Source organism: Periplaneta americana, chromosome 16 (genome assembly GCF_040183065.1).
Source record: "Periplaneta americana isolate PAMFEO1 chromosome 16, P.americana_PAMFEO1_priV1, whole genome shotgun sequence".
NCBI lineage: Eukaryota > Metazoa > Arthropoda > Insecta > Blattodea > Blattidae > Periplaneta > Periplaneta americana.
The window spans coordinates 74,642,607-74,782,105 of record NC_091132.1 but is presented as its reverse complement, the minus strand read 5'-3'; the positions used below and the strand labels follow the sequence as shown (position 1 = coordinate 74,782,105).

The following is a 139,499-nucleotide window of genomic DNA, read 5'->3' as shown; positions in this document are numbered from 1 at the left end:
TTGTTGTTTTAGTGGCGGCGGTGTTGGTAGTAGTAGTTGTTTTAGTGGCGGCGGTGTTGGTAGTAGTAGTTGTTTTAGTGGCGGCGGTAATAGTAGTAGTTGTTTTAGTGGCGGCGGTGTTGGTAGTAGTAGTTGTTTTAGTGGCGGCGGTATTAGTAGTAGTTGTTTTAGTGGCGGCGGTATTAGTAGTAGTTGTTTTAGTGGCAGCGGTATTAGTACTAGTTGTTGTTTTAGTGGCGGCGGTGGTGGTAATAGTTGTTGTTTTAGTGGTGGCGGTATTAGTAGTAGTTGTTGTTTTAGTGGCGGCGGTGTTGGTAGTAGTAGTTGTTGTTTTAGTGGCGGCGGTGTTGGTAGTAGTTGTTGTTTTAGTGGCGGCGGTGTTTGTAGCAGTAGTTGTTGTTTTAGTGGCGGCGGTGTTTGTAGTAGTAGTTGTTGTTTTAGTGGCGGCGGTGTTGGTAGTAGTAGTTGTTGTTTTAGTGGCGGCGGTGTTGGTAGTAGTAGTTGTTGTTGTTTTAGTGGCGGCGGTGTTGGTAGTAGTTGTTTTAGTGGCGGCGGTGTTGGTAGTAGTAGTTGTTGTTTTAATGGTGGTGGTAGTATTAGTAGTAGTAGTAGTAGTAGTAGTAGTAGTAGTAGTAGTAGTAGTAGTAGTAGTAGTAGTAGTAGTAGTAGTAGTAGTAGTAGTAGTTTAGTGGCGGTGGTATAGGAGGAGTAGAATTGGTGGTAGTGGTGATGGTGGTATTAATTGGAACAGGATAATTATGAAGTATGACGTTACACATTATTGACCTGGAGTTCACCGATACTTTTTCCGTTATGTCAACCCTAGGAATGTGAATGGAATTTGAGGTACGAAAATACTTTATACCAATTATGAAATAGTAACTCGGCCGGACAAGGTGAAATAGGACGCATTACTTTCCTGCACACCGGGTAATTCAAAAGTCCGGTGACATAGACAAACTCCATTATTAGTGCAGACAGCAAAAACTGGGAAAAGCGGAAAGTTGTTGGGAATAGCCTATGTATAGTTTTGAATCTAATGTGCTTGAACTTTCAACATAGAATATACCGTTGAGATTGTACTTTTACTCTCGTAGGAGCCTCAGTGAGAACGGAAAATGCTCTGTTGCCACATGTTTCGTCCTTAAAGAGGGCATTTATGTTATCGCAGTCAATATAATCACTCTATATTAGGCTTAAAGATACATTATGTTATTACTTGAAGTTAAGTGATATTTTCCGTGCCCAAATATTTGTGATAAATTTTAAGTTGTAAAAACAATAATTTTTGCAATGTGGCAAAGCTGCGAAGTCTTTCCTTCCCTTATAAACAGGCTTCGAGACTTCGGACCCAATAGAGCAGTTCAGTGGGAAATCCGCATAACGGCATACTGAGTATAGTGGTGATGCGTACAGTGGTTGGGGGTACTGTAGAATGAATGCCAACAAATACGCAAAGGAAAACGCTCTGGATTTGAAGGTTCTGACGAATAATTTGGTTTTTATACAAGCTGTGTCTGAAACTATTACACGGTTAGAAAAGTCAGAGCAAGAGATGCCGGAAGCCCTCAAATTAATTTAGAAAATGATGCAGAGAATTAATGAGACATCAAGTACACCGGTTACTGAACGTGTAAAACAGAAGTGGAAATAAATTTTTGTAAAAATAACGGATATGGAACATTGTGTAACATAAACAGCAAATTAGTGGACTTAGTCACCCGAGAATAAAGGACTGTCTCTTAGGGTGCTATATTAATAGACATTTAAATAGAGCCATTATTATTATTATTATTATCATTATTATTATTATTATTATTGTTATTATTTCGCTAGCCCGCGCTACGAGCGTGCTAAACAGGATTCATATCATATCATATCGCTGACACTGGTTTATCAATACGATCTTCCACCGAAAGCCCGCGCTAAAAATGTCTATGAATACGGCCCTATGAGACTGCAATGATGTTAGGTTTTTTCGTTTTGCTCCTATCACGTCATGCGATGTAGAGCGCAGCTTTTTGCAGTACAACTGTGTTTGGCAGATAATCGAAAAAGATTTACGTTTGAGACACTGAATATGTATCTCGTAGTGGGTACGTTGCAATTCGGTACTGTAACTGCACTTCCTAAAGACGACCAATAGGATAAATGAAAAAATTAAAATTGCTACGTGCTTATTTCCACCATTAACACTGTGTATAATTAAACACAAATGCTTATAAAAGACAGGAGAATAAATGCGTTTCACATTCTTTTGACATTACCATTGTGTAATGTATATTTACTTTCAGAATGTGCATATGTGTGTTTCCCCACACTACCGTACTCTACTCTAAATTTATTTATTTATTTTTATTTTATTTAAATTTAAATATATACAGAATAAAGAATATAATAACAATGTTGTTACCTCAACACATCTCTATCTACCTGCAGCGAGTCACCAACCTATAGTACAAGCACAGTAAACTTATTGTATCGGGTCCAAAGTCTCGAAGCCTGCTTATAAACTTCAGAACAGCTCGCCGCGTTTTGCTACTCAGTTTTGGCATCAAACGGATATAAAACTAACATTTACAACCATAAACAGAGACTAACACATTTGACATTATAAAATAATGAATAGTTTACCTCACCAGACAGGTTACAATCACTCCTTGCCGTTGTATACTTTTAATATGGCACTGCTTCGTTCAAATGAGATGTTCATTCTTCTCTCCCGAGTGCCTAAGATTGAGGAGTTATTTTACAATTCTTTTGGTTGCATTAACTCTGAAATCATACTTTTATAGACAAAGCACTGCCGTATTGTTTGTAGACTTATTCTACAGTAAGGTCCGAAAATTTATTACATATTTATTAAAGAAATTAGTGACTTGCGTTTCTCAAAATTATTTAAGATGTCCCTACTTTTCGTTCTTTCAGTCGATAATTAGGTATGCCTTAATTTTTTGTGGAAATGGTAGCAAAATTGAATGTCTTGATTTTGCAAAAGAAACCCATTAGAATTCTTTGTCAATCAAACTATCTTGAACATTGTCGATCTCTTTTCAAACAATTACAGATATTAACTGTCATATATATATATATATATATATATATATATATATATGACCTAGTCCTTTACACTCGACAAAATATAGGCAATTACTCATTAATAGCCAATACACATGATCATGAAATTAGAAATAGTGAACAAATTAATATTCCTTACTCTAGATTACATAAAACTAGTACAAATTTTTCTGTCATGGGGATGAAATTATATAATAAGCTTCCCAATCAATATTATAAGTTACCAACCAATAGTTTCAAAGCTAGATTTCATAATTGGTTTTTAATTAATACTTTCTGCTCTAAAGATGAGTTTCTTAACATAAATTCATACGAAATTGTTTTTAATAAATAAAGTTATTTACATTTAGTTACAAATATTACATTAAGAGTGAAGTGTTTTCATTAATTTTAGAGTTTCAAAATGTTTTGTGTTTTCATTCTAATTACTGTTTTCAATTATATATGTATTTTCAAATGTATGTTTTTTTTTTCCTCCCATCTGTATTGTGACGAAGCCTATCACTGTATGTTTAATGGCTTAATAAATTGAATTGAATTACAGTCACAAACAAAATTAAATCATGTTCCGAATCCAATGTCCATGATCCTCCTAACACATACTGAGATATTTTTAGGAGGCGGCAGTGATTGTTTTCTCTCTCTTTGCGAAACAATTGAAAATCAACTGGCTTTACACACGATGCACGAATGTTTTCGTATTGTATGTATTGTTCCAAAGATCTGAATTTAGAGTAAATGTTTAGATCCTAATCATAATATTGACATATTTTTTTAAGAAACACAGAAATAATTTTTTGTCGAGTTATTCTAAGAAAACCTTAAAATGTGGTGCAAAGTTGTCCACTTTTACGGTAGCCTACGCCCTAGTGTACAAGCCGACTGGGAGGGAACACGCATGTACTCGCAGTTAGTTCGCAGAGTCACCGGGTCTTGGACGGGTAATATACAGTAGTTATCCTACTGATGCAATAATTTTTTTCATTTTAGTATGTTATTTTACGACGCTTTATCAACATCTTAGGTTATTTAGCGTCTGAATGAGATGAAGGCGATAATGCCGGTGAAATGAGTCCGGGGTCCAACACCGAAAGTTATCCAGCATTTGCTCATATTGGGTTGAGGGAAAACCCCGGAAAAAACCTCAACCAGGTAACTTGCCCCGACCGGGAATTGAACCCGGGCCACCTGGTTTCGCGGCCAGACGCGCTGACCGTTACTCCACAGGTGTGGACTTGATGCAATAATAATAGTAATGAATTATGGGAAATTGTTTTGAAGTAAGGAATTGATATTATAAAAGAAAATTATGTAAATTTCAATAATTATCGAGTAAAATAAAATAAATTTGTCAGCATTTTTACGTATCCAGTCAGTGGGATGCATACCTCTTGAGAGAACAGCGGGTACATAGATTGAATACCAGTCATTAGACTACCAGAATGGATTTTCTTCAATCCATTGGTACAGTCCTTTTCAGTGTAATATACACAAAGAGTGTTTAATAATTCAACAAATTTTTAGTTAATACACAAAGACATTAGAAAACAATAAAATATATAAATTTTTATGTAAAATCGTGTGAAATATATAACAGTATTGAAATGTAAAAATTTGTAAAATGAAAAATCAAATATAATAATCATGATGTAGTCATTCGTTGATCTAAATGAGGGGTTGGAAAGCAATGGTGGATCATTAATGTTTAAGTGAGGGGGTTTGGACTTTTTCCATTGCTGGTTGTCACAATCAAAAATTAAGACACAACGTTTCGAAGAGTGGTTCTCCCTTCGTCTTCAGGTGGAAGTCATACAGAATAGCTGTACGTAACGATCCCAACAGTAATTACCTGAAGACGAAGGGAGAATCACCCTTCGAAACGTTATGTCTTAATTTTTTATTGTGACAACCAGCAATGGAAAAAGTCCAAACCCCTCACCTAAACATATAGTCATTCGTTGACATTCATATTTTCTGAGCATCTAAATGGTGAGGAATAGAATAATATGTATTTACATAGAAATCTCAGCACTATTCATGATCCTCCTCACATGTATTGGAACACATATTCAGGAGCCGTGAGGATTATGTTTTCTCTCTCATTGGCGAAAAAAAACATTAAATATCAACTGGCTACTAAACCTATTGACATGTAACACATGTACAGGGACATCATTTTATTTTTACTTCAATTTTTATTGTACCTGAGTTTTTGAATGTAGGCCTACTTCACTCCCACCTCCTCTACTAATGAAGTTCCAAATTTCCTCCACACAGAACCAAGGCCGCATATAGTAAGCAGTCTGAGTTAGTGAGTATAGTACGTTCCAGAAATATGTTCGCGTTTTCCAGTGACGAAAATTTTCAATATTGAATCATATTTTCTCACAGGTACGTCCCTAAGTCGCATCCCGACTTCCCCCACCTGCTTTTGCTCATCCCACTGTGAAGGTTAGTGGCTGGGCTGTCTTAGCTCTTTTCTGAAAACATTAATTTCTGTTATCAATTGGACATCTACATAATATTATATAACTGTTTAAAACAACTTAAATAACAGGGCCTCGTTAAGTAACTCTGACGTGATTTCCACCCTTTCTATGATCCTGCGACATAACTACTTGGACAGACAGTAGATAGCATGTCTAAGTAATTTTATCTGTGCGGGTCGGGCAGAAGTGAAGATTGAATTTACAGTACGTAAGGGACTCTTTTATAGAGTAGGTACAGAATTATTTCAACATCAGTTACCAGTACGAAGGACGAAACTGGTAATTGAAATTAGGTACAATAGTCTATAGTGCGATAATATGCAAAGAAGAACTTAAGCCTGTATCGAAATGAACGGCCATCATTTTCAAAAATGTGTTTAAATATCCACATTATGATTATTTTTCATTTTAACTTAATTCTCTATATTGTACGCTAATGTGCTGTAGACAGTATAATATACACTGCATAATGAATATGTTCGCAAGGTTAACTCAGTTCGCGAGTAAAAACACTTATTGTTAATACGGTACTGTATTTTGATTAAACAAAGACCTAATGAAAATTATCAAACTCAAAATTGCGATATTTCCTAGTTTACGTAAATTGATTAACTACTTTTCTTCCCTCCTACACCAAAGTGATTTGTTTATATTTTACGCCAGTATCATCGAACTCCAATCATGGAAGGGGGTAGCAAACGATGTTTCCGTTAATCCAAAGGTATAGCCAGATTAATATTAAAAATGTTAGTAAAAATAAAATGATGTCCCTGTATAAAATTATCCTCTAATATTCATTTCAAATAATTTATATCTAGTGATTTTTATGCAACTGGGCCTTGGAGGATGAGAAAAATTATTATTATTATTATTATTATTATTATTATTATTATTATTATTATTATTAATGTAAGTAATTACTTACGTTTCGGTACCCTTGTGGACAGAATGGGATGTGGAACTCGACTGATATTACTTTGAAAATCTTACTACAGTGAATCTCAACTAGATCGCCTTGACAGTTCTCCCGCATAAGCCAATTAGAAAATGATTATATGTTTACTGCGTGGCCGGTTCGTGTAAGAAGCAAGAGAGTGACGTAATTCTTTTTGTAGTTCACTCGGCTTTCCTTTAATTATTACACAGCTACATAAACCGATCCAACTTGTCAGGTGAAAGACGACCACAGTCTTAGCCCGCTCTATAGCCTCGGCGCTTTCAATCCAAGGCGGTTCGTGGTTCTGTTCTCCGCGGATCTGGGTGTTTGTCCCTTTTCGTGTACTTTCCTATGTAGTTTCATGGGTAAGTCTGTGCCGTGTTGAATAACACGACCGAACAGGCCAGCAGTGTCTGCTGTGTAGTAGGGGCCCAAATATATACTTACCTTGCAACGCACGGGATATTAAGACGTTATCAAAGAAGGATCTAAAACATACATAAAAGAGATGAGAGGTCTAGTACGGAAGAAAGACTAGAGAAGGCTTTTTATGATAGAAGTTATTATTTCTCAGAGGAAAAAAAAAGAAGCACAAGAGTAGAACACTGCATCATCAACATACGAAGTCAGCAGATTGCCATTGCGAATGAACTTAACTTTTAATAAGTGGAAAAAGTGGAATTGCTTTTAAAGATTTATAAAAATTTATTATGTCAATAGGTCTATCACTTGCGGCATCGAAAACACTACTTTCGAGTTCATTACTTCTAGTCTGAGTTACCAGAGTGCAATTATGTTTTAATGGCACTTTAATGGTGTAGTCAGCTAACAAATTCTATTTACTTACACATTACTAGACTTCGAAGTTGAGGCAAATTTACTCTGAAGTTAAGTACACACAGAATAATATTTATTTACTTATTTATTTATTTATTTACTTATTTATTTATTTATTTATTATTATTTATTATTTATTTATTTATTTATTCATTTACTCATTTATTCATTTACTCATTTATTCATTTACTTACTTATTCATTTACTTATTTATTTATTATTTATTTATTATTTATTTATTTATTAATTTATTCATTTACTCATTTATTCATTTACTTATTTATTTATTTACTTGTTCGTTTGTTTGTTTGTTTGTTTATTTATTTACTAATTTATTTATTTATTATTTATTTATTCATTCATTTATTCACTTATTCATTTATTCATTGACTCATTGATTCATTTAATCATTTATTCATTCATTCATTCTTGTGGAGTTCAGGCCGTCAGGCCTTCTCTTCCACACCACCAGAAATACAATACAACTACAAGAAAAATTAATACAGTGTTAACAAAGTGTTGGCAAGATAGTTCTCTCCCCTCATACGCATGTCATGGTAGTTAGATGGAGCAATACAGGTCGAGCAAGGACTAAATTAAATATTTATCTGAACGACAAACGTAATATTACGTTGGCTAGAATACATAGCATTATCGTATCTAGGGTGTAGAAAAGTAATATTATTATTAGTTCCATAAATTGTTACACAGAACAATACTATTTACAAACGTACTTTTAATAATAATAATAATAATAATAATAATAATAATAATAATAATGATACTTAATTATTAGAATATCAGAGCACATACCATTTGTAACTGTAGGCCTACATAAATTACAAAATAAGGAAAAGCAGCGACATGAACACAGTAATTATAAAACATAGGTCATAGAAATATGCTTGTCTGAAACTAATTAGATTACTATAAAATAAACAATATTTAGATAAAACATTTAGAAAATAATATGTTCTATTTAATATAAACCTAATCCCCGTATGAGTAAAACTCGTTACCAAGAAACGAAGATAATATTATACTTAAATTGAAAATAACTGAAGTATTCTATTTAGTAAGAATTTAATATTAGTAAGAGGTAAGAATGAAAATTTTGTAAGTTAACTTGATAACAAAACTGAAAATCAAATGAATTAAAAGGAAGTAGATTATGCGAAAGGATATGTTACTGGAACTAAATGATAATTTTGAGCAGTATGGGATGAAGATAAATGCAAAAAGACATTACTTATCTTCCCTCTTTTAAGTATGGGTTTAATTGTGCTGCCATACGTACACAGAATATCACGTAAAACAAAAAAACTAGTACGAGTGGTTCAGTTTATATCCAAGCGAATTAAGCCACTTTCATGTGCTTTGTCACGCCTTTCGCAAGAGTTTCAGTGCAAATTTTATACTCCCTTCAGGCAGCATTGACGCAACGTTGTCCATTACGAGAATATAGCAATAAAGTCCTTTATGGAAAAAAAAAACTTGCATAATTATATCTGCAATTAAAAACTTCGACTGACAATATTTGATTAAAGATTTCTACATTATAACGTTAAAAATTTACATTACGTCAATTGTGACGAAAGTAAGGAAAAAGAATTGCATTTTTTCTGGAGGAAAAATAAACTGTACTCCCCTTTAGACTAAATTTCAAATGCAATATCACATTGCTTGTCGTCGTCGTCGTCGTCGTCGTCGTCGTCGTCGTCGTCATGAAGAATACAATTTAGTAACCAGGTAACATCCCACAATTATCTGCACTCGGTTTATGTTTGAAGTAGTTTCTTTTCACAGGCTTGGTAATGTTCCTCTTAATATTACTTGTAAACGTTCATACAGTCCTGCACCGTGGCGTCGTTACGGAATGCGCGCTGGTTCGAGTCCACATGGGGAAGGATTTCCTCATGAAATTTCGGCAGTGTATAGGACTGGTGCCCCACCTAGCATCGTGATGCATCTGGGGAGCTATGGCAGGTAGCGAAATTTGGTTACAAAAGTAAGCCATAACGGCTTGGAGAATCATAGTGCTAACCACGATACTTCCATTCTGGTTAGACGATCGTCCACCTCTCTCTCGGGATGAAGACGTTAGGCCAGCAGCTGGCTGATCGGTCTGGACTCTTAAAGGGTGTAGGGCCACGGACTATTATTATTATTATTATTATTATTATTATTATTATTATTTACTTACGGCTTTTAAGGAACCTGGAGGATCATTGTCGCCCTCACATAAGCCCGCCATCGGTCCCTATTCTGTGCAAGATTAATACAGTCTCTGTCATCATATCCCACTTCCCTCAAATCCATTTTAATATTATCCTCCCACATGCGTCTCGGTCTCCCCAAAGGTCTTTTTCCCTCCGGCCTCCCAACTAACACCCTGTATGCATTTCTGGATTCGCCCATACGTGCTACATGCCTTGCCCATCTCAAACGTCTGGATTTAAGGTTAAGTGAGATATAGTCCATTTTGCAATTGGTCCTCTCTACGAAAATGTCCGACGTTTAGAAATGTCCGTATAGAAAATTTGTCCATGCCATAAAAATGTCCTTGCCTTAAAAGTTCCACTGTTAGCAAGTCCTCTTCTTAAAAATGTCCTACGTTTTAAAATGTCCACAAATAAATTCGTCATTTCCCTAAAATGTCCGAAAAGCAAAACTGCAAGGAATTTGCCGAGAAATTTATTGTAATTTCAATTATGTTACGTAATACAAAAGATATAGCTATCTATTGTTCATCTTGAGGATCACTATATATTTTCATATGGTATGATGTCGCTCTAAGATATCGAAAAATTTCGTTCCTATCTTTGTAATCTTGGTAATTACCGACAATGTCGAAAATTGATTTTTGATATAGGCTACTGTTTATTTACTGGCCGCTTAATATTTGTATGCCCTCCAAGGACCTGGGTTACTAAGTGTTATGTTTCCGATTCTGTTGTTGCAAATGGCTAACGAATCGCGAAATGTTCACGTGATGTGTCACCATAAGTAATTGTAATTGGGAGTGGAATCCTTCAACCACATTATTCCACGCTGTCTGCCATTAATTACCAATTCATAGATGTTCCATGTCTCAGGAGAAAATGTAGGGGAACTGCTCGCCTTCGCCCTCTTGCCGGATGACCAGTAATATATGTAATTTCAATGTAATATGCTAAGTCCAAGATATCGTCCACAAACCTTTCATTTAATAAATCCCAAACAAATTACAAATCATTTAGCGGAATAAATGGCACTTTCATAATTTCCTGTTTTTGGTTTCTTACTTCAGGGTTCTCAATATCCAAATATTGTGCCCTCAGACCCCTGTTGACTACATTTCTCCGTATTGCTTGATTGAAGTGGAAAAAAAACCCATTCAGCACTGTCTAATGGAATGCCAGTCGACAAGCTTCATATTGGCGATTTCAAAATCAGACATTGTATAGGTAGGATTGCAAGTGAGATTTAAATGAGCTGAATAATTTTTTATCTCATTATTTACAGTGCGGTAAGTATTTTCAGTCTTATTTACAGTTCGGAAATATACGAAAGGAAATACAAAACCTCAAACAATCCCATGCACTGTGAAAAGCTGAAAGAATTGATTTCGTATGATGGAAATTTTCGTATGATGGGCTTTATAATATGGTGGACCAAATAGAAGTTTGGGCTTTTTTACTCCATGGACAAATTGTATGTAGGACTTTAAATGTTGGACTATTTAGTTTATGGACATTTTCTTACGGACCTTTTGTACTTGTGGGCATTTTGTTATGGACATTATAACCTGGAAGTGGATTTAATGTTCCTAATTAGTCAAGTGAAGAATACAATGCGTGCAGTTCTGCGTTGTGTAACTTTCTCCATTCTCCTGTAACTTCATCCCCCTTAGCCCCTTTTTCTCAAACACCCTTAATCTCTGTTCCTCTCTCAAAGTGAGAGTCAAAGTTTCACATAAAGAACAACCGGTAATATAACTGTTTTATAAATTCTAACTTTCAGATTTTTTGACCGAAGACTAGATGACAAAAGCTTCTCAACCGAATAATAACAGGCATTTCCCATATTTATTTTGCGTTTAATTTCCTGCTGAGTGTCATTTATATTTGTTACTGTTGCTCCAAAATATTTGAATTTTTCCACCTCTTTGAAGCATAAATTTCCAATTTTTATATTTCCATTTCGTACAATATTCTGGTCACGAGACATAATCATATACCGTACTTTGTCTTTTCGGGATTTACTTTCAAACCTATCGCTTTACTTGCTTCAAGTAAAATTTCCGTGTTTGCCCTAATCGTTTATGGATTTTCTCCTAATATATTCACGTCATCCGCATAGACAAGAAGCTGATGTAACCCGTTCAAGTGCAAACCCTCTCTCTTATCCTGGACTTTCCTGATTGCATATTCTAGAGCAAAGTTAAAAAGTAAAGATGATAGTGCATCTCCTTGTTTTAGCCCGCAGTGAACTAGAAAAGCATCAGACAGAAACAGGCCAATACGGACTCTGCTGTAAATTCCACTGAGACACATTTTAATTAATATGTACAGACTAATAAAAACAGATAGCCTTCATTTAACTGGATTAAACTGTTCACAAATAAGGAGATAAAATGTTACATCATTTTCAATACGAGTTTCTGGATTTTCATGCTTTTTATGATGAATGTTTGTCACTTATGTCTGTCACAATCCAACCGGTTTCTCCGCAAAACAAAAACCACAAAAAACAGGAAAGTGTCTCCGTTTCTTCTTGTCAAACCATGATAACTGAAATGTTCTGTCCTGAAACTTTCAACTCTGATGAAGCTTAAATGTTGTAGGTTGGAGCACGCCAAGTCTTTTTACTTGTAATTTTCCTTCAAAACATGAAGTTGAGTATGACGACTTCTGGACATTCTAAAAAATTAAGCTCATATCTGAAGTTGACCCAAGTCGAATCATTCTACCTTTGTACGAAGTTCGAGGAAAAATATTAAATTTATCAGAGCATCGTGCCAGCCAAATAAGACATTCAAAACCTCAACGATGTGTGGCTATTGGCTACTTATCATATAGGACGAAGTTCGTGATCTCAGAGCTTAGCAGAAAACACTATAACCCTCCTCGTCACTTCCAAACCCCTCAACCACCCCTATAATTGTCCCTTGATCTTCGGCTACGTGATTCCTTCTTTCGCCTCTAGATGGCAATCTGCAGAATTAGAACGAGTACCAATTTTATATAACGTATGAATTTTCAAGCGATGTAAAGTCAGAGCATTGGATATTTGGAGAATGTAAACAGTCACGCAAGGTCACATGCTCTTTACCTCCCCATGTGCAGAAACCTGCAAAAAAGTATTGTCACTAATCCACTCGTTTCGGCGATTGAAGAATTTTGTACCCATTTCCCCGAAAAAGATTTTAGTGCAAATACTCGTGATGCTCCATTTCGATTACTGCGATATTCTGTTTACTGACCTAAGACGCAGAGACTGCAACGTGTTCATAATATGTGCTTCCGTTTCGTCTGCAATATTCGCCGGGCTGTTCACGTAACACCATTCCTCGAAATGTTGTCCTGGCTCCGTCTAGAAGATTGTAGGAAAATCCACTGTCTTTTCCCTCCTCTTTCACATATTGCCTTTCTCCGCTCCTGTCTATCTTGCGTCTCGTTTTCAAATTTATCCCCCATCATAACCTAGATACACGATCACAACACTCCTCAATATTCTCCATTCCCTCCCACCGAACATCCTCATATTCATCGTCTTTCACTGTGTTTGCTCCTCGACTTTGGAATTCCTTACCGAGTAATGTCAGGGACTGTCAGACATCAAACCAATTTAAGAATAGACCAAGGAAATATTTTTCTAACAATTCCTGTTAACTAAAATAGCTGTTTCAGGTTTCTCAATGTTTAATGGTTTTATATACAGTATATATATATATATATATATATATATATATATATATAATATCACAGAAGAAATATTTAAATTATCCCATTAGTATTATTATTATTATTATTATTATTATTATTATTATTATTACTATTACTACTACTACTATTTCTTACCAATGTCTATTATTATTGTCTCACTAACATTACTTATATAACTTTCATTATTTACTTTTACTTTCATTATTCACTTTCATGTTGTTTTACGGTCTAGATATTAATGTAATAAAAGCCAATTGTATTCAGTTAGAATTAGAGTCTGGTTGGGCGGAAGAGAGTCGTTCACAAATAACGAACGAGACTTTTCACCCTCTAATCAGTGGTACTCCGATTAGAAGGACACAGGGCAAACACAATGCAAGGGATAGATGTCCAGTTTCATTAGGTGGTAATCTCTACTTCCACACAGAGTGCGACATTTTAGCTTCAGAAAGGAGGACAACTACAATATGACCACAAACATGTGATACTAGTGTGTCAGTAAATGTTTTCGAAACATATTTAATTATAGCCCACTTCTGAGAAGTCACTTGCAAAAATACCGCAAAGTAAATAATTCTGCTTTCTGAGAAGCAATCACGACAAACATCTCTCCTTTCTGTTGCACGATGATTAAGCTATAATTGATGCATTCCATCAGAACTTGATAGAACTCGCTTAAGTTTTAGGGTCTGCAATAGATTTCATTGCCATAATTAGGGAATTTTATATATAAAAGCACGTGTTTTTGGAACATTTTGGTGAGATAAGCATATGAAGGATCCTAGATAAACAACGCATGATTTTTTTCTCTACAGAGGCGCGAACCGAAGGACACCTGCACAGATTTATTGGTTGTTTCATTAATGCATACAATTCCTGGAGGGAGGCTGAGATTCACGGATTTTCTACTGGCATTTCCGGTTACAGAGATGACTTAGGGCAAGGGTTTCCAACCCGAGGTTCCCGTCGGCCCATTTTAAACGGCTCGAGATAAAATATTGTAACTGATGAACTATTAAGTTATTTAAATGATATAAATAACAACTTCACTGTGTTGTTAATATTTAAATTTTGTTATTTTACCTGATTGACTAGTTTCGATATAATGTCCATCATTCTCTGAGTTCTAACGAGTTCCCGCGTTTCCTGTTATGTTGAGGTGTGTTCATGATTGATAGTGTTATATCGAAAAGGGTGTGTTTTCGGAAATTCAGTTCAATTCAGTATCGTGAATGTGTTGTGGGTGTGTTTTTGTGTGTCTATAAATGTCCTACTTTTCAAGAGTATCCAGTTTCTGCGTTTTCGGTTTAATGTGTAGTATTTTCATGTCAGTTTCTATGTTGCTGTATATTTTTTTTGGAGTATACGTGTTCTACATAGGTCGAATTGTTGTGTAATCTAGTTATGACTGTAATTTGATATTATATAGTATATTTGTCGTTAAGTATTACTTCCGGTGAGACGTTACTTCACATATTTTGTATACAGCGCCATCCCACTTTATTGTATACCAAATTTATGCAAGTCATAATTTACTCCTCTCTCCCATTCATGTTCCATTTAAATGTATCTTTGTCACCTCTCCTTCACAGCCTATCTATCTATTGTTTCCCCACTTCTCCATTACTATTTCCCACGCTTATATCCTCTCCTCACTTCACTTGCTATTGATATCCTTGTCCCATCTACTACCTACTTTTTCCTTATATTTTCTCCCATTACTTCCCCACTGCACCAACTTCTTAAATCGTATTTTTTTTTATTATTATTATTCACTCCTCTTCCTTCATCACCGCTCCCTGGATCCGTTCCATTTTTCTTCGCTTGCTTTGTCATTGTTTTTATCTGACTCTGCAACTCCCGTACTCTCCTTGGTATCGCTCCCAAATGCTGACTGCACGAATTCTGACGCGTTTGTAAAATTCCACTACATGTTGATATTTCCTCCTCCTCAGATGACGTCACAGGTTCTCTCGATATTCAAGGTTACTTCTTTCCGCATTCCATTTTCATTAACGTTGCCAAGCTGACTGTTATATGTTATAACATGTTTGAAATATTACATTACGCTCGTATGAACATTATGAAACTCTCTTGCGCTCGTTTCATAAACATCCTCGCGTCTTAATTACTACCATTATAGGCAAGTTTCATACGACTTTTTATGCTCGACCATATTTCTAACTTGAAATTATTCATAAGTATTCATGTTATTATACGATGAAAGAGTAATGGAACGGAGAAAAATTCTCTCCGGCGCCGGGATTTGAACCCGGGTTTTCAGCTCTACGTGCTGATGCTTTATCCGCTAAGCCACACCGGATACCCACCCCGGCGTCGGACAGAATCGTCTCAGATTAAGTTCCAACTCTTGGGTTCCCTCTAGTGGCCGCCCTCTGCACTACGTCATAGATGTCTACGAACGTAGGACTGAAGTCCACACATGTGCTGAGGTGCACTCGTTATGAGTGACTAGTTGGCGGGATCCGACGGAATAAGCGCCGTCTTAAATCACGAAGTGATTTACGCATATCATATATATATATATATATATATATATATATATGATATTTCCATGCAGATATTTTCTCCGTTCCATTACTCTTTCACCGTATGATAACGCAGAATATCTGCACGGAAATATCATATGTACTTCGGTACATTAATATATATATATATATATATATATATGATTCATGTTATTGTTATGTGAGTGCAATAGCCTACCTCATAAATTGTGAGATGTGCGCAGACGCGAAAGTATTGATTTTTTCCGGGAAACGAATGTCGACGTCCTTGATATAATCTAGAGAGTAAGATAAAAATTAATCTTGATATAACCTTGAAATTGATTTAGACATTGAAAAATGAGATGACAAATTGAATTTATTTGAATATTATTTACAATTAACGCTAATTATTATAGTAACAGAACATAACCTTCTGCGACAGTATTGGATTTCCAGCCTGCGTGACGTTTTGCTAGTTGTCTTTCGATTGCATATCCGAGAATAATCGAAAACCTGAACTTTAATGAATAGGTGTACTTTAATGACATGCATTAAAGGACTGCTACCAGGTGTATAATTACTACATTTCGGCATGGTCGAGCATAAAATATCTTCCAGTTTGTTCAATGTAGGAGTCATTACAACTATTGCACGTTATTTTTTTTTTTTTTTACAATTCATTTTATATTTTCAGATATGCCTAGTAATATAATAGAATAAGTATATATATAAATTTCAATCATAAGACACATCTATTTGCAAATGCTTATTTGCTATATGAATTTGGAATATATTAACGTTTTCGCCTTATTGGGCATCATCAGATATAATAAAATATGTAATCTGAACCTTGATCAAATTGAGCAAATAACAAATGAGCAATGTATTATACATGGTGTTGGATCTTCATGAGCTTTATGTATAAAACTATAAATAAAATTGGAGGATAATTAATTTCAATGTGATGTAAACTTTTAAAATTGAAATTGAAATTGATTGTGTATACATATAACTCATGTTACAGTATAAATACAAACAAACATCAAGACATATACACATAAATCATCGTTACATATACAGTTCCTGATAAATTTTGATTACACGCAGCAATCATCAATGATAATTATCAGTATGTTATTAAAATCAGATAGAATATTTTAGATCTAAATGATCAATAACAACCACTATTTGCATCAATGTCAGATAACATTCAGATCACAAGGGAACGTATACTACACGATTGAAATTCTACATGTATAATTACAACCAATCGACAACATAAGATCCATCAGTCATAACACAACATCAATATTGTATAGTACCTTAAGACATTTCACATTTCATTCTTCGAACAATGTGAATTTTAATTAATTCTTTTTTAAGCTAATATATTCATTTTATTCATTTTATTCATAATTTATTTTAACATTACTGATAATTCGTATAATTCTAATTGATTAATTCGTATTTATACTGTAACATGAGTTATATGTATACACAATCAATTTCAATTTCAATTTTAAAAGTTTGCATCACATTGAAATTAATTATCCTCCAATTTTATTTATAGTTTTATACATAAAGCTCATGAAGATCCAACACTATGCTTAATACATTGCTCATTTGTTATTTGCTCAATTTGATCAAGGTTCAGATTACATATTTTATTATATCTGATGATGCCCAATAAGGCGAAAACGTTAATATATTCCATATTCATATAGCAAATAAACATTTGCAAATAGATGTGTCTTATGATTGAAATTTATATATACTTATTCTATTATATTGCACGTTAGTCTGTACACTCGTGTCAGGATGTATTTGTACTGGAAGTTGCAGATCTTCAAAATGATTCAGCATTAAAAGACAAGTTCTTAGGATCGTCGCTTGTTGATTTCTATTCCATGTACGTTTTTTCCAAAAAAAAAATCTGAAGTATGTAAAAATATTGTAAATTATTAATGCTGTCTATTTTGGTAGCACTTATTTGTGCGAACAGCTGTTCTGCCGAATGAAGCATGTGAAATCGACAATAAGAACAAGAATCACAGATACACACTTTTGCGAATCGCAACAAGCGACATAAAACTGGACATAAATCAGTGCAGCAAAAACAACAAATATTTTCCTACATATTCAATTGATTTCAGGGAAACAGGTTAGGGAAAATTAATAAAACAGATTTCAGTTAATGTAAATAAAGTATTCTGTTATTAAAATATAAGAAAAATATTTATAAACTTTCTTTTTGTTCGTAAAAGAGTAAAAAATAACAGTGATGGTAACATTGTCAACTAGAATCGTACGTCACTTAAACATTCTGATCAACGGAATGTCAGCAGATGTACCATTATTTTATCATGAACACACCTTATCGTTGTGTAAATTCGTATACATTCCACTTTGCAGCCATATTTAACTTGAAGTTTAACAAATGAAACATATTTTATTCTCTCAAGGAAAGTACTCACTCATTCATTCGGACACACTCATTCCAGTACTCTGTTCAGTCTGCCTTTATGCGAGGCTGGCAACATTTGTTTTGTAATTACTTTTTAAAGAAATCGAAGAGAAATGAATCGTCGGGAAAACGAACCCTCGTTGACCTTCCCTCGGCAATAACTGGAGGCTCCACAGAGTTGCTGTCTTCCTCACCGTCAGCCCCTAGCGACTGCAACAAGAAGCATCATCAATTAATTTTTTTATCAGGATTTGAGTACTAGTGTCTCACATACGACAAGGTGCATAGAGCCCATCTTAAAGAATGGACTGACTCTCCCTTAAGGGGTTAGGTACAGCTTACAGCAGTAAAATTTTGGAAATATTCAACATTTCTTTCCTCCATTACTGTATCTTGTACAATAATGAAAATTAGTATGTGTAAAACACTTTCCTTCTCCTATATGAAAAAAAAATATTTTTACGATTTAAAAAAAGATTAACATTTTTTTAAATTCAGTTCACTGTCCAGTGACGAAGCGTTTCCCTCATAACTCAAAAAGTATCCAACATTCTGTGATGAAATTTTTTGTGTGTATTTATGCATATCATATCTACAATATGATACAAAATCACTTCTCTACCTTTGATAGATTGTCTGATAAAAAATAAATTCATTTTAAAAAATGGTCAAATATCAGTATTTTCTTCTAACACAAAAAAAAATATATTACGAGTATTTATTAAGGAATGTAATTGAAATAGCATGATATTGTAAACATGAGTTTCAGCAATACAATAAATTTATTTTATTGGGTTATTTTAGGACGCTGTATCAACATCTAGGTTATTTAGCGTCTGAATGAAATAAAGGTGATAATGCCAGTGAAATGAGTCCGGGGTCCAGCACCGAAAGTGACCCAGAATTTTCTCGCATTGGGTTGAGGGAAAACCCCAGAAAAAAACCTCAACCAGGTAACTTGCCCCGACCGTGATTCTAACCCGGGCCACCTGGTTTCGCGGCCAGACGCACTGACCTACTCCACAGGTGTGTACGCAATACAATAAAAGAGAGAGAACATGAAAAAGTTACAAATTTATGAGTCATGAGGGAAACGCTTCATCACTGCACAGTGAACTGCCACCATTTTGAATTTTGAAAATATATATATATATATATATATATATATATATATATATATATATACACACACACACACACATTTTTTTTTTATATTTGTTTCATATAGCAGGACAGTGTTTTACACCTACCAATTTTCATTATTGTACAAGATACAGTAATGGAGGATAAAAAATGTTGAATATTTCCAAAAATTTTACTGCTGTAAGCTGTAACTAACCCCTTAAGCATTTTATCTCTATCAGAAATTCGATTTTTTCATTCAGGTAACTTCAATCTTACACCCTGAACAGGTAACCTGACTCGTCCAGAAAGCATTGATGGTTACATAATTTGAATAATTAAATATTTCCTCCTATATTCAACCTCCCACTATGACAAATTACACTTTAGTAACATTTTAAAGATCGTTTCATTATTTTTATTATATTAATTTGGTTTTATTATTGCACATCGATAAAATTAATATTTCATCAACAAACAAAATGAATTAAAGATTGATAGATTGTAGTTAAATCAGCTGAATAATTATACATATTTTTATTAATGTGATATAATTTCTATCATGTTTTTCTCTTCATCCCAAGTATCGCGGGTTTGACTCCGATCGAAGATGACGATTTCTCATATGAGAAATCGAAAATTGATATCCAATATCATAGGCTATTAGTCTTGTCGGATATGAAATTATCACTTCCAAGTGCAGATGATTCTGTCGGTTAACTCCCAGGACTTCTATTGGTATGTAAGGGTAGGAACGATTTCCAAATATCCTAGCGATGTCTCTCCTTATTACTGAACTCTTCTAGTCATTACCTTCGTCTATTAGCCTATCATGTCACAATTAATTCCTTTTTACAGGTACATCACATCAGAAACAAAATTGAATAAGAGAAAGTTGGGCAATAAGGGTATCTAAGCTTTAAGTCAGCGTTGTCAGACACAGCCTAAACGGAGCGGAGCGCTCCACTATAACTCGTTGCGAGCTCCGGAGCTTCCACAGACATAAGCAAGTTCACGCTCCGATTGGACGTCTCTAGCACTACAACCGGTTCCGGAGCTTACAACTCTGACACTACTGCTTTAAGTAATTATACTGAAGGCTTAAGTGACTTCAGAAAAATAATATTTTGTAGTAGCATATGAGAATATTCAGCCAATCTACAGATAAATTTGAAATTGTATTACAGATAGCACTTTTCTTGTGTTCGTCTCACATTATTCCATCCTTCCAAATTCTAAACTGGCTCCGGCTTAACGGACGTAGAAATTACATGCAAATAAAGGCCACAAATATGTACAACTAATAAAAATTAATAAACTATATTCAATACTTATTCTCCATCAAACTACAGCCTATATAAGAGAATTGTTTTCCTGTACAGTATATCTAACAAACTTTTTTTCTTTCTAGAAACTTATTAAATGCCAAATAAGCTTATTAAACGTACTTTAAGATAACGAATTGTAAAAATTAGTTATTTTTGTACCGATAGAGTTAAGGAAAGAATGTGTAATGTTTAGTTTATTATTATTATTATTATTATTATTATTATTATTAATAATATAACACATTACTTATTAGTAATTTTTAGATGAGAGTGGTTCGTTCTTCTCCCTTATATTTTTCATAAACATTCGAATGATAGGACGAATAATATCGTTGTAGGTTGAAATTCCTTCTGTTATTCAGAACTTTACCACAAACCAAACACGTGGGCACTCCCGACTTTTCAGCAAATAGAAATGACTCTTCCCATAATAACAAATTCAATGGCGTGGATGGCCTATCGGATATCCCTTCTTGTAACATTTCTGTTCCGCCACTGCTACTGCGGAGAATGAACTATATCCGTGCGCATGCACAGACATCGCTACACAACAGGCTAGGCGCTGCACGTAACTAGCGCCAAGGTCAGTTGAGGACGCCTGGTGTAGGCTATAGGAAGACTGAGGAAGATGGAACAAATAACACTTTAGGTTGTACATTTATCAGTACATAAATTCGTGTCGTGTCATATTCGAAGTACACAAGGTGTCATTGCTCGATAATGTTTCACGTATGTTTGAAGGTCTTCAAGTATCAGGCTAAGCTGTCACTGACCCAGATTTTCAGGGTGTTTCCTGCTGGTCTTATTTTTAACTTCTCCTTTAGCTTTTTCAACTCAGTTCCCAACCCACGATATTTGGCGAGATGAGTTCCAAGATTTGTCATGTGATTACCTGACATTGAAGACATTCTAACTAGGTAATCAACCTAAGCAGGATTCCAATTTCTACCCGAGCGCAGCCTTGAATCTAGGGGCCGACTCTGTACTGTCTGAGGTAGGCCAGTGGCCTCACATTCCCTTATCTGTTTCTCTCCTAAAGGATCATCAACAGCAAAACCCTGATTGACCACTCTTATGCAGGGTCATTATTATATGAGACATTGCTGATAAGTACAGAGCGTTCTTTATGCACAGAGTCCCCTCAAGCCTGAGATTTTTCGTGAAAAAATTATTCATAGTGACACTTGTGGCGGACAAGATCGTAGTTGGCATTTTTCTCGGGGTTCTCCCGTTTTCCCACGTTAGGCATCAACATCATTCTGCCGACCTTCATCGCATTGTATTCCCTATTGCCGGCTGGGAATGCAGGAATGTGGCTGGTCTAGGGACGAGTGAGCTTGCATGCTTCGAAACCTGGATACTCGGCGAACCTTAGTGTAGTTAGCTGGTATAGTTCTGGGAATCCGCCTTGCTGAAGGAGAAGCGCAATAGATCTACTGAAATGGATCGCAATGCCCCTCCACCACTAGTAAATTATGTTTTGGAAGGAGAATACTCAGGCCTGGGCGTTATTAGCTCAATTGAGTTATTGCAGAACACCCCTTATCTCCTCACTCCATCTTCCCTGGCTGAGACAGTTATGTTTTGGTGCCATACTAGCGGACAGGAAGGTCAGTGACGGATTGTATCAGGTTTTACGAACTTTCAGCTCTCGCTGGTAGCCTAAAATCCACCACTGATACATAGGGTCTTACTCTGCTTTGTTTATAAGGCGGTGTAAGCAAAAAAGAATATAGGCCACAAGTCAATGACAAATTCCAGTCTCCTAGTCTGGCAGTATTCAATTTTGTTTATGACGTGAGGTACCTTTAAAAAGGAATTAATTGTCCCCGATGAAAGTTTCGGATCCTGGACAAATCTGTCACTCGATCACTATGCCGAAAGAGAGGCGAGAATACAATGACAAATTCCAGCATCCTAGTCTGGCAGTATTCAATTTTGTTTATGACGTGAGGCAAGAGAGGCGACAAAACAATGACAAATTCCAGCCTCCTAGTCTGGCAGTATTCAATTTTGTTTATAATATGAGGTACCTGTAAAAAGGAATTAATTGTCCCCGATGAAAATTTAGGATCCTGGACAAATCTGTCACTCGATCACTATGCCGAAAGAGAGGCGAGAATACAATGACAAATTCCAGCCTCCTAGTTTGGCAGTATTCAATTTTGTTTAAAATGTGAGGTACCTGTAAAAAGGAATTAATTGTCCCCGATGAAAGTTTAGGATCCTGGACAAATCTGTCATTCGATCACTATGCCGAAAGAGAGGCGAGAATACAATGACAAATTCCAGCCTCCTAGTTTGGCAGTATTCAATTTTGTTTAAAATGTGAGGTACCTGTAAAAAGGAATTAATTGTCCCCGATGAAAGTTTAGGATCCTGGACAAATCTGTCATTCGATCACTATGCCGAAAGAGAGGCGAGAATACAATGACAAATTCCAGCCTCCTAGTTTGGCAGTACTCAATTTTGTTTAAAATGTGAGGTACCTGTAAAAAGGAATTAATTGTCCCCGATGAAAATTTAGGATCCTGGACAAATCTGTCACTCGATCACTATGCCGAAAGAGAGGCGAGAATACAATGACAAATTCCAGCTTCCTAGTTTGACAGTATTCAATTTTGTTTAAAATGTGAGGTACCTGTAAAAAGGAATTAATTGTCCCCGATGAAAGTTTAGGATCCTGGACAAATCTGTCACTCGATTACTATGCCGAAAGAGAGGCGAGAATACAATGACAAATTCCAGCCTCCTAGTCTGGCAGTATTCAATTTTGTTTATGACGTGAGGTAAGAGAGGCGACAAAACAATGACAAATTCCAGCCTCCTAGTCTGGCAGTATTCAATTTTGTTTATAATGTGAGGTACCTGTAAAAAGGAATTAATTGTCCCCGATGAAAATTTAGGATCCTGGACAAATCTGTCACTCTATCACTATGCCGAAAGAGAGGCGACAAAACAATGACAAATTTCCTTCCACTTCCCCATTATGCCCAGGGCTTATGAATGACCTTGGAAAAATAAACTGTGAGAAATATAAGCTGATAGGGTGAAGAGTACACAGAGCGAAGAAGCAGATAAACTGTCTCTAGATAGTAAAGTAAATTTCCTTAACGAAGAGCTCGAAGAATGCTTCAGACTTTCCAAGAGGCTCGACGATGTGTGTCGTGAAGATCGCAGGAGACCTTGGCCGAGAGACTCATGTCGGGTCGGTGGCGCGGAAAATTATAACTTACGTGGGGAATGCGAGCAAGATACAAAGAGATATGCCATGTAAACATCATATAAGGTATATGCGTGCATCTATAGGGTGTGTACGAGAAACTCGCGCATTGCAGAATGAATGTAGTCTATAAAAACAAGATTGACTGTTGTATAAGTACTTTTATCTATTTATTTATTTATTTATTTATTTATTTATTTATTTATTTATTTATTTATTTATTTATTTATTTATTTTGTTATTTTACGACGCTGTATCAACATCTAGGTTATTTAGAGTCTGAATGAAATGAAGGTGATAATGCCGGTAAAATGAGTCCGCAGTCCAGCACCGAAAGTTACCCAGCATTTGCTCGTATTGGGTTGAGGGAAAACCTCGGAAAAAACCTCAACTAGGTAACCTGCCCCGACCGGGATTCGAACCCGGGTCACCTGGTTTCGCGGCCAGACGCGCTGACCGTTACTCCACAGGTGTAGACTATAAGTACTAATCAACCATAAACTACTGTGCTTTCTCTTAAATAGACTGCCGGTTAAGTGTCGAGTTCTTTAAAAGGGACCGATATTCGATCCCAAACAAAGCCAGGTCATTTGGAGGTTTTTCTCGGGGTTCTTCCGTTTCTCAATATACAGGCTGTCCCAAAAGTCTCCATACATAGGGAAGATCAGTTCAAAATAGAAATGTCACATAATGTGCTCAAATTACGGTTTTCAAGAGTCAGACACAGGTCGGTGAATGTGCTCCAATCTGTTCCGATGTAAAAGCTGCAACTTGTCCGTCGTCAAATGACAGGCATCGACGATAAAGGCTTGTAGCTGAAGGGTGTTGGGGAAAATCAAGAAATGTCAATTTTTAACGATTTTTTAATATACAGGTCATTCTTGCAGAACTGGGCGACAATTGTTGCGTTGCGTCACTCATCGGAATACGTCACTGACCCCTTTCTTCCATCCCCGCGTCATTGACTTGGTAGGGGAGGGGATTTGTATTCAGTGTCTGTCTTATGTGATTGCATACGGGCCACAGATACGTCATTCAACGCCAGTGGACTGCGGACGGGGAACCAACGCTTTCCCCATGCTTTCCACCTCTCTCTCGCCAGTTCTGCATCCCTGCTATAGGTGGCAACAGGGACTACAGAACTCATCAGGGCAAGGGATATGGAGCACTGTAAGATAATTGTGAAACGTAGTACATACGAGTATAGCCCATGGTTTAGCGAACTGGAACCGAGCTACGACATTAATAAAACAGAAGTACAATTCAGTCATGGAAAATTACACGCAACTTGTTACAAAGTTATTTGAGAACTAATGAATGTATTACATAGTTTAAATAAATATATTGTTCTTATTATCTTATTTTATTAGCTTATATACCGGAAGACGAGTGTACCCCTAGGTCCGAGACTTGATGGTTTATTGGAGGAATCATATTTTTAACCGTTTTTATGTTTTCCTGTGGCGAATGCCTTGTCCGAGGAAGGAGTTTTGTGTCTACCGTCCTGGAAGCCACTTCGGAGATGGACTGAGCATGGAGGCAGTATGCTGTGTATGCGTGCTTCGTATTTATTTATTTATTTATTTATTTATTTATTTATTTATTTATTTATTTATTTATTTATTTATTTATTTATTTGTTTGTTTGTTTGTTTGTTTGTTTGTTTTGTTTATTTGTTTGTTTGTTCTGGTTTAGTTAAGGCCATCAGGCCTTCTCTTCCACACCACCAAAAATACAAATACTAATCCATGCGGAGAAGGCAGAGTTGCTGACGTTTGTCAAAAGAGAGAGAGAGAGTATTCCTAGCTGACGCAGAAATTGGGTTATGTCTGGTTTGTAACAGGCGTTTGAGGTTTGATGTTGATCAGGTTAATAGGTCTTGGGGACCACACTCGTTCACCATTTTGTGTGTATGTTTTATATGGTTAGCCATTTTGTGACTTTATTTCTGATGTATGATTACGTTTGATATCTGATTTGCCTTGATGGACATGTATGTGTGTCGTATGTGTGGCGAGTTATTGTAGATAGTTTGTGTCTTTTTCTACATAATCTGCATTGACAGTGGACTTGTATTTTGAAGTTATTTTGTGGAGCTGATTCTCCTCTCATTTTTTTCAGTTAATATTTAACTTGTGTGGTTATTGTTTGCATAGTGAGTCACTTTTTATGTATACTGAACGAAAGTGAGTTATTTTATTTCCCGTTTTCTCTCTCTGTGGCTTTGTGCCTTAGCGAAGTTAGTTTTTCAGATTTATATTTTTATGTCAGTTTTACTTTTTACCCCTGCATGGGTCTGGCAGTTTTAGGGTGGAAGAAACTTCCGTTTTATCCCGTGATTGAGATGTTTATTGTGATATAACTTACGTATGTGCGTGTGGGTACATTTAAGTGTTTGGTTTATATTCATTTATTTTTATTTTCATTATTTATATCATTTATTTTATTGTTATATTAATAAATTGTTACTTGTTTATTAACCTACTATCCAATAAGGTGATCCTTGCCATTATACAAGGTTTATGAATCTTTATTGGGGAAAGGGACAATACGAGACTGAGGGTTCGATCCCGGCCCAGGCCCATGGAACACTTAAATGCGGTAGGCTCATGTCAGTAGATTTACTGGTATGTAAAAGAACTCCTGCGGGACAAAATTCCGACACACCGGCGACGCTGATATAAATTCTGCAGTTGCGAGCGTCATTAAATGAACCATAATTTTTTTGTCTTCTATACCAGTTTTTTTAACTGACTTAATTAAGGAAGTTTAAACCTGTTTCTTTATGATAAAAGAGAAAGTACTTACCACTTGTGGTAATTCCGGTTGACCAGCCTCGTCCCGCCATTTAGAGAGGTCTAGTCGGGGAAGCACACGGCTCTTGCACGAAATTCGAGGGTTTCTGTTAAAAAGAGAATGGTAAGATTAGCTCACTAGCGAAGAGTCGATCCTTCCAGCCGTGGTTCAGTCATTTGACGCCTTCTCGTACAAGAATACGAGTGTCTATTCCCGTAAGATTCTGTGCAATTACCGCTGAGCATTGCTGAATTTAGGAACTGACTTCTTCAATAGTATTGCTCCTTCTACAATTCTAACTGCAGTAGTATTTCGCCGAGTTAGCTCTTCCTCCAAATTAGCCGACCCGGGTTCGATTCCCGGCGGGGTCAGAGATTTTCGTGTAAAATTTCTATGTCGAAACTAGAGGTGGCTGTGGACAACTTCTAATCACTAAAATGTGCAGTAATTTGCCTGGGTTAAATCCCAAATCTCTCCGCAGTGCATATGAAGAGAAGGCATATGTCACTATTGATAGTAGAGATGTACAAAATTAACTGCCGCTCTCGCTCGCTTTGTTCATTGCATTTGTCTTTCGAGTCTCGTCTCGTCATTTTCGTGCGCTTCGAGTCTCGCTCATCATTCTCGAAACAGCATTTGGTCGGCGTGGAAAGATTTCGTAACTTTGAATAACATACATCATTGAAATTAATAACATTATAAATGTTTAAATGAGACAAAAAGACAAAACAGTATCTTAGTTATCAAAATGTTCTGGTTCTATTATATTATATTCCCTATGGTTATATAAATAGAAAGAAAAAAAACAATTGTCAAATAAATTTGCATTTCTAAGAAACATAAAATATAACGTTATTATCTTTTTATTTGAGATTGCACACTTGAACTTAAATGTATGAAAAGAGAATTCCTAGTCTTTTAGTAAGAGCCTAGTAATTAAATAAAGACTGGGGAACGGATTATTATACACTGAAAGGTAGAAATGTTTCAAATAGGCTACTTGATTATTTATTTTATACATACATAACAGTTGCCAAAGTAAATAAAAGTTCAGTCAAGTATAAACAACTCTGACGATTCAAGGCTGCTTGACTTCGGGACTTCGGAAGTCATCAATATCGAGTCTCGGAAGACTCACAACCAGTCCTTACGTCAAGGACGCGACGTAATGCAACATTGTCGTGCGGGTTTTCGGCTTTGCGGGCGCTGTTAGTCCGCTTTCTCGATCGTTGTTCATCTCTAGTTGATAGTGATTCGTCCGTCGCACGGGACGTTAAGCCTAGCGGCTTTCTTGGTGCTATTCGACAGGAATAGGCTGCTTGCTGGTAGCGGGTTTTTCCTTTTCCTTTCCTCATCTTCATCATCCTCACCCATTCCCTACACTATACTTACACGAACACTTACACTTCCTTATTGACCCGTTTTACTTATCATCAGGAGGTTACATTTGTTGTTTAATATATGTTTTTAACAACCTTGACATTTCGGATATTTTACATCCGAGTATTTTATAAAATTGTATTGTTTTTATAAATGCGCTATGCAATTTATCTCTTGTGGCCTTAATGTTATTATTTTATTGTTTGTTTCGAATACTACCTAGGGTCTGAGAACTGCTCACTTTTATGATTATTCTACACTACAATTATTCACAGTTTTATTCTACTCGCACTGTCCTTTATTACTGTATTGGCTTGTTAGCACAAAACTGAGAATAAATGAAAAAAAAATGCAAGAGGGTTGGAAGAAGTAACGGTACAGGAAGTCAGTAACCTGCCCGGGTCCTTGACAATAAGCACAGAATAGTGACATGGTTAGAGAAGCTTCACCCCCAACGCCTGACAAAGAATAGCGAAAGTCTTCCAGATCTTTGCTTGATGTCATGCTTCGTACAGTATTATCGCAAAATTAAAAATGGTTTGAAAGAATTTAGCAACAGTTACGCTTAAAATTATCCGTTTTAGTCGGTTTTTTTTTACCTAAATGGTGCCCAAAAATGATTCCGTTTTCGCGTTAGGCAGTTTTCCGTTTTAAAGTATTATTTTACATAGAAAATCATTCCGTTCCCAAATTTATTTTTCGTTTGTGCAGGTTTACTTTTTATAGAGGGTACATTTTAGCAAGGTTTTACTGTATAAAAATAGTTTTTTATGCACTACTGCTAACCCTGCATCACAATTTTCTCTAACAATTTTTTCTAATGTCAAGAATTATGTTTTAACACGAAATGGCATTCACTTTCCAAGTATTGCGTCACATACTAGGCAACGAGGGCGTAATAGGATGTATAGCCTTCCCGATTACTCTCAGAATTAGCATAATCAGTACTTGATTATTTAAGATAGCGTCTTTTAATTACAGCACAAAATGTATGATAAAATAATGTATGCTATTTCAGACAGCTTTGTTTATTAACAATGACATGTACTCACGTTTGAAAGTCTGGCAGCACCATGGCGTACACCTGCAGCGTCTCGAGATTGTCGCTAGCGTCGCATAGCAGCCGTGATAGGCGTACCTGCTTGATGGTGCGTAGTTGCTCTGAAAAGTAAGATACACCAGTTCAATAAATGTGATTTAAACATTGCATTTTGTTTGCAGAACATTGTTAAAAATCCATTGACGGTAAAATTTACAATTTATTTAAAATCGGCTGTCGCTAAGAAATCAAAAGAAAGATAACAATGGCAAAGAAAAAAGCTTTTGATAGAAAAGGGAGCATCTTGTGCGGACTTCCAGAAAAAGAACCGAGGAAGAGACTAGTGAAGTGTTCTGTGTGGAATGTGGCATTGTATGGGACAGAAACATGGACATTACGACGAAATGAAGAGAAACTATTAGAAGCATTTGAATGTGAAGAAGAATGGAGTATGTGAAATGGACAGACAGAATAAGAAATGAAACTAGAATTTTGGGATGTCTATCTCATTTAAACTACATCGAATCTGATAATACATTCGAATGAATTAAAGATATAAATAAATAGATTTCCTTAGTTCCCATTATACAAGTAAAGTGAAATAAGAAAATCACACAGAAACAGTATGAGGGAATCAGTAAATGTAACTCTATGACTTGAGAGAAAATTGGGTTTGCAAAAATCTTAAAGGTGCATGTAAATCGTCTCCGGGATGATTGAATATATTTTATTTGAGATCCAATCTGTTTGTCTGATCATTTCACTCAGGATATTTCATTTCATTGAAGAATTGAAAGCTTAAAATGTGAGCTTTTCTCTAGTCTCGGATCGAATGTATACCATTTCCTATACCGCATTGAACTATAAGGTTCCAAGACGTTAAGTCCATTGAAACCATGTCCATATGACTTATGTCCTCTAATATTTTTGTCCACTTTCATTTATGTCCACATTTTATGTGCGTCCATTTTTTGGGTCCATGACAGTTATGTCCACTTTTATTTATATCCAATTTTATTTAAGTCTACTTTCATTTATGTTCACTTTAATTTATGTCCACTTTTATTTAAGTCCACTGTCATTTATGTCCACTTTTATTTAATACTGCATGAGCAGTATTCTTTGCTTCCTGTTTCAGTGTTCATCGAAACTATGGAAACGGCTACCCTGTTTCCTAGAGTAGGCTACATTGAGCCACAACCATGGATGAAGCAAAATTGATCCAGTCTAAAAAAGGAAAACCTTTGCTATTGTATAAAAGTTTTTGTTATCATTCATACAGCAGTAATGGGCAAAAGAGATAGTGGAGATGTGAAAAGAGAGGTGTGCAATGCAAGGTGTTGCACAAACAGGAATGACACAGGCCTACAAATATTCAAAGAAGGTAATCATACGCATATCTCAAACCCGGCCGACAATCGCGTTAAGGAAATAGTCGCTCGAGTGAAATGCAGGGTTGCAAGTCACCCAAACGAACCACCTCAAGGTATTGTTATTCAAGAACTATCTGAAATAGAAGATGAAGAGGCGTTGATGTTACTGTCCGATAGAATGGCAATGGTACGGATGGTGAATAGGAAACAGAATGTTGAACGTCCACCCTTCAACCAAAGAAACACATCGTCACACATCACGCGTCGGTCTGGAATTTCATGGAATTTATCAAGAAAGACCAAAGGAATAATGAAATTATAATAATCCAATTGCTTGGCGGGCATTTGAATGTGCGACACCCTATTAATAGATCGTACCTACAGAATTTAAGTCGAGTAGAAGAGACTGTTCGGAATTACAATAGCTACAACGAAGGACACATCAGAACTTACCTCAAAGCTATTAGTTATCATCTGGAGCTGTATGAAGATGAACAGGTAGAAGAGACTGAGTAGGGAATTGAAGTAAATTTGTAGATGGACATAATGTATTGTACAATCATATAGTGGACGTAAAAATGTGGACATAAAATTTGTAGATGGACATAATGTATTGTACAATTATGCAGTGGACATAAAAATGTGGACATAAAAATGTGGACATAAAATTTGTGCAATTGGACTAAAATAAGGTGGACATATACTTCATTGGACATATACTTCATTGGACATATATTTATGGACATACTGTAATGGACTTTTATGTAATGGACATAATAAAATGGACATTAAAATTGTGCACATTATAAAAAGGACCTAACGTCTGTGTTTCAACTATAAATATATGTTAAAGAGGTAAAACAGACGAAGAAATAACAAAGAAAAATTAATTATTATTTCGAAAATATATGCACTAAAGTAATACATTATTGTATTAAGTAAAACATGTTTTACATTGTGATTAAAAGTGCATAAGAAGGGCTTGTGCATTTTTATGTGCAGAGTATTATTTTAGAAATATTAGTGTCTGCAATTTTCCCTATTCGGTAGTAAACTCTGTGACAGTGCTGTGAATGTCAAGACTCGAGACAATCCTTGTCAATAAGGCACGGATGGCTGCCCTATACGATATCCCTTGTGCTTGAATTCACTTGAGTGCATGTTAGCATGACTCAGTACATTATAAATGAACTAACAGGGAACTGACTTCTCTCTTTTTTCCTCTATGCCACTCATAGGAGACGATATAGTACATGGGTGTCCAAACGCCTATAGAAGCTGGAGATATTGCACGTTAAGCATGCTCTGCTAAGGTAAATAACTTTCAATATAAAATAGGAAAAACGACCTTAAAGAATATGCGCTGCGAGTTGCTTACGCCAGGGATTACCTCGTACGAGTTACAATCCATGATATAGCACGTACGTCGCAGCGCCTTGCTATTGGCTGTCACCATATGCAGGAGTTTCGAAGCGGATTTCCATACATACATTGATTTTTATCATCTGAATATGTGATATCGTGCCATACTGACCACAAAACAATTAATAGTGAATACCTACTGTTTCTTATTAGTAGGACAAGGCATTTAATGACCTATAAATTGGTAAAAAATGCAAAATAAAAAATGCATTTATGACCTAAAAATACAAAAAAATGACCTAAAAAAACAACAAAAATGGCCAATAAAAAGTAAAGCATTGCCAATGAAAATACTTTTAATTACGTTAAGTACTCACTTGATTATTGAACTACATAAAATTAAAAAAAAAATACATGTTACAGTACCTTGTATTGCAGAAAATTCATTTCAAGTGCACTTTTACAACAATTTTGAATTGCAGTTAACAATCAAAACTTGGCGGAGATTTTCAAACAAAAATGATTGTCTATTGTCTGCTAGTACCGACTTATAAATGGAAAAGCTTCTCTCTACTTCAACGGAAACAATTGAAGCAAACTGAAAGCAAGCAATATCTCCTGGATTTAACTCACAGTCAGGAAGAGAAAAATTTTCACCAGACAAAGCTCTGCCAATTGAACACAATGTTGTGTACCCCCTGTTCTTGCTTAGACAGTTTTTCATTTTCATTGACACTGCATCACCCACTTTACCACATGCACAGCTCAAATCATTCACCACTTCATCCACTATTTGTAGCTGTTCCACTAATGTCACTTGGGATTTTTCCAGTGCAGTTATGACATCAGGAAGGAATCCAAAATTAGTATTTATGTAAGAAAGTTTACCAGCGATTTCTTTATCAGCTAACAGTTCTTGCGCCTTTTTTATTGACACTGACTCACCATTATCAAATGAATCAACCACTTTCTTCACAACATCGAAATTCTTGCAATAATAACTGCAAGCTTGGAGCCATGTTCCCTATCTAGTCAAAACAGATGAAAATGGCAACTGGATTTCTGGATCTTCTGTTTTGAATGCTGAAATTCGAGAGGGGGCTTTCAAGAATACTTTCTTCACGCATCCAATTAATTTATCCACTTCAGGAAAATTTGCACGTACTTCTTCCGCGACCCGGTGTAATGCATGCGCTAAACACGTCACATGTACCATTTTTGCACTTAAAGAAGCAGCTGCTTTCATCATGTAGGGTGCTGCATCTGTTATAAAAAGCAATACATTGGAATTTCGAATCCCATCAGGCCAAAGTATTCTCAATGCATGGTCAAATACTAAGCTGATCGTTGAGTAGTTGACTTTGTCCAGCTGCTCACAATGTAGTAGAAATTGTTCTCCAGGGCTGTGTGCTTCTAAAACTCCAACAATAACATTAGCTACATAACGGCCCATAGAGTCTGTTGTCTCGTCAATGGATACGAATACATTTCTTTCTCCAATCATTTCTCTTATTTTTTTCAAAGTTTTGTCATAGCACCGAGCTACGTATGTTCTTCTCAATGTTCTGGGATCTGGAATTAATTTTCCGGTCTCCTCTTCTAAGAAAGTTCGCAGCTTAGGATGATTCAGTTTGTGAAGAGGAATATCAGCCGATAGAAAAGCTTCACATAGTTTCTCACAAAATGGTGAAAACGTTGAACACGTATCCCCCAGAAGCATTTGCTGTAAGTTTACACTGGATTTATTTTCAAGTCTCTGCAGGCCACGTTTATGTTTCTCCCGTGACATGTGTTGTTCTATCGTAAACTTTTTTCAGCAACCACTCTCACATCGCAGATCTTGCAGAATAAAATACGACCGTCCGTTGAAAAAATATTTTCTCCGTATTTTGAAACAAATGCCTTTAATTTAACACTAGCAGTTTCCTTTACTTTAGGTAGTTTGCTCTTGACCTGTTCACACAGACGACTAGAAACAACTGACCACCTCAATTAACAGCATAACAATGCCAATTTACCTGGAGAAAAGAATCTCTGTGGGAGTGTGGGTAAATTCCTAGAAGTGGGCAAGTTCATTATGCCTTGAAAAATAGGGGTACAAGCTAGCATACGCTCTAAGAATTTGAATAAAATTCCTAGAAGTGGGCAAGTTCATTATGCACATACCTTGAAAAATAGGGGTAGAAGCTAGAAAACATCTACTTAATTCCAAGAAATTGTATTGACAAGGAAAATACTGAATTATAATAAAAATCTCAAATCAAATACAAATAATGTCACAGCCTTCCTGTAAAGTGTAAAAAAATGCTCAAAATGACCTAAAAATTGCTAAAAAAAAAATGACATATTCGTAAAAAAGTTAAGAAAATGCAAAAAAAAATGCCCTAACGAATTGCTTTTATTTAACCCGGTTTTTAATGTCATACATTTCCATATATTATGCTAGTAATGTTTAAACCTTCATAAGAAAAAGATGCAAAATCATTAATTGCCTTGCCCTATTTATTAGTGAGGATAGAATATTACGAGGATAACAACTTCGAAATAAAACTTCATCCTGGGATATCCAACACTTTCTTCTCAGAACCTGCGAATTTGAATTTTTGTTAAGTACGATTACATAAGGTAAAATACAAATGAAGTACCCCGAAGCCATTGAACGACCGTGCGGACATATTTATCTGACGTCTACTCACCAGGCGTGAAGGAACTCGGCCATCCAGAGTTTTCGTACCAGAAGCGATCCCCGCGGCGTAGATCCCGGAAAGTTCGGGCTATAAGGCAGTTGAATGTGGGTCCAATCATGCTGCCAGGCATGGGACGCTCCGATATGCCGGCCGACCAGAGATCTACGTCATCCGGGTGACTGAAAACAATGACTTATTAATATATTTTCTTACTATATTGTTTCAGTCGTGTCTGAGATTCCGCGCTAGCGTGCTTGTGTTCTGTCCAGGCGTTTTCGGTTCGATCCCCGATCTGGTCATGACAAAGCAATCGTAGAAGAGGGCTTTTCTCGAGATTCTTTTGTTCTCCTCTACCATTCCACATTCTCCATCTCCCCCACCTGACTCTTGTCAGGGCTGATGGCCCACAAGTCAGTATCGGATATCACAGTTACTTTAGGCCATTTACTTTACCACATTTTTCACTTTAGGTACCGGTAGGCCTACACAAAGACCAAAGTAAAAAAGTATCCACACTTTTTGATATGACGGTTAAAATATACCAGACCAGACACGATGTGGAGGACCTAGGTGCACTTCCAGAGCAGAGGACCAGACCATATTTATCACAAGCAAGAGAAATTGCAATCTAATGCAAGCCATTACCCGAAAATCTCTGTCAGTAGATTTAAGCGAAGCCTAAGGGGAATAAATTTGTGGGAGAGAATTAGTATCAATAAAACCTTTAACTGGCAGTGTATAGTCTACATATATTACTCTTTGCTGTGGACTATACGGATGTAATTATTTTATTGATATGAATTTTCTTTTAAAAATATTGATAATTGATTCGAATTTTGGATATTTCGACTATTATCAAATTCTCTTTAGAATTAAACTAGAAAGATTACATTGTATAAATAAAGCCAAGAAAATGAAAATAGTCACCTGGAATGACATTTCTACGCGTCTTTCAAGTAACAAACTATAGAATGAACTGGAAAAGATTAGCTTGCTTTTATTAATTACACCACAAGAAAGAACAAACTTTGGAAGATAAACTTAATGGTTATTTTGTCATAGCAACAGACTAAAAGGTCAAAGCTGAAAATAAATAATTGTGGTGGTCATTATAGTGACTGTCACCTATCTCAGTATTGCTCTGCACATATCTGTTCAAATGCAATATGCAATGCCATAAAAAGTATATTGCTTAAGACACTTCCTGACAATGCTTACTCATAAATATCCTGGTAACGTTCTACCGTTTCGTTAGGCAATGCGCGTAGCATGTGAGACCAACGGGGTAGAGGCTGCAACCCGCATAAGTGCCTGTAATTGTTGTATCCAGGTACGCCATGTTCGCGGGCTCTTTGGAGGTTCAGAGACGCCAGATCCATTCCATAGCGGTGTGAAGGCTGCTGGAAGAGATGGTTTGTGACCTGAAACATCACAATGATCGATTTCAGTTGTTGAGAATTATCATTGCTAAAGTCATCATCGGGAGAGATTAAACTACGATGAAGAAGAAGAAGACATTGACATTATCGCTATTATCATCATCATAAACTCAGAATTGTGACCTTTGGCCCGTCCCTTTTTTCATTGTAGGAGGGAGGGAGGTAACATCCCACGCACTACGACCTGAGGTCTATTATACACCCCCGATATGGGATGAGTTGCGTGCCCACCGATCCTCTACGCGCACCGACCTAACCACTTGACTCCCTTAACGACCGGTCCCTACAGCCAACAGAGTCCATTTACCACTCCTGCAATCCACGGAGGCCGGTCGAGAGAGCCAGAAACTTCGGAGGGCCGCCTGTAGAGCGATCTGAAAACCAGAAGAAGTAATGGGATGATGAATGAAAGGATGACAGGGGAGGAAAGGAAGTGGCGAAGATGAGTGGGGTTCCAGTCGCTTGATAAAGTTACCTGATATTCAATCATAGAAGTGAGGGGAAAACCCCGAAAAAAAACCTCACCAAGGCAACTCGTACCGACCGGGAATCGAACCCGGGCCCGCTGGGTTCGGAGTTAGATTCGCTAACTCCTCAGCCACAACGGTGGACTGGTCCATCCCTTAATCACTCTTTTGAGTATTATTAACTAATGCAGGTAACAAGAATCCCTGACCACATGGTCAGATTTTTCCCTATACTTCTTATGACAACGGACAACTGTGGAATGAAAGAGAGACATCTTCTCTCTCTAGGAAGGAGGTAAATCTCCACCAACCAGCTGGGAGTCATACTCGAGCCCCCAGTATACTGTATATTACTATAAATACCATCGCTACAGTTTTGACGTAGAGAATTGTTTGGGATGTGTTATAAAATATTAAATATAATGAACATTTTGAAACTTCACCGTACCTCCTGCGTGACGCCGTCATCCATGGCCTGTGCCACCTGATTGACGAGACCCACCACGTACTGGTCGTACCAACCTGGTTTGTACAGGTCGAATGGCCGCTTCAACACCTCACTCAGCCTCTGAGCTCCTGCGGGACAAATAAGAAAATATAGGCTACAAATTAAAACGAGCGTACAGATTTGTGCAGATTATTAGACTCAATATGATTGAAGTAACATTTATTCTACAAAACTCATTTATTACACACTGTATGCAACAATTTATATTTAGTATGAAACCCTTTGTTCTTTATCATCAATTTTATGCGGTTTGGCATGATGTTCATTGTTTCTTGATGTCTTCATCCATGTGCTTCTATGAGGTCCACCTTGGTGGTAATCATCGTATTTTTTAGTTTTCTATTTACGATAGACCAAAGATTTTCAATTGGATTTGCGTCTGGGCTGTTACCTGGCCAGAAAATTAGTTACTAATCTGGCTTTGTGACAGGGTGTTCCATCCTACATGAAGACACATTCACCATCAGGGAACCAGTCCCTCATTTGTGGAAAAATTCGCTTCTGGGACTTTTGTGTACTGATCCTGTCTCATAGAGTCTTACAGAATTATTTTATGGCCATGATAATTATGAAAATGTAAAAAATGTGATGCTGAGTCTAATAATTTGCACACGTCTATAGATACAGCTACAAATATTATTGTGAAGTCAGAGAAATTAAAATTTCCAGTATAAAAGATTTAAGACTTGAAAATCGCACCACCAAAAGGGCTGTGGAAGAACTCTGTATTTTTCTAGTGCAGTGGTTCCCAAACTTTTGAAGAGACGACCCACTTTTGGGCGAGACTTCAGTTGGCGGGTTGGGAGCACCCACTACTGTACCGGTTTTGACCCCATTCCAAAAATACAAAATCGAGAACAATTATAATTTTACTCAAAACCAGTGGATGCCACCGGAAGTACGATTTTTGGCTTTTTCTGGAAGAAACTCGAAACAATTAGACTATGACAGTCATAGATGGATACTGAATCCGTTGCGTTCAACTGGCTGAAATTCCAAAACATATTAAGGAAAAATTCATTGACATACTGTATGTACCTACTGGTGGAATGTTGAAACTATACATTTTTTCGCAGAGCGTTGACCAGTTGTGCATCAAAGGAATACCTCGAGCTTGCAAAAGAAGATTTTAAATGTTTTATAACATTTTCAAGCTCGTACTCGTATTAATGCAAATTAAGTTTTTTCGCCTATGATTACCATCAAAAGAAAAGCGAGAAATCTCTAACTTGAAAATATTACTGTGTGTGTATCGAATTCTTAGTTTATTTTCTGAATAAAAAATATATTTCTTTGTACTTTCTTATATCATTGGGAGATATTTTGGGTACAGAGTCTAGAATACAACTCTCAATAAAAGGTCCATCAGAGAAAGAATGACACGTCTTTGAAATTTTGAGGGATATATCATAACTAACTGATAATGTCATACAGATTTCATCAGATATTGCAGTCTGCAAAATAAGGAAAGTGCATAATAAACTGTTATTATATGATTAATATTTAAAAATTAGAAATGAAAATACTATTCGTAATTAATTTCATATACCTACTTATATCAGAAGTAAATTCTTTATTAAGTTACAATTTGTAGTCACCTTGAATATTTTTATAATTTTCTTCGTTATATTTTTCGTAATGTCTTTCCACGTCACATTTTTGAAGATGCATTTTTTTGTTTGCATATTATGTACTGTGTGTTCATACCACATTTTTTTTACTAAAAAATAAGTCTCCATTCTGAGTTAAATTTAATGTACGCTCTCTTGCATATACGCGTTGCACTAACGGCTTCCACTAACCCCTATTAGTAGACTAGCCCGTTCGTTTAGAATGTTCTTGTCCAATCTCCCGACGAGAGCTGCGAGCACACTGAGCTCTAAAGAGCGCGCTTGCGCCTAAGAAGATCAGTTGGCATGCCTGATGTACGCCATGCCAATTTATTGTTACTTACCTATCCGCACGTGACTAGGACTCCATCGCTCCAGCACGCTGGGCAGCAGTGAGTGTCCGAAACGGAATGCAGCCGTCACGAAGGCTGAAGGAATAGTGACGTCTACGTTTGGATCGTAGCCATTCCAATAGCCCTGAAAGAACAGGAGAAATTTAAATATATTACATTTTTTCTGCACAACAGTAGTGAGAAAATACTTCTGAAATTATGTAATTTCGAAGGGCTAGGACCCTCTAGGAAATCTTCGCGATTGTAAAAAATAGGTTTGTTCCAGCAAGCAATTCAGAACGCGTTACGAACTAATACCGAACATCTTTCGACGCATACGCTTGTTGAGTACGTTCTCAGAACTAGTTCGGGATTTATGTTGGAACGTTTCTTGAACTGTTCTTTCATGGCCTTTGGAGTTTCTTCACATATTAAAATTATATTCATCTTGCGAACTTAATTCGCCATAAAGTATATCACTATCACCTTCCAAATCACTCGTGATTGACTAATTTTTAATTTTAACCTGCCCAATCTCGAAGCATTTTAACCTCAACCTCAAATTAAGCCATTTGTGCATGCGTCAGCAGTTCCGAATTTCAAGTTCCTGTTCTTAATCGAGAACGAATTTCACTCGTTTCGAACGAGTTTGTCAAAAAGACTGGTTTTCGTCTCTAGAATAGGCCTATGGTCTTTCTTCATACATTACTTTTGTAGAATATGACTTCTATTTTTAATAGCCTATGTTAATTTGGACCGAAGAAATGATCATCTTATTTAACTCTAAGTTGTAATTGTTTAACTCTTAGAATCATATGTAACTAAACACAATTAAAATTTTCTCTCATTAGTATTATTATTATTATTATTATTATTATTATTATTATTATTATTATTATTCATTTTAGTGTTCTGCCCAAGGGCAGGTCTTTTACTGCAAATCCAGCTTTCTCCAGTCTTTCCTATTTTCTGCCTTCCTCTTTGTTTCCTCATATGATCCATATATCTTAATGTCGTCTATCATCTGATATCTTCTTCTGTCCCGAACTCTTCTCCCGTTCACCATTCCTTCCAGTGCATCCTTCAATAGCCAGTTTCTTCTCAGCCAGTGACCCTACCAATTTCTTTTCTTCTTCCTGATCAGTTTCAGCATCATTCTTTCTTCACCCACTCATTTCAACACAACTTTATTTCTTATTCTGTCCACTTCACACGTTCCATTCTTCTCCATATCCACATTTCAAATGCTTCTATTCGCTTCTTTTCACTTCGCGTAATGTCCATGTTTCTGCCCTAGACAATACCACACTCCATACAAAGGACTTCACTAGTCTCTTCCTCAGTTCTTTTTCCAGATATCCGCAGAAGATGCTCCTTTTTCTATTAAAAGCTTCCTTGGCTATTGCTATCCTCCTTTTGACTTCTTGCCAGCATCTCATGTTACTGATTATAGTATAACCCGAGTATTTGAAGCTGTCCACTTGCTCTACTGTCTCATTTAGAATTCGCAAATTTTATCTTCTGTATTTTTGTTCCTATGACCATGCTCTTCGTCTTATCTGCATTTATCTTCATCCCATACTGTTCACATCTGTCATTTAGCTCCAGTAGCATACCGCTTAGTATCATCTCCTCTTCTGCTAACAAGACCATATCATCAGCAAATCTTATGCACTTTATTCTTCTTCCTCCTACTCCTCCCATGTTCTGAAAACAGTTCTTTACTAAATCCTCCAAGTAGATGTTGAACAGGGTAGGTGATAAAGGATATCCTTGACGTACTCCTCTCCCAATTTCACTTCCTTCTGACATTTCTTCTCCTATACTGACTTTCACTCGTTGTTTCATATAAAGATTACTTCTCTCTTTCCAATCCACGCCAATTTTCTTTAGGATCTCCATCAGTATTATTATTATTATTATTATTATTATTATTATTACATTGCTTTCTGTATTGCGGTTATTTATATTTTCTACGTATTTTGGTGTAAGAGAAAGCCTTATGGCCTTAACACTAAAAATAAATCAATTGATTAAATGAATAAATAATTTAAACTGTAGGAAATGTCATCGTAGTAAGCATCAAGCTTTATCACTATGACATATTTTTTTAAAGAGTCTACGAAGTAGAGTGTTTTGAATCAAGAATAAATCGTCAACTGTAGCACAAACAAAATGCAAATATTCCCTGATAATATACTGAGTGGAAGTGGTATAATTGTGAAAATTTTAACAGATTATTCCTTGGGAAAAAAACAAACGAAAATGGAAATAACATTTTGGTGAGACGTGAATACTTAAAAAAAAAATGTTTTTGCCTTAAATGTTTAAACCTGCTTTATTCGGTAAATATTATTCATACTATTCTAATTTTTACTGAGCTAATTAAAGAAATCAATTAGTAATGATTTGTTCCTTTGCAATTTTGCAATACAATTGATGGTTTTCGTGCAAATTATATATAACCATTAACATTTTCCATAATTCTGACAGCAACGTTTGGCATCATCGCATCCCTTCGCCTAGTACAGGTAAGCCGCGAGCCCTGGGTTCAGTACTCAGTCTTGCTTGAGCGGTTGTACGCGTGGTTACATCCAGGAGTGCATTTTACGTTTGCAAACGTGCCTCACCTAAACTCATTGGTTGAATACCAATATCTACATCTCATAGACTTTGTTTGTTTGAACACTGCATCACTTGTGGATACATTCCGTCGTTTTCAAACTTTTAGATATTTTAAACTATAATTTTAAATATAGGCATACAATCTGTCGTTAGTAACAACTTTTATGGAATTAAGCCAAGTGTAGTCTTCATATTACAAGACTATTTTAAGTCACTATTAATTGTTATATTTTGAATCCTGTTGTGACTTAGAGCCACGCTTATATTCTCTTATAATTAGTGTAGCCTACAGGTTTAATTTTGTAATGCATACAAGTGTTCACCTAATGTATATCACCTGTGTTCAGTTTTGTTGCTTTTATTGCGTCTATCACTTGAAGATGACTGTATATAAGTTTAAAATATTCGTGCAATATATAATTTAATGTGATGTGACAGAATTCATTCTGTACTTATATACTTCGATAAGTTGCTGACTAAAACCATATGTAGGCTAACTATTTCTATTATAATTCCAACTTATCTAAAATCAAATATGGCTTTCAAATAAGCTCATTAGACTTCTATCTGGGGGTGACTTGAAGAGTCGAAATAGCTTCACCTTCGTATTTTGCAAACTGCTGAGGACATTAGAAACAATGACGCCGTATTTGCGAGAGTGCGTGAAAATTGGAGAGACGGGCTGGAGCATTCATCCAGGCGAATGGTTCCCATTTTCAACATCCCCTGCGATAAGCAGGTTTCAAAGCAGGAGGTAAGTTAATACTCATTCTACTAATTCCGAGCGTAGGCTACCTTGCGTGCAATCGTAGTTTCATTAATGTTTGTTATTATGTGTATTTAATTTAATTTTATATTATTGTTTGCGTCATGAGCATTATTTCATGTCATTTAACATGTTCACATCTGCGAGATTACCGTAGTAGTCATTTCTTTACATTCCAGTCAGCTGGTTAGGTCAGTGCTACTGGAGATGGGCTTGAGACTTGAGAGGGTGCGTTTGTCTGCACTCTTACCAACCAGTGGCGACTCGTGATATTTTTTGTATGTAGGACAGAGGTCTGCATCGGACGTTTTCGCTCGAGCGCCAAGTACTTCATAGCATAATCCGATAGGTAGCGCACGTGCATGATGGGTAAATTGTCACGAGCGATAAATCCTCGAACGGTATAAGCCGAGCGTTAGATATTCGTTCTTGTTACAGTGATGAACTGTGTAGTTACATCATAGATGTTTATCATTTCAAAACTTTGCAATGTTTAACTAACCTCTCCATAGTACAACTACAAAACTTGCTTTAAAATGTAATATAAATGTTGTAGGTAAATGTTTCTTTTTTTTCCGCACAGGAGTGATTTTGTTTTTGCCACATCTGATAGGTGTTATTGGATGTAAATGTAATTATTATAAACGAAGAACACAATCACGATAATGCAAGAATTGTATCAAGTTTTCTAGTAATAATAATAATAATAATAATAATAATAATAATCAAATAATAATAATAATAATAATAATAATAATAATAATAAAATAATCATCATCATCATCATCATCATCTCTAATAATTAGTGTATCAATCTTTGCGTCTGTAACAGTTGTGCAGCATGATTATTCGTTTTATTATATTTTCTGTGACGTTATCTCTGTACTAATATTGTTATTAATCTACTGCTATATCAATAACATTTTGTAAAACATTACTACATTGTCGCAGTATATAGGCGGAACACTATGTATGGACCTATCATATTAAATATGTGGTAAATCAAATATTGAATAATTATTAATTAGCAATAGTAACTGTATATCGAAGTTTTTCATACTATTTTCTTTATAACTTCATGTTCCTGTTTTGGTAAGTTCCATTGACTGTTCCATTAAATGTTTGTCATAAACACTGAAAATAAAGCCTTATTTTTACCGTGTGAGCAAAACATATGTGTATCTTATCTGTAGCCTTCCATACAAGATAAGGCATGTCGGTGAGATGACTTTGTAATGTGCTTCTATTTATTACGAGCGTATCACGACCGATCGTATCTCACTCGAGGGTGCGACACTCGACCGAGTTCAAGCGAGCGATTTAACTCCAATACAGCACTCTGATGTAGGATATGAGATAGACTGATGACCAAGACAGGAAAATAATAATAATAATAATAATAATAATAATAATAATAATATAGCATGCGCAATTAATTTCTTGCTATACCGCAGTTAAATTCTTGTAATTGATCAAATACAACTTCAGGTATTCTTCCGACAGTCCTGTCACCTGGAAGTCCTATTAATTCTGTGTTTTATTATAGCTTGTTTTATTTATTTTTGTGTAATTTTGTTTTCCATTAATTTTATTTTTTATATCACATCATTTTAAATGATTTATGATTTCGTTTATTCTATTCTTTTAAAATGACCAATGAACTGCATATAAGAGGCTACAAGGGTACTTGAAAAATGAAAATTCGTATTGTAGTCTCTGACTGGGTTTCCACTGCACCATCTAGAAAGAAGGGTCATAGTACTCTACAGCTCATCCATTTTGTTAAGACCTCGCGATGTATAGTACGAGAACAATGTTTCTGTAGAGGGGGTAGGAATAGAAGGGAAAGGTCGGGCGTGTGTCTACAGAGTTCAAGGCAAAGACAAACCCAGTCCCCTATAATTCGTAAGTAGACTCATCCGATCTCGTGCGCAGCTCTGTAGGAAGCGTTGCTTACGGGATTACACAAGCTGGCGCATAGCACGATCTAGAGTAGGTCTCTGTGAGTCATGACAATTTCTGCCGCTAGGTTCGCCTCTCTGCCCTATGAAATGATGAATAGTACCATTACAAAGCATTGTGCATCGTGAAAATAGTTCGATTAATTGTGCATTACTGATTGAGTACGAATATTATAAATATTCCAAGCATATTACAGTGTTATTTGAAGTTTGTTCAGCTAAGTTATATTCGAAAATTGTCTGTGTTTTGCTATGTGAAGAACTCGGTACCAACAGGTCGTATCTTTATAGGTTAAGGTAAATGTCAAAGTTCTCTCATATAACAAGCAATGCTATGTTAAAAGTGGCGAATTGCATTTTCCGACTCTCGAATGATGTGACCCGAAATGTAAAATAATGTCATGCATTGTTTCACTTACCAAGCATGACTGATATAGGCCTAATGAAAATGTGAATGACGTGATGTAAACATTGAAGATAATGTTGGTACTGTTTTCCCTTTCTCTTTTAGAAAATACCGACAAAAGTAATGAATTATCTTCATGCTGTACTTATTAGGTAATTAATGTGTATTTGTCTGTATTTTAGACCTGTGTATTGTTACGTAATTATCAGTGAATTAGGTTAGAGAACTTAACAAGGTTAGTATGAGATTAGGTAATGCACCTCAAACTGTAACTAATAATGGCTGCTGCCGAAATAGGCTGAGGTGGTTATCGTGTGAAACAAATTATATCTGGAATATCTAGTTTTATTATATACGGATACGTAAAGTTTTTTTTTTTTTTTGTTTTGTTTTAGCATGTGTTTGTAATTTTGTGAGGTTATGTCTAGCCTAATTTCTTTTTATTCTTGTATCATTACCAATACATTAATTTATTTTATATTCATTTCAAGTGTTACATCTATGGTGGCAACTCTACTTATGTTAGGATATGAAGTAACAGTATATATTCAACTTCATCATTTGCTAAAAATTAAAGAAAACTGTATGTGTTCGACTCATTCCATCGTCATTTCTTCTTATGTATGTGAACCACGTTCGTTCTAAAAGTGCTACAATAAATGAACACTATAGACAACGTGATGGAACAATTTACAAGTTACTGTTAAAATGCTCAACATTTTCAAGTGGTGCTATACCCATTGTTTCAAAATGTACATACATATTTTTACATTTCTATAAGAGGTGTCATAAATTATTTCAGCATATTTGTAAATTCTTCAAAATTAATCCTTCTAATTAATACCATAAAGTAATGAAATAATATAGCCTAGGCCTATATGTGATTTTATACTACCGGTATTGATGTTGATCTTGGTAAATTAATCCAATTTCACAGTGTTGTCTTTTGTATTGTGGTTCATAACAATTATAACAGTATGTACGTGGAAATGTTTTTAAAATAATAAATTCTAGCTCATGATTTTAAGTGGTCGTTTCAATGGGAGGTTATATTGGAAAGATGATCACAAATGGATAATTTACTGCAAGATACAAGAACTGAATATAAGTGAGTGTTCCGTTGAAAGTGAAAGTGAAAATTTCGTTTTACAAGAGCTAAGTAAGCGTACACGCACTAAAATACTACAGCGTTTACTATTACTATGCTCAATAGATTAATCAGTAGGCCTATAGAAATGTTTTCACCACTGCAAGAAAAAATCGCGCAATAATTATACTTCTCAGTTATTGTGACGTCCGTATTTTTTTTAAAAAAGAGAGGGAAAAGTTAGGCCTTCTTGCAAATGCGTAATTGTGAATTCAAGGAAATTAAAGATAATGCAGTACCTTAATTAGTTGCAATATCTTATTTAATAACAATATTAATAATATTAGGTGAAAAGGGTAGGCTATAGTGCGTATATGTAAGATGTCAAGTTAATTTATTTCCGGAAATGTTTGGTGTATGAGCTGAAGTACAGAGCAGACAGTCCCTCAGTTTATATGTAATATGTTTTAATATCAAGAATGACAGCCTTTTGTTGTAATATAATTGAGGAGTAGAAGTTTGCAAATTACGTCTATTGTCCATAAAATATTGTACGAAGCATTTAATAAGCAATGATGAGTCCTTTAAATGTCCCAAATGTCAATGTCTTTTAAGTGTTCTGCTATGAATATATAGGGCAGAACAGCGCTCCGAGCGGCGGAATTGGCATTACGAGGGAACCACTTCAGACTCGTTTTTCAAGCTCTATGCGCCAGCTTGTATAATCTCGTAAGCAACGGTAGGAAGAGTGGGGGAGTGTCTGGACATAACGCATGCGCTGTAGGATAGACGGTCACATCCTCAAACGCGGTTAAAGTCAAGCCATAACCGCCCTCCGCACTCTCCCCTGTCCTCAACTTCATTGCTAGAAAAAACAGTTTGTTGTAAGATATTTGGATGGTTCCTCGGAAAGTTTTTCAAAGATCTGAGATGTGCAGTGGCGACAACTCACGACAGAAAGTGGAAGTTTGAAGAAAATTATTACGTCGGGAAGCATTAAAAATCAAAATCTGTAATTGAAATGTTTTCTAGCCTCAGAGGGACGAAATTAAACTGTAGGATTATCCTCCATTTCCTTCATGGAGTAATCGCCACTGTTACCACCATAGAGAGGAAGTTCGTACTAAAACAATAGATTTCATTTGAGTACAGCGAGGAGTATAGATGTCCATCCGCACCTCGCACTGCTCCCGCTCGCTACAGACGATTCACAGTAAGTTCACATAAACAACGCATAGTGGCATTCTGTGGAGCTGTGTAGAATCGTGAATAGTTTGAAGAATATTGTTAATTTATATTAATATTTTAGGTTATGAACAAATTGAGCTATTCTGTTATTATTGCGTTATTTACGTAATGTTGATATTACGCATGATTCCAAAAAAATTGAAGTCATCTGTTATTAATAATTATGCAAACAGGAGTATGTAACACGTTTATTTTTTCCCGGATTATTCTTCGTTAAATGTTGACGTCTCGTGCTGCTATGCATTCAGTTGCGTTACAGTCCAAGTTCAACATCGGCATTACGATACGAACTTCCTTGCTGCCATTACAATAGAAACGAACAATTTTCTTGAAAACAATATTATGGGTTTAATATTACGTGTCACATACGAGATACATACTAGATTCACAAAGTACTTGTTCACCTGATTATAGTAAGAAATACTGTATCATATTTCAGATTTGCTCCTGTAACGTCTTGTGACTTAAAGCAAATATTTTCAGAGTACAAATACTGTTTTTATTTTTTCTGAACATATAAGGAGTATTTCTTTTGATAAAATGAAAATGTTCACTGTTATTTGTTATAATGAGGCTAGAATCATAATTGTCTACTTTTTATGTTATTTTTATATGTATTGGTAAATTATTTTAGATTGGGAGTTACAAAGTTTATAATTACAAATCATTGTTTTTTTTTTATATTATTCGTTTATTATTTTCTTTTCCTAAGGCCGTGTACGATTGGAGCACATTTTGGTTACCACTCGGTTGTAGCCTATGTGTTTGTAGTTCTGGTCACTGACATTGAGAGTTGCGTTAATACTTTTCATTAGGTACCGGTAGAGATATAGTCCAAGCTCTCACAACTTAACAGTTTTGGTACTAATTTCCTAGCTCTGCTCATTACCAGAGCTCTCAATGAAACTATCTCTAACAAAGCTCCACTCAAGCTGTTAGGATACATTGAAAGCATATTTGTAGTATATCCTTGGTTTTCGTTTAAAATTCTCTTGAATAATTGAAAATGAAAACTGGAAAAATCAATAAAATTATGAAAAAAGTAATCTGATTCTTTCTAGTTCGCAATCTGAGAATCGCTCAGAGTTACGTGACATGCTATAAGCATGAGGGTACTAGAAGCAATAGACTTTACAGGTACTATTTCGCATTGTCTGTAATGAGGCGATAGTAGCGATCCTAGTGGTTAGCAACTATCTACAGTTGCATATTTACTACGTATTGAGCTTCGTGACTATATACTAGACTGTGCTATAAGAATAACATACGTACGTCTTGTGTGGGCACGAGGTCGTACTTTTCAACAGACTCCTTGCCGAGCAGCATGGGTAGGAATTCGGTGTAGGTAATGTGCTGCACCAGCGCCGCCACGATGTGTCTCGTCTCCTGCAACAGTCACAACCTGTCTAGTTTTGTTTCACAACTGTAATATTTAGCATAATAGCAGTTTAGGGAGCGGGTTCATACGGACTAAAAACGGCGAAATATGCATTTATGCACTTAAAAACTAGGATATAGCCTAAGCACTAAAATTAATAACATATGCACTGTTAAAATTAAAAATAAAATTTAATTTAAGCAATTACTATTTTTATGCTTTTTTCGGGGGAAGGGGTTATATATAAGAATATTGAGCCACAATTAGTTGTTAAAGTTGTAAGGAAATTGAAGTTAGAGTTACTTAAAAATGTATTAAGTAAGACTAAAATAAGGGAGTTAACAAAAAAGAACACTATTGTCTTTAAAAATGTTTATTCATGTCAATTTATTTACGTCACTTGATAGTACTTTGTACTTATTTTTCTGTCTAACAGTAGCTTGCCTTTCACACATAGTTCATTAATGTTTGCTGATTTCAAAATCAAACATTTGCAAACATTTAGCTATACAAATCAAAACAATACTTTCAACATTAATAGGCTATATGAACTAAACATCAGTTAGAAAAAATTATTGATTTTTATTTTATTAAATAAAGCTTGATTAAAACATGGGATTTTCGAGCGTTCCGACAAACATTACGGGGATGCCGGACACCTACGCCAGAAGACGGATTGTCTCGTCTTTTACGGGATGTATGATGTGCAGGCTTCGAGACTTCGGACCCAATAGAGCAGTTCAGTGGGCAAACCGCATAACGGCTTACTGAATATAGTGGTAAAGCGTACAGTGGGTGGGGTACTGTAGAATGAATGCCAATAAATACGCAAAGGAAAACGCTCTGGATTTGAAGGTTCTGACGAATAATTTGGTTTTTATACAAACCTATTTTCAAACTGTGTCTGAAACTATTACACGGTTAGAAAAGTCAGAACAAGAGATGGCGGAAGCCCTCAAATTAGTTGAAGAAATGACACACAGAATTAATGAAACATTAAGTACATCGGTTACTGAACGTGTAAAACAGAAGTGGAAATCAATGTTATGTAAAAATAACGGATATGGAACATTGTGTAATATAAAACGCAAATTAGTGGACATAGTCACCCGAAAATAAAGGACTTTCTCTTAGAGACTGCAATGATGTTAGGTTTTTTCGTTTTGCTCCTATCACGTCATGCGACGTAGAACGCAGCTCGATGTTGGATTAAGATTTAATTTGGGTGTAGAATTTCAGGGGTGATTGGAAGAATTAATTAACTCTTTTTGTTTAATATACATTTATTTATGGATACTTGATCCAATTTTGTTGATTTGGCAGATAACCGAAAAATATTTACGTCTAAGACACTGAAAATGTATCTTGTAGTACACTGCAATTCGGTACTGTAACTGCACTTCCTAAAGACGACCAATAGGATAAATGAAGAAATTAAAATTGCTGCATGTTTATTTCCACCATTAACACTGTGTATAATTAAACACAAATGCTTATAAAATACAGGAGAATAAATGTTTTTTACATTCTTTTGACATTTTTGACATTGTCATTGTGTAATGTATATTTACTTTCAGAATTACATATCTGTGTGTGTTTTCCCATACTACCGTACTCTATTCTAGATAGCAACGTTGTTACCTCAACACATCTCTACCTTTCGCTACCAGCAGCGAGTCAACAACCTATAGTACATGCACAGTAAACTTATTGTATCGGGTCCCAAGTCTCGAAGCACGATGATGTGTGTTTCAAATACAGAAAATTAAACAAATAGGCCTAGGCCTACCTCAAATTACCCTATGATGTCCTTAACTAGTGTCTATAATATTTCACAGTGGGGCCTATAGGCTTCTTATTTATATTTAACTTTTTGGTTGTTATATTTTCGCATTGTGTTTAATACCTAATAGCTTGAGGTGAGTATTGGGCGTAGGCTATAGTACCAATTTTTCCCATGTACTATGATATCCTTAACGAGTGTCTGTAATTCTTTTACAGTAAGGCCCATATTTATGTTTAACTTTTTGGTTCTGTTATATTTTGTCTCTAGTGCACATTGCGTTTAATACTTAATATTTGGGGTTTAAGCCTATTCTAACCAATAATTATAATTTATCGATACCATGACATCCTTAACGAGTGTCTGTAATTCTATCACAGTAGAGCCTATATGAATACATATATTTAACTTTTTTTGGCCTGTCATAATTTGTATCTTGTGCACACTGTTTGATATCTATTAGGCCCTACTGGATAGAATAACTTTTTTGTGTAAGTATAATTATTACTATTATATTTTAAAACAGTGTCGGTAATAATTAATTGTAATTATTGTTTTTATTAAACCCTTTTTAATGCATTTTAAACCATACCTGTAATGTAAACACCTATTATGATTTATGTTGGTTAATAATTGTGTCAGAATAACTTTAAAGCAGTCATAACAGAAGCTTGAGAATGCACCATAAGGTAAATTATTTAAGCTGTATATAATATTTCAATGATTCACGCTCAGAAACAAGACAAGACTGTTGCGTGTAACTCGTTTTGTTTCCTTAACCTTTTCGTTGCGGGGTGGGGGGGGGGGGCTTTTAAGTGAACAAATGTTTAGGATACTTCATTTTGTACTAGGTACTAAACAAGCTAGCAGTATTTACAATAAAACTAGCGAGTTGTTAAATTAGGATCTACGAAAGTTATTGAGCTTAATACATTCTAGGATATGCTATCATAATACTCGTAATACATTGTATGTAAAGTACACTGGGTAATGTTTTGCCCAACATCAGCTGATCGGACAGCGCTGTTTCTTTGGTGCCACGTTCACTCGGTAGAGTAGTATCGAACGCCCTCTCTAGTTACTTTAATGCTCGAAGGTCGGCACCATGCTCCGGTAGTCTATTTATTTACCTTCGGGAAAAACCCGGTAGTCAATTTGACAAAGCCTGTGTGGATTCTGGAAGTGTCACTAAATGTACAGAAAGTACCATAGAAGTGAGTTATATCTACAAGAGCGCGATCTAGGAGTGGTAAGGCACATTAAGCTGTTGTGCTAGCCTTCGGAACCACCTCTATAAGAGAGAAATAGGTTAACTATGATTAGGCTGCTGGCAGTAGACTGAGGATTACTGTGATTATATCCTGTACTCGTTACGTACCTGGTAGATTTTCTCGTCGTCCCACAAAGGATTGATGTCGCTCAATTCGGCAGCAATGCGGTTATGCTCTCGCACCAGCATCGTGTGCAGCACGGCCAAAGCCATATTCTCGTTTGCACGGTTATCACCTGTAACAATTGGTATATATTTATGTATAGTAAAATACACTCAATTATATTTGCTATACTTTATTTAAAGTATGTTAATGTATCGTGTTTTTAATATAGCAGACACTGAAAGAAGCCAATTCGTGTAAAACTATTGGAATAAGCAAATAATTGGAAGTATAGGCAACTTGTTATCCTTATTTCAGTCTTGTCTCGTGTAAATAGCGTCAGAATGATATATCTAGATGTTAGTGGAGCCTATAATGAGTAGACTATACCCCGATAGGACATCCAATATCGACAGTACCATCTTCCGGCACTGTTTAAGGGGTTAGGTACAGCTTACAGGAGTAAATTTTTTGGAAATATTCAACATTTTTTTCCTTCATTACTGTATCTTGTACAGTAATGAAAATTGGTATGTCTAAAACACTGTCCTTCTGCTATATGAAAACAATATCTTTACGATTTAAAAAAAAATTATTTATACATTTTTTTTAATTTAAAATGGTGGCAGTTCACTATGCAGTGGTAAAGCGTTTCCCTTATAACTCAAACTTTGTAACTTTTTTATGTTCTCTCTCTTTTATTTTATTGCTGAAACTCATGTGTACAATATCATGCTCTTTCAACTACATTCCTTAATAAATAATATTTTTTTTATTTTTTATCAGAAATATATCAAAGAGAGAGAAGTGATTTTGCACCATGTTGTAGATATGACATGCATAAATACACACAAAGAATTTCATCACAGAATGTTGGATAGTTCTTGAGTTATGTGGGAAAATCTTCATCACTGCAAAGTGAACTGAATTTTGGAAAAAGAAAAAGAATGTAAATAATTTTTAAATCGTAAAAATATTTTCTTCATATAACAGGACAGTGTTACACGTACTAATTTTCATTATTGTACAAGATACAGTAATGGAGAAAAAAAAAAGTTGAATATTTCCAAAATTTTACTGCTATAAGGTGTACCTAACCCCTTAAATTCCAAAAATTCAGGATCCGAAGGAGGGACATGAAGTCATTACAAAAATGCCTCTGATCTTCAGGAAGTTATTTCACATTGCGTTGAGGTCTGTAGACATAAATTTAAGTAGCTGCTGTAAATCAGGAAATTATATGAGTAATGAAGATAACCGCCATTGAATTTTAAATATCTGTAAAACGTCATGATAATGAACAAAATTTGTTAAATGATAAGAGTTTAAAGGAATGCTTTTCACAACTGCGTAAATACTCTTTAGCTCTTAAGTTACGTGACCAGATTTTTTTTTCACAATTTCCGGGGACAGATATATGTATATCGACATATGAAGAAACCACTTTTAGCTTTATTTCTGTTAGCTTGTCATTCACTTATGTTTTACGCAATATAAAGAATTAAAAGATTCATTCTATTTACTTGTTAAAAACACTCATTCTACTTATCCATTAGGCCTACTTAAACTAGGTACTGGTATTTTTATAAGAGTGATTTTTTAAACAAGATTTCCAAATGTACAGCAAATTCCTTACAGGTCATCCTCAAGTTGATTACGATAGCAAGCATGGCTCGAACAGTTTCTAAACTTATTTTCGATTTTTGGTTTGTGCACATCACGTTCATTGAAGAAAACACTCTCTCCACTGAAATAGGCCCTATTACTTCCAGGAAGACACAGATAATATGTCACCATTTTTCCATTTCGTCATCATTACATAGCATTCCCCGATCGCCGGCTGGCGATGCACGGAGGAGGCTGGCCTAGGGACGAGAGGTGTTGCCTCGACACCTTAGTGTAGTCAGCCGGTGTGGGTTTGGGAATGTGCCTAGCTTGAGGGTTACATTGCAAATAAAGGCATTCCTAGTGGAAAATGAGCATTTTAAAATACAATGTGAGCTTTTAAACGAATACTAGCAGTAACAGTACCGGTAATAATAATAACTCTTAATTTTAGATTCCTAGGCTAATATAAATAACGATGTAAACTGCCACATAAATATGTTAGAGATAGGTTGGGTTAATAATGTTTTATCAACCTAGAATAGAATAGTTGGAATATTACGTCCGTGAAATATTAAACATAAAATTCGATAAACTCGTTTTATAATGGTCTTATATTTGTCAGAGGCAAATGGAAAGCGACGATACTACCTGCAAGGAAACAGTAAATATCAGGACTAGAACGGATGCAGCCATCATCCGGAAACTGCAGCTTGAGAGGCATGAGCTCCTTGAGGCCCAGGTCGCTGAACGCAGGCAGTGTCTTGAGACGGCCTCCCTTCAAGAGACGGAGTTCGTCCGCCAGGCGCACATTGGGCCCATACACGAAGTTGCCGTCTATGTATGCGGTAGCAGTATTGGTCTGAACACGAGGACCTGCAATACAGAGCGGCTGTGAATGTAATTATGGAAGAAAAAGGAGAGAGAAAAGCGGAATAATAGAAACAGAAGGGAAGAAAAGAATGAAGTAAAGAAAGTAAGACTTGAAAAAGAAGAAAAGAACGTAAAACCGAAAATATATAAGATAAAAAGCTACGAAACAATAAACAAGAAGGAAGAGAAAGAGAGAAAGAAAGAAAGAAAGAAAGAAGAAAGAATATGAAAGCAAGAAATGGTGCAATATAAGAAAAGATGAAAGAAAATTCGTAGAATCACTATAAATCACGTGGAGAGTTCAAGGTACATTACGACCCTTTCCAATACCAAGTACAGTTATTTCGTTATTTCCAAGAAAGGCATCTTCTCTGTACTCAATAAGATTGGTAAAGCTCGAATGGCATTAATTTGTATCATCTCGTGGGGTGCGGCGACTTGTGACGGGGGGCGGATTTGCTTGCTTTTTTCACTCTGGTATTAATGTCATCCGAACTTTACCAGTCTTATTAGGTACCCATAAGATGCCTTTCTTGTAAATAACGAAACCACGTGATTTTCAGGCTCCTATGATTTTCACGTAACTGTACTTGGCATTTGAAAGAGTTGTGTACCTCTCCCAAAAGGCTCGATTTTCTTGGGCATTGCTACTGTGATACACCGTGCACTCTGACTATGAAATCACTCACTAATGGTCTGTCGCCTCTCGACGCAATTCAGCTATCGGCGTGATTCCTGACACACATGACGTCATTCAAATTCGTTATCAGAGATCGAAAACAACCCTGTAGCAGGTAGTTGTTCGATTTCATATAGACCCTAATCGTATGTCACCGCATGTTAAAATTCATCTTAGCATAATCGATACAGTAAAAATGAAAACTGACCAAGTGCAAAAAGCAAATTTTTTAGAAAACTAAAAAAAACTGTACATTATTCAGTTTTATGTGAATAATGACCTGAAAATGTTACAAGTACAACTTATTGGCATACAGTTTACTATAATAAAGTTGAATTAATTCTTACTTCCTCACATTTAAATATATGGGTCAGTTTGTTAGCTTCCTCAGAACTTTGTTTTTTTGCACTTGGTCAGCTTTCATTTTGACTGTATCAATCATGAAACAAGGACCTTTAGTTTTTAATAAATACCTTAACCAGTGCAAGAAAATAAATGCAGCAGCATTCGCTCCTCAAGTCACTAGTAATATTTTAAAGTAACAGGCCTGCGTAACATTACACAATTACATATAGTAAGGCAGTAAAAAATTTAGAGGTGTATTTAGATTCAAATTTAAATTTTCAAAGTCAAGTGACCTACATATGTAAGAAAACTTTTTCCATAATTCATTCCCTCAGATACTTAACCAAAGTTTTACCTCTCAGCCTTAAAAAGAACCTGATCCAAACTTTAGTGATGCCCCACTTTGCGATTCTCTATTCACGAATCTAAATACTGATCTTGCCCATAGACGACAGCGTGTTCACAATATCTGCGTTCGTTTCGTTTGTAACATTAGAAAATTCGATCATGTAACACCGTCACTAGAATTGTTGTCTTGGAGTCCACTTAAAGAAAGAAGATTCTTCAACTCTCTCTCTTATTACTATTTAAAATCATCCACACCTCCACATCCTCTTACCTAGCATCTCATTTTATTTATCTTTCACTACCTCGAACCCGGAACATGTACCTTCTCTCTATTCCTCTGCACAGAACATTCTTCTGCTCTTCATCTTTCAGCATATCTATTCCACGCCTCTGGAACTCTCTCCCTGACCATGTCAGAGACTGTCGGAAAATATTAAAATTCAAATTTAAATTAAAAAAACACATTCTAGTTCATGGAATTGCTTGTTGAACACCTGTCAGGTTGCGCAACTTCGGCTTAACCCATGACATATAGTAAATATTGTAACTATGCTGTTGTAAAATTGACAATTAATATGTAATGTATTTATTATTATTATTATTATTATTATTATTATTATTATTATTATTATTATTATTATTATCAGTTATCACTATCATCATTGCTATCTCTTTTTTTCTATCTTTTTTTCTTGTATTAGCTCGATGAGAGTTCTATAGTGTTCTTTTGACCCTGTTGACCCTCTATAGGCCTTTAATTTAATTTGTATTATTTTCACCAGCGTCTGTATTTCTTTTTTGTATTTATATGTGCTATCTGGTGGGATGGAAGAGAAGGCCTTATGGCCTTAATCCTATCAGATTAAATAAATAAAGAACTATGATATGCAAACTTTATATCCCCAATGTCTTGCGGGTTGCATCGGGCCGTTAAGGAGCAAATTTGTTGTGAGTTGCATTAGCGCACTCTCGCTACGGAGCAAGATAAAATACAAAAATAAGTGTTTGAACACATCCAACGGGTGCCAAGAGATCGTCTCCCAATAATAATGAAAAATTGCCAACCTTGGGGAACAAGACGTCAGGAACGACCATTGAAACGACTACTGGACAACTGAGACCGAAATGGATCAACCATCTGGTCCAAATCCATGAAAAGTGTGATGATGATGATGATGATGATGATGATGATGATGATACAAAATCCTGACTTGTGAAGGAGAAGTTTCTTCCTTCTCTATATTTCCATTACTTCGAATACTGTATTCCAGGTTCTATTTTGTAATACAAACCAAGAACGCGCTGGAATATTTGATAATATAATTTATTAGTCTACGATTTGTCACCTTACCGATCGTAGATAGGAAATAAGATGTCAGGGACGACCATTAAAACGACTACTGTATAACTGAAACAGAAACGAATCAACCATTTGGTCCAAATCCATTAAACGTGTTGTTACGATGATGATGATGATGATGATGATGATGATGATGATTATACAAAATCCTGACATGTGAAGAAGTTTCTTCCTTCTCTATATTGCCATTGCTTCGAATACTGTATTCCAAGTTCTATTTTGTAGTACAAACCAAGAGCGCGCTGGAATATTTGAGAATACAATTCATTAAGATTTGTCACCTTACTGATCGAAGATAAAAGAACAAGATGTCAGGGACGACCATTGAAACGACTATTGGACAACTGAGACAGGAACGGATCCACCATTTGGTCCAAATCCATGAAAAGCGTTATTATTATTATTATTATTATTATTATTATTATTATTATTATTCAAAATCCTGATATGTGAAGGAGAAATTTTTTCCTCCTCTATATTTCTATTACTTCGAATACTGTATTCCAGGTTCTATTTTGTAGTAGAAACCAAAAACGCGCTGGAATATTTGATAATATAATTTATTACGATTTGTCACCTTACTGATCGAAGATAGGGAACAAAATGTCAGGGACGACCATTAAAATGACTGCTGGACAGAGGCAGGAACGGATCAACCATTTGGTCCAAATCCATGCAATACAAAATCTTGACATATGAAGGAAAATTCTTACCCCTCCTCTACATTTTCATTACTTCGAATACTGTATTCCAAGATATATTTTATACTACAAACCAAGAGCGCACTGGAATATTTAATAATATAATTTATTACGATTTGTCACCTTACTGATGGAGATAGCAAGCAGAGTTGAGGAAGTTCTTGTAGTCGAATCGCGGACTCCTGACCCGCCATTCTGCGTCACTCATCTCACACCTTACTACGACACTGAAGTGGGGTGCGGGGGAGTGGACCCCTCCCCGAGCGATCCTTGTGCGGTGTCGCGCCGCGCACAGGGGAGGAGATGCGCCACGTCATCCAGTATTCGCCCCTCAGGGATCCGGCGAGCAGAAAGCGAGAGCGGCTCTCACCGGGCCGCCACCTCCTAGCCCCGCCTGCCGCCCTGGCCCGCACAAGCACGGCGCCCCACCAACAAACCCTACGCACCCCACCTCAAGAAGCGGCCGACGTCGGGCGACCCGCGTCACCGGCGCCGATCTCAAGACGACCGCGAGGGTGAGATCGGGGGTTCGGTAAGCAGTAAACACGATGCATACTCGAGCAAAAATCTTCCCTTGTCGTGTTTACGCGTCATGCGGGTAGCAGAAGCGCGCAGGATGCTGTTCTGCTTGTTTGTTCGGGGTAAGGGGTTGTTGTGTGTGTTGCGGATCGATAATTATTCCGGGCGCAGGCGTCAATTAGCGCGTCGTGTGCTGTCGATAACTGCTCGACGCTCTCATTGGCTGACTGCATAATTAATACGGGCGATCCAGCCAACCACAAAGGGTAACTGCGGACCGATGTCTTACATCACGGGGAAAGATAAAGCTCCCCAGTGTATTGACATGCTCCAAAAATTGTTCTTGCGATTCATTAAAACTGTTTCCTGCCCTAAGTATAAATTTGTAAAATTATTTGTGTTCTATATCAGTGTTTCTCAACTGCCGAGCCCTGGCATCAATTAAGCCGGGCCGCGAATTATATTCTCCTAGAATTTGTCATTTTACTTTTCTAAACATTTTTCATGAATAAATATTTTATAGCGGAAATATTCTTAGGAGAATAATGTTCATGATTGTGTCGAAAAGCGCAGATCCAGATCGTCCCTATCCAAACTTGCATGACATAGCATTGTAATAGTAATTATTTCAATAAGTAAATGTAAATTATTGTTGGATATATTAAGTATAATAGGCTTACTTCTGTTGCATATCAATTATCAAATTATTAATTTTGAAATACAATTGTATAATGGCGTGGCAAACATATTTGTTCAAAACGTTTCGATTATGAAAACTTTGTTTTTCCGCCACATATCTTTGTGAAACTGCACTTTCTGCCACGGATGTGCTTAATAGTGTCCTGCAATGTTCGGACATGAGAGAGGCAACCAAGATATTACAAACATCGTCTTATTTCAAATGAAAAGCTAGTCGCAAGATCTGTGCTAACAAATATTGATAAGTGGGTGATTCCTGTCGTATTCTAACCTATATACAGGTTATTATAGTATCATTCTTACTACGGTACTAATTTTCTTAATGTGTAAGTTTCGTGGAATTCTTTATCAATTAAATCTTCAGTATCATTATTCCGAGTGTTATTACCAGGTTTCGCATTTTAGTCACACTGAATTTAACGAGAAATATAGCCTTGTACGGAGGGAGTTCAAATGTCTGGCACGGTGGTACAGTAGGCGGTACAGTAGGCCTACGGTGATTGTAAATAATGAAGTATATCATGACAAGTAGAGATGAACAAAACTAACTGCCGCTCTCGCTCGCTGTGTTCGCTGCATTTGTCTTTGGAGTCTCGGCTCGTCATTCTCGCTGCGCTTCGAGTCTCGCTCGTCATTCTCGAAATAGCATTTGGTCGGCGTGGAAAGATTTCGTAACTTTGAATAACATACATAATTGAAATAAATAACATTATAAATGTTTAAATGAGACAAAAAGACAAAACAGAACAGTATCTTAGTTATCAAAATGTTCTGGTTCTATTATATGACATTACCTATGGTTATATGAATTAAAAAATCTCAAATAAATTTGCAATTCTAAGAAACATAAAACATGACATTAATATATTTTTACTTGAGATTGCACACTTGATCTTAAACATATGGAAAGAAAATTCCTAGCCTTTTAATAAGGGCCTAGTAATTAAATAAAGACTGGGGAACGGATTATTAAACACTGAAAGGTAGAGATGTTTCAAATAACAACTTGATTGTTTATACATATATAACAGTTGCCAAGGTAGATAAAAGTTCAGTCAGGTATAAACAACTGCTGACTTCGGGACTTGATCACAATATCGAGTCTCGGACTCAAAACTAGTCTTTACGTCAAGGACGCGACGTAATACAACATTGTCGTGCGGGTTTTCGGCTTTGCGGGCGCTGTCTCGTTTTCTCGATCGTTGTTCATCTCTAATGACAATACTGTAACTTCATTTTAATGGTTTTCACAATATGTTTGCCACGCCATTGATTATACAATTATATTTCAAAAGTAATAATTTGATAATTGATATACAACAGAAGTAGGCCTATTATACATAATATATCCAACAATCATTTACACTTATTTACTGAAATAACTACTCTTACAATTACAAAAGATATAGACTCTGATATGTTACCATTCCTTACACAAAAATAATAATTTCTAGATTTCGAAATAAACAACTACAGTGTAGATATTGGTGGCGGCATTTGTCTCCTGGTGCTCCTCCTCTATGACTGAACGGAGTCACAATGAACTCGTCGACATACAAATATACGTAACAACGTGAGCTCGTACTTAACGTAAGTCAGAACTCATAGAGCTCTTGTATCGTGCTTGTGCCTTTGACTGACGTCATTAATGTACCAGGAGAAACTATTCCATCCAATATACCTTTTGTGACAAATATGAGAAGTCTGGTTATTACCACATATAAATTCGCCATTGTTTTGAAGTTATAAATAAAGAATTTCAGCATCGAATACGTCCGCCATTTTGTTGACTTCTTAACGCATCGTTACTGTTTTAATGCGACGAATAGGTCCTAATAAATTAACAATGAGTTTAAAGATGTGTTAGCAATAACGATGCTTGGTGAAACACACAAACTGACTAACGTGTCATTAAATTATTTAACGAGACGTTATAATGATAACGAAGTTTGATGAAACCGGCCATCAGGATATCTTACAAGTATTAAGTTTGCTTACCAAGGCGACAGTCGTCCCTGACGCCTGCTAGGGACCGCAGCATGTTCATGCACGTCTGTTTGTAGAGGCGGTAGAAGTGGTCTTCGGGAGGCAGAGCTACAGGCAGACAGTTCGGGTGACGCCTGCCCGTCCCACAGCAGCTCGGTTCTCTCAGGTCGCTGGGATCTGAGAATCAAATCAATTTCATCTGTATCTCCTGATTTTAGTTTATAAACTAATGCAGTGAGACAGTGTTTCCCCTATTCCCAGTACTTTTTAACCTTTACATTGACATAGCTATTAAGGACTCGCAGAGGCAAATACAAATACATTTTATCATAGCGGGTATTACTCAACCAAAGCCAGTGGAATGCTGCAGCCCGGAGCGCCACATGTACTTCTCCTGCGTTCGTATAGCGTCATCGCGATAGTTTACATTACGCCCGCGTCTCCACTCGCCTCGGTCGAGTAATACATTGCTCCGCCGATTTAGTAGAATGCGTTTAAGTCTAAAGAAAGCAGCGAAACTGTACAATCAGTGCTGTCATGGAGGCCACACGGGGCCATACATCGTATGAGAACCTACAATTGTTTTAATTAATCGTATGGGGAAAAGAAAATTTTGTCTGTACGGAGTCATACGGCATATGACTGCATAAGTTTTGTACGCGGAGATCTGTACAGATCTTAGATCATCTCTTGCTGTTCTAGTGTATTTTGTTTGATGTTCATAAACAAAAATTGTCCAGTTCTGCAGGGAATCCAGAATTATATAAAATAATGGTTGAAAAACACTCCAAGCTTCATCGTGACAAGTGTGCATCTACGGTGGAGCTACATGATGTATTCTTTAAATCAAGCTTGTTGCACAATTAAAATGTAAAACAAAACGATTTCTTTGCTTCTCCTTTAATATTAAAAAAATTATTAAACGACAGTCGGAGAAATAGAGAGGAGAATAAAACACATGGGGCGTATGATGAAGAGAAAAATTACCATGACAGCACTGAGTACAACGTGGTCTTTGTGACGAGAATCCAAGCCTCCGCATACTGGTAAGGCATCATGTCACAAAAGGATCACGTCTGAGTATTTCTGACAAAGTAAATATTATTCAACGCCTTTGTAAACGGTGCAAATATTAAGGATACTGCTGGAGAGTTAAAGGTAATATTAATTTATTCATTCGTTCATTCGTTAATTTATTTATTCATTTATTTATTCATTCATTCATTTATTTACTTATTTACGTATCTATCTGTCTATCTGTCTGTCTGTCTATCTATATCTATCTGTCTCTGTCTCTGTCTCTGTCTCTGTGTCTGTGTCTGTCTGTCTGTCTATTTTGTAACTTACTTTATTGATTAATTTTAATATTACTGCATTAACATAAAAATGAACATTTAAAATTCTTCTACATGAAATTTTATATCTATGGTTCGGATAAGTAACTGTATCAGGCACGGTAAGATTACAATTATTCACAGAATTGAAGTTGTATTGCAACAGAAAAATCTTTCCATTAATAAAATTTAATTTGAATGCGCATACCTTTGGTCTCCGCTGTGAAGGTGAGGTCGTGATCCATAAGCTGTCCCCAGGCAGCGAACATGAGCGACACAGCGTGGTCGTGTGGTCCCTCATTTCGGTGCACATGAGCGGACACAACCCGCGGGTTCGGGAGTGGGAATCCCGCTCGGTTCACTCGCAGTTCGCTCACACCTGTACAGAATATCAACGCTCACTGGTGCATATTGCTGTCAACGTCTTGCATGGATATTGATCATCTGACCAGGGGATTGCAAATCGTAGGGAGGCCTCAAGAGGACAGGGAATATTTGAGGCGGTCCATTTCAAACTGGTTATGTGCATTTTCACAAATTTTTCATGAAAAAAAAACTGCTTCAAATAAACCTTATATAAGAAGGTAACCGCCTTCTAGAAAGGTGGGCTTTGTTTGCTGGAATATAACTATAGCTCGTGCGGAACCTGGTGAAGCTTGGAGGGAGGGAACAGTAGTGTAGTGTGGGGTCGGCTACCGGCCAATGTTACAGTGACGAGATGCAAGCGAGACTGAACAAGCGTTACCCCCTCCACTCCTAACCGCCCGTAGAACCGATTTCGCCATCAAGGTCAAGCTTCGCCAGGTTCCGTTCGAGCTATATCTATGTCCTGAGCCTCAGTTATTCTCTTTTGTTTAGATAAAGGACTTATAAAGTATCTAATAGCAAGTTTTGGAAGAACAATGTGGAAATAACTTCTGAAATAACAGTGAATGAAAAGAGGAAGTTTTAAATCATTGAGAAAAGTACAGACATCGATTTGGGCTTACTTTAACAAGTAAATATGAAAATACAGAGTGAGTCAGCCAGGGCTAGACCGGCATCAGCGGAAAGTCGTATACGTAGTAACTGCTGCGCCATCACAGTGATCAGACCTCTTGCTCACGTACGTTTCGTGTTTAGTTACGTAAACACGTTCACATAGTGAGGGTGCTGCTGTATACCGTACATTTAGAGTGCAGTAGAGTGTCCATTATGAAATATAGCCTTGGACAACGAGTATTTATGTACCGTACGACAACTTTGTGAAATACGAATCTTGGAGAAAAGTTGTAAAAAAGTTCTGCCAGTCATTCCCTGATTTACAAATAGGACTAAGCAATAAATCCAGCTAAATTAAAGCAGACGCTTGTACAGACTCTTATTATGCCACAATTCGATTATTGTGACGCTTTATTCGGTGATCTCAGGGTGGATTTATCCCATAAACTGCAACGTGTTCATAATGCGTGTGTTCGTTTCATTTGTAATGTCCGCTACTACGATCACATTTGCCTTTTTTCGATAAATTATTGTGGCTCGAGTTAAAAGAGAGGAGAAAGTTACATTCCCTTTCTCCCTTATACCGAATTTTGCACACCTCTGCTCCCTTTTAATTATTTGTCCGATTCCACAATCTTTCTCGCTATCATAACTTAAATACTCGGTCACGATATAACACGCTAGAAACACCACTCCACACGTCATCTCTTTATTCTTCACCTTTCACTGTTGCTACTTCTCGTCACTGGAATTCTCTGCCGCCTGAAGTCAAGGGCTGCCGAACTTTAATTTATTTTAAATGTAAATTAGAAATACATCTTATGATTAGTTGCCAGACCTAACGCGTTTCAAATATTTAATGCAATGTATTCCACTGTAGGCCTATTTATTTTTATTTTTTGTTTCTTATTTTTATTGTGTAATCATGCAAATCGTGTTTATTTATCACTTAACCAATATGTAGGCCTATCCCACTGTGTTGTTTTTTTATTATTAGTCTATTTTTTTATTGTGTACATTTCATTCAATTGTCGGTTTCTGGTTTAATTATGTGAATCCTACTTACTTGTAATCTAATACTAAAAAAATATTCCAGTGTGTTTATTTTTATTTTTACTGTGTACATTTTTTTATTGAATTATCGGTTTCTGTTTTTGCGTGATTCGTATTTGATTCTAACAACATTAATTTGTATTCCACTACGTTTATTTTTATTTTATGAGATAAATTTTTATGTAACTACCTCTTTTGATCTCATTATGTACAGTAGTGGCAGAAAAACCGGACCGACCCTTGCAGCTGATTTCAGAGCCTTGTTCACTCCAGAGCGTCGGTGCATATTCCTTGGTCCCGAAACCACCTGTGCAGTTGAACAACAGCCACGCAGGTGGTTACTGTTTTCGTCCGTCCCCCCCCTCCACTACTGACAAAATGTTCAGACGCGGTGCGACATTCGTTACTGTAGGTACGTTAACAGAAGCCACAATTTAAGTCACACAGAGTATTATGTGCACTCATAATTGAGTTCTGGCGTCTTGTCAGCTCACTTGAGATGTGTGGATGTAAAGGAAAAAATTGTGACGGTGTCGTGTATAGTTCCTGGGTTAGCTCAGTCGGTAGAGCGTTCGCGCGCTAAGCGATCGATACCCGGCCCCGGAACAATTTTTCCTTGAAATTCAATATCACAAGAATTTATTAAAGAAAGAGAGCAAAATAAGAACAAATAGTAAGATAACATAAAGTTTTGGGCATAAAGAGAATTAAAATAAATAATATTCCCAAAAACGTGTTTTTAAACAATCCTTAAAACACCGGCAATTTGGTAAAATTCTGTATTCTAAAGGAAGTTGGCTAAAAGTTGTTAAAAATGGTTAAGTCGTTTCGTTCCATAAGTAACTGAGCTATGCTGAGGAAAAAGAATATTTTCTTTCTGTCTTTTTAAATAAGTATGTATATCTTTATTAAACTGAAATATAATATTAATATGTATTAAATTTTTAATAACTTTGTACATGAAAATAGCAGCACCTAATTTGACAATTGATTCAACTGGCAGGACGAAAGAAAATTGATATATATACTTAACTGGAATCAAATAATGAAAACCCAATAAATTTCTTAAAGCTCTATTTTGAATAATTTGTAAAGGTCTCAAAGCAGTTTACAATACGAAGGCTAAAAGTATCTCGTATCAACTGGGAATGGAGAGGGGAAAAGGAACTGGTCATCCTACCCATTATCTCCTGACTTAGTTGCGTCATGAGTGACATCTTATTGGCGTCACTTACGAGATTCAAACATGTCTTCGGACAGTTGACTGAACAACAACAGTAGTCAAATACTTCAAAAGTGTCTTAACAGTTCCTTATTCCATAGTAATTAAATTTTAAACAAAAAGTATTAATTTTAGGCACAATGAGTTACAAATAGCAGGAATGCACAATATACTAAGACAGCTTAATTAAAATTGCTGTAGTCGCTAATGGATCATGTAGGAGGAAGTGTGTGCAATGTACTCAGGACGAGCCGACACTGAACAGTTCCTGCCTACGCAACGCACGCAGGCTCTGATGTAACAACAAATGCAATGCGGTTAGTTCCACCTCTTGACGCAACAATTGCATGCGACAGTCTTTTGTTCTTGCCGCCACAGCGTGCATTTTCACCGATCGAGTCCGCGTTCTCAACTTGAACGAATCTCCGGGTTTGTGTAAGAAGCGACTTGTCCCGAGTCCTTCATGTAATTTTGTGTACGAGTGGCTGAACTCTATCTTTACGACGGAGTAGCGGCATTAGACCTATTATTTATCCTACGGTGTACAGCACTTTCATCTCCATTAAAATACTAACAATTTATAACTACACCCGGATTCTTCTTCTTCTTCTTCTTCTTCTTCTTATTATTATTATTATTATTATTATTATTATTATTATTATCATTATTATTATTATTATTATTATTATTATTATTATTATTATTATTATTATTATTATTATTATTTAACCTTTCAGACTGACAATCGTCTTGACACTGTACATTACGTAGCATTAGGAACTAAAGTGAAAGTACGAATTTGTATCTTACCGTATTTTTGGTGAAATAATCCTTAATTATGTTTTATTTAACGATGCTCGCAACTGCGGAGGTTATATCAGCGTCGCCGGTGTGCCGGAATTTTATTTAGTATTTAGTATTTATTTATTTAACCTGGTAGAGATAAGGCCGTCAGGCCTTCTCTGCCCCTCTACCAGGGTAGTACAACTATAATATGAACAATAAAATTAAAATTAACATTAAATTTACAATTACAATTACAATAAAAATTAAAGTACGACAAGATTACCTGATTAATTAAAGCTAGACATTTTATCATAGAAGTTAAGGACAAAGAATATTTTTGTATTTACTGAATTACAAATTAAACCTACAATAACAAAAATCTATAGTAATGAAATTACCGGATATTGAAATATTTTGTGATAGATTAAGAGAACTATTTACAAGAAACCATGTCTGAACGAGTCTCAATTACTGGCCAAGTGCCCAGTAAGTTGGCGTTTGAATTCAATTTTATTTCGACAGTCCCTGATGCTAACAGGTAACGAATTCCAGAGTTTGGCAGGGCTATTGTGAAAGAGGATGAGTATGAGGAGGTGCGATGGGATGGTATTGTTAGTATTGTTTCATGGCGAGAGCGTGTGTTCAGATTGTGGTGGGAAGAAAGGTAAGTGAAGCGAGACGACAGGTACGAAGGAATAGAAGAGTTCAAGATTTCGAAGAGAAGGAGAAGTGAATGTAAATTTCTTTTCTTATCTAGTTTAAGCCAACCTATTGTTTCCAGGGATGGGGTAATATGATCATATTTACGAATATTGCTTACAAAACGTACACACAAGTTATGAGCACGTTGAAGTTTCGTTTTGTTGTCGCTGGAAAGGTCAGTGAGTAAAATGTCAGCAGAGTCAAAATAGGGAAATACAAGCGTCTGCACAAGGGACTTTTTTAAGCAAGAGGGAAGATGAACATTTATCCTTTTTAGCACATGGATAATAGAATATACTTTTCTGCAGGTTTCTGTGATTTGGATGTCCCAGTTGAGATTATTATCCATATGAATGCCAAGATTTTTTACCGAAGAACTGAAAGGGATATGCACTGTACTTACTTTAACGGGGGAAATGTCGAGGTGCTTTACAGCGTCGGTTTGCCGTTTGTTTCCTAATATAATTGCTTGTGTCTTTCCAGGATTGACATTAAGATGGAATTTCTTTGTCCATGTCACAATCGAGTCAATGTCTTCGTTCAATGTATCTATAGCGTCATTTATTCGCTCTAAGCGGGAAGAGATGTAGCATTGAAGATTGTCAGCATACAAGTGATAGTTACAATGCCTTACAAGAGATGTAATATCATTGACATATATTGTGAACAACAATGGTCCGAGTACCGAACCCTGTGGTATACCTGATGTTATGTTAAGCCAGGAAGAGCTTCGATTCCCGGATACAACACATTGTTGTCTTTCCCTTAAGTAGGATTCGAACCAACTCACAGCAGTCTCTGACAAATGCAGATTTCTCAATTTAAGGGTGAGCAGGTCAAAATTTACAGAATTGAAAGAATTTTGTCCCGCAGGAGTTCTTCGACATGCCAGTAAATATACTGACATGATCCTGTCGCATTTAAACACACTTAAATTCCATCGACCTCGGCCGGGATCGAACCCGCAACCTCGAGCATAGAAGGCCAGCGCTATACCAACTACGCTACCGAGGGCAACTTGGTGAAATAAAATGGATGATTTCGGTGTTAAGCTTGCCAATATTTCGGTGCATATTTCGTGAAATAAGTTGTCAAATTCGTTGGGTGTTTCGTGAAAGAAGTTCTCAATTAAATGTATTATGTTACGTTTAACACAAAAATTTTTTATCTTCGCCTTGACACACGTCACATGCCAGTATCATCAAAATATGAGCCGTTCAGAGCAGAAGTGGTGTAAGTCAAGAATGGGTAATGAGGGTTGAAGTAACCATTCTGTGAAATACAGCGCAGACTAGCAATTAATATTCACTTTATTTAAACTACTAGCTGTACCCGTGCGCTTCGCTGCACTTGTTACAAATAAATATAAAGTAATTACATAATTAAAATAGGACGTTTGATCCAGGGAACAATCGTGTTTGATAGAAGGATAAATTGTTTAATAAGTTACTTAATTTAAATTGTATCCAAATAATGAAAATGCGATCATTTTGGTCCAGAGACCACTCATTTGGTGCAATGATAATTCCATTAACATATTTCTTAAATGTTATTACATGCAAATAATTAAAATATAATTTGATTCAGAGAACATTCATATTTGGTGCAACGATAATTCGTTTAACATTTTTCTAAATTAGTCTTGAATGCATCCTTTAATAAATCAATCCAAATTAATAGAGTGCATTGTGTACGAAGATAATTTTTATGTTAACCTTACTGCGCATTTTTTTTTAAGTTTATTTTATTCACGCTTTAACATCTGTGGTCATGTCGCGTGTTTAGAACGGCTCATATAAACTGAGCATGGTTTCTTTATTGTCCGTACGATGATTTGTTCATCAGACAGTCAGAATTTTCGTGTCCACATTAAATGTAAGGAACCACATTTTCTGCAAACAATTCACACCAAATTCATTGTGGTCCCCCAGAAAATCTCTTCGCATCAAAATATAGCCTCCGGTGCATAACACAACACATTCTTTAATCTTTGCTTCAGTCTTTTACAGAAATCTATCTTTCCCGTTAGCCATAGGTCTAGAGATAGTAAAATTAAGTGTACACAATATTTATAGAGAAAATACAGAAATATTTGCGTTACCAAACGTTTGAAAAATTAACTGAAACAAGTCACAAATAGGTTTTTTAACAATATTGAATTAAATTTTGGTCCATATTTCGTAGTTTTTCCGATAGAGGAGATATATTTTGTTGTTATTGACATATTTTGCACATTTATTCTAATTTCACGTTATTTCGCGAGTTTGATTTCCTTAAATATGGTATTTTAGGTATCTAGAAGGGTAAATGTAACAATGAAAGTAATTGTAGAAAAATTTGGCACATATCGCTATTAACAAAAAAAATACGGCCCCTAATTATTATAGAGAATCGGACTGTATTTCTTCCATTGGTTGAAAAAATGTTTGGATTATTCTAATGATATTTACGACACAGGCCTTCTGTACTCTGTAGTGGTACCAAAGAGTAGGTGAAAATTGTTTAAGCTGTCGTGAAGAATAAGGGAAACGACGTGCACCTGTGCGATTCGCTGACATACGGCAGTGATTCTGGTGATAGAAAATGGACGCTAACAGAGATGAACTTGACATCAGTTTATAGGCCGAGTAGCTGACGAGACCTCAGGAATGGTCTGTAGTACTTGGTGAAAATTAGATAAATGTTTGGGTTATGCTCATTTCTTGGGGTCATATGTATTTAATGTATCAAAATCCAGACAGAAATATCACAATAAAAATTAGTAGGAAGAGGGTTAAAACAAGGAGATGGGCTAGCGCCGCTGCTCTTTAACATGGCCCTGGAGTACGTGATAAGGAAATTGAATGTGAATACCAACGGTACGCTAGTATACAAATCAGTACAGCTTGCTGCTTACGCTGACGACATAAATATAACGGCTAGAACCCAACAAGACTTAATAAATACCTATTAAAACCTAAAACAATCTTCCAAAGAGGTGGGCCTGAGCATTAACTGTGACAAAACAAAGACCCTGACACAAACACACTCAACATGTCCGATGACCCCCAGCATTACCATAGATGATTACAAAATAGAAAAAGTGGACTATTTTAATTATCTGGGAACGATAATTAACAATAGAAACGATGAAAATCAAGAAATACGAAACAGAATACTTAAAGTTAATCGTTCTTATTATAATCTTTTACCCATGTTCAAATCTAAACAAATTCACCCAAATACCAAAATGAGGCTTTACAAGACAATGATATGCCCGGTGTTAATTTATGGATGCGAAACATGGGTTATGACCAGTAGCGGCTGGTGTTCAAAATAATGAGTGTGCTGCAATCTCTACATCGGCCTACTGTATAGGCCTACACTTATATGTATTTATCTTAATTTGAGTCTCGCCTAGTGATGAAATATGAAGTCCATACGACGTTCTTTCATACTGCAAAACTTGTCACTTGGTGTTAAACCCCTCCATTTTGGACATCATAGTCATTTCTATTGACAGTATTGGAAGAGCAGTGAGACGATCCTGGGACATAGTGTTCCTTAAAAACGTTTTTATACGTTTCAAGCAAGAAAACCATCTTTCTGGCTCAGCAGTGGTCATTGGTGTTGTAACCAAAATATTTAACAACTTCGTTACTTCACAGAATGGATCCTGTAAATTGTTGGAGACTATGTATTGTAACAACTGAGCAGATATCTATATTTCGGAAGTCAGGTCTTCCGTATAGAAATCCAAGTTGTATCTGGAACACACTTTAGTTTAGTATAGTATAGCTGTTGACAGCAACTTCAACAGGTAGATGGCAGCAGCAGTCGGACACTTGAATTACCAAATATATTGTAAAAGTTCCGAGTTCCTCCACAAACAAGCTTTACTATTGCAATCTCCAAGCTGTGTAGTGCTGAAACTGACTACAGCACTTTCCCGCGTAAAAATAGCCAATCAGAGCAGTGATTTCAGCTTCGCACATGCGCATAACTGTCTACATTTTCATGTGGAGTTTTGAGTAGCACAACGAACCCCCCTGAGGCACCAAAGAGCGAAGAGCGAAGACTAAACACTTTATAACGCGTCATGAATATAACCACGGAAAATTGTCAAATGACAGATCAAATACTATGGTATTACAAATACATTATTTGAGCAAAAATTATCATTGTGCTGTAGCACCACTGTAGCATATAAGGACGGGCCGCCCCTGGTTATGACAAAAAAAAAATAGAAAATATAATCAACAGTTTTGAAAGGAAAGTGTTAAGAAGAATTCTCGGACCCGTTAGAGATAAGGGGTTCTGGAGAATAGGACATAACAAAGAAATTTATAATAGATACAAAGATTTGGAGATTTCAGTAATAGTGAAACTAAAAAAATTAGAATGGGCTGGACATGTTCAGACAATGGACAATTCAAGCGTACCGAAGATGGTTATATAGGATCAGATATATGGCAAAGACCTATTGGAAAACCTAGGAAAAGATGGAAGGAGTCAATCAAGGAAGATTGTCAGCAGCTATTGAAGTGTAGGAATTGGGAAGTGAGAGCCCTGGATAGAGAAGATTGGAGGCAGAGAATCAAGAAGGCCAGGGCCCGTTTTGGGCTGTAGCGCCGACGATGATGATGATGATGATGATGATGATGATGATGATGTGTATAATGTAACAGCTAAGGCTAAATACAGGATTTCTTACCTCTCTTTATACAAACACATGTGCACACACCGGTATTTTCTTCCAGGAGTAACGGTTAGCACGTCTAACCAGGTGGCCGGGTTCGATTCCCGGTCGGGGCAAGTTACCTGGTTGAGGTTTTTTCTGGGGTTTTCCCTTAACCCAATATGAGCGAATGCTGGGTAACTTTCGGTGCTGGACCCCGGACTCGTTTCACCGGCATTATCACCTTCATCTCATTCAGACGCTAAATAACCTTAGATGTTGACAAAGCGTCGTAAAATAACCTACTAAAATAAAAAAAAATAAAAATAAATCTTCCAGGAATATCACCTTAGCATGTGTTGCTGGATTTAGTTATATGGAAACAAATAATATGGGGAAAAAGAGAGGAAAAAACAAGTAAAAAGTATGCGAGAAAGGGGATTTCAGGCTGTTTGAAATAATCGATGTGAGCTCCAAGGCAGTAGGCCACTTTTCTCACTGCATTTGAAGATTTAAAAATTTATCCTATGAATGTTATATACGATATATATTTAGCACATAAATCCTGTTTATATTAATTAGACTTACCGTCGGCGTAGACGGGGGCAAGAAGACGCTTGAAGGAGAGCAGGGCGGCGCCCCATGTGGGATGCTGCAGGTTGTTGCATTCGCCGTCGTGGCGACGATAGCGCGAGACTTTGCAGCGCCGGTCAGTGCGGTGCGAGCGCGGACAGAAGTCGGCGATGTCGGTGCGCAGCGTGTTAATGCGCGGCAGACCCAGGGCCACGTCCTCGCGGGACAGCCGGAACCTGCGGGCAATACGCTGTCAGTTTACTAAACCTTAGGCTGTTATATATCTCATATATATAAATGTCATTGACTTGCTGGAGAGAGCATACCCGCCAGCAACCACGGATGCACCATAGTGCAATGTCTTAAGGCTGGTTCACAATAAACCGGAAACGGAAACGACAATGAGAACGGGAATATTGTTAAAATAAATTTATTCTACTCTTTCAGGGGCGAGCTAAAGTTTTTCTTTATATATTATATTTTATGTTACAATTATTTATTAGCAAAATAAATAAATAAATTTAAATGTAAGCATTCACAATTAACTATTGTGAATGCTCATATTTAAATACATTTACTTTAACATTATTTCCGTTATTGTTCTCGTTGTCGTTTCCGTTCCCGGTTTATTGTGAACCAGCCTTTATCTGAGGGTGCACTGTGCTGATTACCGCTGGTGTAGACTGTAGTCTATTGATGTGATTAAATTGGCTCACTTTTTCTATTGAATGATGACTTATTATCGATGCTTCTAATGATACTATATATATTATATTTTCTTGTTTTCTTTTTGTTGTTATTTTAAGTTCGTGTTCATTTTCTATGGAATTTAATTTAGAAAAAACTCTTTGTAATTTTTCTACCACAGTGTTTGTATTTATTTTTTGTATTTATGTGTGTTATCTGGTAGGATGGAAGAGAAGGCCTTATAGCCTTAATTCTGACAGATTAAATAAATAAATAACCAAGTCATCATCTTTTAATGTAGTAGGACGTTATTGTCTATAATAAAATATTTTTTTATTTTTTACTCCAATAGAAAAATTCTACTGTTCAGGTTGGATGTTGCTGTGAAGAACTGGTAATCCAACAGCGTAATATTATGAATAACAGGACAGCTTCACAAATATTCATACTAAAATAAGAATAAAAGTTCTAGGATATTATTCCCAACTGCTTCAAATTTATGTTTATCTTGAATACTAGTGAAATCATACACAAAAATGTATCTTTTAAACCGATATTTGTCAAACATTAATCATTATCAATGAACATTGTACGATATTCTTATCAACAGCTTCAAATTTTTTATCTTGAAGATTATTGAAATCACACATAAAATATATATTTAAAACGGATACTCGTCAAACACTAATCAATGAACATTCTAGGATATTATTCTCAACAGCTTCACATTTATGTTTATCTTGAAGACTATTGAAATTATCTGTGGCCGGGAGGAAAAAATCATAAGTAAAAAGTTTATACTTTTCAGTAGAGCAGTAGAAAGATTGAAATTGGTGTCAATTATAGAGTTTTTTTTAATTAAGAGGTTTTTCCTGGATATTATCTGTTTATATTTCTTCTAAAATAGGTAATGTTGCTCATTTAACAATTTTCTTGATTATTTCCAAAAATAGCCGCACTTAAGCCCTTTTAAGACAAGAACCCAAACAGAGTAGAAGGGACTATGTAAAAATAAGACCTTTTTCATGTCAAAATAAATGAGAAATGTAAATTATTAGGAATGCAAAATGGGTCCTAAACAATTATAGGACTGTTTATCCTGGTGCTTAAAGTTTTAAAAGGAAAGGGCATCAGTATGTGATAAAATGGCTAAAATACAAGTTAGACCTTGTTAATAGGGAAGCATGGAAAGTAAACATGTGCTGGTTTGTAAGGAATAAAGTATTAAATTTTCGTAAGTATTTTATTCTGTGTGTGCTCGATTCAAAAAGTACTTAGGACATATTTTGGTAACGCTCTATAAATCCAGTCAGGAGTCTTATTTGTTTTTAACCGTTTTACCAGATTGTAGAAAATTGTTTCCGCTTTCAGAATATATAAAAATCTCATTTTCACAAAAAATTGACTTAAGATCTTTTTCCTCCCGGCCACAGAGATATATAAAACCGATACTCTTCAACTAATCAATTAACATTCTAGGATATTATTCTCAACAGTTTCAAAATTAGGTTTATTTTACATCTGCATGGTAAATTACATCACCATATTAATTAATACAAACTAAATGTCGCGCTCGCTCCCAGGCCAGGTTTCGGTGTCAAAACATCTGAAACAATCGTGTTCAAGAAGTAAAACTCCAAAATCGCTAGAAATTTAATATACAATTTTCAGTTTTTACAATAAAATAAAGCGAGGCACAGAAAAAGCCATGGCGGGCCGGGTGTGACTTGCAGGCCGTAGTTTGGGCGACCCTGGAATAAAGCATGCAAAACCATTACTCCTTCCCGTAGTGTTAAGTATGATTAAAATAATCTTTTAGCCACCCGCACTCTTAATTTAATTTTATCCGTTGCCGCGCGACTCCAGCGCATTGCGTCAAAGGGATTCCCTGCACTTTCTCTCGCATGTTGGCTGCAATTAGCAAGATTTAACCTGAGAGCGGCGACCCGTGACGGAAAGGGAGGCTTCTTTGTTTTTCTTTGTCGATTTGCACAACGATTGAGGGTGCGGTCCGAGTGAATCTCCCCCATCACAATGAAAATGACTTATGCAATGTGAATAGAATTTTTAATGCAGTGATAAATACTGTTTGTGAAATTGTGTCTCATAGTAAAATCGTCAATGTTATGAACAGAGCTGAGATCCCTTTAACCTGCGCGGTGCTGTAAACGACGCAGTGACTATGTTTCTAGAGGAAAGAAAGAGACCGAAAATACCTATACCTCGCGTGTATACAGGTACAATCGGGTGAAAAATCTTCTAGCAGATCAATGAAACAAAGTTTCCATGTGTACTAAATTTTTCATTATTGAGCAACATTTGCATTGGCATTTAACACAGTAACCTTCATATAACTTTGAAAAGTAATTAAATAAAATACATAAATACAATACACTTCTATGAATAACAAAAACTACAGTTTGACATACATGAATAAAATGTCCTTCTATGCATAACAAATACCAGTATATGGTTCACTGATCTTTATGACAATAAACTACAATATACATTCTGACAGTATCAAAAGAAAAATCGGTACAATCTGGTGAAAAATCTTGTTGGGTACTTGTACTCTGTGAGGTGAACGGGAGTTCTTCCTGTTGTGTTTTAACATGAATTTCATATGTTCTCTATGTCTTCTTGAATTGCAATATGATTGAACGAATGTTTTTTTTTTCCCGCTCTTATTTCCACATTACATACTTTACAAAATATATTACACCCTTTCACACAAAAGTACTCACAGCCAAATCCGTTTACCAATATTTGTTGCATGCTGTTTTTTCTTATTTTCGACATATTTCTGAACAACGTAAGACTACGTTTTGACCAGCGCTTGTGGTCATAATAAATTAAATGTCCATGTACCTGAGTAAGAAAAACAAACCTTCATAGGACGACTTCCTTTGATATCGTGTTCTCGTTGCGAGTGTACACTCGTAATTCTATACGTCAGACTGCAGCTATAGTCTAGACACCACTAACTTCAATGTTTTGGTTAAAGGAATCGCAGCTCTGGTTGCCTCCGTTTCTGTACATAATATCCTAGATCATATATGTAACAGATAACTCATCGCTATATTAAAATCGGCAGCACTTTGAAGAGAACAACCGCCAGGATCGCCACCCGTCCGCCGTAAACGAACAAGAGATGGCAGTACAGTCGCTAATGCATTTCAAATGGGAATTATGACGTGATTCCTTATGTAATAACTAGATGGCAGCGTAGTAAACCTGACAAAAGTTGTTAACCTAAAAAGCCTATAAGGACGACCTATCTGGGTATATATGATATAGGATGATACATAAAAACTACGGGCCGTATTCATAGACATTTTTAGCACGGGCTTTCGGTGGATGATCAGCGTTTTTCGTATTCATAAACCAGAGTTAGCGATAAGATATGATTTGAATTATGTACTAGTAACCAGTGGATAGCCGGGGCTAGCTTAGTACGCTCGTAGCGCGTGCTGCGAAATGTCTATAAATAGCACCCTAAATGTTGGAGACTACATTTTTGGTACAGGAGATGATACAAATCGACAGACTTGCATGTTAATATGAACCGAGTTAGAAACTTGGCAGGAAAAAAAAAAATAAATAAATAAATAAATATTTGTTTTTATAATATGCATTTAAAACATAATTTTAATAATTTCACCATATTATTGCAATAAAATGTGTTGCTTTCACGTCCTATGTACACGTTTACATATTGTTCGGAGATCTATAATCGTCAAGTGTAAATTATGGAATTTAGGGATTATTCTAAGTCCGCTTCTCCGAAGTAATCTCCATCCTCATTGTTCTCAATACCAATAATTCTATTATATGCCTTTGTATAAATTTTAGATCGTTCTCGCAAAGTCGTTTTTATCGATGTTGATATTTATAAGCCTTTACGATATACGAAACGTTCTATTTTCGACATGAGAAAGATAATACTCGTACTAATAACATAAATGAATAAAAATGTAGCCTATGCATGACTAATACAAAGGGATAAAAGTAATAAATAAAATTATAAACAAATGAACATATGCTGCCTCGTTGGCTCCAAGATACGCGGACATATTGCGGAGAAAGCGAGGAACTAATTCGACAAGCTTCGATGTATCACTTGTTTCAGAATCAGGGATCGGAAGAGAGCTGTATTGAATTATATTGTATTTATTAACATTCCATGGTATTCATACATTGCTTCCATGGTATTATACACAGCTAGAATATGGAACAATTTAGAAAACTTAATACTACTATGAAGTCCTAATTTATAGTCACAATCGAGTTGAAATATATCGGCCTACAGAAGAGGTTTACAATAGTCTATTAGTACAACACAAAGTTTTAGTATCAATTTCATGAAGCGTTGTTGAATATCATGAATTCATCTACAGAATAGAAATTAGGTACTTCTTTAATTTGGACCTAAATAATCTTATGTTTTGAGTTTCATTTTTTATATCTATAGGGAAGCTATTAAAACTTTATACTGCCATATAACGCACTTCTTTTTGATAGCACGATAGAATTGCCGATTGAGTATGAAAGTCATTTTTGACGCGTATTTATAGCATGAACTGTTAAATCAGTTACAAAGTTTTCACGATTACATAGAGGAAGATTATTAATAAAAAAATATACTGACAAGCCATGGACATTATTTGTAGTTTTTTTTAAATAGTCGTACACGATTCCCTAGATTTGGTATATACTATTAGTCTAATTACTCTTTTTTTAACAGGAATATACTGTTACTAACTGTAGAATTTCTCCAGATTATTATTCCAAAACTCATTACCGAGCGGAAGTATGCAAAGTATATTGTTTTTAAGGTATTGATTTACTATCTTTTGCATAGATCTAATAGCAAAGCATGCTGAATTTAGTTTTGGGGTAATTCCTTTAATATGATTTTTCCAATTTAATACATTATCGATTTTTAAGCCAAGAAATCTGTTTGTTGTTGTTTCTAATAGAGAACTATTGTTAATTATTTCGCTTGAAATTTGCGAGGTTGAATTTGAACAGGATTTAAATTGAGTTATGTTAGTTTTGTTACAATTTAATACTAATTTATTGACTGAGAACCAGCCACACATTTTGAAGAGAATTTCCTCTGTTGAAGATTGGAATGTGTTGGAGTTATTTGCTGTAATTACTATACTTGTGTCATTTGCAAATAATAATGCATGAGCAAAAGGGACGCGTTGTGTCCTATATAGTATGAAAGTAAGTAGCGTGATTATTTTCAAAAGAGAGAGAGAGAGAGAGAGAGAGAGAGAGAGAGAAACTCGATGGGCTTTAGAATAAATAAAATTATTGCGTAATGGACATATGTACGGAGAATTGGGTAGTATCGGACATCGGGTAATATCGGACAGTGAGTTTCTTTCATCTACCACCAGATGATAGTACCTGAATGACATGATTACGTTTCTGTGATGTCGCATACTGAAACGTAACCATGTCATTCAGGTACTACCATCTGGTGGTAGATGAAGAAACGCACTGTCCGATATTACCCGATGTTCGATACTACCCAACTCTCTCCTACTCTATGAAAAGAGAAAGAGAAACAGGCAGAAAGAGAGAGATTACTAAATGTGTTTTTTATTATTTTTATACTGTCAAGATTGTATTAATTAGCATTTATTTACTAGTCCTAATATACATTAGTAATAATACTAATTTATATTTTGTGTAAAATTTTATTGTTTATAAATATTGAGTTACTGCATAGAACAAAACACTGTCAATAGTATCTTAGATTACGAAATGCCGAGAAAAAAAGATTCAAGTGTTACGTTATCCTGCTTATACATTGCCTTCGATATGATATACAAATACAGCAGTCACAATAGCTTTAGGCATGTTATTTCCAAATTTAATAAATACAAATAAAAATATTTGAAAATCAATAAAAATTAATCTAATCTATAAAAAATAACACATAAAGTATAATGAATATAAAACCCTAGATCATATATACCCAGATTGCTTGGCGTTATAGGCTTTGACGGCGACAACTTTTGTCAGATTTACTATGCTGCCATCTAGGAGTCACGTCATAACCCCCATTTGAATTTCATTAGCGACTGTACTGCCATCTCGTGTTCGTTTACGGCGGACGGGTGGCGATCCTGGCGGTTGTTCTCTTCAAGCGATTTTAACATAGGAATGAGCAATCTATATGTAATCTGGGATAAAACTAATAAGTAGGGTATGCAAATTAGTAATGTATTTATATTTATTCATTTCAGGCGGAGCTGTTGGAGTGCAGTTCTCAGAAACGGATCAGGGTGAGGTATTTTAAAATATATTAGCGTATAAACAATTGAGAACAAGTGACCATAAAAAATGAAACAAAGTTAAAGTTATTATTCTGTGAAACCGGTATTCAACATAACTGATTTTAATTCTATATATTTTGTGGCAGTATGTAAGGCAATACTTGTCTAATAAGAAATTAATTTAATGTGATTTCATAATACCTCTTTTTTCAAATTTCTTATAGGGCTTAAACTATATCTTGTGAAGTTTGTAAAAGAAACTCTAGATACAATCACACAAATTATTATTTTTTTTACTATTTATTGCTACATATAATACAAAATAAATGCATATTATTGATGTAGCGCACACCCATTTAAGTAGGCTCGTGTTTGGGGGCGGTTCCTATAAATAACTGTTAGATTTGAGATGAGCCAGACCCAACCATCCGAGGTCAACAAAGAAAAACAACAAATTTATGAGCCTACTATTCCGTATTTTCGAGAAAAATATCAGATGGAAGGCACCTGGGAAGTACATGGTTTAATGATCGGAGCGAGGGGCACCATCCCACGATCAACTGTAAACACTATCAAAACATTTGGAATCCATGACATCATTCCAAAAATAATTACTTCAACCATTAAAGGGTCTGTGGCAATTCTGAAAAATCATTTATACGGAATATCATAATACCCCCCCCCCTTTTCTATTCGTTAGTGTGTGATTGTTACAAATATATGTACAAATTTATTATTTCTTAAACTTAAGCTCCTAGTTCACATTTAAATTTGGCTCATCTATCTTACTGTAATCATTACTATTCTTATATGTGTGTTATTCTGTGTTTTTGGCAACCCAGGATGCCTGGGCAGACTATTTCTTGAAATAAATTATGTATAGGCTAAATAGAGGAACATAACAAAGTTTCAATAAAATTAAAAACCAATACAATTATTACAAAACTGTGATAATTACGAACATAAAAGTAAAGAATGAAGTCAAGAACAGAATATAAGTTGGAATGAATAAATAGTATATTGAAATTAAGAAAAATGAAAAGGGATATGAATACGAAATAATTTGCTTGATTTTTTCCTTAAATTTATTAAACTCAAAATAACCTAGGTCAGGATTTATTATCAAAATAGAGTTGTATAACATTGGCCCGTAACGCTGGCTATGATTTATTTCAGCGGTTGTGTAACCTTTAGGTTCAGCTAAAGGACATCTGAGATTTCTTCTGGTAGGATAAACATGTTGTTCTTTATATTTGAGACGATTTTTATGATAATATTTTAATAATACATATTTATATATTTGTTGAATATGGAAAACATTAAAATCGGAATAAATCAAACATGTTGGATAGCCATATGAATTCTTCTATATAAATACTTAAGGTAAAATCACAGTTACGAAAATCGTATTTTCAGAATTTTTCTTGGAAGTGTCTTAAAAGGGGTTAGGTACAGCTTACAGCAGTAAAATTTTGGAAATATTCAACATTTTTTTCCTCCATTACTGTATCTCGTACAATAATGAAAATGAGTATGTGTAAAACACTATCCTTCTACTACATAAAAAAAATATTTTCACGATTAAAAAAGATTTTTTTTTAATTCAAAGTGGTGGCAGTTCAATGTGCGGTGATGAAGAGTTTCTCTCATAACTCATAAACTTTTTTAATTTGTAATGTTTTCTCTCTTTTATTTTATTGCTGAAACTCGTGTTTACAATATCATGCTCTTTTAACTACATTCCTTAAAAATAATATTGTTTCTATTTTGTGTTAGAAGAAAATATTGATATTTGACCACTTTTGAAAATCAATTTATTTTTTATCAGACAATCTATCAAAGGTAGAGAAGTGATTTTGCATTATATAATAGATGTGGCATGCATAAATACACACAAAAAATTTCATCACAGAATGCTGGATAGTTTTTGAGTTATGAGGAAAACGCTTCATCACTGCACAGTGAACTCCACTACTTTGAATTTTGAAAAAAAAAATATATATATATATAATTTTTTTTAATCGTGAAAATATTTTTTTCCATATAGAAGAAGGACAGTGTTTTACACATACTAATTTTAATTATTGTACAAGTTATAGTAATGGAGGAAAAAATGTTGTATATTTCCAAAATTGTAGTACTGTAAGCTGTACCTAACCCCTTAAAGCAACAAATTTCAGACATTGATATATACATCAGTGTACTCGAAAAACCATTTTGTTTTAGTTTTATGAATTATAACCTTCTAATTCAACCCTCGTGATTTGGGATATATGTATAATGAATTGTAGTTCAATTGGCTAAGGCAAGACTTTTCCATGTGCATGTTACCAACCTTGAATTATTTTCTTGGAAAAATGAATGGGGAGCCCGCATTAACAATTTTTGCCATGCTACAGACACATGTTCAGTAGTGTTGGACACGTAGGTATATGATACTATTGTTAACATGATAAATTTTAAGTTCAATGTAGTATTTATGCCGATATTGCAGAAAGTGAAGCGATTGTTACAAAAGTTGTCTCGGCGGCATTTTGTTAGAGAGATAAACAAATTCGTAGAAAGTGAGTGCAATCAATCAACGTCATGAGGGCAGGAAAATGCGGGGCAATGTCAATGTTCGTAGAATTTGCAATTAGCTTCAGCAAATTCGATCAGAAGGTGGCCAGAAAGAGGGTTCACTACGTCGAAGGTAACATTGTGAGTTGAGATGCATATTTGAATATATTACTTGCACCATTTAAGTTTGAGATCACATTACTCATTTTCTGGTAGTTAACCAGATCATATTTAAAAAAAAAATAAGATTAATGACAATGTTACAAAATGTCCTGAGCATTACATTAAATAAATAAATATTTAAAAAATATACGCAATTTTAAATGCAATTATTACTACCTACAATAGTGTACACGAAATAAAAACACGTATTATGGTGCCTCGTGGTTACAGTGATCATATTTCTGATTAGAAATGTAGTGGACCGAGTTTGACTTCTGGCAGGGAAATAGAGATTACATCTCTCCCATAAGGACTCGGTAGTTATATTTCTTATCTTATGTTGTCTTAAGTGATGATCATATCAGTAATATTGTATGGTTATTCGCAAAGCTATTTAAAACTACAGATCTCAGAACAAGAATAAAAATGTTGATGATCGAAAAATATCTCCAGCTTCAATAAGCGAAAAGATTGATTTGCAGCAAAGAACAAAGAAACATTTTGATTCTCAATGGAAGAGAATTAAGGCTAATCACTACTCGCTGGACAATGAGATTATGAGGAAACTGCCTGAATAACAATGCAGCATTTTAAAAATATAGGCTATTCTTAGAATCATCGACGTAGTGTTTGCAGTAGGTAGGTTTTTCAGAAAACAATAGGTTTCTGTAAAAGCATAAGCTTAACATAAAAACATTTATAAGTTAAGGTTAGTAAAAACGGCATGTTCGGTCGAAATCCTGAGACATGCAAAACTATTTCTTAATAAAAATTCCTGACCACTAAGAGACTGGAGATCTGTGAATAGACCTGCAAAACACTGGCATAAGAATTTTATGCAAGACCGTAACAGGCTTTGGGGTCTAATACTTGTGATGATGATGATTTTTAGTTGGTTATTTAACGACACTATTTCAGCTACTAGGTCATTTAGCGTCGATGGGATTGGTGATAGCGAAATGGTATTTGGCGAGATGCGGCGAGGATTCGCCATAGATTACCTGACATTTATCTTACGGTTGGGGAAAACCTCGAAAAGACCCAACCAGATAATCAGGCCAAGAGGAAATCGAACCTGCGCCCGAGCGCAAAACCGGATCTGTCTCTCTATCTCTCTATCTCTCTCTATCTCTATCTCTCTCTGCGCCATGTCGCCATCGATCAGCTGGCAAGAAAAATGAATTAAGTACGGATAACTAACACACTCAAGACACAAGGTAAATAAATGTCTTAAGGCTGCAACTAACCTGTCGGCCAGGAGTCGCGACGTCTCCTGCAGCGCCGTGCCCAACTGCGCGAGGTTGAACACCGTGGCGCTGCGGTGCGGGTGTCGTAGCCCAACCTTCTCGCGAGCTCGCAAGAACGCCTCGTTTACCGCCTCGTACGTTATGCAACCCGGCTGGCCATCAGATCCTCTGTAATGCAGACATGGGATTATAATCACTGTTTTGAGGCCCAATGTTCGACGATAAGCTTATCTCTGGGCCTTACTTACTCGATGCCGTTGAAGCCGGGTCTATTGGATCCTGGCAACGTGAGGGCGCAGTCCCTATTTCCTGGGAACTGTTGGAGTAGACCTGGCGCCCATAGATACGCCAGCAATATGGCGGACCTGTAGCAGAGGATTTCGTTATCGCATGGTTAGTGTAATTTGACGTCTAATTCAACTGACAACGAACAAATGTAGCTCTGTTGGTTTATTCAGTTTGGTTTAATTTGATTTGGTTTCATTGGTTTTGTTAACATCTGAAAGCAGTCGGCAGTAACATTTCTTCTTCTTCGATTCTAAAACAGTCCAAGGTGGACATTGACGGAAGTTCATGTATGCCTAAGAACTTAATCTCTACATAGTACATGGCTCAATAAGTAATTCACCACATTTTTTCTCTGCCGCCTTTCATTGGAGAATAACAAAATTTTATGCAAGGTGGGAGGAGTATACGTGCAAATATTTTGGTACTTGTTTAATAAAAATGCAAGTGAAATAACGCCCTATTTACTTTTTTTCTTTACCCTTATAGTTTCTCCATAAATGTGTCACGTATTTTACAGTATGATGTTTTATGAATGGAAGTACTATGAAACGCCTATCAGTTTAGATTATACGTACGTCTTTCGATATCATTATTATTAGGCTTCGTATTCCATCTACCTAAAGATTGAAGTTAAAGACACATTGAGTATATACTACGCCGAACACAGGTAATGCAATGGATAAGGATATAAACAAACAGGTCGTCGCTGCGTGTTCGTGGAGTACAGTCAACTCCCGACATTCTGAAGCTATAGGCCTACTAGTAAACACATGCTTGAGTCGTGATGTTCATTTTCGTCGTGATCTTTGCAGTGAATAGGCCTAATAACGTGCATTCGTAAGTTACGGAACTTGAACATATGTGGATGTCACTTGAAATGATTTTATATTGCAAGAAATTCTGTCAATGGCACATGACGTTATTGGCTTACTAGATATTCCTATTGTCAGATATTTTTTCGTGTTTCATTAGGATATTGCATATGTCTCTCATCACTGAAAACCACTAATTTTCTATATACTTTTCTAGAAATTCTCTAAAATGTAGACTATTTAATTTATTAATTGGGATGTTGGCACTGAACATCATGGTAGGCTATGCAAATCCATGCTAAACGTCGAGTTAATATCTTCATGATTTTAAGATTATGATGGTACCTTACTTTTGGATTACGTTCAATAAACTTTTTGTGCCTTTTGATATTGCAGTGCCTTTCAGTGCATTGTTTTTGTCCCTTTTACGTTTGTTTTACACATTTTATATGTAATGTTGTCTATATTGACAGTGAAAATATTAGTTAAAATATCCTCAAATATGCCCTGCAATATTACACGCTTGAGGGTCTTACCTAAGGCATTTTACCTCTGCAATGAACCTTCAATCAGCCACAAAGATGCAGTTATTTAAATAATACGACTTCTCACTATAATATAACTGCGTCCCGGTTTTGACTTTCTAGAGGAAGATGGCAGAGAATGTGTAACTATTTTATATACGAACGTACCTGAACCTGCGCTGTGACGTCACATATACTTCGAAACGGACAACTTCATTCCAGTTTATAGGTAGCTAGTTTATAGGTAGACAGACCTGCTTCTGCGAAGGGAACTTCGGTTCTACCTATACTCGGTAGACATGAACCCGAACATGGAGCACGACAGTAGTTCACAGATTCTCGGCTCCGTTTCAAGATCGCTGCTGAATCTGAATTATAACAACATTGCGTTTGTGTACCTCTTGATGAAGAATTCTGTCCAACATTTAACACGAAATTGTTCTTGATCCTAAATCTTGCCTCTTTCCAGCCAATTGCATCGAATAATGACTGCAACATGCAATGCAAGTCAAATCACGTGAGTGGGAAACAAGAATTGCGTAAGTTTATAGCACACTCCACAATGCTTCTTCCTTATTGTTACTCAAAATGTAAGTATTTTTTGCTGCATATAAGTGAAGGATAATTGAGCTGAGAGGTAAGGTACCTTACACAATTTGACCATCTTACGTTGCATCATTCTCATTGCAATGCTATCAGTTATTAACTGTTTGCGTGAATACGCCTAATATGTTCCCACCACTAACTTTCCGCCTATTCTTTTATTTACCGAAGTCTCAACATTAGTAATTAGTTTTTAATTACAAACAGAGATTATTTTATTTACTTATTACAACCCTATAAATTTAATGTAATTTGAATTAAATTCGTAAAATTATTTAAGTAAATAAACATTTTAAACGCAGGTTCTCCACTACAAACCCAGCATTCTTCAATCTTCCCTCTTTTCCTTCTTCCTCTTATTCTCCGCATACATTATTTAAACCAATTAAATTCGTGGTGCGACAGCCCATGAAGGGCCAAAGCCGACCAGCCGACTGCTAGCCTCACGTCCACATGCCTCAGCAGAGGTAAATTATCATACAACCAATACGGGAGTAACATCTGGTTAGCATGATGATCCCCTCAACCTTCATAACTGGTTTTCGAAACCGGATTTCGCCACCTATAGTAGCTTCCCAAATTCATCACGATGTTGAGTTGTCACCTGTCCCATAGACTGGCAGAAATTTCATGAGAAAATTTATTTCCAATGAAGACTCGAACCAGCACGCATTCCGTAACGCGAGTCTAAGCATGATGTCTTGGTATTACTATGATGTATCGAAGTGCAGTAATTCTGCGTTTCCATATGGTGAAGAATCGGTAGAACGGAGAAAAATTCTCTCCGGCACCGGGATTCGAACCCGGGTTACCCGTGCTGGCGCTTTATCTACTAAGCCACACCTGATTCAAGTTCCGATGCCGGATTGAATCCCTCTCATTTTAAGTTCTACCTACTGTGTTCCCCTGGGTGGGTGGACTTTATTGTCAGAGGCACATATGCATAGACATTGTCAATAAAAATAGATTAATACCCATTAAAATTAAAATAAGTCAAAATTAAAATACATTATTCAGTTCAAAGGCCCACACGTGCATCCTAGACTGTAAGGTCACAAATGTATTAATTTCTTTTTTACGAGTATATATCTCCTGAATTTAAGAGTATTATTTGTATAGACTATTTAATATCCTCAGGCAAGCTATTGTAAATTTTAATACTAGAAACCATATAAGTTCTGCTAATATTTGTAAGATGGTGTACCGGAATACTTAAACTATTTTTATTACGAGTATCATACGTATGAAAGTCATTATTTTGATGAAAGTCAGAAAGATTTGAATAAATTAATTATAAAACATTAAATATATACACGCCATAAACAGTGAGAATATTATACTGTAAAAAATATTCCCTACAGGAGGTTCTACTATCAACACCCGCTATGCACCAGTCCGTCCGTCACTGAGAAATGCTTACCTTCCTGTATACTCATTACTGTCTCAGCCGGGGAAGCTGGAGTGGGGAGTTAAAGGGCAGTCTGCAGTGACTCGATTGTGATATTAATGCCCAGGTCTGATCTACAATACAGACTTTCACACATTGAGAGTGAAATATATGAGTAAACACGAGTTTTTCAAATCTGTATTGCAACAGAGATTCCCCTGTTTATTTGTTACCTATAGCAAATCGCTTCAAATAAATCCCACTTCATGTAGGTGCAAACTTTACGCCTCACATGATACATATAACCGCCATTCAGAAAGAAAACTATTGGGGTCAGGAAAGCGACCCGAATTATGGATTCCGCCCATCTCGCAAGAGGTATCACAAGAAGCGGAAACGGGATGGATTATATAACGCACGGATTTCGTCCAATGCCGGTAATTTTCGATCGCAACTGCACCGTCATAAAAATGACGTTATGTTTTTATTTGAGGCTTCCGCCCTACGACCTTAGACAGCGGCAGAGCGTAACAGAGTTGTTTCTAGCGTAAAATGTAAAAATAACAAACAAACACGAGTCGCTCGCGGTGCTTTTTATTGATCCAATTAAACAAAAAATCTGTTACATCCGCGACTCGTGAGTAATTTGCGGTCTGTTGTTCCCTAGTCTCGTGTACATTACCGATTCGTTCCCTCGCCTACTCGCGGCGTCTTAAGGTCGCGCAGTACATAGGCTAGGCGTTACATTGTGTATGCTTATCCTGCTGTACAGTAGTGGCAAAAAAACCGGACCGACCCTTGTAGCTATTTCAGAGCCTTGTTCACTTCAGAGCACGATAGACTGGTAACTAAGACTTTCGTGGTTCGAATCCTGCCTGGGAAGGAAACTTTTTTTTTTTGTTCCTTATTCAAAATTTATTCCCAGTACTTTTCGATTGCTGGTAAAATTCATGTTCTGGGAATAATGAGTTAATTAAGTAGTAAAATATCGCTGCAATCGAAAAGTATTGGGAATAAATTTGAATAAGGAACAAAAAAAAGTTTCCTTCGCAGGCAGGATTCGAACCACGAAAGTCTTAGTTACCAGTCTATCTTGCTCTGGAGTGAACAAGGCTCTGAAATCAGCTACAAGGGTCGGTCCGGGTTTTTTTTTTTGCCACTACTGTACACAATAACATTGTGGGTATTTACTAGTGATGGGGGTGTGATTTGAAGACATTTGATTTTGTCGCTGTGATAGGTTTGTCACCGATTCCTACTGTACAAGCTCGATTCAACGTTATTGGCCCCTGTCCTTGGTTGTTTGGCTAGTGAGCGAGCTGTGTGTTGCGTCATAAGAAAGAAATTTAATCACAAATGTGCATAGGAGGGGAAAAGGGAAGAGGAAGGATGAAAATATCTATGCTCATAGCTGAGGGACACTCATGTCAAGAAAATATAAGTCATCCAATGTTGCCAACTTGGGGGGTTTTCCGTAGAGTCCACACCTGTGGAGTAACGGTTAGCGCGTCTGGCCGTGAAACAGGTGGTCCGGGTTCGATTCCCGGTCGGGGCAAGTTACCTGGTTGAGGTTTTTTCCGGGGTTGTCCCTCAACCCATTACGAGCACATGCTAGGTAACTATCGGTGCTGGATCCCGGACTCATTTCACCGGCATTATCACCTTCATCTCATTCAGACGCTAAATAATTTAAGACGTTGATAAAGCGTCGTAAACTAACCTATTAAAAATTACCGTAGATTACCTGACATTCGCCTTACGATTAGGGAAAACCTCGGAAAAAACTCAACCAGTTAATCAGTCCAAGCGCGAATCCAACTCACACCCGAGCGCAACTCCGGATCAGTAAGCTAGCGTCTCTGCCAACTGAGCTACGCCGGTGGCTGAACAACATTTCTTGATGGAATAAGGCTGCCTGAATTGAAGCAGTTCAAATGTGATGCGGCCTTAACCAACAATTCACTTAGTGATTCGCTGCGGCTATCATTTGATTTATGCAGTGGTCGCGTCATGGCCTTCACCTAGTGCCTCTTGTTCCCACGCCAACGGGTGACTCAAAATATAACGCACCATACTCGTATCGTAGGCCTACTCCTATAAACTGGTTTACTTTTAATTAAATGGCAGTATATCGACTTTCCTAGCCTGAAACGTGGTTTCAAACCTAGACGAGTTAAGAGGAGTTCCTTGTTATCGCATGCAAAATAATGGTAAAAATAGCCTATCTTCAAGCAGTCATAGATATAATACTATTTGAAGGGTTCAGAACCATAGTGGGCCAAGCGCAATTTACTAAAACCGTAGAAAACATGGGTTAAAAAGAAGTTATGACCATAATTCAATGGAAATATATAGCAAGTAATGTAAAGTATACACATTCAAACTAAATGATATGTCAGTCTTCATTAAACTATGGTATTCACTTAACTTTAACCCTTGCTTTCTCCGTTTTTAATAAATAGCGTTTGGCCCACTATGGCTCTGAACACTTCATTTATCAGAGGTTTTCATTTTTTAGTGATGTGTGTATACACATTAAGCTTTAAAAAAACAAAATACAGTATTGCAAACTTAGTAAAAATTAACTTCAATTTATCTAAAAAAAATATTACACATATACTATTGTTGATATAGAAATATATCGACTTTTTACTTATTACGGGACAAAAACATAATATCCATCATCGATGATACAGGTAATTGACTTTAGCGGCCTCCCATGAATTGGGGTTGCCAACACTAGGGGAGAGTTGGGTAGTATCGGACATCGGGTAATATCGGACAGTGAGTTTCTTTCATCTATCACACGATGATAGTACCTGATTGACATGTTTACGTTTCTGTGATGTCGCATACAGAAATGTAACCATGTCATTCAGGTACTACCATATGGTGGTAGATGAAAGAAACGCACTGTCCGATATTACCCGATGTCCGATACTACCCAACTCTCCCCTAATTGTATGTAGGCCTAATTACTCGTTGTAAAAATGACTATCAAATTTATGCGATTTGAAAAGAATTTGGTTATGGAAATATTTTTTGCACAACTTGCATTTTTCTATTTTTATATTTCAAGGATTCTTATTAGGAGAAAGTTGTCTATTCATGCTGCTGAAGTTTGTATTATATCATCACATTTGACGATAATGAAATATACAGCATATAGGAATAAAGAGCTAACAAAAATATGTGAACTGTAAAAGAACACTAAGAAAGAAAGGAACTGAAAAAAGAAGGAAATGCGTGTACTCGATCCACTACATGTTATCCACTACGTATCTCCTTAGGGTTATAGCGTCTTCCTTATATGTTGGTACTGTTATAAGGATTATAATACAATTCAAATGCTAAAACCTTGAAAACTGACGCCAATTCCACAGGGTTTTCAGGTGGAAATTTATTTTTCCGTATATCGAAAGGTCAAACTTAGCTCATTTTAAGGTAATCCCTCAAAATATCACGGAATAATATAATAACTCTTACCTGGCATTTTTCTCCAATGTTACTGAAATTATAATTAACTTCACGAAATTATTATAGCCCAACATAAATACAAAAAAATTGATTTTACTTCTTAACTAAAGTATGTTTTGAATTACTGTATAGTTCTCCAAGATGCATTCCCTTGGACAACATCATTTTGTGCAACATCAAGATTCTCTGGCTGGAGTATCAGATGTTCAGTCGCTATAGGCCCTACTGAATGTTTATCGAATACATAAAGAGTGATCTGATCATATAGCTTCATATAAATTATGGGAAGGTTTATGTAATCGATAACTGCTAGTTCTCGGGATAGGCCTTCTCCATTTTCCGTATTTGTTCTACCAACGCTTTCCACTTCCCCTTCATTTCATCTACCACCGACAATTTACTTACTTACAAATGGCTTTTAGAGAACCCGCAGATTCATTGCCGCCCTCACATAAGCCCGACATCGATCTCTATCCTGGGCAAGATTAATTGAGTCCCTAAGATCATATCCCACCTCCCTCAAAGCCATTTTAATATTATCCTCCCATCTAAGTTTCAAACTCCCCAAAGATCTTTCTCCCCTCCGGCCTCCCAACTAACACTCTGTATTAATTTCAGGATTCGCCCATACGTGCTACATGCCCTGGCCATCTCGAACGTCTGGATTTATGTTCTTAATTATGTCAGGTGAAGAATACAATGCGTCCATTTCTGCGTTGTGTAACTTTCTCCATTCTCCTGTAACTTCATCCCTCTTAGCCTCAAAGATTTTCCTAAGCACCTTATTCTCAAACACCCTTAGCCTCTCTTCCTCTACATTGGCTGGATGAAGTGTTGGAGTAGTAAATATCTTTGATGTTGATGTAAGATTAAGAGCTTGGGGCTTTCGGTCCTGGGGTTTATCCGGTACTTCTTTAGGAATGGGACCTAGCTGTCCATCAGGACTAAGGCAGGATGACCTACCTATCAACATGGGATTCAAGAATACCAGCGAGGCCATCTGCTATACTAAAACAACTATCATATATAGAGCCCACAATGGAAAGGTGTAAACCTAGTTAGTAATGAACAAACACATTCATTCATTCATAGTTCTTTGCCCAAGGGCAGGTCTTTCACTGCAAACTCAGCATTCTCAAATATTTTCTATTTTCAACTTTCTCTTCGTCTCCGTATACAATCAATATATCTTAATGCTATCTATCATCTGATATCTTCTTCTGCCCCTAACTTTTTTCCCCGTTCACCATTCCTTCCAGTGCATTCTTCAGTAGGCAGTTTCTTCTCAGCCAGCGACTCAACCAATTCATTTTTCGCTTCCTGATTTGTTTCAGCTTTATTCTTTCTTCATCCACCCTTTCTAGCACAGTTCCATTTCTTATTTTTTCCGTCCATTTCGCACGCTCCATTCTTCTCCATATCCACATTTCAAATGCCGTACTTTGAGTCTATTCTTTTCACTTCGTTGTAATGTTCACGTTAACAATGCCATACTCTACACATAACACTTCATTGGTCTCATCCTTAGTTCTGTTTCTAGAGGTCCGCAGAAAACGCCCCTTTTCTTTTTAAAAGCTTTCTTTGTTCTTCGTCCTCTTTATCACCCCTCCCATGTTCTGAATACAGTTCTTCACCAAATCCTCAAAGTAGACGTTGAAAGGGGTAGGTTATAAAGGGTATCCTTGACAAACTCCTCTCCCTATTTCACTTCGTTCAGACATTTCTTCTCCTATCCCGACTTTGACTCGTTTCATATAAATATTACTGAACATCCTCCTCTGTTTCCAATCCACACGAATTTTCTTCGGGATCCCCATCAGTTTATTCCAATCCACTCTGTCAAATGCCATTTCTAGGTCCACAAATATTGTATACACTTCTTTATTCTTCTCTAGGCATCTTTCACCGACTGTTCGTAGCAGTCCATTTGCATCTCTCGTACCTTTTTTCTTTCTGAAGCCAAAATGCTCTTTTTTCAACTGTCCTTCCATCTTAGAATAGAAACGTCGGTTCAGTATTCGCAGAAGAATCTTCGCAGAGTTTGATATCAGGCTGAAATCTTGAACTCGTTACATTTCTTGGCATAAAGAAATTAATTATTTTTCCTGTCACAAATCGAACCCGGGTTTGTTAGATTCATAGTCACAAATGTTAGCAATATGTAGATAAATACAAGTTATTACTTTTAAGCATTATTTAATGTTTACGATCGTTTTTATGTCTTGACCTGGCCTATTTTTCTTGAAGTTTCCCTCTCTAGTCGCTTTCCCAACTTTTGATTTATTAGCCCTCATCATAATAAGACGGGAGCATAAATCACAAAGTGCCTCGTCCTGTCGTATTCTCGCATTCTGTTAATTATAATTACAGCATACAATTTTCCGTCTTCGTTTCACTTTTCAACGTTATCTATTCATCTTTAGAACAACGAGCATCTTTTCAGCATTTCTCATGCGGAAGAAGTAAGTAAATACAAAACCATCCCTTCAAGCATTGAAATGTTTGGCGTATGTTGGCTCCATTCCTTGAAGGAATGTAAACAAATACTGACATTCACGCATCGTTCAAGTCATAAACGACAATTAAGAAAACAAGGAACGTACACTCAGTCTCTGAGGCAGAGACATAAATTTACTTCTTTTCCCGGGAATCGAAACTGATTGCGATATTACTTACTTACTTACTTACAAATGGCTTTTAAGGAACCCGAAGGTTCATTGCCGCCCTCACATAAGCCCGCCATCGGTCCCTATCCTGTGCAAGATTAAGCCAGTCTCTATCATCATACCCCACCTCCCTCAAATCCATTTTAATATTATCCTCCCATCTACGTCTCGGCCTCCCTAAGGGTCTTTTTCCCTCCGGTCTCCCAACTAACACTCTATATGCATTTCTGGATTCGCCCATACGTGCTACATGCCCTGCCCATCTCAAACGTCTGGATTTCAAGTTCCTAATTATGTCAGGTGAAGAATACAATGCGTGCAGTTCTGTGTTGTATAACTTTCTCCATTCTCCTGTAACTTCATCCCGCTTAGCCCCAAATATTTTCCTAAGCACCTTATTCTCAAACACCCTTAACCTATGTTCCTCTCTCAGAGTGAGAGTCCAAGTTTCACAACCATACACAACAACCGGTAATATAACTGTTTTATAAATTCTAACTTTCAGATTTTTGGACAGCAGACTGGATGATAAGAGCTTCTCAACCGAATAATAACACGCATTTCCCATATTTATTCTGCGTTTAATTTCCTCCCGAGTGTCATTTATATTTGTTACTGTTGCTCCAAGATATTTGAATTTTTCCACCTCTTCGAAGGATAAATCTCCAATATTTATATTTCCTATTCCGAGGCTTACTGTAGGAATTCGTAACAAGCTGTTTTTTACGGTGATGGGTTGTTAGCCCTTCGCCCAACCCCCAAGCTGGAGGACCACCCCTTATCGGCTGTCCACGACTGCTTATTCAATATATTCGCAGCTACCCTCCATATCTGGAGGCCGTCTCCTCTATCCGCAACCTGAGGACGCGCCATGCCGTGGTGATAGGGACCCACCATACATGGGATTGCGATATTAAATAAACAAAATAAATTATTTTTTCACGAAAGTGTTTTTGTGGTTTTTACGGCTATTGTTGTTAGGCCTTGAAAGTTAGAGTTCTCACACAGAAACTTGTTGCTAAGGACATCATTCTTCATAACATAAAACTATACTGAAATAGATCCATTACAATGGACTTACTGTTACTTAGTTATCATCACAGAACAGTTTTGCGGTGGCTTATAATTATACTGCTCTAAATGTTCAATGCAAAATATATTATATTTGCAACTTTAAAAATATGATCGTGCAAAGAAGTTGTACAATACACGTTTGTGAAGTGCATTACAAAATCTCGCTCTGCTCGTTTTTTAAACTTTTCCTCGATTTTGTAAAAAGCACTTCCCTAACTTTTATCGTAATATACTATTACCGGTACTTCCGTTCTGTAAAATTTCTAATTTTATTTTTATTTTAAGTGACATTTTTTACGCAAATAGACTGCATAGCTTTTCTGACTGGAAAACATGCGGTATACTTTTCGATTACGAAAATGTCTGGATCGTTCTTCTAAAAATATGACACATTATTAAACTATTAATTCTTCAGTTTCAAAATTAATGTAGCCTAACTTCGGTTCGAAAAACAAATTACCAATTAGTTAAAACAATCAGTTATTGAGTGTAATAATGCTATGGTACACGATGGAGCATTGATTATACACAGAACGTTCTGCTCGGATCTGGGCCGATAAAACGCGTAGACTACATGCGTTGCGAACGGACAAGATACTCATAATTCTAAACAAAACAAAAAGTCTCGGGTCTGTTCTCGACAAGAAAATGGAAAAATGACATCGAGTGCTAATAAAATTGACGTTAAATAAAATTAAAAATTCTTCTTCGAAACTTCGTGCGTGTGCAGAAAATTTAAAGAACAAAATTGCAATTTCTACAGAAACCTTAAGAGAGAAAATTGTCTAATAAATATTCAAGAGCTCCTTCGTTTATATTCAGATACATTAAGAAGGTTCCACATGCAGGTAGAAAATATTTCCTGCAACTGGTATGAAGTGGGTGATGAATGTTAATATATTAATAATCCACCTCGGGCGGCTTTCTTTATACCGAGATTCAAGTCATACTTCGGAGAGACCGATGGTTGTTTTGGGTACGTTGCCTGCCTACATTCCGTTGCGTAGCTTAATGATACGGTACTGTAGTTTAATATTTAATTGTAGAAGAGAGATGAGTAATTGAAACGATATTTTTTTTCGCTCGCTGAACAAAGAAAAAGACGTAATTGCTTCTTCCGGGCTAGTGATACAAACTTTCAGGGATGATGGGGAAGGGCACATGTATCAATTTGAGATAAGGAACCCTGGTCCGGAAATGACTGAGTCCAAAGTTATAAGCAAAAATAGTTGTGTGAAAATGAAATAGTAATTTGGCACCACGTGCCCTCCTTTCCTTAACTTTTGGAACAGTCGTGGAAAGATGGTATGGGCCGGATGTTTCCTACGTGGGTACTTGTACCAGATACAATCTGTGAGCTTGTCTACTGTTCCCATTGGCTCATCCGTATTCGAAAATCATGTGTCTGCATATTCCGCTCTCATGTACTCCTCCATTTCACTACAACTGATCGACTGGACACTGCAACTTGTACATACACACTGCTGTCTACAGACGTGCATATAGGACCGACCATGTCCGTTACACATTACGCTATCTGCATTGCTTTAGTGTAGTTTCCTGTCCCCATCCCTCAGACAGCGCACTGAATGGAATACTGTAAGTAGACAACGTAAACAACGTCAGATGAATACAGTATGTGTAAAATGTACAGATAAATACACATAAATAAGGTGTACAGAGGAATAAAATTATTTCATTTCCATTTTGCTTGTAACTTTCGACTCAGTCATTTCCGGACCAGGGTTCCTTATCTCAAATTGATACAAGTGCCCTTCCCCATCATCCCTGAAAGTTTGTAATACTAGCCCGGAAACACCCTGTATATAAATTAAATAGATATAGTGAGAAAACTAAACATTTGGTAAAGAAGTAACATAATATATTTTAATTTTTTACTTCACTTCAATGACTTCAAATGTAATTAATATAATTTGTATTTTTTGTATTTGAGAGAGACTGTATGCGCCGTCTATATGAATCTCTTGTGCGTCTGTGATTGTATGTATGTATGGATGTATGTATGTACTAATACGTTTTTCTCTGCTTCTGTGTGCACGTGTCTGTGTCTACGCGTACGCGCTTATCTGCGTATCTCTATGTTTGGAATGGAATTTGGCAGGGGGCAATACGACCCAGCACTGCGACTTTTCAAGATCTATTGCACTACGCGCATTCCCAAACCCACACTAGCTGACTACACCAAGTTTTGCTGCGTACCCAGGTTTCAAGCAGACAACCCCACTCGTCCCCAGTCCAGGCCTTCCATGCGTCGCCAGCTGGCGTTCGGAGAATGCTATGGAATGGTGACGAAATAGAGAAATGTTGAAGGAATGATGTAGATGCCTAATATGGGGAAACGGAAGAACCCCGAGAAAAACTCCAACTGCGGCCTTGTCTGCCACAAGTGTCACTATGGATCAGGCCTGATCGGAATTCGAATCTGGACCGCCTGCATGACAGACTGAAGGTCTGACCATTCAGCCTCGCAGGAGATTGTCTCTATGTTTTGTACGGTAGATTGTAAGTGTATATCTGTGCGTGTGCGTGTGCGTGCGTGCGTGCCTGTGTGTGTGCGTGCGTGCGTGTTTTTTTTTTTGGTGCGCTCAAAATATCTTGCTCTCTTACTCCAACAAGCCATAGAGAAGCAGAACTTCGAAGTAGCCATAGTCCCTAATTCATTGCTGTATCCACTCAGTGTGTGTATGTTGTCAGGAAACTCTGCATATCCGTAACTGTAGACCGACCATCATGATTATTGCATATTGTCCGTATAATTTGAGTTGCTAATTGATGAGGAAGAGCTGCAGCACCATTACTTGCATCCGCTACACGCCACGTATCGTGATTCTCAAACTTTGTTATGAAATTATTTTAGGATCCTCCTAATAGAAATAGAGGCTATTCGAAGACGGGGGATGATGATGATGATGATGATGATGATGATGATGATGATGATGATGGAATATGAATGACACAAGAAAATACTTCAGATCAAACCTACTCCAGAATCACCACGGAAAAACTCAAGACACTACCAGGATGGAAACAAGTTTCTTTCGTGAGAAGACGTGATTTTACTTGCTGAACGATCGACCGACCGACGGACCGATTGTCTGATCGATCGACCGACCGACCGACCGACCGACCGACCGACCGACCGACCGACCGACGGTCTGACAGACAGACAAACCAACCGAATTACTGATCGACCAACCGAATTTCCATAGTTACGATTTCACATACTATTCTAACAAAATTTGTATAAATGTTTCCACAGTTTCGGTTTCACATTCAATTCAAACAAAATTTGTGCTAATTTTGTTTTTTGTTATGTTTCGTGATGGATAATCTGAATAAGAACGTTCCCAGTTTTCGACTATGTGGAAGACAAAACAACAACCCCTTTTCCTATCGAACATATGGAACTGGTATGATAAACCTTAATGGAATTACCAAGAACAACAAACACCTGTGAACCCTAGCATAGGCGACTTAATCTTTTAATGTGAAAAGCGCGCCCCTCACTATATCATTTTCTGGGAGAGAAATCAGTGTGGAAATAGAAAGAATGGCAAGTGGCATATCTCCACGCAAGAAAAAAAAAAGACATATGTTGACTTACATAACACAATTCAGAGAATTGTTGAAAAATATGGAGAGTACAAGGATAACTATAATATATTGGGGTACATACGGTCTCTTGAACATAACGTAGTAGGAAATTGTCGACTTTTATATATTTAAAACATAATAAAGTTAATAACATTTTTAAGATTACAATATTCATTCATATTGGCAGCAAACAGTACTGTGGCCAAGTTGTCATTGTAACGAACATATCACATGTTACGAAAAAATATTGTGAACAACTTATCATTGTGACGAACAGGTATTGTGACCAAACTTTCATTGTGACGAACTGCAAGTGACTAAACTTGCTGGTGACGAAATGTCCTGGACCCATTGTGATGACCCCAGGCGAAATTAACCGACAGCAGTTTCTACTCCATTAAGATTTTAGAAGTCTCTGCAAGCAAACTTTCCGATTCAAACTCGATCTCGAGAGATCGCAGAGATCTCTGACAATAGAGCGGGTAAATAGGCAAAATATGTGGACGAGCACAATAAACTACAATAGATTGTTCTTCATGCTCATTGGATAACCGACTAATTAAATGAATCGACGTTGCAATTGTACTAAATTTGCGTGATGTTTTTATTTATTCTTAGTCTTCCTCTTGAGTTTGTCTTTATTATCGGACTGAACTTGAGAATAACATGTACTTCCCTATTTTCTCATAAATTCTGTTAGTCAACCAAACCTTCATGAGAAGAAGGCCGATGTAGAGGTCGTGCTCATACTGACCTCCCCCGCCGCTTCATTCAAACCGGAGGTGTGAAAAGCCGGAATTTTACATGGGAAACGGAAATTAATTTGTTATGTGGTAACTTAACCGAATCCGCAGAACAAAACACTAAATCTGCGCCTTTCCAGATAGCAAAAATGATAACGCTATCCATGAATCTCATTGAAATTACATTTTACACCTCAACGAAAAACTGGAATTTCAACTGAAAACCTGAAACCGTAGAATAGTCTTACAATTAAGAACATGAAAGTAAAGTAAATTATATTACATAAATTAAAACAAATACAAAATATTGCACAGCGGTAGGCAGCCTAGAGCCTAGATAATTCAAAATGTTGTACTATACCGTTGCTATGAGTAAACTAATCTACAACAAGCTACTTCTTGAGGCTTCTAGTAAACGGCGATTTTTTGTTGTAGTAAAATTAACCAAAAGACAAAGTATATGATTATGTCTCGTGACCAGAATATTGTACGAAGTCTCGTGACCAGAATATTGTACGAAGTCTCGTGACCAGAATATTGTACGAAATGGAAACATAAAAATTGGAGATTTATTCTTCGAAGAGGTGGAAAAATTAAAATATCTTGGAGCAACAGTAACAAATATAAATGACACTAGGGAGGAAATTAAACGCAGGATAAATATGGGAAATGCCTGTTATTTCTCGGTTGAGAAACTTTTGTCATCTAGTCTGTTGTCAAAAAATCTGAAAGTTAGAATTTATAAAACAGTTATATTACCGGTTGTTCTGTATGATTGTGAAACTTGGACTCTCACTTTGAGAGAGGAACAGAGATTAAGGCTGTTTGAGAATAAGGTTCTCATGAAAATATTTGGGACTAAGAGGGATGAAGTTACAGGAGAATGGAGAAAGTTACAGAACGCAGAACTGCACGCATTGTATTCATCTGACATAATTAGGAACATTAAAATGCAGATGTTTGAGATGGGCATGGCATGTATCACGTATGGGCGAATCCAAAAATGCATATAGTGTGTTAGTTGAGAGATCGGAAGGAAAAAGATTTTTTTGGAGGCCGAGACGTTGATGGAAGGATAATATTAAAATGGATTTGACAGAGGTGGGATATGATGATAGACACTGGATTAATCTTGATCACGATAGGGTCCGATGGAGGGGCTAATGTGAAGGCAGCAATGAACCTGCGGGTTCCTTAAAAGCCATTTGTAAGTAAGTAAGTAAGTAAAATTAACCTGTTACAGGCTATGGAGGCCCATACTGTAGTGAAAGGTTAAGTTTAGCATCTTTTCAGACTGTGGGCATTAGTAACAGTAGGGATGTCAGTTCTATATGCTTGACACCTTCACCCCCAATAAAATCCTCTGACATTAATTTCTGTTACAGACTTGAAAAATTAAGTAAATAAAAAAAAACCCATGACCACATAGGGAAACGGACTACAGCCTTCAACTTTCTGTAACTTAGTGTCTTTAACTATTACGCTATTGTGCTATCCCTAATTTTTATGTTAATGCTTGTAATTAGTGTACACATCTTGCACTATAAAACTGTATCTTAACAGTTTTCGAGTTGAAGTGTAATTTCACAGATAACAACTATTAATATTGTATGAATGAAACATTGTGGGAATTTTTTTTAGAAAGGCTTCAATTAACTTTATGTGGTTTATTTTATAGTATTAAATTTTCAGTGTAATTCAGATTAATACCCATATATTAAATATAAACAAAATATCTTCAGTACCGTAACTTGGGCTTACTTTCATCTTTGGGGCCATACACTGCTCCACTTAAATAAAAAGTTCCATTGGTGTCTAGGTTTCAAATCATCTGATGTCGGATTTTTTTTTCTAATACAGCATCATCTCAAAGTTCGCATAACTGCAATATCTCATTATCAGTGTGCTATTTTGTATTTTCAACAAGCTGAAAACTAGACTCGTGTTCTGATGCATGGAAAAGTCATAAAGAAAGTCATACAATGCTCCATAACAAATATTCCGTCTTTAAATGTTGGTTTTCAAGACTGGTGCAAAGTTTCCCCATCAAATATATAACTTTGCCCCACTTTTTAAAAATGTAATAGGAGAAACCTATTGCATTTTTTGTTGAACATATAATACCAATACTTTCTATTTAACCCAAATTAGTTAATAAAATTGTCAAAAAAATTAAAATAATTTCGTAAAAATGTAATTTTCGAAGTCTGTTTTAATTAAATATCAGAAAAACGGAGCAAAGTAACTCCAAGTTATGGTAGTTTAGAAAAAGCGCTGTACATAGACCAGCAGTGGCGAAAATGTGATTCGCGAGCACATTGCGGTCCGCAATGATAGCTATGTATTTCTCTTGCTTCCTACCTCCCCCAACCCCCATCCTCTCACTCACTGGAACAAACTCCGTTCCATTTGTATTTGTCTCTGACCTGCGAGTGGCGTATCGTCGCAATGTCTCTCTCGAAACCATGTACCTCTACAAAAACGAAAGTTTCAAGTAGGATGGGAGGACACATTTTTTTTTTTGCTGACAATATGATGAGAATATTAAATGTATGATTTGTTCACAAGTATTAAGTTACCAGGAAAACGTTATATAACGTAAAACGGCATTTTACTATATGTCACTCATGAAACATTAAAAGATTAAGTGTTGTTATTGTTATTATTATTATTATTATTATTATTATTATTATTATTATTATTATTATTATTATCTCTGTACGTCGGTCCTTTTTTAGCAGATGTACGAATAATGCGGTTAGAACTTCAATTTAAACTCACAGATTTACAATGTGATGTCAAATGAAAGCTAGATGTAACGACTTGACAAATGTTGAACTTTTCCAATCTTTGCCAAAAAATAAATATCCAAAGCTTCGTTCTTTCGCTTGCTCTGTTGAAGCCTGATTTTGAAACTCTGTCTCAGACACATTCTGAAGACAATTAATTTTAGTTTGTGTCCTATGTTTTCTTATTCATTTCTTTCTTCGTTACACATACAACACATTAGTTTGAAGCTTGTACTGTATAAAATTATATTTAAGTGCTTGACGTAAGGAAAATGAAAATCCGTTAATAAGTCAGATAGTTGCTTCACTTCCCCTTCGAGTGTCCGCCTCCCTCCAAAGGTGATATGCACGTTGCAGGTTACACAGTGGCTCGGCGCAAGATCACATTTTCGCCACGGCTGACGTAGACGAACAGGCGGATGGCACGAGAAAAACACTTTTTTAACATGAAAAATGCTAAATCCATGAATAACTCGAAATCAATGTGTTTCTATTCTCATAAAATCGATGGCTAAGAGCACAAAGGTTGTAGGCCTATGTCCAAAAAATTGATAAAACGAGTTATTGGTACTGGTTGACTTGTGTTTATGTCATCTTCATTCTGGACAAAGGTGGTATGTCCTTCCTTGAAGGAAATGCCATACAAATTATCTTAACAAGGTAAAATCTCATTATTGACTACTCTCAAAAACTTATTTTGCCATTTCCCTCAAATTGTGTTTTATGGACATACAACCTTTGTATTCTCATCCATCGAAATTATCTCTTCACACCATACAATACAAAAGTAAAACTTCGAAAAGAATACAGCTTTTTTTGTTACACGCTATTTAAAACTATGAATGAAAAGATCAAAGGACGGATGTTTTAATTAGCCTCGTTTCCCTCCCGCGCATAGTTGTCTGCGGATGCGAAACAGCTGACGTATAAAAATGCACAACAAATGAGCATCGAGCCTGTTTTAGCAATTAGCTTATCTGCATACGGGTTTCAGTTTATCGATGTTCTTTCATTTAACTTGCGTTAGGTGCACTTTCATTTACCCATAGCTTTAATGCACCTGTTTGCACTTTTATCTGTACAACTTGGCTGTGGAATGAGATTTTATCATTACGGAAGTGTCTCGCTTCTTCAGGAGATTGCTGTAACTTTGTAGGTCAGTTAGATGATGTCACCTGGCCTTCGTCCTTGAAACAAAAGTGAATCCGCAAGTAACTGTTACGTAACGAGCTACGAGAGTGTGAATGACCGACTTTGCTCCGATTTCCAACTAGACGAGGTGTTTGATCCTTGCGCGTTCTGTCTCGTTATTCGCCCTTGTCAACGTCACATATACATGCGGTAATCAGTGTCAAATCGTAATGATATGCTTGTTGTAGGACCGAAGCGCAGTGGCCATAACTAATTTCATTGATGTTATTCAGTGGTGGTTAAGTTCCTATTTGCAACTTCCATAGCATCGAAAAGTGGCCCAGGTCACGCGAGTCTTCCATCGAGGTAGAGAATGGGCTTCACTCTGTTGATTGACCATCCTCATCTATTGTTGGGATTAAGATCTCCCTAACCTCATCGCTATGTCCTCTACGAGGTTGTAGCGTGGCGAAGGTTGACTTTGCCTTCGCTCAGGTTTGATCAGACTCATGGCCAAGGTTGCACTTATTGTTAGCAATAAATCGTAATTACACTTTTACAAGTTTGATAGCTGGCCAGGTAGCTTAGTTGGTAGAGCTACTGGCTAAAGACTGGAAAATTCTGTGTTCAATCTCGGGTGGTGGCGGGATTTTTCTAGTTGCCAAAATTTCCAGAACGTTCCCTGGTTCACTCAGCCTCCTATTTTTATTTTATTTGTTTGTTTGTTTATTTATTTATTTATTTATTTATTTATTTATTTATTTATTTATTTATTTATCTATTTATTTTTTTATTTTAGTAGGTTATTTTACGACGCTTTATCAGAATCAAAGGTTATTTAACGTCTGAATGAAATGAAGGTGATAATGCCGGTGAAATGAATCCGGGGTCCAACACCAAAGTTACCCAGCATTTTCTCATATTGGGTTGAGAGAAAACCCCGGAAAAAACCTCAATCAGGTAACTTGCCCCGACCGGGAATCGAACCCGGGCCACCTGGTTTTGCGGCTAGACGCGCTAACCGTTACTCCACAGGTGTGGACTTTATTTATTTATCTATTTATATATTTATTTATCTATTTATTTATCTATTTATTTATTTATTTATTTAATCAATCTCTGTTCACGTCATGGCGGATTATACAGAAGGTGGCAAAAAATATATACACTCTTTCAATGACTACAACGTTAAGAATTATTATGATATAGAAAAGTTTCAAAATTAAAAATAATGCAAACCAATGTAGAAACCAGTCATTTATTGAAAGTGTTCAAATTGTTGGCAATTGTGGTCCAGGCACAGCTGATAACGCTGACCGATTGAATCCAAAACGTTCCTAATCATTTCGATTGGTATTTGGGCACATTCTCTTTCAATGGCTGCTCTCAACTCATCGATTGTAGCTGTTTTTGTGCTATAAACATTGTGCTTGACATGTCCCCACAGAAAAAAAAAAACCATCGGAGTCAAATTCGGTAAGCGAGGGGAGTACTCGGTACTACCTCTTCGTCCTATCCATCTGTTCTGCAGCTGGCCGTTAAGATAGGCCCTCACGTCGCGTGGTAGTGGGGAGGTGCTCAATCCTGCTGGAAGTACCATTCTTCATTCCTAAACATCTCTTCGATGAATGGCATGGCGGATTCCTTTAGCAAGTTGAGGTAAATTGCACCAGTCACGATACCATAAAAAAGAAAGGTCCAATTAAACCAAATGCTGACAAACCACACCATACTGTAACTCCTGGTAAGTTCACATGGTGTTACACTATCACGTGAGGATTGTTAGATGCCCAGTAAGTGCAATTGTGACGATTAATTGAGCCATTTAACTTAAACGTGGCCTCATCACTCCAAACAATCTTGTATGGATATTGATTGTCCTACGCACATTTTGCTTGGTACCACTCACAAAATTCAATTCTCCGGTCATGATCATCTTCATTGAGCGCGTGGACTAAACTAAGAATAAAACTTTTCCATTGAGCACGCTTCAAAACGCGATGGACACTCGATTTTTAAAGTCCTGTCTCACGAGTCGCTTGCCGAACAGATTTTCTAGGAGATTGCTGAAACATTTCGATGACTTCTCTCTCTCTTGTGGGGCTGGTGGATGTTCGTGGTCTTCCGGAATTGTTCTTATGGATATTCTGAACAGTTCCTTCACCTTCAAACTTATCTCGCAAACGAGCAATTGTGAGTCGCGTTGGTGAATCTCGTTGAAACTCCATTCTAAACCGTCTTTGCGCTTCACTTATGTTCTCAGTCTTCCAGTAGCACTTTAGAATGAATTTTCTTTACTCAAAATTTAGTCTGACTTGAGCCATTATTTTAAGCGGTCACACTTGAAAAAATATTACAAAGTGAGTTAGTGGTAAGCTATTAAAGAGTGTATACATTTTTGCCACCCTCTGTGTGTTCCAATTCTTAATCCGTTATCAGTCTCTCTATCATTATTACAAAAAATAATATATATGGAACCTATAATTATCAGCATCCATTTACAATAATAATAATAATAATAATAATAATAATGAACAATAATAAATATAGCCCTTGTATCTGAAACTCTTGCTGTAACTTTTTCATTCATATACTCAATCTCTTAAAAATTATACTTTTAACTCCATTGACTACTTTTCGTAGTTTACTATCGTGTCCGACTACTCAACATTTATAATTCCATATCCGTTAGAGCTTTAACTTTCGCTTCCCATCTAATTTTAACATAAAAAAGAAATTTTCCTAATTAATGCAGATTACTGCCGTTTAGGGTACCATTAATTTTTTATAAGCTACTTTAGCGTTTATTTGTAGAAATTTTTTATTCACCCAACCGTTTCTCAAGTCATTCGTTGCCTGACACTTTAACTCAATATGCATTGCGTCTTCCGCTAGTCCACATAAAGGACATTTATTTTTCTCTACGTTCCCTCTCCTATTCTTGAGCCTCCAGATACCTAATCTCCACCATGCCATTCCTGTTCTCTCTTCCCTTGAATGTAGTATAATATATTCTTCCTGTTCCCAAAACTGATTAACCTCTCTATAGTATTTTAGTGATCCTAGGTCTTTAATATTACTAACAAATCTTGCCTCGAAATTTCATTTGTCCTCTCTTTTACTATTCTTCCAATAGCTCTTGTGTTTATAGACGCTAGATCTCTCCATAGCCAATATAGACCTAATCTGTTTATTTCTCGTACCAGCTCTTTCAGCCAATTCGATTTCCAATTAGCGACTTCCATACAAGAGGCTCAGCCTCCTATCAAATTGAGTACTGTGTCATTCCTTGGAGTAAAAGCAGTCGGAGCGTGATACCGACTAGAGATGGGTAAATTTTCGTAAGGTTAACCGGTTAATTACCACTTATTTTTGCTTGCAGGCTTAACCTGGTAACTTGTTATTTTCGTCAATAACAGAACAATGGGTTATTATTTAAAATATGTAGGCCTACTACTATCGAATATACTTATTTTAAGTATATCTAAAATGTCAGTCAAACATTGTTCTTTTTATAATGTACTCTAAGTAAGAAGCCCTGTAAACCAATTGTCCCGTGGGCCATGGAGTCTGGGTTATACTGCTTTACTTTAGTTCATCTGTCCATAGATGGCAAAATGAGATTCGACTTAGATTCAACTGTCAATAATCTATGCCTATCTTAATTGCTGACTTCCTCTGATTGGCTTATATAGAAGTGCAGGTATTGGAGCATTTCAAAGGCAAGAAATTTTGACTTCAGTTTATTGGTTATAGGAAACGTGTCATAATCAATATTACTGTTGTAAAAATTATGCAATTAAGTTTTTCTATTTTGTTTTATCTGCCTTAACTTTTACCCTAATGTGAGTGAATTAATTAAGTAAATCGTAAATATTGTAATTCCATAACCTCTTATTATTTTTGTAGCCTACCTTTGGGAAGGCCGAGACGTAGATGGGAGGATAATATTAAAATGGATTTGAGGGAGGTGGGATATGATTGTAGAGAGTGAATTAATCTTGCTCAGGATAGGAATCGGTGGCGGGCTTAAGTGAGGGCGGCAATGAACCTCCGGGTTCCTTAAAAGCCATAAGTAAGTAAGCCTACTTTGTTCAGGGAAGTCTTCGATGAACCTCAGCATCTAATGACGTCTTTTTAACTATCTTCTGGTTGGTTCAAGTTAGTTGTATTGTTCATTGATTTCATTCACGACTATTGGCAATAACCTCTCACTTTGTTTTCCTCACTAATTTGTCGACTTCAAAAGCTTTTTTCTTACAAAAATATAACTGGTTAACCGGTTTTTTTTCATCGGTTAATTTCTTCGGGTGAAATTAAATTTAAGTTAACTGGTTATTTTCGAATAGTCTCCTATCCCTAGTATCGACCACTCTGCCTCATTCTAGTTCCGAGATCATAAAAATGTGTAGTTCTACTTCCATGCCCCCTAAACGCATTCATAGCGTGTGTAGAGAAAACCTAGACCTAAACGTCAGATATAACATTACAGCTAGAATTATACTTATTATGGTATATTTTAAAGAAAAAAGTACATTTAAACTACTCCGTAATTAATAAATGTAAATGCATGTCTTATTAAATTTGGAAAAGAGAAATACTAAAGGTTATGCAGACCGAAAATGCACTTTTAAAAATACTCGTTCTTTCATTAACTGCCGACCTTATAATATAGACAAAACAGAAGATGAGCTGCAGTTATTAATATATAAATTCCAACAAGTGGCAAAAGAATGTGGATTTAAAATTTCCATAGCAGAAACTAAAGTAATGGCTTTCTTTGGGGATTAACCTAATGTCCTAAAATGTTCGAGCATGAGAGAGGCAACCAAGACATTACGAAATTCGTCTTATTTCTTATGAAAAAGTAATCGCAAGATCTATTCTAAAAGTCGCCCTCGGTAGCGTAGTTGGTATAGCGCTGGCCTTCTATGCTCGAATTTGCGGGTTCGATCCCGGCCGAAGTCGATGGCATTTAAGTGTGTTTAGCCTAAATGCGACAGACTCGTATCAGTAGATTTACTGGCATGTAAAAGAACTCCTGCGGGACAAAATTCCGGGACACCGGCGACGCTGATATATCCTATGCAGTTGCGAGAGTTGTTGAATAAACCATAATTTAATTACCATTCTAAAATCCTAAAGCTGTTAAAACATGAGTGGAGGACACCGAATATATTTACTACAAGGTGGAACAAACACGACAGACCTCCCCCTGTAGAGCGAACATCGGCGAATATCGAACTTCACCACACTCGACAAACTGATCGGAACATAGCGGACGCTAGTACTTCCCTAGACGACAAAAAATATTGATAATAAGGTACAGAAATTTCACAAATAATAAAATAATTGAAAAATAGAACAATAACACATATCAAATTAAATTATGTAAAGCAACGGCACTTTCTTTCCTATTATATGGCTGCGAAGCTTGGACACTAGAGATGAACAAAACTAACTGCCGCTCTCGCTCGCTGTGTTTATTGCATTTGTCTTTAGAGTCTCGTCTCGTCATTCTCGTGCGCTTCGAGTCTCGCTCATCATTCTCGAAACAGCATTTGGTCGGCGTGGAAAGATTTCGTAACTTTGAATAACAAACATCATTGAAATAAATAACATTATAAATGTTTAAATGATACAAAAAGACAAAACAGAACAGTATCTTAGTTATCAAAATGTTCTGGTTCTATTATATGATATTTCCTATGGTTATATAAATAGAAAAAAAAACAATTCTCAAATAAATTTGCATTTCTAAGAAACATAAAATATAACGTTAATATCTTTTTACTTGAGATTGCACACTTGATCTTAAATATGTGAAAAGAAAATTCTTAGCCTTTTAATAAGGGCCTAGTAATTAAATAAAGACTGGGGAACGGATTATTATACACTGAAAGGTAGAGATGATGTTTCAAATAGGCTCTTTGATTGTTTATACATATATAACAGTTGCCAAAGTAGATAAAGGTTCAGTCAGGTATAAACAACTGTGGCGATTCAAGACTGCTTGACATTCGGGAGTGATCAATCTCGACGTCTCTAAACACTCACAAGCAGTCTTTACGTCAACGACGCGACGTCATCTCTATTAGTCACATTTCCAATGAAAATACCATTCAAGCAGCTGAAATGAAATTCTTAAGAACTATAACAGGAATTAACAGAATTCCTAACGAAACAATAAGGAATAACTGAAAAGGTCACTACACTGTTCCGTCGATATGAGAGAAAGCCAATATTTGTCTTCTTAGATATAACACGCGGAGTAAGTCCCCTGCAATCGGCAAGCATCATATTAGGTATAGCATGAAAGTCGTGAAATACAACAAATAGAACATACGGAAATGGGTATTTAAGAGTTGTTTATTCATTTTAAAAAAAGTAAATCTAATAAAACGTTAATACAAATTAATTTAACTTTGTAGAATATATCTATCTATAAAATGCAATAATAAATAAATAAATAAATAAATAAATAAATAAATAAATAAATAAATAAATAAATAAATAAGTATATAAGTAACTAAATAAATAAGTAGATAATAAATAAACTCTCCAGCAATATCCTTAATATATGCGCCGTTTTCAAGGCGTTGAATAATATTTACTTTGTGAGAAATACTCAGACGTGAATGTGTTTGTGACATGATGCCTTACCGGCATGCGGGGACTTGGATTCTCGTAACAATAACAGACCACGTTATACAATTTTGCTGTTTTCTTTAGACTCAAACGCATTCTACTAAATCGGTGGAGCAGTGTATATAAAAAAAAGACTATTACAAACAAAAACACACCTAGACAAAATACAAGAAACAAACATACCTAAGACAAATATGGGCCTACCGCTATTATGAAACTGTAAGTCTTCAATTTCGCATACTGTAATTTGTACTATTGGTTTTTTATTTTTTAAATTAGGTATTTGGTTTCTAATTTTGAGCCATTTCTTGTAATACCTCCTTATTGCAAAGAGTACCATGATACAATAAATATAGAGAAATGCCTTGAGGCTTAATGAAACACATTTTTGTTGTTACAGTGAAAAATAACAAATTGAAATAGATTGAAACACAAAATAATATACGAAGTAACGTCAAGAAGATGTGAATTAAAGTCATGGTCCATTTGTATGATGCCTGAAAATAGCTATTGATCCTTTGCGTGTTTGTTTTTAAAATAATATGTTTAATATATAACTACAGTCAGAGCATTGTTATTAGCATCTCTTTGTTGTTACCTATTGCTTTAAAAAGAATGTGTTTAATTTGTAATTTTAAGTCATTTTTTCTACTATTCCTTTACTGTTTACATTTGTCTTTAAATCTTCTGTATTGCCCCTACTATTATATATTGCCCTTCAAGAATTTCGTTATTCGTTAGTTGTAAGTCATTACCTGTGTTACTATTTTAATTATTATAATTGTTCCTGAATCATGTATGTAACTTGTAACCGTAAATCATTGCTTGTAATATCTCTTTATTACTCTTAAGTGTTTCATTGTTCATGAGCTAAGTATTAATTTGAAAGTGAAAGTCAAACTTTATTTTATCAATCTATTATTGATTATCTCTTTAAAGTCGTGTATTTACTCTGAAACGGTTAGACATTCTTGTATATTTTTGCATTGATTATTCCTCAAACATCTCATTAATCTTTAACAGGAGCCATTCTTTCATTAATGTGCATGCTTCTACATAATCCATGTGAATTGTAACTGTGACCACTATTTTGTATTATCACTTTATTTTGTTTATTGGTTATAAAATATGTATTTTGATGCCAACTATAACCCTAATATGCCTCAGGGTGAAAGAGGATTTATTAAATTGGATAATAAAATATATAGACCTACTCTTGGCACTATTGGTGATTATCGAAATAATTGATGTGCCCATGTACAAGAGAAGAGTCAAAACAGACTATACCCAAATATACCATTGCATATCAATTTAATGGTACAAGAAGCATTGGTTACCCAACAAAGATACAGCTGTACCAAATAAAGTAGCATTGACAAATTCAAGAGCCTACAGCTTGAAGTAAAAGTGGAAGAAGAATAAAATAAAGTAATGTGGACATTTATTGCTTTTTAAAGCGCGCGGAATAAAGTAGGGGAGACTGTTGTACCTTTAAACACTTTTCACATATTTTTTTTTTAATTTTGGGAAATGAAATGTTTTAAATGAAAAAATGCTTGAAATAATTATTGAAGATTCCTTTACAACTTTCTGTATGTATTTTCCTGTTTTACAGATCTATTTAGGGTGGAAAAAATAAAATGAAGGGATATGTAATGTGTTCAAAGGTACAACAGGATCATGTACCTTGGAACATACCCTCTTGTAAGTTGGAACACATGGAATATAGGTGGGAATATAGCTGTAAAAACTGGCAATTATATTTAAAATGTATTTGCAATCATAAACCAGAGCAGGCTTCTCTGATTGATATTTTATTTCCTGGAGAAGCAATAACTGCTTCAATAGCTTTCTTCAATGCATCCGAATCAATTGGGGACCTCTTTAATTCCAGACTTACTTCGTGACATGACCTTAAAATAAAAGAAAAACAAAAACCGATAGTATCGTGTAATTTGGAACATGTTCCATGGTACAAGATGTTTTGTGTTCAAAGGTACAAGAGGGTGCACGTTTAAATAAATATGGCTCCGAAAACTAGAGTGTCAAATAAATCATGGAAATTAAAATATCTTATTACTCATTAGATGATAGGGAACACACTGTACTTGAAAGATATTAACAAATGCAATCTGGTTTTGTGTTAGAAAACATTCATCAATGAACGAAATGCTTACTTTTAGTACTAAAAAAACTTATTTTGTCCACGGAACTCACACTTTGCAATAAATCAAACTGAAACTGCGACCAGAGCTACTTAGCGGCTTTCTCTACAATCTACTTCAGTTTTAGCCCTCTAGGTAGTAGCAAACATTAAAAACCAAAAAATGTTCAAAGGTACACTATGCTAAAGGTACAACAGTCTCCCCTATATCTAGCTGTAGGCCTATATCAACATCTATTGATATAATGACCATCTCTCACTTTTCATTTTCTATTATATTACATTATTGCCACGTGCCTCAGTACAATAACAACCGAGGTTGTCCGTTTTGGTTTTGCGATTCAAGTATTTATATCAAGCCCAATAAATTTAGGCGCAAATAATTTCAGAAAATACTGAAAATATAAGCAACGGAACATAGACTCTGTACGAAATAAAACAAAATAATTGATCCAAAAATTATTTTTAACACCTACCTGTAAGAAAAGCAGAGAGTCGCCATTCCAGAAACAGTGCACAAATGTATCCAGACTCCGTGTATGAGGAGTTATATAGCCGCCCCTAACTTGACTCAACTTTCAATGAACCGCTGCCACAGACGCCCGTAGCCCGATCCTGGCGTGGCCAACCCCCACCCTCTGGGCGTGCGATGGGGGCTCTCTGACCTGAATGGATCTAGGCCGGCGAGAAATCGATCGCGTGAGGATGGAAGATGAATTGAATTGTGCATCCTTGATAAACAACAAAGCATCGCCTTTGTTTCTGTAATTATCGTATAATAGGAATATTTCGGAGTTGGAAATTCGGTCAAGAACGAGCACTTCGCTGCGTGAACTTGGCACTTGTTAATTAGCGGCAGCCCGCCAGGAAGCCCTCACTCATTCCTCGCCGCTTTGTTTACGTTCCTGACTCCCAGTCGTGCGTCACCTTGGAGAGGAAGGATCTCGCATCTCGGCGGTTCGTTGCTCGCACCACCGCCAAGAGTTGACATCACTTCACGTAGGACACGCTCCGACTACAAGGGTGCCGTTTGTTTATAAAATAAATGTTAAATACAGCATAACCCCTGCGGTGGCTGAGTGGCAAACCTTCGGCCTATCAAACAGCCTATCCGGGTACGAGTGCCGGTAAGGTCTGGAATTTTTAATTTGAAAATCCATAGTGGCACCTGTTTCGGGCAAGGTCACAGTTCGGGTTTTTGTCGGGCCCTCCTGTTTCCTCACGTTAGGCACCAACATCATTTCTTCTAATCTCCAGCCACCGGCGTGGCTCAGTCGGTTAAGGCGCTTGCCTGCCGGTTTGAAGTTGCTTTCGGGCGCGGGTTCGATCCCCGCTTGGGCTGGGTTTTTTTCCGAGGTTTTCCCCAACCGTAATGTGAATGCAAGGTAATCTATGGCGAATCCTCGGCCTCATCTCGCCAAATATCATCTCGCTATCACCAATCTCATCGACGCTAAATAACCTAGTAGTTGATACAGCGTCGTTAAATAACCAACTAAAATAAAAAAAATCTAATCTCCAGTCCAGGCAATGCATAGAGAAAACTAGTTTGGAGACTAGTGGGGCTGCTTGCTCGAAACCTGGATACATAGCGAAGCTTAGTAAAGTTTTTTTTTTTTTTTCAAGGGAAAAATTGTACCGGGGCCGGGTATCGATTCCGGGACCCTTTGCTTAGCGCACGAATGCTCTACCGACTGAGCTACCCCGGGACCTATACACGACACCGTCACAATTCTTCCCTTTATATCCACACAACTCAAATGGGCTGACAAGACGCCAGAACCCAACTTTGAGTGTACGCAATTCTGTGGAATAAGTCACATAGAACCCAACTTTGAGTGTACGCAATTCTGTGGAATAAGTCACATAGAATTGTGTGCACTCAAAGTTGGGTTCTGGCGTCTTGTCAGCCCGTTTGTGTTACGGATATAAAGGGAAGAATTGTGACGGTGTCGTGTATAGTCGGTAGAGCATTCGTGCGCTAAGCGAAGGGTCCCGGGATCGATACCCGGCTCCGGAACAATTTTTTCCTTGAAATTATTCAAGCTTGCTTCACAGGGAACTTCTACCTGAAAGCCAGATTTGCTTAGTATAGTCAGCTGGCGTGGGCTCTATTTGCGTATTAGTCCCTGAGGTCCCTGCACTACAGATTCCCCTGCGGGCCATCCTGGAATTCCCCTACAACCTGCAGAATCCCTTCACCTTGCAAAATCCCTTTATCTTTTCACGTAGGTATCGCCTCGGCCCCTCAACCCCGATCTCACAATCTACCATGAGCCCCAGGCGAGAGCCCACGGTACGTAGTACTACCACCAACAACTAATGACCATACACCACGAGATCTAAGTCCAGTGGAGGCCCGCAGCCAATTTTACATTGCAGCAATCTCGAAATATGGGAAAGAATGGAAATTATGATGAAAGGAGGCAAGTGTAATTATGATGGCGAAAATAGTCCGAGGTCCAACGACGAAAGTTACCCAGCAATTCTGCTTCAGTTGGTTAAGGGGAAATCTCGGAAAAAACTTCAATCAGGTAATTTGAACCATCCAGGATTTGAACACAGGTCAGTCCACACCTGTGGAGTAACGGTTAGCTCGTCTAGCCGCGAAACCAGGTGGCCCGGGTTCGATTCCCGGTTGGAGCAAGTTACCTGGTTGATGTTTTTCCAGGGTTTTCCCTCAACCCAATACGAGCAAATGCTGGGTAACTATCGATGCTGAAACCTGGACTCGTTTCAAGGACATTATCACCTTCATCTCAGTCAGACGCTAAATAACCTAAGATGTTGATAAATCGTCGTAAAATAACCTACTAAAAAAAAAAGAACCCAGGTCCGCTCGCTTCACGGTCAGACATGCTAACCGTTATTCTACGCCGATGTGGGTTGAGAATGTGCTTAGTTCGAGGATAATCGTAATAGCTTTACAGCTCGGAAAAATCCCAGACCTGACTGGGACCTCGCACAGCTTGTGTGATATATCGAACGTCTGTCCATCCAACACGCACAGGGAGGATTGTGTTTACTTTACCTCCCAAACATCGTGACAAAGATTACATCTGCATAGCCTAGTTCTCGGTGTCAGGTTAGAAGAACTTAGGCTGAAATCGTAAAGAAATGTACATAAATAATACATATTACCCTATTAGCCACCAGCGTGGCTCAATGGCTTAAGGCGCTTGCATGCCGGTCTGAAGTTGCACTCGGGCGCGGGTTCGAACCCCACTTGGGCTGATTACCTAGTTGGGTTTTTTCCAAGGTTTTCCCCAACCGTAACGTGAATGTCAGGTAATCTATGGCGAATCCTCGGCCTCATCTCGCTATCACCAATCTCATCGACTCTAAATAACCTCGTAGTTGATACAGCGTCGTTAAATAACAAACTAAAAAAATACATATTATTTTTATTATTACCGGTATTTTAACTTTTATTATTATTATTATTATTATTATTATTATTATTGTTATTATTATTATTGTTATTATTATTGTTATTATTATTATTGTTATTATTATTATTTATTATTATTATTATCGGTGAGGCCTACTATGGACCACGTAATTTCAACTGATTTGCTGTAACCCTTTCCCAGTATTCCCCCATGTGTTTCTTTTCTTTCTTCAGTCCACTTGCTATCTGTTTTCAGTTTAGGTATTTCCTGGAAGCTTCGAAATGCTCCGAGTTTCTTGTTAAGGAGTTCGCGTTCTTGAATGTCTTCCTGAGTAATCCTCACTTCTTGTATCTCTCTTTCAGCCCTTTTGACCCAAGTTCTATTTAGTTTTCTTACTCTTAGTAAGCAAAGATCCTATTATTATTATTATTATTATTATTATTATTATTATTATTATTATTATTATTATTATTATTATTTTTTTTTTTTTTTTTTTCCAATTCACTGCGGGCTAAAGCAATCAAATGCACTATCACCTTTACTTCTTAACTACGCTCTAGAATATGCCATTAGGAAAGTTCAGGATAATAGAGAGAGCTTGACATTGAACGGGTTACATCAGCTTCTTGTCTATGCGGATGACGTGAATATGTTGGAAGAAAATCCACAAATGATAAGGGAAAACACGGAAATTTTAGTTGAAGCAAGTAAAGGGATAGGTTTGGAAGTAAACTCCGAGAAGAAGAAGTATAAGATTATGTCTCGTGACCAGAATATTGTACGAAATGGAAATATAAAAACTGGAAATTTATCCTTCGAAGAGGAGGAAAAATTCAAATATCTTGAAGCAACAGTAACAAATATAAATGATACTCGGAAGGAAACTAAATGCAGAATAAATGCCTGTTATTATTCGGTTGAGAAGCTTTTGTCATCTAGTCTGCTGTCAAAAAATCTGAAAGTTAGAATTTATAAACCAGTTATATTACCGGTTGTTCTGTATGGTTGTGAAACTTGGACTCTCACTTTGAGAGAGGAACAGAAATTAAGGGTGTTTGAGAATAAGGTTCTTAGGAAAATATTTGGGGCTAAGAGGGATGAAGTTACAGAAGAATGGAGAAAGTTATACAACGCAGAACTGCACGCATTGCATTTTTCACCTGAGATGGGCAGGGCATGTAGCACGTATGAGCGAATCCAGAAACGCATATAGAGTGTTAGTTGGGAGGCCGGAGGGAAAAAGACCTTTGGGAATGCCGAGACGTAGATGGGAGGATAATATTAAAATGGATTTGAGGGAGGTGGGATATGATGATAGAGACTGGATTAATCTTGCACAGGGTAGGGACCGATGGCGGGCTTATGTGAGGGTGGCAATGAAACTGCGGGTTCCTTAAAAGCCACTTATTTATAAGTGAGGACTACACGGCAAGAAGGATGAATAAGCATTCGAGCGCATATTGTTCTTTTTTGCTTTTCTTGCGCGGAGGAAGGAGCGGCAACCAAGGAGTTGTTTCCCCCCTACTCTACTAGTAACCCGCAGCAAAGAGTTCGCAATGCAATAGTACTTTGTTATGATGCAGTCATAGGGTCTATGTTATTTAATGTATACAATTTACGATACTAATTAACTTAACTACCAGACTAATATAATATGTAAGAGAAGAGAATGAATGATCGGGTTAAAGAAGAAAACCAAATAAATTGTTATAATATAGCCTAATAGCTATTTAAATCAATCCTTTAATTAGCATAAATTCTTAATGGAAAAATATTAATATGTTTTAGGTGCTTTGATACAATTAATGCATAATGTAATGAAGAGGCTTTAGGTACAGTCATAAAAATAAATTCACATATAAAAACAAAAGTTCATTGGCTGTTGAAATTATAGGCTTACTTCCTTTTATGAGGGACACTTCTGAAATATTCCTTTGCAGCAGCTAAATTGCATTATAGGAAGTATTCTTATAAGGTAAGGGTGTTAATGGAAGAAATACCAGTGTGTTTGAAAGCATTCATTTCCTTACTAGCTCGTTCAGGTACTACAGAACTCTCTCAAGCCTAAAGGTATGCCACCTAAAGATGTTATGTTATGTTTTTATTTAACGACGCTCGCAACTGCAGAGGTTATATCAGCGTCGCCGGATGTGCCGGAATTTTGTCCCGCAGGAGTTCTTTTACATGCCAGTAAATCTATTGACATGAGCCTGTCGCATTTAAGCACACTTAAATGCCATCGACCTGGCCCGGGATCGAACCCGCAACCTTGGGCATAGAAGGCCAGCGCTATACCAACTCGCAAATCAGGTCGACGCCACCTAAAGATCAATGAGGCAAACATCATAATCATCACAACAAAAAACCTGATATGTCTTCGAAAGTGTGCTCAACCACATTAGATCATTCAAGAGAAGGAAAAGCCATTATGGTCAGTCAAAAAGTGATCGAATATATAATCCCAATAATCTCAACATTAAAAAAATGTATGAAAATGTGTCTTACGAATATTACCTATAAAGAAAGATTTTCAACACCAGATTTAACATATCATTTGGCTATCCACGCCATGACATTTGCAATACTCTTACATATGTGACAAGTTTCAGGATGATCTCAAGTTTATGAAAATAAACTCTCTGATAACATTGTATATTTTCTTCCTGTACGTGAACGTAGGTATACTGTATACTCGTAGAATGACACTTTATTCGCTCTGTTTGTGTTTACGGCTAGATCCGTTCTGCCTTCTAAAGGCTAGTTCACAATGAACCGGGAACGGAAACGACAACGAAAACGAGAACGGAAATAATGTTATAATATACATATTTAAATGTGAACATTCACAATTAAGTATTGTGAATGCTCACATTTAAATACATATATTTTAATATTTCCGTTCTCGTTCTCGTTTCCATTCCCGGTTTATTGGAAACTAGCCTTAAGTCTCATACAATAAAGGCATAATGCTGAATGTTCCGGTAAATCTGTTCATCCTTTTTGACGTTTACAGTTCAAGTATTATTACTATTATTATTATTATTATTATTATTATTATTATAGAACATCGCATTTCATTCTATACTAATTCTATTGCGTCACTTCGTTTGTCAGCTCAGGAGATGCCAAAAGTTACAAAATGTTGTGAAAAGGAAGCTACTACATGCCTAAAGTACAAAAACGTCAAGTTTCCAGGAATATGATAAATGTTGAGTGTGGGCGCTGACAAGGTTTTGAGGACGAGGTGTGCGTGACACATATCGACCCGGGTTCGTCACCTTGCCGACGTCGCTCGGTCGGAATGCGAAATGCCAACTTTCTCCGTGCGGTTCGCACTCTCTCCCACAGAGGGCGTTCCGGTCCCTCATGGCGCACGCCCTTGTTTGATGGGTGAAAGCGTCGCGTGCTCTTGCACGCGGTGTGCAAACTTCATACACATTACAGGACCTCGCCGCTTCGGAGAGGATTGCAGATTGCAGAATGGATGTCGGGGTCGCTTTCTCTGCCCCTGTGCAGAATGCATTTGGCAAGTCAACGAGCCAAGACGCTCTGTTTGCTGCCTCGAAGGTCCAGGTTTGTCTCATGAGCGGGCGAAATTTTTCTTATCGCCACATATTGGCTAATGAGAACTATTGGCTGGACTGATTGGCCCAGTTCACTTCAGTTCCTATACTTGTTTTTTTGAAAGATGGGACATGACAGGAGCGTTGCGACCGGAAAAACAGCTGAATGTCACATAGGGTGGTAGGCCTGTTGCTATGGTAACAACTGTTGAGTTGCCAAACTTAACAGTTCCCACGTGGCGAGTTCTTAATAGCTCTCTTGGTAACATTTATTGTGCACACATTGTTAGCATTGGTACGTTTCGTCTTTGATTCTCTGTCGATTTTTGTATTGTTGTCTTACCTTCGCGTCAATTGTCAATGAATGTTTTAACGTCATCCATCTTAACGACAAATGCTAGCTTCCATCAGCTGGTAGCGTGGTAGTCCATATTGGCAACATGGCACTGTAGTTCCAAGCTCGGCCGCTTAACTGCCATGTCCCATCTTTCAAAAAAACAAGTATATGCATCAGTTGTCTTTTGACGTAGAATTTCGTCTTTGTCCTCACTAGGTGGGGGTTGGGTAACTTGGAAATTCACTATAAATAAAAATGCAACCACTCGTCTTTGCTCCTCCTGCTCTCCCGTCTTCCTCCTCCTCCTCCTCCTCCTCCTCGTCTTCTTCTTCTTCTTCTTCTTCGATTCCCTTCATATTTCTTGAATTACTCTTATTCTCCTTGTCTTCATCTTATTCCCCTTATTCTTCTCGTCTTCTCCTTATTTTCTTTGTCTTCCCTTGTTCTCCTCGTCTTTCCCTTGTCGTCCTTGTATTTTCCTTGTTCTAATATCCCCTGGTATCTTTGTATTCTCCTTGTTTTCATTGCACTCCCCACTTTTGTGTTTTAATTGGTTATTTAACGATGCTGTACCAACTACTAAGTTATTTAGAGTGGATGGAATTTGTGATAGCGAGACGATATTTGGCGAGATGAGGCCGAGGATTCTCATAGATTGGGTAATATCAAGCTCCGCAACAAAATAATCCCCTGTCAACCTTGTATCGAAATACGCAACTATGTCCCCTCATCAATTACCCCCACTCTTTCACATCAATACTGAGCAAATTCCCTTCACACTTCAGAGTAAACAAATTAGTAATGTCAATATTGTGTACTCTATTCCAGGCTTAGGACCAGCAGCATTATACCTTTATGTCGATCAATGTTGGCGGTTTAAAAATTGCTTAGTCTACTGCTGATGTTAAAAACAGTCAGGACAAAATCCATCTCAGGCCTATGAAAATTTCCTTCCTTACTTTTTGCAATGGTATGAAGCACGCTGTAAGTCAGTGATGTCAAAGTAAGCGCATTTTTCTGACCTTGACGTCGTGCGCGGGCATCAAGCGCTAATTATGGAAAGAGGAAGGGTTGTGTATATGATTAAGCAGCCTGTTGGATTAAGAAAAGAGTGGTGCATAAACTTCAAACGGAACATGAAATTTTATGTCGTTATTTTTATATGGCTTCTTTCTGTTTGATATTATCTATATTGTCTGTAAAGCAAATGTACTAATACCAATTTCTTAATATTGTAGTTGTGTTTATGTTAATAATATAATAAAGAGTTAAGAAGAAATATTCACATAAATTCCATGAATGAAACACATCATTCATAAAAAAAGTGATATCCCAAAAAAAAGAGATTGAATATGACGTGATAAGTTGGAATTGATATTGATGGTACCTTTAGCCTTATAAAAGTAATCAATAAACTAATCAAATCAATGTTACAATACAAAGCAAAGTTACCTAGGTGCTATATATGTTTAAGTGTAACTAATATTCCATAACAAAACTCTTATCCCATTGTTCTTTTAAGGTGATATTGGTGAGCAACTTCCTATCTTCAGAATATAAAATTATTTTCTCAAAATCTGCTGAAGCTGACATTTTTACAACACATGGGCATGTATATTTTGCTTATGATGTAACAGTAGTTGCTTTGTTAATTCATTTCCTTACAAACAATTTCCATCCGAATATTTTCATAATTTTCAATGCACTATCTTCAGTAAACCGTATTTACGGTATATTAGATTTACGAAAACATTCTGTAAGGCTATTAAATAAATAGGCCTATATCGGAAAATTTCACTTTTCTATAAAAAAAAGTTCAGAAAATATTTCTTTTGAACAATAAAATCAAACTTGTGAAAAATGAACATTAAAATTAAAACTTACATTCTTATAATGCACTTATACTTCTCAGACAAATATAAAAATTAACATGGATACAGTTTTAATAAGTTCTCTTCCCTTCATCTATTGAATAAGTGCTGGCCATCCCTGAATATAGCTCGACCAAGCAGCGTATATATTACTTCTTTCGGCTGTCTCTTTCCTTTCCGCTGTAAAGCGCTCAGGCTCTCCTGAGCCCTAAAGCTCGCGCCTGCTCCTATGGACATCAATTGACATGACTGCTGTAAGTACTGTAGTCTTGTTTTGTGCTTATTATGGTAGAGCTGTTTTAATTCATGTAGATATTGTTTTCTATATTTAAGGTTAAAATTTTGTTTGGAAGTAGTATCGCTATTCATTTTAACACCAACATCTAACTGTACAGCTCGAAGAGCTTGAATAAATACAAATATATTCGGACGTGGAATAAAATGCTTGTTAATATGTGCATGTCCACAATGAGGGAGGAAATGCTACATTTATGTCAATGTAATTCTCAACCAAGTTATCTGAGGAAGATTCAGCTTCACGGGGTTGTACGGACATAAGATCATCAACAAATGCATCTTGCACTTCTGAAGAGTCTAATAATGCTAACCCGAATACCCATGTCAACCATCTACCATACTCAGGATTCTCATTACGGTAATTGCAGAAAATATTTTGCACTGTAATTAAATGTGTCATCCACTAAAATTGTTGATTTTTGTACTAAATACCTAAGAATAGTTACTGCATCTCCATTTCTGTTCTTCTTTGCTCTTGTAATAAGCCCTGTACTTTTATCCATCAACTACAGTTTAATCATATTGCTTGTAGTTGCTGCAGGCCAAAGTACGTACCAGAGGTCTGCATCGGACGTTTTCGCTCGAGCGCCAAGTAGTTCATAGCATAATCCGATAGGTAGCGCACATGTTTGATGGGTAAAATTGTCGCGAGCGATAAATCCTCGAACGATATAAGCCGAACGTTAGATATTTGTTCTTGTTACTGTGATTAACTGTGTAGTAACATCATAGATGATTATCATGTAAAAACATTGCAGTGTTTAACTAACCTCTCCATAGTACAACTACAAAACTTGCTTTAAAATGTAATATAAATGTTGTAGGTCAATGTCCCCCCCCCCCACACAGGAGTGTTTTTATTTTTGCCACATCTGATAGATGTTATTGGATGTAAATGTAATTATTATAAACTGAGAACACAATCACGATAATGCAAGAACCGTATCAAGTTTTCTAGTAATAATAATAATAATAATAATAATAATAATAATAATAATAATAATAATCTCTAATAATTAGTGTATCAAACTTTGCGTCTGTAACAGTTGTGCCGCATGATTATTCGTTTTATTATATTTTCTGTGACGTTATCTCTGTACTAATATTATTAATCTACTGCCATATCAATAATATTTTGTAAAACGTTTCTACATTGTCGCAGTATATAGGTGGAACACTATGTATGGACCTATCATGTTATATATGTGGTAAATCAAATATTGAAAAATTTAGCAATAAAAAAATTTAGCAATAATAACTGTATATCGAAGTTTTTCGTACTATTTTATTTATAACTTCATATTACTGTTTTGGTACGTTCCATTAGACTGTTCCATTAAACGTTTGTCATAAACGCAGAAAATAAAACCTTATTTTTACCGTGTGAGCAAAACATATGTGTATCTTATCTGTCGCCTTCCATACAAGATAAGACATGCCGGTGAGATGACCTTGTACTGTGCTTCTATTTATTACGAAGCGTATCACGACCGATCTTATCCCACTCGAGGGTGCGACATTCGACCGAGTTCAAGCGAGCGATTTAACTCCAATGCAGCACTCTGGTACGTACAAAATGAACAGTGCGCCAGCTGTGGAGGAGGGACTGCGCCATAGCTTCGCGCGGAATAATCAGTACCGCACGCGCACACGGAAAATAGTACCCGAGCTTTCACAGTAGGGGAGGGGAAAACGGTTGGGGTAGTTGTTGTTGTGACCGCAAAGCATATTTGCGGAGTTTGAATGTATATTTGCGGAGCTTGATAACACCGCTTAGATTACCTGAATACAAGAAAAACAAAGGGAAATAAGGAGAACGAGAGGAATACAAGGGGAACCAAGGGACTACGAGAAGAACGAGGGGAATTCAATGAGAACGTGGGGAATACAAAAACAAGGAGAACAAGGGAAAGACAAGAACAAAGGAAAGGCAAGGAGAACGAGGGAAAGACAAGAATAACGATATGAAGACAAGGAGAACATGAGGAATACAATGATATCAAGGAGAATACAAAAGAAAAGATAATTTTATTGTACACGGGGGCCAATTCCGCAGTTTTTTTTATTTTTGTTCCGTGCTTTTAGTATTTATTTTTAGAATTGGAAATTTGAATTAGATGAAATTGAGATTATTATACATCTTATGAGACTCATTAATAAGAGAATTTTTGTTGAGAATAAGGGGATTACATATTTTATGAGACTGTCAATTCCTAAGTAGCATCCTATACCTAGTGAGAAGAAAGACGTAATTGTAGTCTACGTCAAAAATCGGTTGGAATATATTATTAACCACATCACCTGCTAGTGCTGTAAATCCAGAGAACATGAGATCTCCAACTCCATGTCTCTTATACATCTCAATAGCGTGTAAAGAATAATTTCACATCATCACGCAAGCACAGACGAGCAGACACGCCCCCTTTTACATGCTTCGCTTCTTTCATGCACGCATAGATAATTGTACCTACTTCGTCATTAAGGATATTAGGTGTCGACTATTGAAAGGAATATTAACTTACTTGAATCAAATAATTTGAGATTAAGAATTAATTTTTTTGTCGGCTGTGGCTCAAGTGATTACAAATTCAGTGAAATCAGTTGGGATTTCATCTCCATCCTTGAGCTACAGTATGACTAGGGAGTTCCGCCTTTTGTTAATAGCTACGTAGTCTTGGTTCAAAATCCTCACAAGAAAAAGGAAGGGAAGGACGCTGTGAGTGAGGATAAGAAAGATAATGATCACGATGAGAATTAACATGAGCATGATGACGATTATAAGGTCGATAATCAGGATTATAAGTATGAGGGTAAGGATTATGAACTATGATGGCAGGAATTGAGTTAATGATAAGTACTAAAAATATTCACATTAACAGTGTTCTGCCCAAGGACAGTTCTTTCACTTCAAATCTAGTATTCTCAATCTTTCTTACTTTCTGCCTTCCACTTAGTCTCCGCATATGATCCATATATCTTAATGTCGTCCGTCATCTGATAGGCCAGTGTTCCGCAACTGGTGTGCCTCCACAAGGTGAAATGTGTGACGCGAACTTTTACCTATTATTGTAAGAAATTAATAAAATTAATTAAAATTAAATTAAAATTAAATTCATCTCTCTGCTGACACAATTAGCCGCCGAGTTAGTGACATGTCCAGTGACATCCAAGACATTATGAAGGAGAAAATAAAGAGCAGTCAGAAGTTGTCACTTCAGATCGACGATATTAGCGGTCACGCACAACTTCTTTTCTACATTCGGTATAATCATGGGAATGTAATTGTTTTTTTTTTTTTTTCAAAGAAGTGCCCGAGCTAGCAACCGGTGAAGAAATATTCCGTACAACTAATGAATATGTGGTCTGTAATGAATTAACATGGGAGGAATGCGTTAGCGTTTTACAGATGGAGCCGCTTCTATGAAAGGGTTCGTGGCTAAAGTACGTGAAGTATCATTACATACGGAGCGACCATTGTCTCATTCCCCGCGAAGCCATTGTTGCTAAGTCTTTGCCATCTCCTCTGAAAATTGTGATGCACGAAGTAGTAAAAGTTAATATATTATTGTCATTTTCAACTACATATATGTGTGAACTGGGCTTCTCGACGTTAACTGAAATTAAAACATTAATCCCTTCAATTAATCCCTTCAGTCCTGAATTAATATTTTAAAAAAATTGAACAAAAAACTGGTCACAATCATTCTGGGGATCCAAAATTCCCAAATCAAGTCTTCACAGAAAATCAAAATTTGGGAATAATTTTGACCCCTGGGGCCCCAAAATTTTAAATTTTATTTTTAATTCAGGTGTAGAAATTTTCAAAATAATATTCTCCATTTCTATCACATTGAATTTTTCAAAATATTTAAAAGTATCGAAGACATTCCAAACAAGAAAAAAAAAACAATGTATACTATAATGTACATCAGGCCTGAAGGGGATAAAGAGGCAGATGCTCAAATCCATCGATGAAGAAATTAGGCTTGCGCTGTCGACAAATCCGCCGCGGAACAGCCACCTGTGTGCAGCTAAGCAGGCCCAAGTATCACATTGAAAGTATGAGTAGAGTTATTTACTTTAATATTGGTAATAGAAATGTGTATTTTCTACAGTGAATTAAATTTCATACATTGTTAATAAATGCAAGAGTCGATTTCTGTTTAATAATAATAATAATAATAATAATGATAATGATAATGATAATGATAATGATAATAATAATAATAATAATAATAATAATAATAATAATAATAATAATAGTAAATTTGCTTACATTACGTAATTATATTAAGAGAGTCACATCATATATTTTTGAGGGGATTAACATTTTGGTGTGCCGTGTTGAGCCTAGGCCTGTCTAGGGTGTGCCGTGAGTAAAAAAAAAAAGGTTGCGGAACACTGTGATAGGCTGTCTTCTTCTCTCTTCACTTCTTCCGTTCACTATTCCTTCCAGTGCATCCTTCAGTAGGCGGTTTCTTCTCACCCAGTGACCCAACCGATTCCTTTTCTTCTTCCTCATTAGTTTCAGCATCATTCTTTCTTCACCTACTCTTTTCAACACATTTCATTTCTTATTCTGTCTGTCCACTTGACACGCTCCATTCTTCTCCACATTCACATTTCAAATGCTTCTAGTCACTTCTCTTCACTTCTTCGTTAATGTCCATGTTTCTGCCCCATACAATGCCACACTCCACACAAACCACTCGCCTAGTCTCCACAGAGGTCCGCAGAAAATGTTCCTTTTCTATTAAAAGCTTCCTTGGCTATTGCTATCTTCCTTTTGACTTCTTGGCAGCAGCTCATGTTACTGCTTATAGTACATCCCTAGTATTTGAAGTTGTCCACTTGCTCTACGGCCTCATTTAGAATTCGCACGTTTACCTTCTTTATTTTTTCTTCCTATGAACAAGGTCTTCGTCTTATTTGCATTTATCTTCATTCCATTCTGTTCACAGCTGTCATTTAGCTCCAGTAACATATCCTTTAGTATCATCTGCTCGTCTGCTGACAACGCCAGAGTATCAGCAAATATGCATTTTTTCTTCTTCCTCCCCCTACTGTCACTCGCCCCATGTTCTGAAAACAGTTCTTCGCTAAACCTTCCAAGTAGATATTGAACAGGTGGTAAAGGGCATCCTTGACGTACTCCTCTCCTTATTTCACTTTCTTCCGACTTTTTTTTTTTTCATATCCTAACTTTGCCTCGTTGTTTCATATAACTTAAAGATTATTGAACAATCTTCTCCCTTTCCAATCCACACCAGTTTTTTTAGGATTCCCATCAGTTAATTCCAATCCATTCTGTCAAACGTCTTTCCTAGGTCCAAAAATACTATATACATTTCTTTATTCTTATCTGGGTAGCAGTCCAATTCATCTCGTACCTTTTCCCTTCCTGAAACCAAACTGCTCTACTTCCAACTGTTCTTCCATCTTATAACATAAATGTCGATTTAGTATTCGCATGAGAATCTTCGCCGAGTGTGATAGGCCGATACTCCTGAAGTCGTTACAATTCTTGGCATTATGCTAGTGAGAGTTTTAAGATATAATGACGCTTAGATTTATGATTAGAATAAATATTGATTTGGACAATGAGCATAAACATTTAGATTATGATGACAAGATTGTTGGGCTGAGGATTCTGAAGTCCACACCTGTGGAGTAACGGTTAGCGCGTCTGGCCGCGAAACCAGGTGGCTCGGGTTCGATTCCCGGTCGGGGCAAGTTACCTGGTTGGGGGTTTTTCCGGGGTTTTCCCTCAACCCAATATGAGCAAATGCTGGGTAACTTTCGGTGCTGGACCCCGGAATCATTTTACCGGCATTATCACCTTCATCTCATTCAGACGCTAAATAACCTAAGCTGTTGATAAAGCGTCGTAAAATAACCTAAAAAAAAGGATTCTGATTATGGTAAGTATGAGAATTTATTATGAAGAGTAAGATTATGGATATTAGGACGATAATGCTGCTGCTGGTGATGATGATAATTAGTCATGGTTATGAGAATTAAGATATGATGACTGTTGAAATTAAGATTATAATTATGAGAATCATCACTCTTATTTTCACGTAAAATATTCATTTTCGAGATACAAGAGTAAAAAATTGTAACGTTGCACACATGAAAGGTTTACCCTAACATTACTCGTGGTACCATGGAAACAGAAGTGTGAGATGAATTTTGTGCTCCGTAATTTTCCACAAAGTCCGTCGCGCTTTATTTTTTCTTCAATGTGCCTTGAAGTTTTCAACACAATAATCGTAGAAATATTGGATGTATGGATCAAATGTTAAAATGTTATGTTTCATTTAACGACGCTCGCAACTGCCGAGGTTATATCAGCGTCGCCGGAGTGCCGGAATTTTGTCCCGCAGGAGCTCTTTTACATAGGTACCAGTAAATCTACTGACATGAGCCTGTCGCATTTAAACACACTTAAATGCCATCGACCTGGCCGGGGATCGAACCCGCAACCTCGGGGCAGCGTTATACCAACTCACCAACCAGGCCGACTGTACGGATTATGTATATCGTATACTACATAAATATCAAATAAAATAAATTGTGTTAATGGAGATGCATATTGAATTTTAGTTCTTTGCGGTTTAGATGTTTTACACAGTTACTTCTAACGATTGTGATGATATTTTACATTTTCATATATGATTTTAAATATGTTTTATTAGTTACGTTTTGTAAAAATGAAATTTGCTGTTATGAATTTTGAATTTTTCGGAAGACATGCTGGTATATAACTTAGTGTTTTACTGTGTTGTGGGAGGAAAGTAGACAAAAAATATTCAGAGTGGAACTCCAGAAAATTACGTGTTTCTTTTTTTTAATTAATGTGTCATTACTATGTGTTTAATTAATTAATTTTGTGTTTATACTTATTAGATGACTTAACTTTTAAGTGTTCAGTGCGAACAAAATGTCACCAACACTATAGAACAGTGATAGTCAACGCTCGCTAAAATGGGTTACGGGTAAGCAGTGCATGGCAACATGCACCCTGAGGAGGAAGCATACCCACGAATGCACGTTGGTGCTGTAAGAGACCTGCGGGTAAGAGACGCTAGCCCGAGAGTGCAGTGTTCTGATGACCGCTGGTATAGAAGAAACAGCTAATTAGAACTTCCTGTCAAAAAGAATTGCTGACACATGATGACGTCTAAATTTCAGAGTACATCATTAATCGAACGGCTAGAGCTGCGACTTCCTATGCCGAGGGCTCGGGTTCAAGCCTTGGCGAGTAAAGTTGGAATTACAGTAGAGAGAATCAATTTTTGAGGCAGATTTTCGCAGGACATTCCCGTTTCTCTCTACCGAAATCTCACCAGGTCTCCCTTAATTATCATTATCGCCCAACCTTCAGATCGACTATGGATAACATATATGGATGATAAGTCACACATTGATTTGTTCCCACATGCTTACGATCAACTGATGGAAATCGATGTAACCGCCGTTAAGTAAAAGCCTGAAATTTATAAATATATATCATTCTTTATCATGATACTTCCTTCAAATTTTATACGTAAAAAATGATCAATATAAATCTCATATTATATTTAGATTACATTAAGAATGAATTATAATGAACTACACTGGGTAATATTCTATTCGACTGATCAAGGTCAGAATATTATTGATAGTGCAATTTGAATGTCAGGGACACTACTCTACTTTTTTGTTTGCCCTTGAATAACCTACTTGAAAACCTTGAATGTTGTACCAGTTTTGTTTCTTTGACAAGTTGCAAAACATTCATAACAATATCTGGCCAAATCTAGCTTTCAGGTATGGCTCCCTGTGAAGCAGACTTGAATAATTTCAAGGTAAAAATTGTTACGGGGTCGGGTATCGATCCCAGGGCCTTCCGCTTAGCGCACGAACGCTCTACCGACTGAGCTACCCAGGAACTGCACCCGACACCCTCTCAATTTTTCCTTTATATCCACACAACTCAAGTTGGCTGACTAGGCGCCAGAAACCCACATTTAAGTGCACACAAACTCTGTGTGACTTGAATTGTGGCTTTCTGATAATGTACCTACAGATCACGGGATTGATACCCGGCTCCGGAACAATTTTTCCCTTGAAATTATTCAAGATTGCTTCAAAGGGAGTCATACCTGAATGTCAAATTTGCATAATATATATACGTCACTGTAGGTACGTTAACACAAAGCCACAATTCAAGTCACACAGAGTTTGTATGCACTCAAATTTGGGTTTCTGGCGCCTTGTCAGCCCACTTGAGTTGTGTGGATATAAAGGGAAAAACTGAGACGGTGTCGGGAGTAGTTCCTGAGTATCTCAGTCGGTAGAGCGTTCGTGCGCTAAGCGGAAGGTCCCGGGGTCTGTACCCGACCACGGAACAATTTTTCCCTTGAAATTATCCAATATCTGGGCCTTCCACTTCTCCGACGGAATGGGTATTATCTTACCCCATTGAACAATGTGCCTCGCAGTGTGTTGTCCGTGGTTACAAATTTCTAATTTGAAAATGTGTAATGTAAAGATTTTCCGATCTCACATATTCATCTGGTAGCCCAATCTTTCGAAGGTACCGTTATAATAGGCGGTCGCAGTGTACACAGCAGTTAAACCGCAGCTTTAAAGCGTGTAAGCCCTGATCGTAGATGCGTATTTGGCATGGTTGTCAATGTCAATTTCACTGTCATTACAGTAGCCTTTCTTAATACGGAGACCTGGGGAGATTCTTAACTCACATGTCAGGCGAGTTCGTACCCTATATTTATTTGTTTGTTTGTTTTTTTTTTTTTTTTTAAGTATAGATATAGACTTTTGAACCAAAAGTAGATAGAGATCTGTAAAAAAAAATACGAAATATTGGCGTGTATTTTACTCGAAAACATTGGGTGCTATTCATAGACATTTCGCTAGCCCGCGCTACGAGCGAGCTAAACTATCCCCAGCTATCGACTGGTTACTTGTAGGGCAGTCTTGCGATGGTGACTGATATTTGCGGGCGAGAGCTATTTTCTGCCCGCAGCGCGCGCGCGGAGCTCTTTTACCTGTAAACATTGCTAAAGGATGTACAGATTTTAGAACACAGCGCATCATGACGGAACAAAAGCGCTCATACAATAACGTTTCAAGGAAGAGTGGAAGATACAATATTTATGCTTCGAACATGGTGATGAAGTCCAGTGTTTGAGTAAAAAGAAATATCATTTGTAAAAAAAGCAACATAAAACGGCATTATGAGACGCAACATTAAAAAATATATAGGCATTATTCAGGAGAAGAGAGAAATAAATTGATTTCGGAATTGACATCGAAGATAAATTAATTTACATTTGGATCAGTAGATTGTATCTAGATTCCTTTCATTTCTTTATTTTAAATGTATTGTTGATGTTTTATTTGTTGCTTGTTTCTGGATATTTACTTTTATTAGACTACGTGTTTCTTTAATTTAGAAATAATATTTTATCTTTGATTGCACTTTAACTTATACTATTACTAAGCTCAAAAAGCCAATTCACTTTTATTCCAATAACTATTTTCAAGATTTTGAGCAAATATGAACTAAACATTTTGAAAACTTTGATGCAAGGAGCTTTTTTTTAGTAACGTCAATATAAAAATATACTTAAAAATATAATTTCAAAACTATTAGACCTAATTGCACCAAATTTTGTACAGATATTATTATAGATCCGTTTATATAGTTTAAATTTCACAAATTTTTGGCTGAAAAGTGTGGAAGTTTTAAAAGTCATACATATCCCCTTAAATGATTGACCCCAAAAATTACGATGGCTCTCAATATCTTAATTTAATCAATTTATTTTTTTGTGTTACGTGCATCTCACAAATCACTCTAAGAAAACTCATTACATAATCACGACTGGAGAGTAAGGACTACATTTTCACAATCACACAATCAATATACTCTATTTCAATCAATATTGTCGTTATTATTTATTTTCAACAGATACTCAAAAGTACTTACAGATCACACACGTCGAGCAGGTAGACCCTATTAGTTTCTCCCAACCAATAAAGTGAAGTATTTACATAATAAATAATTGCTTTTAACAAGAAAATGGTTTACATACAATTAACTTTTCCTATTTCTCTTTTTTTTCCTAAAACATCCTTCCCATTGCGATTTGTTTATATATGTACATGTATATTAAATAACTTAGTAATTAGCCCTATTACATAGCCAGAAATTTAGTAACGCAAGTTATTGTAATAATTGCTGCCTTTATTCGCTGCATGTGCATGTACATCCCTGTTGTCTACGTTACAGTGGAGTCCACACCTGTGGAGTAATGGTCAGCGCGTCTGGCTGCGAAACCAGGTGGCCCGAGTTCGAATCCCGGTCGGGGCAAGTTACCTGGTTGAGGTTTTTTCCGGGGTTTTCCCTCAACCCAATACGAGCAAATGCTTGGTAACTTTCGGTGCTGGACCCGGATTCATTTCACCGGCATTATCACCTTCATTTCACTTAGACGCTAAATAACCTGAGATGTTGATACAGCGTCGTAAAATAACCCAATAAAAAAATAAACGTTACAGTGGATGCGCTATGCGCCCGTGAACAAGGTCGAGCTCTTCTACCGTGATTGGGAGCTAATATCTTCTCATCCCTGTTGTACGGAATTCATATATCATGTCATATATCATATCATATCGCTAACACTGGTTTATAAATACGAAAAACGTTAGTTCGCTGATCATCTACCGGAAGCCCGCGCTAAGAATGTCTATGAATACGGCTACCTCTTTATTCAACGGATAATATTTGAGTCGATCGCTTCTGACGGGGAACATGTACAAAGTTAACAATTTTATTTTCAAATAGATTTATGTATTACGCATAATTAGCAATGAAAAGTCCCGAATTGAATTATAATACTCCAATGTTGCAAATAAATATACAGTTAAAATCTTTTAATCCAGACTAGTTGAATCAGAGTTGTACATATTATCAAAAATCCGAATTAACAGAAATTTAAAACAACCAGTATCATGAATAAAAATGGTTATGGCTTAACATAATAAAGCACAATACTTACAAATGACTTTTGTGCGAGATCGTGCGTATTTGCTTGGTTTCCGCACAAAACCAATCCGCGGAAAGACTAAAATTCCACATTCAGTATTCCCAACCTAACACACATAACAATTTCCCTCTTCTTACCGCTTAAGTGACATATTGATTTTACTGCTTTAGGCTTTTAACATGTTATTTTTAGAGGCGATCAATATAGTAATAATTATAAATTGGAAACTTACCACTGCAATTTCACCTAAATTGCACTGTTAATTATTGTTTTTAAATATTTGCAAAAATTAAGTAAACTCTACAACTCCACTAAAGTTACTGCATTCGAGATGCAAGTAACATTAAGGAAGCCATGAAAAAAATCAACAAGATTCCAGACTCGTCATAGACTGGGGGAAAAAAAAAGACAGACGTATATCACGGCCTACTGGATTATAGTAAACACAGAAAACATTTTAAAGCAATAATGTTGAAGATAGATATTTTTGTTTTGCAAATTTGCCGTCTTTGAACAGAAACCAAGATGGAGATTTCATTGCAACTAATTAGAAATTCCTCTTTCAGGTATGTAATAAACGATCTTCGCACAAAATAATGTACGATACACGAGCGATATGTTTTCTTTCAATTCTCGGAAATTAAAAAATCTCTACTACGTTTCGCTTTTTCAAACTTTTCCTCGAACATGAAAACTTCAACATACCGCTCTTGTAACGCATATTACTATTAGAGAACCAGAAGTTCATTGCCGCCCTCACATAAGCCCGTCATCGGTCCCTATCCTGAGCAAGATTAATCCAGTCCTCACCATTATATTTCACCTCCCTCAAATCCATTTTAATATTATCCTCCTATCTACGTCTCGATCTCTCCAAAGATCATTTTCCCCTCAGAGCTTCCATATGCATTTCTGGATTCACCCATACTGTTACGTGCCCTGCCTGTACGTGTAGTCTACACATTTTTAGAACATGCAGAAAAATCGACAACGTGAATTACTTATTATCTTATGCTCCTTCTGTGAAACGTTACTGGATATGCGATCAAATAGATAACAGTGCTTGCTACAACTCAAGCTTTATAACATTCGAAAACAATTAGTTATTCTGCAGACGTTTTTGACAGTGGTAGTGAAAACACATTGCCATTCGATGATGTAATCCTTGGTGAGGAAAGCCAGGATCCTGTACGCGAATCATTCCAATGGCAGAGATCCGCGTGGCGAAACTGCAAGGGAAGAGTCAATCCGGCAAAAATCCCAACTGCGTGGTCACTTAACCCACTCACCTAATTCTATCCCGCATCGCGTGTGATTGCGCCCAGCAAGGGACCATCGATTTGGCAGTAATCACAGGGTTAAGGTAGCAATCATGAGAGATTGTCCCTTAGTAAAGGCGACCGCAGCTGTAAGCATACCTTTCCCCACTTGCATTTCCCTGTGATGTGAGTTCTACCACTATATACGATTACTATTTTCTCGACCTGTATTGTCCAGAGATAAAAGAGGAAAGTTTAGGTATGATAGCAGAGAAATTAAGGACGAATACTTACGTGAGATACTTGCCTTAGGTATGGTAATTATACCTTTCTATGAAAAGAAAGTTATGACTCAGTAGCAAAGAATTCGCTTTCCCATCTGATTCTAATTACAAATCGCAGAGAAATTTTATCAACAGTAATCTTACTAGAAGTTTTGATTTATCTAGAGAAAATCAAAACTCGAGTGGGATGTAATTTACTATTTCACGATTAAAAGAAAGTAGGCTATATAAAGATTAGAAGAAATAAAGTACTCTAATACAATAAAATATTAATTTATTTACTAAAGTTCTATTTCACTAATGTTAGCGTCACCAAAACGTTTGAACGGAGCCGCCATTTTCAGTTGACTAGCTATCAATGCAGGAAACAAATGATGATCGCAAAGCGTGTTGTATAGTACCGAAAGAATTTGCAGTGTGAAATGTTGGCAAATAAAGAAACAAATGCTAGGGAGGTGATAAAACAAACGCTAGGAAGGTGATAGAAACAAATATTAGGGAGGTTATAAAATATAAATGCTAGGGAGGTGATAAAAACAAATTCTAGAGAGGTGATAAAAATTGTAGGAATAAGCAGCAATGATTTGTTAAAACAGTCGTTCCGTATCGTTTTATTGGTCAAAAGTAGTATGACGTAGTAAAAATGTAATAGTCCTAATAATACATTAATTGCGTCTCCTGCGTTCTCAAGCATTTCACTGTGGCCATACAATACTACTATTAAAACTACTGTCGTCACCACTGCTTTTTTTGTCGGTTTGGTACGTAGAACCAAGGACCCGGGTTCGATCCCCAGCGCCGGAGCGAATTTTCCTCCTCTAATAATCATCATGTCATCTTCAATTACAGCGCCATTTATGCGTCTTCTTTATTTAGTAATGAGCCGATTTCTCTCACTTCTTTCACTAAATTCTGGACTCTTGAATCAGATGGTTGTTAAATGCCAGGATATTACCGCAGAAATAGCACGACACCTTTTATAAAATGAAGATTCGCTGTTCCAATGTGTATTGTATTGCCACGAACTAAAAACTACACTGCACTGATGGAAGTCAGCTGTATACTAATGTTCTAACCTTAACGTCTCTTCAGCCTGTGTTATCAGCTTAATGCAGAAGAAATGTGCACATTATTTCCTAGGCAGTCGCGTTTCAATGTATAACCGTAAAACATCGACTGTGTTTACCTGAGCGAGACTAATTCCTGGCGATCGCTCTATATTAATGTTACTAAAACTAATACTGTCACTGTTATTACTATTACTACTGCTACTACTTTTACTGATATTACTATTGCTATTATTCTTATTACTTTCACTCTAGCTACTACTGCTAATACTAATATTGTCAGTCATTACTACTACTAATACGACGTCTAACAATGTTTTTTACAGTACGAAATTTCTAACACAGTTAAAATCTAAATTCTGTTACCGTGGCTAAACTATCATACTTGCATTCATAGGCCTACAGTATACACAACTCTGCTACGCCAAGAAGTTTCAACAAAATATCCCTCCAAGAAAAATAAGTTGCATTAAAAGAGCACCATATTGCAAAAAATTAAATTTACATCAGTTTTTAGTAACGCTTATTTGTAATCGCTTCTTGTTGTGGAGGAAGTGCCTCTAGTGTTTCCGATTATATCTTTCCATCTATCCCATCCTGAAGAGTTCTGAAACGTCATAGACAGTTCCCTCCGTGAATACCGATGTAAACAAAAACAGAAGAAAATATTGTCACAAAGATGATGCATAGGCCTACTTTCTCATAAGTCTCGTGTTACCAAGGGTATGCTCATTTGTTTTATTTTTGTAACTCTCTTTTACAATACGTACAGAACTCAGAATAAAACAGATTTAGCTCTTTGTAATCACCTCAAAGAGTAAGAATCCCTTCCCACCCCATTCATTTTGATCAACTGAAGACGAATATAGAACCAATCTGCAAAACGTTGTGATTTTCTCTTTCATTAAGAGCAATAGAAAAATTCCAGTGTACATCTCTTCTAAATACAGTACTACCAAGAAATCCTGGAACGTTACACACATTAAGGCTGGTTCAAAATAAACCAGGAACGGAAACTACAATGAGAACGAGAACGGAAATATTGTCAAAATAAACGTATTTACGAGTGAGCATTCACAATTAACTTGCACGTTCCCGTTCCCGGACTCCGGCAAGCTTTTCGTTAATTGTGAATGCTCACATTTAAATACATTAAATTTATTTTAACAATATTTCCGTTCTCGTTCTCGTTCTCATCGTTTCCGTTCCCGGTTTATTATGGACCAGTCTACCGATATTAATGAAAACAAAATATGAAAAAAAAAAAAAAAAAAGTCTATCAGATTATTTCTAACTCAAGGATACTATTTACCCAGTAATAGTAATAATAGACCCTAATAATAATAGTAATAATAATAATAATAATAATAATAATATAAACATTTTACAATGGTAATGACAAATAATGAGCATTTTACAACAATAGCAATTATAATAAAACGTGAAATAATCTACAGCGCGACAGCCCATGAAGGGCCAAGGCCGATCAGCCGAATACTGTCCTTACGACCACATGTCTTGTGAACGATCATCCAACCAGTCGGAAGATACAACGTGTGGTCAGTACGATGATCCCCCCAGCCGTTGTAACTGGTTTTCGAAACCAGATTTCGCTACCAATCGTAGCTCCCTAAATTTATCATGCTGCTGGGTTGGGGGGCATCGATTCCATACACTAGACCAGCACTCGCTGAAATGGGTAAAGGGTAAGAAGTGCTTCGTAATATACCCCGTCGTGCAGCAGGAAGAGGGAGAGAGCATACCCGCCAGCAGCCACGGATGCACACTAGTGCAATGTTTTATCCATGGGTAAGAAACGCTAGCCCGAGGGTACACTGTGCTGATGACCACTGCACCAGACGAAATTTCGTGAGAAAATTCTTTCCCTGTGAGGATTCGAACCAGTGCTAATTTCGTAACGCGAATCCAATCTACTTAGACCACGTCGCTACGGAGCGGGACAAAATAATAATAATAATAATAATAATAATAATAATAATAATAATAATAATAATAATAATAACTTATAATTATATTATTATTGTATTATTATATTATTATTGTAGTATTATATTATTATTTTATTATTATTATTATTATTATTATTATTATTATTATTATTATTATTATTATTATTATTATATAACTATCGTCAAAGCAGAAACGCATAAATAATTAAACATTATAAATCCCTAATTAATAACGTAGTAGAGAGATTTATCAGTTATCACATTGTTCCTACTAGAAAGCTCAAACTGTGTTGCACTGTATGTATTGTCTCCGATCTCAAGTATGAGTGGCGTACACACGGAACTGCCTCGCGAAGACAACCATTCCGACCCTTGTGCTAGTCTGCCTACCTCCAGGTGCAGGTCCAGGCGGCGTGTGTGCAGGCCATGGTGCGCAGATGTTGAGTGCGGCCGGTCCACTGATGGGTCCGCGCCGCGGTGGCACGATATAGACGTCCCGCGCGAATCAGCTGATCATCTTATGCAAGATGCAACATCCGCACGGATCTCTATTGTCTGCCCCTCCACCTGGGCAGTGACTCAAAGCGACCGTGCACGACGCGAAGCCAGTGCTGTGGTTTCGGCCACTGTGTCCTAAGGGAACGGACCACATGACGTCAAGAGGCACAGCCCTTCCTTATTTCCAGGATACATCACAGCACCTGCCCCGGCAATTCTTTAACTCTGCACAGCTTTTTCTCTCTTACCTTCTCTACTCTGTATAAGACGATGGTAATGAGATGATAATTGGTGAAACTATGCCAAGAATAATGGGAACACCTAGAAATTCAGGTCTTAATACTGTAACTTTTTTACCTCTGATTAAGATTCAGGCTGGTATATAGGCCTACATCTATTATCAGGCAGTACATCTCACTTGTGTCAGAGAAAGAACAATTGTTTTCAAACATCGTAAGTCACATTAGTGTAAAATGTTACTGCCATCGGCGTAGCTTACTCCCTGAAGCGCTTGTCTATCGATCCAGAGTTGCGCTTGGATGTGGGTTTTCCTCAAATGTAAGGCAAATGTCAGGTAATCTATGGCAAGTCCTCGGCCTCATATCACCAAATATCATCACGCTGTCATCAATTTCATCGACGCCAAATAACAGACTAGTTCATACAGCGTCATTAAATAACCAAGTAAAAAATCTTACTACTTAGTGATGTATCCAATGGAGGGGAAAAGGAACTGGCCACTCTACTCCATTATCTCCTGACTTAATTGCCTTATTAGTGATGCCTTATGGTATTGACTCTTATTTCTGTAGTGGATAATCAATGCACAAGCCACTCTCTGACATTATTATTATTATTATTATTATTATTATTATTATTATTATTATTATTATTATTATTATTATTATTATTATTGCCTTCTATGCCCAAGGTTCCGGGTTCGATCCCGGGCCAGGTCGATGGCATTTAAGTGTGTTTAAATGCGACAGGCTCATGGCAGTAAATTTACTGGCATGTAAAAGAACTCCTGCGGGACAAAATTCCGGCACGCTGATATAGCCTCTGCAGTTGCGAGCGTCGTTAAATAAAAAACATAACATTTTAACATTATTATTATTATTATTATTATTATTATTATTATTATTATTATTATTATTATTATTATTATTTACTTACGGCTTTTAAGGAACCGGGAGATTCAATACCGTCCTAACATCGGTCCCTATCCTGAGCAAGATCAATCCAGTCCCTACCATCATATCCCACCTCTCTCAAATACATTTTAATATTATCCTCTCAGCTACGTCTCGGCTTCTCTAAAGGTCTTTTTCTCCTCACGTCTCCCAACTAATATTCTATATGCACTTATGGATTTATCCATGCCCTGCCCATCTCAAACGTCTGGATTTAATGTTCCTAATTATGTTAGGTGAAGAATACAATGCTTGCAGTTCTGCGTTGTGTAATTTTCTCCATTCAATTGCAACTTTATCCCTCTTAGCCCCAAATATTTTCCTAAGAACCATATTCTTAAACACCCTTAAGCTTTGTTCCTCTCTCAAAATGGGAGTCCAAGTTTCACAGCCATGTAGAATAACCGGTAATATAACTGTTTTATAAATTATAATTTATTATTATTATTATTATTATTATTATTATTATTATTATTATTATTATTGTTGTTATTATTATTGTTGTTGTTATTATTTCTTCTGTTTAACTTCCCCAATCCTACCGATTTACAATCCAAAGCGGTATAAGGGAGGGTATATATAGTAGCTGTGGACCAACACTTGACAGGCACACATTACATATCTCCCTAGTCATGTGGTCAGCACGGTGCAGGATCACAGCTGAGATAGCACATGACAAGGGACAAACACCCAATCCCGTGGACGGAAGATAAATCTCATTGCTCAAGCCGGGAATCAAACAATGGATCGCTTGGTTGGGAAGCGAACACGTTATGCACATAATAGGCCTATTCAAAACATGTCCCAGCGTTCTTGTGGAGTGTGTACATCATTCAGTCTCGAAATAAATGTGAAATTTCAGAATATAAAATCGCAAAGAACAAAATTCCGGACATTAAGCGTCTTGAAAACAATTTTTTTTCCTGGATAGCGAACTTTCTGAAATTCGGAAAAATCCTGACGCTGGCAACCCTATTGCTGATATTACGTCTTAGTATTGTTTATTCTGCCCTTAATACTACCTCTACTGTATCTTTTTCTCTCGCTCTGTTCCAAATGCACTGCTTATTGTGCTTGGTAAAATTGGTGATGGCGAGACAGTATTTTGCGGTTTGAGTCCGATAATTAGCCTTACAGTTGGAAAAAACTGCGGCTAAAATCCAACCAGGTAATCGGCCCAAGCGGGATTCGAACTCGCACCAGAGCGCAGTGTCAGATCTCGAGTCGAACTCTTCACCGTCTGAACTACGCCGGTAGTGGCTTGCTGTTACTGGTATTACTACTATAACCAAGAATATTTGCTATAATACCATAACATCAGCACCACTATTAGGCTACTACTAGCACCAACCTCCATACTATTTCGAGAACAGAACGTATTAAAAACATTCCAAGTACAGTCAACTCTGGATGTAGTGAACTTGGTTATAGTGAACATTCGCCTATAGTGAACCTAAATTGTTGGTGCCGACCCGCATACATTAAAAAGTACATTAATATTTCCCTCGCTTCAGTTATATATAGTAAACCTTAGAAATTGAAGTTACAAGAGTTGTATCCTGACAAATTCTTATTTGAAGTCAGACTTTCTTGTATAAAATTGAAAGAATGTGTTGAGAACAACATTCTAAGTTTATTGCTCCTTTAGTCATAGGATAAAGACAGGATTAGTGACTCCTAGACAATGAGCTGTACTGCAAATCTAGGCAACGCATGACGACCTTGCCTCTCTCCACCGAAGGGTTGCCATTCTGTTCTCAGGCACTCTACTCTACTGTTATTTCTAATCCTCTACCGTCAAAGGGTTGCCATTTGTTCTCAGAAACATTTCCATTATGACGGATAGCACTGAAACAACGGAAAATGAAATTGCCTTCTTTTATT

General features: G+C 36.6%; 2 protein-coding genes across 4 annotated transcripts in view; both read right to left on the bottom strand.

Moving 5' to 3' along the window:
• Positions 1-6,620, bottom strand: part of LOC138716444 (androgen-dependent TFPI-regulating protein-like) — a 30,594-nt gene extending 23,974 nt beyond the window's left edge. The window contains exons 1-2 of one of the 2 annotated variants that reach the window (XM_069849542.1): positions 6,493-6,620; positions 2,635-2,730 (exon numbers count right to left, since the gene is read on the bottom strand). The gene's annotated coding sequence lies outside the window, so the exon portion shown is untranslated. The remainder of the gene's footprint in view (positions 1-2,634; positions 2,731-6,492) is intronic. The other variant, XM_069849543.1, reaches the window with a different exon arrangement.
• Positions 6,621-18,181: 11,561 nt separating this feature from the next.
• Positions 18,182-136,444, bottom strand: LOC138716443 (peroxidase-like). 2 transcript variants are annotated; one of them, XM_069849540.1, is made up of 16 exons: positions 136,315-136,444; positions 83,155-83,271; positions 82,907-83,074; positions 71,974-72,194; positions 62,193-62,363; positions 60,663-60,827; positions 53,792-54,016; positions 51,541-51,668; positions 48,274-48,387; positions 38,921-39,053; positions 36,907-37,034; positions 35,771-35,973; positions 34,562-34,731; positions 29,144-29,252; positions 26,724-26,817; positions 18,182-18,452 (listed from the first exon to the last, which is right to left on the bottom strand). In XM_069849540.1, exons 1-16 carry the CDS (start codon positions 136,350-136,352, stop codon positions 18,330-18,332), a joined length of 2,307 nt encoding a protein of 768 aa, XP_069705641.1. In that variant the 5' UTR covers positions 136,353-136,444; the 3' UTR covers positions 18,182-18,329. The 2 variants fall into 2 exon arrangements, with proteins under 2 accessions (XP_069705641.1, XP_069705642.1); XM_069849541.1 differs by lacking the exon at positions 136,315-136,444 and adding an exon at positions 111,304-111,396.
• Positions 136,445-139,499: the final 3,055 nt, after the last annotated feature.

Coding starts and splice junctions, on each gene's coding strand:
- LOC138716443 (XM_069849540.1), bottom strand. CDS start 136,352: ATGGCCTGCACACACGCCGCCTGGACCTGCACCTGGAG. Junction 83,272..136,314: donor GCCTGGACCTGCACCTGGAG/GTAGGCAGACTA, acceptor CCTCTGCTACAG/GTCCGCCATATTGCTGGCGT. Junction 60,828..62,192: donor CTTCACAGCGGAGACCAAAG/GTATGCGCATTC, acceptor TTTGATTCTCAG/ATCCCAGCGACCTGAGAGAA.